Genomic DNA, 144,179 nt, shown 5'->3' on the forward strand with positions numbered 1-144,179 from the left:
AGGCAGGCAGCAACGGCAGTGTCATGATGACAACAGTAGCAGCCATAATGTACAGAACATGATGGTAGACAGTGGCAGTGACAAGATGGTGGCAGCAGCAGCCATACGGTACAGAACATGATGGTAGGCAGGTAGACAGTGGAAGTGGCATGATGGTAGCAGCACCAACCATACGACATGGAACATGATGGTAAACAGGCTGACAGCAGCAGTGACATGATGGCGGCAGCAGCCATATGGTACATAACATGATGGTAGGCAGGTAGACAGTGGAAATGGCATGATAGTGACAGCACCAGCCATGCGGTACGGAACATGATGGCAGGATGGTAGAAAGCGGCAGTGGCATGATTGGGCACCATCAGCAAGGATTGATCTATTTAACGGCCTCAGCCAGAGGTGTATGAAAACTCTCACAGATCCACACCTCATTCATGTTGACACAAGTGATATTTTGTACACTGGCAACTTGGTCGTTTGGGTGTCACAGTGTCCCTAACCCTCCCTGAAATGACACTGAAGGCTGGACAAGACAGTACAGAAAGAGAACACTGGGTCAGCTCATGCCACTGCTCCCATCTACCTGCCCAGAAGTCAATGGGGTCAGGGAGCACAGTATGCTCCGGAGAAAGGCCAGAATCCAGGTAGGATTGAACCTATTATGAAGTTATTATGTGAAGTCTCGCGAGACTTCGCGAAGTAATAACTTCGGCTCATAGGAGCCAATACTTTCTAATACTGTATGGTGCTCCTGCTCCGTACAGTATTTGAACAAAGTATAATGCGAATCAAATTCGGATGTTTCATCCAAAGTCGATTCGCTCCTCTATAGCTAATAGTGTTGTAAACATAATGTCCCTCAAAAATAACTAAGTTGATACAGTGCCAGGGTGCCCCCACATAAATAGTACTCCCATAAGTCCCACCAATAGTAATAATTCTCTGCTAGAGCACACTTGTAGTAGTAGTATTTGATAATAATAGTGCTCCTACAGGGCCTCCAATATGTCCCCACTGTGCCCCAGAAGTAATAATGCTCCCATAGTGCCCATACTAGTAATCATGCTCCCCATAGTCCCCCGGTGGTAATAAAGCCCACCATAATGCCCCCCAGTAGTAATAATTCTCCTTATAATGTGACAGTAGAAAAATGCCCCCTTAAAATTAGCACCACTACAAAAAATGCCCCCTTATGTGCGCCAGTACAAAAAATGCCCCCTTATAATGTGTGCCTTCTTGGTGCCCCCATAATGTGTGCCAGTATAAAATACCCCTATATAATGCCCCAAAGTAAATGCCCTCGTAGTGCTCTTCTCCCTCCTTCGCCATAGTGCCCCCAAAATATGCCAGTATAAAATACCCCTATATAATGCCCCAGTAAATGTCCCCATAGTGCGCCTCTTTCTCCATAGTGCCCCACAATGCGCCAGTATAAAATACCTTTATTTGATGCTTTCAAGTAAATGTCCCCATAGTGCTCCTCTACCCCCTTCCCCATGGTGATCCCATATTGTGCCAGCATAAAATGCCCTTATACAGTACCCCCAGTAAATGTCCATATAGTGCTCCTCTACCTCCTTCCCCATAGTGCCCCATAGTGTGCCAGTACAAAATCCCCCCATATAGTGCTCCCAGTAGATGCCCCCATAGTGCTCCTCTTTCCCCTTCCCCCTAGTACCCCCATAATGTGTCCCAGTATAAAATGCCCCTATACAGAGCCCCCAGTAGATGCCCTCATAGTGTCCACCATAATTTGCTGGTATAAAATACCCCTTCTTAGTGCCCCCAGTAGATGCTTCCATAGTGTCCCTATGCCCCTTTCCCCATAGTACCCCCATAATGTGCCAGTAAAAAATGCCCCTTCTTAGTGTCCCTAGATGCCTCCATGGTGCTCCTCTTCTGCATTGTGCCAAATAAAAAAAAATAAACACATATACTTACCTCCATGTGGCTGTCAGCCGGTCTGTGTCCCAAGCTATACGCTGCCCAACTCAGGCGGCGAGATGATAATGACGTCATCGCGCTGCCAGTGCCGGCCTCTGATAGGCTGCAGGCCTAATGCCTGCAGCCCATCACAGGAACCGGGATGGGAGACTCCTCTGCCCCACCGCAACATCCAACTGTATCGCTGTTCTGAGGATGGAAATACAGTTGGATATAGAGAGATGAGTGCTTCCACAATAGAAGCACTCATTTCCCATGGCCCTGTCACCACCGCCTCCCCAACTAATCTCCAGAGTCGCGCCACCCAAGGCGATCGCCACACCTCGCCTAATTGTGGTGCGGCACTGCTGATTTGCGGTGCTGTTGTGGGTTCTGCTGCTTGTGGTAGCAGAGACAGAGGGAGTTGGTTGACTCTGTGGGGTACAGAGAGGGTCCTCCTGGTCAGACACACAGGTGACAGGTATCTGCTCACCGAATGCTTTGTCTGGCTGTGTACACAGTGTATCCTGGTTATAAAGCAATTTGTCCTCCCTTTCAGCAATAGAAAAACATTCCTCCATTTTGCTTTGATAGCTAGAGTCTAAAAGCATGGCTATCCAGTAATCATCAGATTGCTTGATGGAAAAAGATATGCCTGTTATTACATAAGCAAGCATACAGATTGCTATTCTAGCCAGTGTGCCTGAACAAGTTTTTTCTGGCTCCACCACCCACTGAGATGATTGGTCATCAAAGCAGGTGTCGTTGTTATCATAAGGCTTGTATTTCTTCTCCTCCTCCTCCTCCACTGGTAGCTTCTCGTCCTCCATGGTACTTTCTCCTTGTGGGTTCCCAACCGCTACAGGACAGCCAGAAAGATCCGTAAGCAGTTCTTCTTCCTCCCTCCTTTTTTGCATGGTATTCCCCTTCTACAAACGCACTGCACACTGGTATTGACAATTTACTTTGTTACTAATGCAGTTGTTGCACTAAAGTGTGTTTGAACTGCATGTTTCACCAACACAGATATAACAATGTAATTTTTTTTGTAAGCTGTATTTAAAATACAAGTTTGGTGCAGCAATGTGTTTAACAAGGGTATAACAATGAAATGTTTGCAGTAAAGTGTCTTTGAACTATGCATTCAATAACACGAGTATAAAACTGGTGTTAATGCATATTGTTTTTTGTATAGCTACCCATTATCTTGCAGTAATGCAATGCATTTAATAACATGGGTATAAGGCACTGAAATTTAGGTTTTTAGAAGAAAAAATATTCATTTCTCAGCTTTTGCAGCAGAATGCTATAGGGGTGCTGTTAATAAGTCCATGAACTATAGATATTTGAGTTTTGTTTTGTTTTAAAAAAAAAAAGCTATCTGTTCATATACGGAAATAAATGAGCTTCTTTTTCTTGCAGGAGGTTTTTGTAATGAAAAACTAGCTGCTAAGAGTAGTGGTATTACTCCTTTCATGACATCCGCCATACATAGATGTCAGAACTTAAAAGATGCCACCGGCCCCAGACGGGAACAGGCACCATAACTACCCGGTTTCAGTTGTTTCACACAGCAGACAACCAGGGCTAATGTCTGCGATCGGCGGTAATGAACAGAGATAGGGGAAGCTTTTTTCCCAATTCCACCCCATGTGGAATTTTTTTCCAGCTTCCCACCACATCATATTCAATATTAAATGGTGCCATTAGAAAGTACAACTTGCCCATATAGCTATGTGAACAGAAAAATAAAAACAGCAATGGTTCCGGGAGTGAAAAAAGAAAGCTCAAAAGAAGAAAATTGCTGTATCATGAGGGGGTTAAACACATAACTGGGTGACCAGTCCCTCACTCCCTCAAAGTTTCCCGAAAAGCTTTCTCTGATTACATTCCCTAAAATTGACCCTATATATCACCCTATTCTCTCTATAGTGTTATTAGTACAGCTAGATTAATGGCTTATGTCTGCAATTAATTTTTGTAAGTCACTGCCACAAGACACCCTTCCAGGTCACTAGCTGAACACAGAATGACATTCTATGACCTTCCTGAATTCTGCCCCTGTTTGGCTGATCAGGCTGTCTGTCAGCCGCTAAGCCAACCAAGGCAAGCCCTCTACCCCATCCCCGCTTCCTCCCAGTGTCATGTGATCCTCCATCTTCTTCCTCCCTCATGGTTTTCCTTTCCAATATTCACAGTAAAATGGCATTGGGCCCAGTTTTTATGTGAGTTGCCCAAAAGGAATTGCAAAAGTTTTGGATTCTTTCGGCAAAAATTGGTGTCTGGGGGACCCAGAGTAGCGTTGGGGCCACCCTAAACCTAGCAACTTGTTTCACTTTATAGGGTTAACTTGCACTGATTTATACTGTTTAATACAGTGCAACTGCATTTTATATGTATGTTGTAAGATATATCCTGCTCATTTGCACTGTATTTGCACAGTAACTTAACCGCCTCCGGACCGCCTAACGCAGGATCGCGGTCCGGAGGCGACTCTCCCAGGCAGAGTCACGCAGTAATGCGTCATTTCGCGAGAGGCGAGATGACGCGATTAGCCGGCCCGCACATGCGCATCGCGGGCCGGCAATAGTTAGAGGGGGGTTGGGTCATCAGCTTGCCAGCCAATGATCGTGGCTGGCAAGCTGATGATTTTTTTAAAAAAACAATCAGAAGCCAGTTAACACATTATATTAGTAAATATGATGTGTTAAATGGCTTCCCTGCTCCTCTGCTGGTCCTTTTGGTCGGTTGGTCTCAGCAGAGGAGCAGGAATCACAGTGAGTACACCAAACACCACACACTTAGCCCAGGATCACCCCCCTGCACCCCAATTAACCCTTTGATCACCCCTTCTTGCTCCTGTCAATCACTAGTGAAAGGAAAAAAGTGATCAGTGTAAACTGTAACTTTTTTTTTTCACTGGTATTGACTGTTAGGTTTTAGGATAGTTTAGGCCCCTTGGTTAGGTAGTTAGTGATCGTTTAGTGCCCAGCCCACCGCACCGCAGTCACTGATTCGCTGATTAGTGTATCGCTAATCAGCATTTGTACTTTTATAGTATCTGTAAGTAATCAAAACTGATCACAGTCAGATCTATAATAGTATTAGTGTCACCTTAGCTCGCCCTCCACCCAAAACGCAGTGTTTGCCCGATCAGGCCTGATTGGTCGCCCACACGTGCGTTTACCCACGCCCGCCCCGCCGCAGTGACAAACATATTTTTTTTTTTGATCACTGCACAATCACTTTACAAGCGCTGCGGCGATAAAAAAATCAGTTTTGATATTTTTTATCAACCGCAGCGGCCTCCGGTACTTCGCTAGCCTCCCATTTGTAAGACAGGCTTGCTTTTTTTCTTGGGTAGTCTCAGGGAATACCCCTAAATTTAGTAGCCCAAATGTCAAACAAGGGGTATTCTTCTGAAGAGGCCTACAGGCTTCTGACCCAGTCGGATGAGGAATGGGAACCCTCATCTGATGAATCTAGCGGGTCAGAATATGAACCTGTAGAAAGCAGTGGCAGTCTGACCCAAAGTTCGGACGAGGAGGTTGAGGTCCCTGATAGCACCAGGCGTACCCGGCCCCGTGTCGCTAGACCACAGGTTGTGCAGGATTCGCTTCAAGGGCAGCAGAGTGGGGCTGGCGCTGTCGGATTACGTGATGAGACATACACCAGCAGCGCAGCCCACCCTGGACCTAGTACCAGCACTGCCGTACAACATGGTGAAGTGGCGAGCACCAGAAGGGCAGTTGAAGCTGGTACGGTGGCACGTGCAATAGTTACCCCGTCGCAGCCACCGCACAGACAGGCCCGTAGACCCCCTAGAATCCCTGAAGTGCTGGCAAATCCTGATTGGCAGTCCCCAATTTCAGCCGCACCATTAGTTCCCCCTTTCACCGCCCAGTCTGGAGTTCGGGTTGAGACAGCTCAGATCGGTTCGGCCCTGGGATTTTTGGAGCTGTTCTTGACTGCGGAGCTCTTGGACATAGTCATGGCAGAAACAAACCGGTATGCCACACAATTTATAACCGCCAACCCGGGAAGCTATTATGCCCAGCCTTTCCGGTGGAAACCAGTCCAAGTTTCCGAAATTAAAACTTTTCTGGGCCTCCTCCTCAACATGGGTCTAACCAAAAAGCATGAATTGCGGTCATATTGGTCTACGAACCCAATTCATCACATGCCCATGTTCTCTGCTGCCATGTCCAGGGCACGATTTGATGCCATCCTGCGTTTCCTGCACTTTAGCGACAACACCACCTCCCGTCCCAGAGGCCATCCAGCTTTTGACCGGCTCCACAAAATTCGGCCCCTCATAGACCACTTCAACCCGAAATTTGCAGATTTGTATACCCCAGAGCAAAACATCTGCGTAGACGAGTCCCTAATTTACCGGGCGCCTTGGCTTCAAACAATACATCCCAAGCAAGCGCGCCCGGTATGGGGTCAAATTGTATAAGCTCTGTGAAAGAGCCACAGGCTATACCCACAAATTTTGGATCTATGAGGGAAAAGATCAGACCCTGGAGCCGGTCGGTTGCCCTGACTACCTGGGGAGCAGTGGGAAGACAGTCTGGGACTTGGTGTCACCCTTATTTGGCAAGGGGTACCATCTTTATGTGGACAATTTCTACACAAGTGTGGCCCTCTTTAGGCATTTGTTTCTAGAACAGATTGGCTGCTGTGGCACCGCGCGAACTAGTCGCGCGGGCTTCCCCCAACGGCTCGTTACCACCCGTCTTGCAAGGAGGGAAATGGAGAGACAAGCGTGACGTTTACATGCTCTCCTCCATTCACACAGACACGACAATCCAAATTGAGCGAGCAACCAGTGTCATTGAAAAGTCCCTCTCAGTCCACGACTATAACCTTCACATGGGATGGGTGGACTTCAATGACCAGATGTTGTCTCCGTATTTAGTTTCCCGACGCACCAGACGCTGGTATAAGAAGGTGTCTGTATATTTAATTCAATTGGCTCTGTATAATAGTTTTGTTCTCTACAGTAAGGCTGGGAGAACAGGATCCTTCTTCAAATTTCAGGAAGAGATCATCGAGAACTTCCTGTATCCAGGAGGTTCCGTGGCCCATCCACCAGTGTAGTTAGCCGTCTACACGAGCGACATTTACCCAATGTCGTTGCTGGTACCTCAACCCAACCGTCACCCCGAAAAAGATGTCGTGTCAGTAGCAGGAGTGGAATAAGGCGTGACACACGCTATTTCTGTCCTGACTGCCCTGACCACCCTGCCCTATGCTTAGGGGAGTGTTTCTGGAAGTACCACACACAGGTACACCTAGCATAGGGATCACATCTCACCAGGACAGGCACACAGGGCTATTAGGGCCCATTCACACACAGCTGCTGCAAATCTCTCATTTCACCTGGGACAAAGAGCAAAATGTGTTTTGGGGTGTCTTTTTACATATACCCATGCTGGGTGAGATAAATATTTGGGTCAAATGCCAACTTTGTATAAAAAAAATGGGAAAAGTTGTCTTTTGCCGAAATATTTCTCTCACCCAGCATGGGTATATGTAAAAAGACACCCCAAAACACATTGCCCTACTTCTTCTGAGTACGGCGATACCAGATGTGTGACACTTTTTTTGCAGCCTAGGTGGGCAAAGGGGCCCACATTCCAAAGAGCACCTTTTGGATTTCACAGGCCATTTTTTACAGATTTTGATTTCAAACTACTTCCCACACATTTGGGCCCCTAAAATGCCAGGGCAGTATAACTACCCCACAAGTGACCCCATTTTGGAAAGAAGACACCCCAAGGTATTTTATGATGGGCATAGTGAGTTCATGGAAATTTTTATTTTTTGTCACAAGTTAGTGGAATATGAGACTTTGTAAGGAAAATAAAATAAAATAAAATCATAATTTTCCTCTAACTTGTGACAAAAAAAAAAGTTCTATGAACTCACTATGCCCATCAGCGAATACCTTAGGGTATCTACTTTCCGAAATGGGGTCATTTGTGGTGTTTTTCTACTGTCTGGGCATTGTAGAACCTCAGGAAACATGACAGGTGCTCAGAAAGTCAGAGCTGCTTCAAAAAGCGGAAATTCACATTTTTGTACCATAGTTTGTAAATGCTATAACTTTTACCCAAACCATTTTTTTTTTACCTAAACATTTTTTTTTTATCAAAGACATGTAGAACAATAAATTTAGCAAAAAATGTATATATGGATGTCGTTTTTTTGGAAAAATTTTACAACTGAAAGTGAAAAATGACATTTTTTTGCAAAAATTTCGTTACATTTCAATTAATAACAAAAAAAGTAAAAATGTCAGCAGCAATGAAATACCACCAAATGAAAGCTCTATTAGTGAGAAGAAAAGGAGGTAAAATTCATTTGGGTGGTAAGTTGCATGACCGAGCAATAAACGGTGAAAGTAGTGTAGTGCAGAAGTGTAAAAAGTGGCCTGATCATTAAGGGTGTTTCAGCTAGGGGGGTTTAAGTGGTTAAGCAGGGAGGAATCATGACTTCAGATGGAAAAAATTAATGAATATTCTAAAAAATGAATATATAACACTGTATTCTATAGTGCTATATATTCGTTTTTGACCCACTCCTGTATTGATCGCGTAACATTCGCATATTACGCGATCATTACCTTGCTGATTTTTCGAGTAAATTTTTTTTAGAATATAACGAATATTCGAATTCGTGAATATTCGATGAATATTCTACTAAATATTTGTGAAATATCGCTGTGGCGAAACCAACCTCGCCACTGGGTTTTGGAGAGGCCTGTTTACCAGCCTCTTGCCTCAGGATTATGGCCCTTTAAGATACTTTTACTAACTTTTAAACCCCTGAAACTATTCAAGTAAATTTTGGATAGGTTTGTCCCCAAGTTATACTGGTTAAATTGATATAAGTTATATGTATGTACAATGTAAACTCACAAAGTTGCAACAATTTATAAGAAGTGTAACTTTTCAGCGTAGGAGATAGCTGAGTAGATACAGAAATTGACTCAATTATCTCCTAGACAGAGGGGAGGAATATGCTGGGTGTGTTTCTATTGTCCCATTGTCCCATTGTGTGTTTAAATGGTGATTTCTGTCCTGTTGTCTCCACATGTGTATTGGCGATTTCCCTTTGTCCTGAGAGATAATTGGGTTGCTCCTCGGGTGTCTCCAGGGCAGAGAGGAGGAAACCATGATGCATTGTGGGGATGTGTGGTGTATGTATCCTGAATTGCTACATATCTGTCCTGTGTCCGATTGGTTGCTGTACTTACACTGTATGTGTTGTAATATATTGATTGGTTGTATTTCAAAACCCTGTGGGCAGTACTATGTTTGTGGATTGTGAATAAAAGAGGCTGTACGTGCAGGTACAGTCAGAGGCTGCTTTTATACCTTCATGAAGTTTTTGGCTCATGTTTGGGGAATGCGATAACTACACTCTTGGGGATTGCTATATCACAATACTCCCCTCAGTATAAGCTCTTGTAAGAGCTTGTTCCTGGTTCCTGTCTCTGCATTTAGGAGAGGTTCACCCACTGGAGCCTGGAACCTTGTCGTAGGTCCAGGGTGGGTAGGAGACGGTAAGGCCTCCACCAAGCTTCGGCGGTTCGTGGGGTCTGCAGCGCTGACGGTGTCAAGTGGAGTGCTTGGAGTCCTCTGGAAGCACTAGGTGCATCTTTCGACGGAGGTACCCGGTCGGGGTGCTGGTCGTTCCGTTACATTGGTGGCAGCAGTGGGATGGCGTCCTAGTGCGAGGAGAAGCAGCTCAGAGACACCGGTAACGTGTGGAGTTACAAATTGAGGGCAACGCTAGCACTCGTGCAGCGCCCCTGGGAGCAGAGGTATCCAGCGACTTGGAGCAGACAAGTATGGAAGACTCTGAAAATGACTGGCTGGCCGAGGTGAGGCAGCGAGTGGCCCAGTATGGAGATAATGTGTCCATGGATATATGCCAGGCCATCTGGAACCAGGTCACAGCCAAGCGACACGCAAGGATGGAACGAGAATTCCGACTGGCGAAAGAGAGAGAAATTGCCCAGCGGAAGGAGTGTTACAGCAGCCGAGCAGAGGCTGCATCCGAGGAGGTTAGCAGTCTCCCCCTGAGGCGGCCAGAGGAACCTGAAGTAGGGGTCCTCATAGACTGGTCCTGTGAGGAACCACAACAGGCAGGTGGAGACGGGACCGAGGGCTCTCCACCGGGATGCTGGGCAGCTGGCCCAGACCCTCAGCAGCAGCCAGAGTTGCCAGGTGTGGACGCAGGTGGTCCTTACTCGCAAATGTTGAGGGACCTCACAGACTGGTCCTGGGAGGACCCACAGATGGCAGGTGGGGAGTGGACCGAGGTCTCTCTACCGGCCCTACAGGGATGCTGGTCCGCCTGCCCAGATCTCCAACGGCAGTGCATATCACAGGGAGAGGAGACAACCGGTCTCTCTCCCCAGCGGCAACCTGAGTTCCAGGGGGAGGAGATGCGGGGTCCCTCTGCCCTACAGCAACCAGAGTCCTGGGGAGGAGAGGCAACCGGCCTCACCTTCCACCAGCAGCCGGAGATACCGGGAAAAGGGGAACACAAGCCCCTCTGCACGGGCGCAGATGAGACCGCGGGCTCGGTGCCAGTCCTACAGGGATGCTGGACGGTCGGTCCAGATCCCCATCCATCTCCGCAGGGATACCAGGAGGAGGAGGTAAGCGAGCCCTCCCCTTCCCAGCTACTTCCCAACCGAGTTCTGGGGGCAGGGGACGAGCCTGCGATACCCACTGATCCCTTCCCAGCGGAAGAGCTGGCATCCGGGCACAGCGCCGCTAGCCCCTGCTCCACCGACCCCCTTGTTACAGGGCTGGCTTGCACCCCCCTCACCCCAGCAGAAGAACTGGCATCTGGGTAGAGCGCAGTCGGCCTCTGCCCTCCCCTATCCTCTTCTTCAGAGCCGGACTTCCCACAGGCATCCCCAGCGGAAGAGCTGGCATCTGGGCAGAGCGCAGTCAGCCTCTGCCCACCAAGTACCTACAGCTCCAAGCTGGAGAACCACAAGGAAGCAAGGAGTAGCAGATGCCCACTCAACAGCTGGGGACATACAGAACAGAGCCAGGCCCCAAGATTCAACAGGTCCAGTATTGGGTTGTGGTTGGACTGCCAGACTTACTCAGGTACTGACCGTGAGGTCAGGTATCTGGTTAGTCTTCCCTGGGAGGGGGAGATGTGTGGCGAAACCAACCTCGCCACTGGGTTTTGGAGAGGCCTGTTTACCAGCCTCTTCCTCAGGATTATGGCCCTTTAAGATACTTTTACTAACTTTTAAACCCCTGAACCTATTCAAGTGAATTTTGGATAGGTTTGTCCCCAAGTTATACTGGTTAAATTGATATAAGTTATATGTATGTACAATGTAAACTCACAAAGTTGTAACAATTTATAAGAAGTGTAACTTTTCAACATAGGAGATAGCTGAGTAGATACAGAAATTGCCTCAATTATCTCCTAGACAGAGGGGAGGAATATGCTGGGTGTGTTTCTATTGTCCCATTTTGCCATTGTGCCATTGTCCCATTGTGTGTTTAAATGGTGATTTCTGTCCTGTTGTCTCCACATGTGTATTGGCGATTTCCCTTTGTTCTGAGAGATAATTGGATTGCTCCTCGGGTGTCTCCAGGGCAGAGAGGAGGAAACCATGATGCATTGTGGGGATGTGTGGTGTCTGTATCCTGAATTGCTACATATCTATCCTGTGCCCGATTGGTTGCTGTACTTACATTGTATGTGTTGTAATATATTGATTGGTTGTATTTCAAAACCCTGTGGGCAGTACTATGTTTGTGGATTGTGAATAAAAGAGGCTGTACATGCAGGTACAGTCAGAGACTGCTTTTATACCTTCATGAAATTTTTGGCTCATGTTTGGGGAATGCGATAACTACACTCTTGGGGATTGCTATATCACAATACTCCACTAAATATAAGCTCTTGTAAGAGCTTGTTCCTGGTTCCTGTCTCTGCATTTAGGAGAGGTTCACGCACTGGAGCCTGGAGCCTTGTCATAGGTCCAGGGTGAGTAGGAGACAGCGAGACCTCCACCAAGCTTCGGCAGTTCATGGGGTCTGCAGAGCTGACGGTGTGACGTGGAGTGCTTGGAGTCCTCTGGAAGCACTAGGAGCATCTATCGACGGAGGTACCCGGTCGGGGTGCTAGGCATTCCGTTACATTGGTGGCAGCAGTGGGATGGCGTCCTAGTGCGAGGAGAAGCAGCTCAGAGACACCGGTAACGTGTGGAGTTACAAATTGAGGGCAACGCTAGCACTCGTGCAGCGCCCCTGGGAGCAGAGGTATCCAGCAACTTGGAGCAGACAAGTATGGAAGGCTCTGAAGATGACTGACTGGCCGAGGTGAGGCAGCGAGTGGCCCAGTATGGAGATAATGTGTCCATGGATATATGCCAGGCCATCTGGAACCAGGTCACAGCCAAGCGACATGCAAGGATGGAATGAGAATTCCGACTGGCGAAAGAGAGCGAAATTGCCCAGCGGAAGGAGTGTTACAGCAGCCGAGCAGAGGCTGCATCCGAGGAGGTTAGCAGTCTCCCCCTGAGGCGGCCAGAGGAACCCGAAGTAGGGGTCCTCATAGACTGGTCCTATGAGGAACCACAACAGGCAGGTGGACCGAGGGCTCTCCACCGGGATGCTGGGCAGCTGGCCCAGACCCTCAGCAGCAGCCAGAGTTGCCAGGTGTGGACGCAGGTGGTCCTTACTCGCAAATGTTGAGGGACCTCACAGACTGGTCCTGGGAGGACCCACAGATGGCAGGTGGAGATGGGACCGAGGTCTCTCTACCGGCCCTACAGGGATGCTGGTCCGCCTGCCCAGATCTCCAACGGCAGTGCATATCACAGGGAGAGGAGACAACCGGTCTCTCTCCCCAGCGGCAACCTGAGTTCCAGGGGGAGGAGATGCGGGGTCCCTCTGTCCTACAGCAACCAGAGTCCTGGGGAGGAGAGGCAACCGGCCTCACCTTCCACCACCAGCCGGAGATACCGGGAAAAGGGGAACACAAGCCCCTTTGCACGGGCGCAGATGAGACCGCGGGCTCGGTGCCAGTCCTACAGGGATGCTGGACGGTCGGTCCAGATCCCCATCCATCTCCGCAGGGATACCAGGAGGAGGAGGTAAGCGACCCCTCCCCTTCCCAGCTACTTCCCAACCGAGTTCTGGGGGCAGGGGACGAGCCTGCGATACCCACTGATCCCTTCCCAGCGGAAGAGCTGGCATCCGGGCACAGCGCCTCTAGCCCCTGCTCCACCGACCCCCTTGTTACAGGGCTGGCTTGCACCCCCCTCACCCCAGCAGAAGAGCTGGCATCTGGGCAGAGCGCAGTCGGCCTCTGCCCTCCCCTATCCTCTTCTCCAGAGCCGGACTTCCCACAGGCATCCCCAGCGGAAGAGCTGGCATCTGGGCAGAGCGCAGTCGGCCTCTGCCCACCAAGTACCTACAGCTCCAAGCTGGAGAACCACAAGGAAGCAAGGAGTAGCAGATGCCCACTCAACAGCTGGGGACATACAGAACAGAGCCAGGCCCCAAGATTCAACAGGTCCAGTATTGGGTTGTGGTTGGACTGCCAGACTAACTCAGGTACTGACCGTGAGGTCAGGTATCTGGTTAGTCTTCCCTGGGAGGGGGAGATGTGTGGCGAAACCAACCTCGCCACTGGGTTTTGGAGAGGCCTGTTTACCAGCCTCTTGCCTCAGGATTATGGCCCTTTAAGATACTTTTACTAACTTTTAAACCCCTGAACCTATTCAAGTGAATTTTGGATAGGTTTGTCCCCAAGTTATACTGGTTAAATTGATATAAGTTATATGTATGTACAATGTAAACTCACAAAGTTGTAACAATTTATAAGAAGTGTAACTTTTCAGCATAGGAGATAGCTGAGTAGATACAGAAATTGACTCAATTATCTCCTAGACAGAGGGGAGGAATATGCTGGGTGTGTTTCTATTGTCCCATTGTGCCATTGTCCCATTGTGTGTTTAAATGGTGATTTCTGTCCTGTTGTCTCCACATGTGTATTGGCGATTTCCCTTTGTCCTGAGAGATAATTGGATTGCTCCTCGGGTGTCTCCAGGGCAGAGAGGAGGAAACCATGATGCATTGTGGGGATGTCTGGTGTCTGTATCCTGAATTGCTACATATCTATCCTGTGGCCGATTGGTTGCTGTACTTACATTGTATGTGTTGTAACATATTGATTGGTTGTATTTCAAAACCCTGTGGGCAGTACTATGTTTGTGGATTGTGAATAAAAGAGGCTGTACGTGCAGGTACAGTCAGAGGCTGCTTTTATACCTTCATGAAATTTTTGGCTCATGTTTGGGGAATGCGATAACTACACTCTTGGGGATTGCTATATCACAATACTCCCCTGAGTATAAGCTCTTGTAAGAGCTTGTTCCTGGTTCCTGTCTCTGCATTTAGGAGAGGTTCACCCACTGGAGCCTGGAGCCTTGTCGTAGGTCCAGGGTGGGTAGGAGACGGCGAGACCTCCACCAAGCTTCGGCGGTTCGTGGGGTCTGCAGCGCTGACGGTGTCAAGTGGAGTGCTTGGAGTCCTCTGGAAGCACTAGGAGCATCTATCGACGGAGGTACCCGGTCGGGGTGCTAGGCGGTCCGTTACAATCGCGAATTCGAATATGACCCCTGCCGCTCATCACTACACCTCATGCAGAAAGTAAGAAAAACATCCATAGAACTGATGGCCTCTGTAGTCTTAGAAAGGGTGAGGAGGAGTCACACTGCAATCAGAAAGACAGCAAAAGATTACCAAGGTGGAAAAATATTATCAAAAAAAGTCCTTACTTTAAATTCTATGAAAGGTTATAAATTGGGCCCTTTGGACAACAAAAGTCTAATTTTGGGTGTCATTGGCATTGTACTGTAAGAACCATTCGGCATCTTTCAAACATAGCAGTCAGGACCAAATTATAGGGAAGTCACCTGAGATGTTTGCCCTGGGGCCTTAACCACCCACCCTGTTTTATTGCTATAGGGTGATCCTATCCAATCGAGAAGAGTTGTAATGGTGGTCACACAAGCACACAGCCTACGAGCCCTGTTTGGAGACTTACTGGAAGTGCTCCATGGGAAAGTAATACACAAATAGGTATCCCCCAAAGAGACGGTAATGTTTCACTAGCACCACCTTGTGAAAGTGGCTCCCTATGAGTAAAAATCTGACTTTTTAACAAGCCTTGGAATATGATAAGAGAAAATGCCAAACCAGATATCCATCCACAGACAGCTGTTTCAGTGTGGTTGTCCCTCATCAGTACAGAGGCTCGTTAAAAAGTCATATTTTGACTTATAGTGAGCCACTTCCATAAGGTGGCCCCAGTGATTAGTTTCCTTTCTTTGGGAGATACCTCTTTGCATATTATTTTCCCATGGAGCATTGCCACTAAGTCTCTATACCATGAAGCCCTTCCAGTTAGTTTCCATACAGGACTGGTCTCTTTAATGAGAACCAGTACTCTGCTTAAGATGCATCCAAGGCATTGCACCCAGCCAGAATTCTACTCCATACTGATATGGGGCAAGCAACCCAAAACAGATGTCTATGGATGGATATCTGGCTTGACATTTTTCCTTGTCATACTCAACAGTTTGTTAAAAAGTTGGATTTTGACTCATAGGGAGTCACTTCCAAGAGGTGGCACAAGCAGGAAGATTATTTTTCCTTGGGAGATACTTCTTTGGATATTTTTGTGAAGTCTAGAAGAGTTGCTTGTTTGGTTGTCCCCATAACCCCAACACAGTCGACATAATTTTCAGTAACCTTTTCTAAATATGGCTGTGATAGAGGGTCGGGTCCAAGAGTCCAACAGATAGGATAGGAGTTCAACCAAATTTAGGAGTTTACCAGTATTAGAAGATCATGGCTGCTTTCTTTCAGAAACAGCACCACCACAAGGGTTGGGTGTGGCATTGCAGCTTAGCTCTATTGAAGTGAATGGAGCTTAGCTGCAATACCACATACAACCTATGGTGAAGCATAGGAAGAAAGCAGCCATATGATTCCCCGTTATCTGCGCCTAAAACTGATGGTGCCCCTTATGTGCCCCCAACACTATATGGTGCCCCTTTAGTGTCTCCAAAATTAATACTCACCAAGCCCATTGTCCGACAGCGAACAGAGCTAGACGCAGCATGTGCGTTGACATCACTTCACGCCTACCAGTAGCACACCTCTTTTCGCTTCCTGCTTCACTATTGTATTCAACTGTATCTGCTTCCTGAGGAACTCTGGACCCCCTCCCCTCCAATTGCATTGTCTGTGTGGTAGCCAAATCCGCCCCTGCTTATACAGTACACTGGGTAGGAGCCTGTTTAATGAAGTATTGTTTCTGCTGCATATATCTTCACTGTGTTATCCACGGGATGTTTTATTTTATGTTATAGTCAATTTCACCCAGTGACTGGAAATACAAGAACTCCCAGCAGGGTATTTCTATTAATTCCTATGCAGAACAGAAGAAAATCAGAGGCTGAGGATCTCACAGATGATGATATATTTCTGCCTCCGCAAACTGTTTATGAGCATCTGACACACAATATATACATTTGCTTGCAGGGAGTGTTTCTGCAAAAATTTTTCATTACTAATTAAATCCAGATAGTGAAAGATGTTCTCTTCCTTAAATCTGTTATATTTTTATTATAGATTTCTTTTTATTTCTTTTTTTCTGCACATTATTATGGGGGCAGGCATCTATCTGAGCTGCTGTTCTGTTCTTTTAACAGCATTCAGAGAAAAGCTGTACAGCAGGCACATGGACCATAGGAAACTGTCGACTTTAATGGGGCAGTGTTGTGGGCATGCGCTGTGCAGAATTCCACTGTAGATAAGCTGTCACATTGCGTATTGTGAATGGTAGATCCTGTGATATCCAAATAGGCGTTACATGTCATTGTAATCCTGTTGGTTATGATAATGGAATGACTGCTGAGAAGGGATCACAGCCTATTGTGAGGTTCAGTGGTCAGTGTCAAAACTGCAAGATTGCATGGTTATTTGTTTTAATATAGTTAAGGCCAAAATTAGAAGAAAAAAAAATCACAAAAAAAATACAATATGTTAACCTAAAAAATTGACAATAGGTCCTTTCCAGGCGATACATTTTCTTTTAAGGCCTCAAGCACCGCCATTTTATACAGAACCATAAAAAAATAGCCATGCTTCCAGGGAAGAATATCTCTGTACACATGGTGTTCAATAGAGCTTCTACAACAGTACATGGAAGCTCTGTGGCGCCATACTAGCAGTACATGCGTGTGCACGCTGCTCTGCCACATACGCACGCCAAAATACCAACCTTTTTATTCCAAAATGGCTACTATAATATGGGCTAAAATATAGGCCCATTATATCACTATTATGCAGGGGTGGACTGGGAACTTAAAGTGGCCCTGGAAAAAAAGTCTAAAAGTGGCCCCATGTTGTAGGAGGGTCCAAATTGACAGAATTTGGGGAAACAGAGGTAGATATTGACAGCAATACCTTAGTGCAGCACAAAATACCGCCCCTACAGAATAAAATACCACAGTGCAGCACAAAATACTACTGTCCCCACTGTATTATTCCACTGTATCGCTGTCCAAAGGATGGCAATATGGTTGAATTCAGGAAGGTACCTATGGCCACCAGCCAGAAGCATAAGTACCTGATGTTTCTAGCATTAATTAATGTTGAGAGCATCAGATCAGCTGCCATGAGGAGATCTTGGAGGGCCCCCTGGGCAGTGGCCCACCGGGTAATTTTCCTGTAGGGTCTATGGCCAGTCTGCCCCTGCTATTATGTGACACATGGACACTATTACACAGGCTCTACATAACACTATTATGCTAGGAACACATGACACTGTTCTGTGCACAATGTGCGGTGGCCTTCTGTGGACACTGTGCAACAGCAGTATGTGGCAATTATGTAGTAGTACTATGTGGGCATTGTATAGTCACATTATTATGACCACTTCCTACTTTCGGCATCGTGTAGCTCATGAAGGAAGTCAGGTTTGGCGAGCTGGCTCAGTGGGTATGTAATGTCTGATAGGCTGTCTGCATACATATCCATTGTTGCTGTCATGGGTAAAAGGAGCAATTTATCAGAGTTGCAAAAAAGGGATAATTGTTGGCTTTTGGGCCAAGAGTGGCAGTATGTTTGACACTGCACAGTTTGTGAACTGTTCTCGTGCTGATGTGGTGAAAATGTATGGTGAGTGGACAAATGGCACCATTGTGAATGAGTGGCATGGAAACTGAGGAGCACCTCGTGTGAGAGGTGAATGTCAGCTATGAAAGTGCGCAAGGACAGACCGACATGCTACAGTGGAGAAGCTCACCGCCAAAATGAACCTGGAGCTATCAGACAACAGTCCAGAGAACTCTACTGCATATGGGGCTCCAGAGCAGATAGACAGTCAATGCACCTCTGCTAACGAAGTTACATCTGCAGAAAAAGCTTCCATTCTCACAGCAGTATTGGAATTGGACCTCAGCTATTTGGCAAAGAGTTGTCTTCTCCAATGTCACGTTTATGTCAGGAAAAAAACAGAGAACAAACACCCTGCAGCCATTGCTGGTGGAACACAAGCTGGTGGTGACAGCTTTGGGGAAGGTTTTCATGGCATTCTCTGGGTCCACTCATCCATGTGGAAGGCATTCTAGACCAATTTGGGTATAACATCATCCCTGCAGATCACATATACCCATACATACTGATTGTCTTCCCTGGGGTGGATGGGATCTTCCAGAAAGACAAAATGACATATTACATAACTAGATGTCCGACATTGGTTGGAAGAGCATCACCAAGACTTCCAAGTACTACCCTGATGCCATAATTCCCTAGACTTGAACCCAAATGAGCATCTGTGGGACCACCTTCATGGTCGCGTTCACTCTATGGATGGTGGGATGCACTGCAGTCAGCATGGCTCCAGATACCTGTGACAACCTACCAGGACCTTATTTGGTCACTCCCAGCCCATATAGCTGCTGTCCATGCTGCACACGGCGGTTACTTTGAGTGTGGTCCATGTGGAATATGAACATAACCATTAGGACACAGTGTTGTGTAGCAAAAAGGGACTTTCCATGGAGGCAAAGCACACCTCTGTTATGTGGCCTGTGGTGGGGGGTGATCCAAGCCCTAAACTTCTTCTCCTACTCCTAACTTAAACCGATGGAGCTAACACTAGGGGGAGCTCAATGCACAGAGATGTGTACAGCTTACATTGAGTTCAGTGGTAACTGTATAGATTTCTATGCACTGAGCTCCCTGTAATGGTGACTACAGGCAGCCATTTTTTATAATATACTGTGTGATGGGAAATGGGGAGATGTATGAATGTATTTATACCACATGTCTGGCATAAAAACATTAAGAAATATGGTGCTCAGATTGAATGCCATAATTATAAAGCACATGTCATGTTCCAACACAGAAGCTGGGGAATGTGGGTGAAAGCATGACAATATTTTATTAAAATATTCCTCTAAAAAAAAGATTAAAATCAATTTTTTACATTCCTTAGTGGGGGGCTAATATTAAGTATTATTTTGGGGCCATATGTACAGCTAGTATGGACTGAGCACTCACATCTAGATTACCAGGTAAAATATAAATTTATTAAAAATTCTAAAACATATAAGCATATAAAATTCCAACAATAAATCTGAGGTAGTTACTACAATTCCAACAATGAAGCTGGTGTTGCTGCAGATACATGCAGGTGTATACAGGTGTATATAAGATGGCAAATATAGTGTCTTGTTCTAGATAAAATGTCTTGCTCTGGATAAAAATATATTTAGTGCACTTAATATCGCAGGATCCTCAATGGCATATATTGTCCCTTTACAGGGGTATATTCCTTTAAAAGCAAAGTGATTTGACCCGTTTGTAAAAGCTCAACCACAGCATGTGCAAATGTGCATATATATTGGCATAAATGTTAGTTCTGTAACACAGCGTGGTGCGGCATAAAGTCCGGCTCTCTGCGGCGTCCCACTGGGCCTGGACTGCGGTCCATTTCATTGTTAACGTGGTGGATCAATAGGACCCAGCAGCACCTTCCTTGTTATTGTGGGGCGAGCGAGCATATCCGTTCCTTCATCTGATATCTGTGTATGCCCCTGGAGCAGGTCCAGAAATAAATAAACTGTATGAATTTCAGCCTCTTTCTACATAAATGTCATCATGTACTGTTATACTGGGTGGTTTTGGGCCTGGTGATAGTATTTCGGTCATACTCCTGGTGGCCTACAGTGGTTTAGCAGGCTAATATCTAATACCCCTGGTGGTTTAAGATGAAGAATGGATTTATATTATTTATTTAGTTATTTATTATACTCACTTATATAGCTCTGACATTCCACATTCTGCAGCATATTGAATTGATATACATGATACGTGGTAATTAAGGGTTAATATATATTATGCAATTATTACTTCAGACACAGTGTAAAGTTATAAAATTCTGCCTTTCTGCCGCTGCCACTAGGGGGAGCTCAATGCATAGACATATTAAAAGCCCTCATTGAGCTCAATAATATAATAAAAAAAATGTAATGGACAATAACCCCCACACACACACACACACACAGTGGTGAGAGGAACAATTTCAGCATATAACCATTTTTTTCATGCACTGCTCCCCTGTGTGGCATGGACAAATATAAAATATGTGTGCTGGCTGCCCTTGTGTGTATGAGACTTTTTTATTGGTTCTATGTAATTACATCAGACATTCAGAGTAAAAGTTAATGTACTTGAGCTACAACATCAAATGTCCTACAAATAATGCTGTGAGCAAGACAAATCCATCTGAACCTCGCCAGCACCGCTACGATCCATGGGAGTTAAATTATAGCCGTTCTATAAGCCGCTAATAAGTAAAAGAACATCTTGTATCGGGCCTCTGATTTGTGATGACATCTCAAGTATGTAGAATTACAACCCTGTTCCCAACTCCAAATTATCCCCCAGACGTGGGAAGACGTGTTCAGTGCAAAACTAAAAATCTCATACACAAATACAGCGTCATCCCACCTACAATGCGCTCCTGTCAATCAACATCAACTTTTCTGTTTCTTTCTGGAACTCAATTAGGAAAATTACTTAATAGGCTCCTATTATCTGCATTAGTCCAAATACAAGAACATCGCAACAATAGAGGATGAGCAATCCATAAGCAGAAGATACTGTAGGTCACCAGTTATGGTGGCCTGTATTCCATCTATGATGCAACTGTCTTGACTGCATTAAAGGGAAACTGTCCCTATGAAAATGTGAATTAATCTGCAGGCAGCGTGTTATAGAACAGGAGGAGCTGAGCAGATTGATATCCTATCCTCAGGATAGGTCATCAATATCAGATCGGTAGGGTCCAACACCCAGCACCCCAGCAGTTTGAAGAGTAGGTTGCACTGGATACAAGCACTGCTTCCTCTTCACAGCACTGCGCGTCCTCTCCCTTGCAGGTCTATTGAATTAGATGGACTCTCGCAGATCAGATAGGATAGGTCATCGATATATACCACCTGCACAACCCCTTTAATGAAAGATCTGCTGTATAGCTGGGGACCTAGATAAGGCAGGATAGTAACTGAAACACGTTATTTATCTTCGTCAGGCCTATTTGTACTGTAACTAACGCAGCAAATCAAAATGAAGACATTCCCTTTAACCCCAGATCATATACAGTGTAAAAATAAATCACTCAATAAATAAATTATAGATTCTTTTTTCCCTAAAGTAAATAATTATACTGAGCCTCAATGCAACTTTACTATTACATATCAAAATTGCTTTCACTCTGAGCCATACCCTTAAAGAGGATCTTTCACCGCTCCTGACATGTCTGTTTTAATAACTTCATGCATTTCCCATGTAATAACAATTCTGGAAGATCTATTCTTAAGTCTCTATGTTGTGCCGTTCCTATGTTATTGCTACTAGAAGTTATGAATGAATTGCTAGCAGTCTGCAGTAAGGGTACAGAGGGGAGGTAACCAGTTGGGGGGGGATGGGGGTGTACCTGCACAGACTCACTCTATCCAATCAGTGCTGCCATTTTCAGACTGTGCAGGTACACCCATTTTGTTACCTCCCCTCTGTACCCTTACTGCAGACTGCTAGCAATTATTCATAACTTCTAGTGGAAATAATAGAGGAATGGGACAACATACAGACACAAGAATAGATGTTCCAGATTTGTTAGTACATGGGGAATGCACGAAGGTAATAAAAAAGACATTTCAGGAGTGGTGAAAGGTCCTCTTTAAACCTGAATTATAAAAAAAATCCTAAATACTACAGTAAATTAACAAGTGGTTTCCCATTGAAAGGTCACTTCCTCTTCACCAAGAGGGACCTGGAAATACAGTCCAGCAGAGACCTGGGAAGCACTGGAATGGGAGTGGCTGGGATCGGTGAGGTATTACGGAACTTCCTTTTTTTTTTTATTTGTGGCTGAATATTGTAAAAAAAATTATAATAATGAAAATCATACATAATCCAGTATGACAACCTCTTTCTAACAAAGCTAGAACCAGTCCTGTACCTAACATGGGTCCAGAGATCTCCCCATTTATTCCTCTAATAGTTCTACTAGATAAATTTCAAGCTGTCAGCTTAGGGGCTGTGTCCTTTCTCAGGGAGCGTGTCCTTTCTCAGGGAGCGTGTCCTTTCTACTGCAGCTGGTGGCAGTTGAAGGACGGAACTGAGCATGTGCTTCTGTCTCAGTGAGTAGGGCAAAGAAATTTAAAAAAGAGCAAACAGCAGGTGGCGCTGTACAGATAGATTTAATTGAATACATTTTTTATTACATGCAATTACAAAAATTATCCAGAGCCAGGTGTTGGTTTGAAAACTGTAGATAATTTTTTCGTCGGACAATCCCTTTAAGGGCTCATTTGCTAATGGATGATGTGATTCTACTTTATTTGCCCTGGGATCTCCACTGACTTTGTTTCGAGCAGATTGTATAACATCATCAAGCTATTCAGAGGTCATAAAATAGAAGTCTAAGTAGAGAGATTTACTCACTATTCTAGGTAAACAAGATGAACACAAGAAAACTACAATGTAACGTGCTTTAACAAACGAGTGAGAATAGTAAAGCCAAACAAAGCAAATGGAAATCTTCAGGTTCATGGATCGATAACAGATAGAAGTCCAAACTGAGGGCTAAAGTGCGTTCCTCCAGGCTCTTATATACGCTCTACAATGTCATCCAATAAGTTAAGCTTCCTACAGAAAATGTACTTTTCAGAATGCCATGAGGATTAGTGTTGAGCAAAGCATTCGAAGTGGAATTCAGTCCGAAGTTTAGGAGAATTTTTGCATTTCTTGGTAACGAATCAGGCTTTCTTAAAATGCACGTGTTACAAAGCGAAACTAAGTGTAAAGGAGACAAGCTCGGGAGCGGAGGTTCACCCATAATGCAGTCCATAATTTAATACCAGTAAGGCTACTTTCACACAAGCGTTTTCAATTCCGCTATTGAGATCCATCATAGGAAAATGCTTCAGTTTTGTCCCCCTTCATTGTCAATGGGGACAAAACTTAACTGAACGAAACAGAATGCACCAAAATGCATTCTGTTCTGTTTGGTTGCGCTCTCATCGCGGACAGAATAATTCTGCAAGCAGCGTTTTTCTGTCTGCGATGTGGTGTGGAGCAAGACAGATCCATCCTGATACACAATGTAAGTCAATGGGGACGTATCCGTTTTCTCTGACACAATAGAAAACGGATCCGTCCCCCATTGACGTTCAGTGGTGTTCATGACGGAGCCTTCATGGCTATAGAAGACATAATACAACCGGATCCGTTCAGGAAGGATGCATGCGGTTGTATTATTGTAATGGAAGCGTTTTTGCAGATCCATGACGGATCCAGCAAAAACGCCAGCGTGAAAGTAGCCTAAGATGGAAGCCTTTATTATTCTAGTGCCAGTGTGCCAACCAATACCATCCTGTCTGCACCCCTTAGGGGGGCCAGGTCTTAATGATGATCATTCTCATCTTTTGCTGGTTTTACTTCTTCCAAATCATCCTTTTTGGTCTCCATGTCCCAGAAAAGTCAGCAAGATGCAGAGAGAGGAGAAGCTGGATGTTCCTGATGACATATTCTCAACTATGTTAGATGATGTGGAAAAGGAGGAAAAGCAGACGGCAGAAGAAGGGCTACCACATGTAGGGCAGGAGAGCGCGGGGGTTGGAGAAGTGGGTATGTCAGAGCTGATTAATATTCTGTGTTTACTGTCAAATAACCTGCAGAAGATTGCAGGGAAGAACAGCAATAATATGCATAGTGTGCCCCCACCTAACCAGCCAAACCCCATACCAGCAACAGCCCCTAATTAAAGGTGCCACACGGCCATTAACAATGAAAATGGACTATAGAGTGCGGTCTTCATTATTACATGAAAGGCAGCTGCAGCTAATTGACTGCGCGGTTCTTCACGGCAGCATGGCCACAGCATGGCCTGGGTTTACCTGATTTATGTCGATTTGTGGCAAATTAATTTATAATGAATCTAATTTCTTGGCGAACTTCGGTGAACTTGCCAAATCAAATATTTCAAAACTTCGCTAGTCTCTATTTAGGACTCTCCTCCTGCTGTCTTCTTCTGTCCTGCTCTGTCCCTCCTTGCAGGCTATGGCCTGCTTGCCTGTAAAGTCTCTCCTTCTATGCCAGTAGGACATGCACGTGGCTCATGTCCACCCCTGATATGCTTGTAGCCATGGTATCTAACTTTATCTGTTTGTAGTTCTGTTTCTATTGCTTACTTCATGTTTGGATCAATTTGGGAATGATATTTTATTTTTGGGGGATGTTACAAGGCTTAGAAATTTAGAAGCAAATCTTGAAATTTTTCTGAAATTTTCAAAAATCCACTTTTTAGGGACCAGTTCAGGTCTGAAGACACTTTGTGAGGCTTACATAATAGAAACCACCCAAAAATGACCCCATTCTAGAAACTACACCCCTCAAGGTATTCAAAACTGATTTTACAATTGTCGTTAATCCTTTAGGTGTTCCACAAGAGTTAATGGCAAATGGTGATAAAATTTCAGAATTTTTGTCAAATTTTCCATTTTAATACATTTTTTCCAGTAACAAATCAAGGATTAACAGCCAAACAAAATGCTATATTTATTGCCTAGATTCTGTAGTTTGCAGAAACACCCCATATGTGGCCGTAAACTACTGTACTGGCACACAGTAGGGCGTAGAGGGAAAGGTGCGCCGTATGGTTTTTGGAAGGCAGATTTTGCTGGACTGGTTTATTTACACCATGTCCCATTTGAAGCCCCCCTGATGCACCCCTAGAGTAGAAACTCCATAAAAGTGCCCCCATCTAAGAAACTACACCCCTCAAGGTATTCAAAACTGATTTTACAAACTTTGTTAACCCTTTGGGTGTTGCACAAGATTTAATGGAAAATAGAGATACAATTTCAAAATTTCACTTTTTTTGCAGATTTTCCATTTAAATATTTTTTTTCCAGTTACAAAGCAAGGGTTAACAGCCAAACAAAACTCATTATTTATGGCCCTGATTCTGTAGTTTACAGAAACACCCCATATGTGGTCGTAAACTGCTGTACGGGCACACGGCAGGGCGCAGAAGGAAAGGAATGCCATACGGTTTTTGGAAGGCAGATTTTGCTAGACTGTTTTTTTGGAACACCATGCCCCATTTGAAGCTCCCCTGATGCACCCCTAGAGTAGAAACTCCAAAAAAGTTACCCCATTTTAGAAATTACAGGATAGGGTGGAATTTTTTTGGTACTAGTTTAGGGTACATTTTTGGTTGCTCTATATTACACTTTTTGTGAGGCAAGGTAACAAGAAATAGCTTTTTTGGCACCTTTTTTTGTTGTTATTTACAACATTCATCTGACAGGTTAGATCATGTGGTATTTTTATAGAGCAGGTTGTCACGGACGCGGCGATACCTAATATGTATACAATTTTTTTATTTATGTAAGTTTTACACAATGATTTCATTTGTGAAACAAAAAAAAGCATGTTTTAGTGTCTCCATAGTCTGAGAGCCATAGTTTTTTCAGTTTTTGGGCGATTATCTTGGGTAGGGTATGATTCTTGCGGGATGAGATGACGGTTTGATTGATACTATTTTGGCGTACATGCGACTTTTTTAATCAATTTTATAACTTTTTTTTGGGAAGTAAGGTGGGCAAAATTTTAATTTCCTCATAGTTTTTATTTTTTTATTTTTATGGTGTTCACCGTGCGGGGAAAGTAACATGACCGTTTTATAGATCAGGTCGTTACGGACGCGGCGATACCTAATATGTGTAGTGTATTTTATTTTTTTATTTTTTTATTCAGTGACAAATGTGTTTTTCTTTATCTTTACTTTTTTCACTTTTTTTTACATTTTTTTTGATCCAGACCCACTTGGTTCTTGAAGATCCAGTGGGTCTGATGTCTGTATAATACAGTACAGTACACTATATAGTGTATTATACTGTATTTTACTTACACTTTGTCTGAACAGATCTATGCCTTTAGAACAGATCTGTTCAGCACCATGGACAGCAGGATGCCTGAGAAGGTGTCCTGTTGCCATGGGAACCTTCCCCGTCTGCCACAACTGAGCAGACGGGGAAGGGGAAGGAGGGGATGTGACACCATCCTGTTTGGGGGCTGCAAAGGCACAGCAGCCCCCCGATGGGAGAGGGAGGGAGCTCCCTGACTGTTAACCCCTTCCATCACAGCACAGATGTCAGCCGTTTATACCAGAGTGTCAGCAATGTGCTGACACTCTGGTATACCCACTGGACACCAATGAATTGCACCGCCTGCAACCCCCCCTGCACCACCCGCCGGCATAAAATCATTCAGGGGTGGAGGGAGGGGGTGAAAAATCTATATTTTGGGCATTTTAAAGTTTCTGATCCCCACGGTCAGGGACCGCAGGGATCAGAAACTGCAGAAAGCGCTGCAAACCACAGGTCTGAATTGACCTGCGCTTTGCTGCGATCGCCGATACGGGGGGTCATATGACCCCCCCGGCGTTGTGACAGGATGCCCGCTGAATGATTTCAGCGGGCATCCTGTTCCGATTAACCCCCACCGGTACGTCATGTGTCCTTAAGGACTCGGGAAACATGACGTATCGGTACGTCATGTGTCCTTAAGGGGTTAAAGGTTTCCACTGTAGGTGAGAGTCTGATATGTTGGGGTAGAGAATTCCGGAATAGTATAGGAGATGCACTGGAGAAATCTTGGAGGCGATTGTGGGAAGAGGTTATAAGAGGAGAGGAGAAGGAGGTCATGTGAGGATCAGAGATTACGTGTAGGGATTTTCAGGAAAGTTGCTCAGAGATGTATGGAGGGGAGTTGTGGAGGGTCTTATATGTATTTGTTAGTAATTTAAACTGAATCAGTAAAGGGATTTGCAGAGGTCTTAATAAGGCCCTTCGCTGGTGTAGTGATGAGCGGCAGGGGCAATATTCGAATTTGCAATATTTCGTGAATATTTGGGCAAATATTTGTCATAAATTCGCAGATTTGAGAATTCGCGTTTATTTTCTTGATTGCGAAAAACGGCAATGTAATATTTTTCAAGCTGCTAGAAGTTTCCTGAGACTGGAGAAAATGGTTTGCAAGGAAGAACATTAAAATAGCTTTATATGCAGATAGAGTGCTCGAATATATTTGCGCAAATCGGCAAATAATGATGAGCATATTTTGCCACAATACGTGCAACTTCACATTTTAGCAGGTCTGACTACATATTACTAATTGGTGCACTAAGTATTGTTGTGAACTTGTGACATCACAGCATAAATATTGGAAATTGGAAAAGTTGCTGCTTAAGATTTTATAATAGCAATTTGCATATACTCCAGAATGTTATGAAGAGTGATCAGATGAATTGCATAGTCCTTCTTTGCCATGAAAATTAACTTAATCCCCCAAAAACCTTTCCACTGCATTTCATTGCTGTCATTAAAGGACCTGCTGAGATCCTTTCAGTAATCGTCTTGTTAACTCAGGTGAGAATGTTGACGAGCACAAGGCTGGAGATCTGTCACGGATGGTGTTACAGAAAACTAGAAGACACAAATGAAGATCCGACTGACTTGATCCAAAACTAAGGAACAAAAGGGTAAGCCCTGTAACAGCCCTAGCTCTTTCCCTTACTGCTCAGCCTATGCAAAAATCTCAATGGTAGAAAATTGCATACCCTCGTTCCTCGACTGTATGACACCTGAACACCCTATAATAGTGAGGGGACACGACCACCGGCTCCCTACACTTAATACGGAGGGAGTCAGGGTCACCTCGGATCAAGCCTACAGGAAAACAGAAATAAAGAAACAGTCTTATCTTGTGGATGCAACAGTAACAGCTTCTAGCATCAGCACACTCCAGGAAGTTGTATAAAGCGCAAGGTAAGGCAGTATGGGGAGGAGATATATAGGGAGGCAATCACTGCTAATAGATGACAGCTGGGAGAGGGAGGAGAGATGTCAAAACGAAAGCAAAACAAAAGAAGATCATGCAGAAGGTACTGAAGAACGTCTAACAGAACTTCTCAAAGATCTGGTGGTGACAAGATCATTATGTCAGGCTGACTGGGTTAAAATGGCAGACTTGACCTGTTAAAAGGAGGGTGATGCTTGAAATCATTATTCTTCCATTGTTAACCATGGTGACCTGCAAAGAAACGCGTGCAGCCATCATTACGTTGCATTAAAATGGCTTCACAGGCAAAGATATTGTGGCTACTAAGATTGCACCTCAATCAACAATTTATAGGATCATCAAGAACTTCAAGGAAAGAGGTTAAATTCTTGTTAAGAAGGCTTCAGGGTGTCCAAGAAAGTCCAGCAAGCGTCAGGATCGTCTCCTAAAGAGGATTCAGCTGCGGGATCGGAGTGCCACCAGTGCAGAGCTTGTTCAGGAATGGCAGCAGGCAGGTGTGAGCGCATCTGCACGCACAGTGAGGCGAAGACTTTTGGAAGATGGACTGGTGTCAAGAAGGGCAGCAAAGAAGCCACTTCTCTCCAAAAAAAACATCAGGGACAGATTGATCTTCTGCAAAAAATATGGTGAACGGACTGCTGTGGACTGGGGCAAAGTCATATTCTCCGATGAAGCCTCTGTCCGATTGTTTGGGGCATCAGGAAAAAGGCTTGTCCGGAGAAGAAAAGGTGAGCGCTACCATCAGTCCTGTGTCATGCCAACAGTAAAGCATCCTGAGACCATTCATGTGTAGGGTTGCTTCTCATCCAAGGGAGTGGGCTCACTCACAATTTTGCCCAAAAACACAGCCATGAATAAAGAATGGTACCAAAACACCCTCCAACAGCAACTTCTTCCAACAATCCAACAACAGTTTGGTGAAGAACAATGCATTTTCCAGCACGATGGAGCACCGTGCCTTAAGGAAAAAGTGATAACTAAGTGGCTCGGGGACCAAAACGTTGACATTTTGGGTCCATGGCCTGGAAACTCCCCAGATCTTAATCCCATTGAGAACTTGTGGTCAATCCTCAAGAGCCGGGTGAACAAACAAAAACCCACTAATTCTGACAAACTCCAAGAAGTGATTATGAAAGAATGGGTTGCTATCAGTCAGGAATTGGCCTAGAGGTTGATTGAGAGCATGCCGAGTCGAATTGCAGAGGTCCTGAAAAAGAAGGGCCAACACTGCAAATACTGACTCTGCATAAATGTCATGTAATTGTCAATATAAGCCTTTGAAACGTATGAAGTGCGTGTAATTATATTTTACTACATCACAGAAACAACTGAAACAAAGATCTAAAAGCAGTTTAGCAGCAAACTTTGTGAAAATTAATATTTGTGTCATTCTCAAAACTTTTGGCCACGACTGTACAATAAAGTGCAGCTACACTATTTCACTATCTAACCTACCAGGGTTGCTAGGGTCTTAAAACATCAGGGGCATGAGCCCAAGGCATATGTCTACCCCAACCCTCCCCCCCCCCCCTCCTCAAAACTGAGCTCCTGAGCACAGCGCCCCCATCCACAGTATATCAACAGCTCTCCCACCCACAGTATAAATGCATAGCTCCTCCACCCATAGTATAAATGCACAGCTCCTCCACCAACAGTATACAGTTTATGCCCATCTCCTCCACCCACAGTATACAGTATATGCACATGCACAGCTCCTCCACCCACAGTATACAGTATATGCACAGCTCTTTAACCTACAGTATACAGTATATACAGGGCTCCTCCACCCACAGTATAAAGTATCTGCACAGCTCCTTAACCCACAGCATACAGTATATGCACAGCTCCTCCACCCACAGTATATGCACAGCTCCTTTACCCACAGTATACAGTATATGCACAGCTCCTCCACCCACAGTATACAGTATATGTGCACAGCTCCTAGAAGCAGTTTATAGTGTAACACGCTGATGGGCCCATAAACAGACATAGATGAAAGTGGACTTACATGTAACTTCCCTGCATTGCTTGCACTTCTCTGTGCTCCTTCACACTGGCACTGGTTGCTGCTGGGCTGGAAGAGGCAATTTACACATCCTTTTTACTGGTACCAGCACTGGTGAGGACAGGACACAGCAGCTCTGTAATCTGCTTGTCCTGTCTGGGATGTGGTGCTCAGCTGCTAGACCTGCTTAAGGGCCCAGGATAACTACAGGACGTTCTTCAATAGACACTGTCACAGAGGCCAACTACCTAAAACATAGCTTTTATTATCAATATGATAAAATCAAGAGGTCCCTCAATTGGGGACTGATAAACGTACAGCACAGACAAACAAAAACTGTAAGACACCGACAAGGATCAGGTGTAGATGTTGCAGTACTAGCAGTGGACACTGGGCAAACACATACGGGTCCCTAGTAAATCCCTAGGATATCCCTGGTCTATTCTCTGCCCAGAGATGCCCCCAGATGGTAGAGGCACTCTGTCCCCGTGCCTAAATCTACCTGTCCTTGAAGTGCCCTTACAACAGCGATTGGCCCATATGGATGCCTGGGTCGTTCAATGCACTAGATAAAATACTGTTGGTTATATAATTCTGGTCTCGACGCGTTTCCCCTTTAATAACAGGTTCATCAGGAGACAAAGAGGATAATCCAGTAAGTCACGATCAATACTTAGTGACCACACACCAACGGTTTAACAAAAATGACTGGAGCACCCCCACGGCAGTGTATAGCTGCCAAGGAGTTCACAACAATGGTGCACTACAATGAATTACAACAGGTCCAGAGTAAAATATAACTTGAATTAAATCAATACTCATCTGTTGCTGTATTAGTCCTGAGCAGCGATCTGCGGCATGGGGTGCTCCAGGGGGCACTGAAAATACGGCTCCCTGGGCACTTCAAGGACAGGTAGTTTTAGGCACGGGGACAGAGTGCCTCTACCATCTGGGGGCATCTCTGGGCAGAGAATAGACCAGGGATATCCTAGGGATTTACTAGGGACCCGTATGTGTTTGCCCAGTGTCCACTGCTAGTACTGCAACATCTACACCTGATCCTTGTCGGTGTCTTACGGTTTTTGTTTGTCTGTGCTGTACGTTTATCAGTCCCCAAGTGACGGACCTCTTGATTTTATCATATTGATAATAAAAGCTATGTTTTAGGTAGTTGGCCTCTGTGACAGTGTTTTTGTATACAACTACCATTTAAGTATTTTGACGGTCGATAAAAACGTTCTTCAATAGACCCATACTGATCCACCAGTGCGGGGCTGCTGGCTCATTCCCCTACACTAGACTGGCAATAAATGGAGCTCCTAATTATATGTTTAGTGTGTCTCTTGCTAAACTCATACGGAGCTGCCTAGCAGCTCCACACTGGTGGCTCAGTACAGAGCAATGAAGAAAGTGCTGGCCAGAGGTTTGGGACAAAATGCTTGTAATGCGTGGCCTAGGTCCCGGATCTAGGTGCCTAGTGACGCCCCTGTAACCTACACTGACTATCTCCCACTAACTATCTATATTATGTATATGAGCTAACTAACTTGCAGCATACGGGTAGGCTACCCGACACTGCTAGATTTGAGTGTGTAGTTCCCTTTAAGCCAGTCAGGCCGGTTACCGGCAATCCTTATAACAGCCAGCAGAGGGAGCCCCCAGTTCAGTATAAATAGGCTAGGGCCTAGCTCAGGAAGGTAGAAGTTTCCAGACTCAGTGCAGAGAGGATTCCCTCCTGAGTCCATGCATAGAAGTCAGAAGGGCATAGCTAATCAGCCTGAAGACACAGAATACCACAGAGGCCGATCAGATAAATCAAGAGGTACTCAAGATAACAGAGGAGGTACTAGATAAGGACAGCTTCAAGGGTACGCCAGATAAAGGGCATTAGACCTTGGAGAGAAAGTCACATGTTGCAGGACCAGTCAGGAATAGTGTGCAAGCCGCCTGTACTGCATCTCCTGTAATCAACACTCTGTATAACACATTGCTACGACCGGCCATTCTGTGCTCCCAAGAACCACCTGTATTCTAATGGAAAACCAACTGTCTTTCATGGAACTGCGCTTCCAACTGCGTCCATGTATTATACTCACTGATATTCAGTAAAGTTCCAGTTTTTGTTGGCTATCCTATGCTTGCTTCATTCTTCTACAATACCATACACGGCGTGTCACCGTTTAACTGACACTGGCGTCACGAACTTTTAATCACCTGCCTGTTCCAGTATCTGCCCCATTGAAGACGACAGTGGATCCCAGGTTAGTGGGTCAATCTGCACTACAAAGCCCAGCATACACTACTGACCCCCTGGGACACTGCATCGCTCTTTTTGGCGTCACGAACAGGATCCGCATACTTCTACAGTGCAGAGAAGTGTGAACTGTGTGCTTTAACTATTCCACCACCGTATTACAAAGACTGTACCCTTTATTTCCAAGCCGGTGGATTGAAATTGTGCCTGGGAGGAATCAGAGACGCTGTACTGTGTTGCGCTACCCCCAGAGAGAAAATCGTACTTGTGGACTGTGATTTATTGGACTTTGCAACACCCTGCTTGCTGTCAAGGAATCGTGATCAAGATGGCCACCGGCCGCCTGGAGTAAAGTTTCCCGCGGTGCTGAGGACCTCCGTGGGCGGATCCCTTCAAAGACACAGAGAATCCCGCCCTCTTCATCATCGCACCGCCGCGGCCCTGCTTTTCCTGCGTCAGCAACGTCACCGCGTACACAGGACGTCCGGAGTCTCACGAGATTTGGCCTGCGCGAACCCGGCGATACCGGTAAGAACTTGTATCCGGAGGGAAGGGGATTGTTCCGGCCCCTTTAGTCACCAGCGGCCACCTCGTAATAAGTTAACATGTCAGATCCGGGAGTTGCCGAGCGGCCGGACCCGGGAGAGCTTGCGGCTCCTAATCATCCTATAGCCCCCAGCATGATGCCCTTTACCATGCCTTACTATTTTGGGGCCCCATGGTTTCCCCGCTATAACGGAGAGGCCCATACCCTAAGGGACTTTAAGGAAAAGTTGCTGGCCTTATTCAAACTATACCCCATAAATGCCGATCAGCAAATGGAAATCTTGCTAGCGCAACTGGAGGGGGCTGCCCGCAGAGAGGTATTATCCTGGCCTGCTGCGGAACGGAGTACTCTAGAGCAGATATTCACCCGCCTCAGGGCCACTTTTGAAACGAGGACTGCCTCAGAGATAAAGATGCACTTCTTTGGCAAGAAACAGAGGCCCGGTGAGTCCCTCCGTGACTATGCCCTATCACTTCAGGAGGCTTTGGGGGCTGTAATTCAGATAGATCCCAAGGAAGCTGATAACCAGGATCAGACCCTGAGGGAACAATTTATTACCGGAGTGGCTAGTGAGCAAATAAGGACCCAATTAAAGATGCTGTCCGCCCAACACCCTAACAGTACCTTTCTGGACTTTAAAGAACTGGCTATAAAAATTCTGGGGTCAGCAGTATCTACAGAGTTGAACACCCCACCTGAGTTATCAGCCTGCAGGTCAAAACCGTTTATCATTAACCGAGCTGAGGCCGGTCAAGCTGTTCAGGCTACAGCTACCGATACTATCGCCATGCTGACAGAGCAAGTAAATCACCTCACTAAAAGCCTAGAGAGAGTGTGCAGAAAAATGGAGGAATGGGAAAAACCTATGATGTCAGAAGAGGAGTTCCTGTCACCCTCTAAGCCCTTCCCACCTCCATACCAAGAGACTCACCCCAGGGATCCTGGGAGGCGCAATAGGGGTCGCAAGCGGCCCGTGTGTGCATACTGCAAAAAGATGGGACACACAGAATCCACTTGCTGGCAGTTAAACGAGCAACCCCTGAGGCTGAGGACCACCCCTCGGGAGGTAGAACACTAGGTCCAAAAGATCCAAATTGGATGCCACGGTATGTAGGATCCCATCCTAAAATCAATGTGGAGATTAACGGGGTCCCCTTTGAAGCCCTATTAGATACTGGGTCTCAGGTCACTACTATTCAGCTGCCCGCCTTTGAAAGATTCTGGGACACCAACCAATTGACCCAGCCGCCTGAATCCTGGGTAGAGATTGTCGCCAGCAATGGCAAACCGGTAAAGATCCATGGATACTGGGAACCCACCCTGCAGGTGGGAGAAGTAACCTTGCCTCAACAGGGGGTGATAGTAGTACAGGCTGGCGACAGAGGAGGACATCCTGTCATTCTAGGCACCAATGTCTTCAAAAACTGTTATGCAGAAATACTTGCCGTATTACACCAGACTCTGCCCACCGCTTCCTCTGCATCCAAGAGGGTGATTCAAAAGACTATCACTGTGTTAAGTGCCCAGCAGAGGTTTGCTAACGGGAAAGGAGAAATTTGTACTGCCAGGATTCGTGATAATAAGCCTGTGACTTTGCCTCCTAATTCCCAAACTCTCTTATGGTGTCGTGCTGTCCTGGGAGTCCAAGGCCAAGATTATCCAGCCCTGGTGGAACCAATCCAGATGGAGAACTACCCTTACGTGAGAGCTGCCAAGTGCCTGGTGAACGTCTCCCAAGGTAAAGTACCTGTCCGTCTGATTAACCTGAGTGATCATCCTGTTGCGCTTACTAAGCATGACCCTGTTGCCCAGCTTTCTCAGGTGTTCTTCCAAGACATCATCCGTCTTCCAGTGACAGAAAAGCCGCCAGCTGTAGTCAGCGAATGTCCGCCGGTGCCCCAGTCACAAGTGCCCTGGTGGGAAGAGCTCCATGTCGGGGACGAGGCTACCCCCCAACGTCAACAAGAGGGGATACTACAGCTTGTCAAAGAGCACCACCAGGCCTTCAGTAAACATGCTACTGATTATGGAGAGGTTAGTGCCATACAACACACCATACCTACTGGCTCTCATCCTCCTATCAAGGAGAGATACAGACCCTTACCGCCTACTTCCTATCAGACTGTAAAGGAAATGATCCAAGAGATGAAAGACTCTAATGTAATCCGGGACAGTCGTAGCCCGTGGGCGGCACCCCTGGTCCTTGTAAAGAAGAAGGATGGTGGTATCCGTTTCTGCGTGGACTATAGAAAAATTAATCAAATAACCCACAAAGACGCGTACCCACTGCCCCGCATTGAGGAGTCACTAACTGCTCTGGGCTCCGCTGCCTATTTCTCCACGTTGGACTTGACCAGTGGCTACTGGCAAGTACCCATGGCCCCGGCAGATAGGGAAAAGACGGCTTTCACCACTCCCATGGGCCTGTTCGAATTCAATTGTATGCCGTTCGGGTTATGTAATGCCCCAGGAACTTTCCAGAGACTAATGGAGCGATGCTTGGGTCACAAAAACTTTGAAACAGTGCTGCTGTATCTAGATGACGTCATTGTGTACTCAAAAACATATGAAGACCATCTGAAACACTTAGCAGAGGTATTTGAAATCCTTATCAAATATGGCCTGAAGGTAAAGCCATCCAAGTGCCACTTGCTCAAACCTGCGGTAAAATACCTGGGGCATGTGGTAAGCGGAGAGGGCATACAACCTGACCCTGATAAGTTAGCGGCTGTCCATAACTGGCCGGTCCCCACTACCGTCAAAGAGGTGAGGGGTTTCCTTGGTTTTGCCGGCTACTATAGACGTTTTATCCCCCATTTTGCTCAAATAGCCGATCCTATCCAGGAACTCTTGAGGGGGCAGCCCAAGAAAAGTCCTAGAACTCCAGTGCCCATTGAGTGGAATGAAGAAAGAGAGATAGCGTTCCAGTTGTTAAAAAAGAAACTGACTGAGCCTCCCGTGTTAGGTTATCCAGACTACAGCAAGCCCTTCCATCTGTATACTGATGCTAGCAAGCGAGGCCTGGGGGCTGTGTTAGCCCAGATCCAAGAGGGAAAAGAAAGAGTGATAGCTTATGCAAGCCGCTCCTTGAAAGGAGCTGAGAAAAATGACCAGAATTATAGTTCCTTCAAACTAGAGTTCCTGGCATTAGTGTGGGCAGTGACGGAGAAATTCAAAGATTATCTAGCCGCTACCCCCTTCATTGCATTCACTGATAATAACCCTCTGGCACATCTAAATACAGCTAAATTGGGGGCTTTGGAGCAAAGATGGGCCTCTCGCCTCGCCAACTATGATTTCTCTGTAAAATATCGTGCTGGACGTACTAATGACAATGCTGATGCTTTATCCAGGCTTCCCACAGAGACAGCTCCTGATGATGTGCGAGATGCTTGGGAAGATGTAGAAATGCCGGCCTTCTACCATAAATTTGCTCAACAGGATCAGGCCCGGGCTACCAGTGACAGAGCTGCAGATCCTTCACCCTCCAGTAGGCCTGAACTCAAAGAAGAAAGGTGGGTGAAACTACAGTCTGAAAGTAGAGTGCTGGGTGAATTGTTGGACTTCATCGCCAGTGGCAGAGCCCCTGAGAGGATTCGGCGGAAGAGTACAGATCCTGAGCTCATCAAACTGTGGAGACAGCGCCATCAGCTCTTCATACAAAAGGGCCTGTTGCTACGGAGAAGCCTAGACCCAGTGTCCAACGAAAGAGTGCATCAGATTCTCATACCCCGACGAGATGCAGGTATGGTGTTGGAGATGTACCACAATCAATCCGGTCACTTTGGGGTCCAAAAGACTGAGGCAAATATCCGCCAGCGGTTTTACTGGGTGGGCATGCGAGAAGACATGGAGAAGTGGTGTCGAGAGTGTGTAGCCTGTACCTTGAAACGAGGTGAACACCATGATCAGAGGGCACCACTGAGACCCATTGTAAGTACTCGTCCTCTTGAACTTGTCGCCATCGACCATGTGAAGCTGGAACCTAGTCGCTCAGGGTATGTGTACGCTATGACTATTATTGACCATTTCACTAAGTTTGTTGTAGCGGTGCCTGTGAGAGACCAGACGGCCAAGACTACAGCCGAACTGTTCTGGAAACACTTCCTCCTGCCCTACGGTTGTCCAGAAAAGATCCTCACCGATCAAGGTCCTGCTTTTGAGTCCCATCTGTTCCATGAACTGTGCCGCCTGCACAACTGTAAGAAGATCCGGACGACGGCCTACCATCCGCAAGGTAATGGATTGTGTGAAAAAATGAATCAGACCTTGATAGAGATGCTGAGGACCGTGCCTCCTGAAACCAGGGGAGATTGGCCTAATCTGTTGCCACAGCTCATGTTCACATACAATCATACCATACACTGTTCCACCGGGTATACCCCCTTCTATTTGATGTTTGGGCGCCAAGGGTTATTGCCTGCTGACCACTCCTTGGACGTACTCGTACCTGATTGCATCAACCCATTACCTAATACCGACTGGGTTGCTGAACACCAAAGGCGATTGAATACGGCCCAAGCTATTGTTCAGGAACGTATGGACTATGCTAGAGACCGGCAGCAGAGAGACTATGACAAAGCAGCCCATGCAGAACCCTTGACAATAGGGGCTGTGGTATGGTTAAAAAATAACCGCCGCACCAGTAAACTGGACAGTAAATGGGAACAAAGTCCCTATGTTGTCACTGCAATCCCAAATGTTGGAACTCACACTTATGAGATCACCCGGGAAGGCAGGGGATCCCAAATTGTACACCGAAACCGGTTAAAGCTCTGCCTGACACCAGAACCCAGTGCCGAGAGTTCTATCTCTGAACCCCCTGTGTCAGAGTCATCAATACGGCCCGAGGATCCTATGCAGGCTGTCCGTGATCTAAGGTATGACGCTGATCCCATGCATTGGCTTCTGACACCATGGTTGAACTTGTTGGTGCCCGCTCCGGCACCTACTGTACCTTCACTTCCAGAAGAGCCGGTTCAAGATGCCCCAGATCCAGCTCCCCCTCTAGTGGATCCTGTTGTTCCTGTTGTTCCAGTTGTTCCTGACCAAGGTCTCACGGATGGAGATCCTCCTGTTGCTCCTCTCTCTTCTACCTCGTTGCTAAGGGAAGAGGAGACCCCTGTGTTGAGGAGGTCCACCCGGATAACCAGGGGACGTCCGCCAGTCCATTTAGGAGACTTTGACTATGCTGGTGGTGTCTCCCCCCGAACAGTTGTTAATAGAAATAGCCTGCTTGACGTTTGTACGCAAGAATGGACTCCTCCACGTGAGCCCTTGCCTGTTCTATACCCACGGGGAAACCCTGTGTAGTTCCTTATTATACTTCAGTCAAGAAAAAAAATAGACTAACCTGGTTCACCTTAAGTCCGCTGTGCCAGGTCAGCGGCCGTGCCTAACAAGAAAGAAGACGCCCCTTTTTCTCGCGTCATTTATTGCAAATGTTATATTTTTGTGTGAAATCGTTGTTTATTATATTTATAATGCCATGTTTGACTTATGCATCAGCTTATGTTGGTTCAGGCATGTGTGTGAGTACGAGGCCTTACTCACGTTAAAGTCTGGGGGTGTGCAGCATACGGGTAGGCTACCCGACACTGCTAGATTTGAGTGTGTAGTTCCCTTTAAGCCAGTCAGGCCGGTTACCGGCAATCCTTATAACAGCCAGCAGAGGGAGCCCCCAGTTCAGTATAAATAGGCTAGGGCCTAGCTCAGGAAGGTAGAAGTTTCCAGACTCAGTGCAGAGAGGATTCCCTCCTGAGTCCATGCATAGAAGTCAGAAGGGCATAGCTAATCAGCCTGAAGACACAGAATACCACAGAGGCCGATCAGATAAAGCAAGAGGTACTCAAGATAACAGAGGAGGTACTAGATAAGGACAGCTTCAAGGGTACGCCAGATAAAGGGCATTAGACCTTGGAGAGAAAGTCACATGTTGCAGGACCAGTCAGGAATAGTGTGCAAGCCGCCTGTACTGCATCTCCTGTAATCAACACTCTGTATAACACATTGCTACGACCGGCCATTCTGTGCTCCCAAGAACCACCTGTATTCTAATGGAAAACCAACTGTCTTTCATGGAACTGCGCTTCCAACTGCGTCCATGTATTATACTCACTGATATTCAGTAAAGTTCCAGTTTTTGTTGGCTATCCTATGCTTGCTTCATTCTTCTACAATACCATACACGGCGTGTCACCGTTTAACTGACACTGGCGTCACGAACTTTTAATCACCTGCCTGTTCCAGTATCTGCCCCATTGAAGACGACAGTGGATCCCAGGTTAGTGGGTCAATCTGCACTACAAAGCCCAGCATACACTACTGACCCCCTGGGACACTGCAAACTATCTAATGTAATGACACAGCAAAGCACAGAGCACAGCAATGACACTGCTCTCTCTCTCTCTCTCTCTCTCTCTCTCAAAAATGCAAGAAAATGCAGAAAATGGCTGCTGGGGAGGTTCTTATATAGTAAGGGGTAGGCAGCTTTCCTTTTGGTTGCTAGGGATGTTGCTAAGCTCAGGCAAAGACATTGCAGCCTTCTCATTGGCCCACAAGCAAGAAGCAGTGAGGGATTATGGGTTCAGATGGAAAAAAATCTAGAATATTTGCGAATACTAATATATAGCACTATATTCTAAATCTTAGCAAATTCTCGAAGTGGCGATATTCGCGAAAAAAAATAGCAATTCGAATATTCGCGCCCCAACACTCTATGCTGGTGGTGGATTTGCCGAATTTGTGAAGAGGTGGCGCCCTTTTCATAACTTCAGCGAATCCACCACCAATTCTAAATGTAAGCCAGCTTCCTTGCTGTCTTACATTTAGACCATATTCTACGCTTAAACCAGGCGTATAAAATGTTAAATGAGACGGGCCTACTGGCCCCTCCCCTTCTCCGCCCACACCACACCCACTTTTTTTTAGACCTGGCGTGGGCAGGGTGAAGTCTCAGATTGTGTCGCAAAGGACCTTTGCGCCTTAATATACGCCAGTAATATTCCTAATATAGGCTTATTTCTGGTTAATAAATGACCCCCTAAATGTCCGGTCTGTGAGGTATGATATGATCCAGGAGAGGGCCATGTCCATGAAACCAAGAGATGAGACAGTTTGTAACAGAAGGGAGTGGTTGACTGTGTCAAAGGCAGAGGAAAGGCCATGGAGGAGGAGGACAGAGTAAGGGTCCATTCACACATCCATAATAATGGGTCCGCATCCGTTCCGCAAATTGCGGAACGGGTGCAGACCTATTCATTCTCTATGGGGCAGGAATAAATGCGGACAGCACACAGTGTGCTGTCCGCATCTGCATTTCTGGAGCGCGCCCCCAATCTTCCGGTCCACGGCTCCAGAAAAAAATAGAGCATGTCCTATTAATTGCGGACAAAAATAGGCAGTTCTATGGGGGTGTCGGCCGGGTGTATTGAGGATCCGCAATTTGCAGATCCGCAATACACTACGGACGTGTAAATGGACCCTAAGGTTGTTTGGTTTTGGCAGTTAGCAGGTCGTTGGTGACTTTGGTAAGGGTAGAGAGGTGGGGTGGGAAGCCAGATTGTAGCTGGTCAAAGCAGGAGCAGGAAGAGAGGTGAGAGGACAGTTCAAAGTGGACATGCTGTTCAAGTAGCTTTGAGGCATATGGGAGAAGTGATATGGTGCGATAACTAGTGATGAGCGGCATAGGCAATATTCGTTTTTGCGATATTTCACGGAGGGCATTACTATAAAAAGGGCAAAGAGGGCTTTTCTACTATAAAGGTGGTTCAGGTGTGTCTCTCCCTGTGTGTGTGTGTCTCTCCCTGTGCGTGTGTGTCTCTCCCTGTGTGTCACCATCACCATGCCCACAGTGTTCCTATGCCTTGACGCAGCTGCATCAGGACTTTCTGTGCGGGGCAAGAAGAAGATGGAAGAGGAGGCAGCACTGCCAGCATGGAGTCCCATGGGAGACACACAGGAAGGCACACTAAGGTTGTAGGTAACACTACCACATGATCTACACTAGTGTTTTCTCTGATTTGACATAGGACTGCAGAAAACACTACCATATTATCAGCACTAGAGTTATCTGTGGTTTTATATAGGACTGCAGGTAACACTACCACATGATCTGCACTAGTGTGGTTTTACATAGGACTTCAGGTAACACTACCACATTATCAGCACTAGTGTTATCGGTAGCTTTCCATAGGACTGCAGGTAACACTACCACATTATCAGCACTAGTGTTATCTGTAGTTTTACATAGGACTGCAGGTAACACTACCACATTATCCACACTAGTGTTATCTATGGGTTTACATAGGACTGCAGGTAACACTACCACATGATCTACACTAGTGTGGTTTTACATAGGACTGCAGGTAACACTACCACATTATCAACACTAGTGTTATCTGTGGTTTTACATAGGACTGCAGGTAACACTAACACATTATTAGCACTAGTGTTATCTGTGCTGTTACATAGGACTGCAGGTAACATCTACTACAGTATCTGTACTTAGAGATTTATCACTGTGTTACCTGTGGTGTTACATAGGACTGCAGGTGATATAAACAACATTATCTGTTGGCAGGACAGTCTCGGAGTTTGGTGGCTACTTGGCTTTCGTACTATTTTTTTATGGGAGGGGGGCATCCTTTAAATTTTTGCCTCAGGCAGTAGAAGAGCTAGATTCGGCCCCTGGGGGTTGAGGAGAGTTACAAATGTTAGATAGGGAGCAAAGGCAAGTAAAGATAAGATGCAGAGTGTAACAATCTCTGTGGGTGAAGGGAAAGGGGTATGGCTAAGCATTTAGAAAATTGTTTCCTTTTATTAATCTAGAGAAAAGTGGAAAACCCATAATGCAAAAAAACAGTCTGCCCTAAAAAGCAAGAATTTCCCTTTCGAATCCAAGTGGCAACCATACCTGATTACCATTGAGAACATATTCTCTCTACAATGGGATATCCATGAAACATGGCCACTGCACTCTATCATGGGCATTGGTGGTGATGCCAATAAGCGTGGCATATGACTGCCAAGGCAAGTAATAGGTATTGCATGTCATAGCTCCTGAAAAACAAAGGCCATTGGGGGACTACCGAGTTATCAGTGGCAAAGGACTAGCAATGAGAAGTTCTATTACTATGGTTTACATCATTCCAATGGGTATATTGAGGCCCTAAAACCAATGCCAGAAGAAAGGAACTCTACTCTACAGGTCATGTATAGTGCTTGTGTCCTAATTATTAGCAACTTGGGGACCAGCATTCAAGAAATGCAAGGAGTAGATTCCTCCTTGAACCAATTCAGTAATTGCCAAGTAAGCCCAAGTATAGCACACAATATTCACAAGTAAAACTGTCTGAAATTACTTATAAGATCTTCAAACAACATAAAGCGTAATGAGTTAACAGGAGTCTATAATGAAATCAGATCTGAGCATTAAGATGTCTTATTAAATTCCCATTGACTCACTGACATTACTTCACACCAGCTGGCAGCTCATTACTTGCCAAAGAACATCATAGGATCCAAATCATAACTGGATTGATTTATTTTATACGAAGTGGCAGGCGCCCTATTATTACCAAGACATTTCTTTAACCAGTTAATCACAGAATACTGGATGTTTATTACAATCTAGAGAAGTCTCTAAAGGACCCAATAGCAATAGAACGAACTTTAAGAAGATCAATATCTCAGTCTTGAATAAAATGATTGCACTGAGATCTCCAAAGATCTTAATTATAAATACACACGCTCCATCTAATTAATAGCTTGGTCTATTTCATCCTTGTTACTCACAGCTGACACATCAAACCAAGTAGACAGCCATGCAACATCGGCAGTTAAATGGCTTGTAAGGAACAGAGTTGTCCTACTAGATATGCAATAAAAGTCTGACAATAAAAAACATTCACACTTGTTCTTGGCATCAGTGAAGATCCCAGAAGTCAAATCTACCTTTCAGAGTCTTTTGGTGTCAATAGAGGACAGGGTTTTCCATTGCAATCATAAAAATGACTCCTAAACCCTATGCCATTTCCTCCTTGTTTGCCCACATGGTAGAACCTGTGAAGACCATACCATTGTACAGCTTCTCACCTCCATTCCCATTGAAATGGAGTCAAGACCAGTCTGGAAGGGTCCCCTTCTCACTGGACAACCTCTTTGCTAAACATGCTCTTGAATCAGACTTTTATGTCATGTACCGTTATTATGCCCAAAAAGTCCTTAGCAGCAAAACCTCTTGACTTTCAGTGTTGGCGCTATCATTGGACAACTTATACAAGTTTATGTTTTGAAGGAGCCGCAGAGTAAACAGTGAGAGGTATTATGGCCAAGTGGAAGTAGGGAAGCAACAGCTCACTCCCAAAACCATAAACCACATGAGATGTCAGAACAAGACTGCTTGGTGGGTACTATAGTATAAAGCCAGTAAATTATTCCCATCCTGATTTTGAAATTGCTCATGAAACAAAGGCAAGAACTGCTCATTGGGATGGGTTTCCATGGCAAAGCAGCCAACACAAATAGGATTTCAGAAAGCTCAATGCCAAAGGGCTGTTAGAGTAATGTAAAGCAATCAGACACTGGAACACTTGAAAAGCATTCTATTGAACAGCGACCCATAAGCCTTTCAATAAATGATGAAACTGGGTTTTGTAGATACCATAAAAAACTATTCCCTATCTGAGTGAGCCGTGTACATATTTGGTTGAGATTGGGTAACAGTGTGTAGCTACCCTCATTGACGTGATTCCATTATTGGACGCTTCCAAAAAGATAATCACACTCATCTGCTTTTATTGTTATCACTGATCTTACCAACTACTGGGTGAGCTATGCTTGTCCCCTTCAACACTCAACAATAACATCTTAGAGCCATTTTATATGGAGTCTCCATTTCTCGTTAAAGTGGTTTTCCAGGAGTACAATATTGATGACCTTTCCTCAGGATAATGTATCAAGATCTGATCAATGGGGGTCTGAATGTCCGAATCAGCTGTGTGAGCAGTCCACTGTATTCCAGGGAGCACTGCGGCCTCATCATGGCATACTAAGCACAGTGCCATGTATTGTATAATGGTTGCGCTTGGTATTGCAGCCCAGACCCATTCACTTCAGTGGGACTGAGATGCACAATGATCACGTGAACGATGAACATAACGTGACTTCAGTGGCATAGGAAGAGACCCAAGATTTCATCGGAGCACTGCCTCCTCTTCATATAGCTGATCAGCTGGAGTGGTGGGAGTCAGACCCCCAATGATCAGATATAGGCCATCAATATTGTACTCCCAGAAAACTCCTAAGTGACCCCATAGATACAGAGAATTTACTTCAAATTGACTTTAACTAGCCAAGTAGTTATCTTAAATTCTAAGATGTACCCCGAGGATGGTTTATTTACTGAAAGACTTAACTAAAAATAAATGGGTACCATAGCTTTATCCCTTCATCATGTACAATCTGTATTAAATTTCTTTTAAATCACAAAGGTTTTTTGCTTTTAAAAACAGCAGTTCCCTTAAATGTCCTCTATAAATGTTCAGTACCATTTTCTAAAATTAAATACATAGCATTTATCATGATGTCAATCTCTATGAACAGTGCAACAAATAGACAATTTTATCTCAAGTGTCAGCGCCAAGATCTCTTCAAAAAAAGACCCCTCTTGAGTCTAAAGACTTAATAAACCGAGGGTTGCATGATTCATGTCTTGTGAATAGTCAGACAATGTATTCGATTCGATGCTGCCACCGCTTGACAACTTGGTGACTGCAAAGTAGTTTTATAAAAGAAGAATTTATAGAAAAATTGAATGAAAATGTTCTAAATAATTAAATGAAAAGTTATCTAAAATTTTGTAGATGGGAAAGTCATTAATCATCAGGCAGGATCCAAAATATTAGGGAATTAAATTTTTTTTTTAAATTAATTGTTACAAAGTAACTCTTTCCTAGTATTTTAGTAAACCGAGGTTTGTCTTATAAGCCTCTATGGATGAAAGACATTTATAGTATATCCACACGAATGCCCCCATCCACCCAAGCTTGCCCCACCTGTATACAGGGAACAGAGGTGGTCAGGACTACAAAAACAGCATAGGAGAGCTGTTAAATGATTTCTCTGGGATTTACATAATGATGACCTATCTTAGGGACAGGTCATCAGTATGAGATTGTCAGGGGTCTGACTCCCGGGACTCCCACTAATCAGCTGTATGAAGAAGCCACGGTGCTCATGAACGCTTAGGCCTCCTCCTAGGCCAATGACATCAACGGTGCGGGGGTGCTGGTAGTCGGACCCCCACCGAATTCATATTAATGACTTATCCTAAGGATAGGTTATCAATATGTTAATCCAAGAGAACTCCTTTCAATGGACTATTATCTACAGTAATACATGAGTAGTGCTGCAGATAAGGAGTCCAGATCACTATTTGTTATGTTCCTACTGCCCCCCGTTCCTCTGCTGTCAGCACTCAGAGCTGCACTGAAATACATTGTCAGGACTGGTGTGAGTTCTCTCCATTACATTAGCACAGCAGTCCTGACTCGGTATTTTAGTGCAGCTTTGAGCACTGACAGTGGAGGAATGGGAGGCAGTAGGAAAATAAAAAACTGTGATCTAGACTCCTTATCTGCATTACAACACATGTATTACCAGGCTCGGACTGGCCCACAGGGGTACAGGTGAATCCCCCGGTGGGCCCCTGAGCAAGGTGGGCCCCTAGTCTCCCACCCCATGCACAAGTGGCACATAACACAGTAGACTTACTGCACTACATACATATATTCAGTGTACGGCACCTCAACCAGCCTATGTTCATATAAAAAAACTTGTTAGATTATTATAGAAACTCCCCGGTTTATTATTATAGACACGATCAGAGCTGAGATGACTTCTAGGTGTAGAGGAAAGCCACCAGTGTCCTCCTCTCCCCAGGACCTACCTTCTCAGAGTTGCTGCATTGACCCCCATATTCAATCATCTGGTAGCATCTTACAGCTGTGTGAGCAGGTAATATTTGAATGTATCCATACAGTGGGCCCCCAAAATACATTTTACTGGTGGGCTCTAGGCACCCCAGCCCGACACAGTGTATTACTGTAGATAATAGTCCAACAGATCCCCTTTAAGTAATGGTGGGCTTAAGACAGCAGTCCTGACTGTGTATTTTAGTGCAGCTTTTAGCACTGACAGCGGAGGAACCGGCGGCAGTAGGAAAATAAAAAATAGTGATCTAGACTCCTTATCTGCACTACTACTCATGTATTACTGTGAAGATCAGGGGTGGGGAACCTCCGGCCCGCGGGCAGCATATGGCCCGCAGGATCAATTTATAAGGCCCCCTGCCAGAGCATGTAGTGAAAATGCTAATGACCACTTCCATCATGGAAACGATCATTAGCATGCAGGGGGCAAGGGAGGTGAGAACAGCACTGAGCTGGTTGTCCTCAACTTCCCTGGTCTTTTTCCGGCCCCGCTCTGTTTCCTGACACGTACAGTGCCTGATGCGCACAATCACCTGATGCTGTGGCTGTCAGGTCACAGTACAGCGTAGCGGGAATCCCAGGAAGGGTAAGTGAATCTGCCAAGTGGCAGCGCAGTCCGGATCTGGAGAGGTAAGTTTAATTTTTTTGTGTGTCTGTTCTGAGGTCTGATTGGATGCTGGGGGGTCTGATAGGGTCTGATCTGAGGCTAATTGAGGGTGGGGAAGGTCTGATCTGAGGCTGGGAATCTGATATGAGGCTGGAGGATCTGATGGAGTCTGATCTGATGCTGAGGGGTCTGATCTGAAGCTGAGGGGTCTGATGGGGTCTGATCTGAGGCTGGGGGTCTGATGGGGGCTGATCTGAGGCTAGGGAGGGTCTGATCTGAGACTGAGGGGTCTGATGAGGGCTGATCTGAGGTTAGGTAGGGTCTGATGGGGGTGTGATCTGAGGCTGGGAAGTCTGATGGGGGTGTGATCTGAGATTGGAGGGTCTGATCTGAGGCTAGGAGGTCTGATGGGGGTCTGATCTGAAGCTGAGAGGTCTGATGGGAGTCTGATCTGAGGCTGACAGTGGAAGAGTGAAAGCTGGGTGAACCCCTCTCTGAACCCCCCCCTGGGATGAGCTTGGCTGCCATTAATGCCAAATAAAGAACTAAATAAATAACATTCTGAACTTAAAAATTAGACCGCTATGTGTGGTCAAAATGGCGCCTGTACTATATGTAATATATATAGCTGTCACGAGGGTGTCAAGAGCCACGTCTGACTCCGTTATACCCGGGGTCAGGAAGTCGCAGCGGGTGGCTGCGCGCTCTATGTCTAAAGATCACGTTGTTTCTTAGTGATTGTTTTCTGTGTTTGCCTTGCAATCCTTTTTGTCTCACTCAGGGATCCGTAGCTTCTCCTCCTCAGCTGTTTCTTGTCTGCCACTCCCAACCTCCTTATATTCTCCTCTCACACTTCTCTAGTTGCCAGTTATAGAGCTTCCTGCCTGGACATCTATACTGACCCACTGGAGCTGTGAATCCTGGTTGTTGTTCCAGAGTGCTACCCTCCGGATCCCTGTTGGGCTTTTTGTTGTCTCCTGTTGTCGCCCACCTGGGATTATATGTTTAGTCTGTATTGTCTGTCCTCCCCTTGGTGTTTTCCTTTAGAGCTAGTGGTGCGGACTAGTGTTCCCACCGCCCTGTTCACTATCTAGGGCTCATCTTAGGGAAAGCCAGGGTTTTAGGCACGTGATCGGCGTACGGGTGAGGAACCCGTCTAGGGACGTCAGGGCAGCCAGGTGCCAGCCGCAAGGTGAGTCAGGGGTCACCACCTTCCCTCTCACTTGGGCAGGGCCTTCCTCTTTCCCTCCCTCTGTGTCACGTATGTGATAGTCACGCCGATCGTGATAATAGCGCAGGCACCATTTTGTGCTGCAAAAATATAGTGCTCTAGATTTTTGGGATGTTACAAATATCCAAATAGCCCTCGACAGCCAAAAGGTTCCCCACCCCTGCTGTAATAGTCCAAAATCAGGCTTAAAATTAAAAAAAAAAATTGTTAAAAATAACTTGAATAATGTTTATAACAAATTTTGAAAACCTCTTTCCCATTTATCATATTGCAAATAAAAAAAAACTATAAAAAACAAACATAATTGCGGCATAAAAAAAAAACACAACAAAAAAGAACGTTACCCACAAAATGAAGTGGTACATTCCATACACATAAGGACAAAAACTGGCCTAAACGGGTGGAAATGCTTCAAACCCAGACACTGTAGCGGGTCTATAACCGGGGGAGTAATTCCTCCGCATGCGGACCGCAGATAACGGCAATCCCCAGCAAATAATGTGTACAATGGAGGATGCCGGGGCGGACCACATGCATTACAAGGACATCTTACACAAAATGATACATTGTGCAGATGAAAAAATATATATACATATACAAATCACTGGAAAAAATGCACCAAAGTGAGTTTTTGTCTTTATGTGTATGGAATGTGCCACTTCAATGGCATGTGACCTTCTTTTGCACCTGGTAGCTTCTGGGTCACCTGACATGGAGGGGGAGAAATGTGACATGGGGGGCTGATGGCTGACATGGGGGCATGATGGCTGACATGGGGGCATGATGGCTGACATGGGGGCATGATGGATGGGGGCTAATGGCCTACATGGCGGCATAATGGCTGACATGGGGGGCTGATGTCTGACATGGGGGTCTGATCTGAGGTCTGATTAACATTGGGGGTCTGAATGATGGTCTGACCTGAGGTGTAATGGAAAATATTTTTTTTCTTATTATCCTCCTCTAAAACCTAGGTGCGTCTTAGAGGGCGAAAAATAAGGTCCTCAAACCAGCGATTGTCTGAAGAAGAGAGAAGATACCAGGACCACACAGAGGAGAAGCCAGCTGCTGCAGACGGGACCAGGTGAGCTGCGAGGGGGGGCGCCAAAATGTAGCTTCGCTTGTGTTGGCAAAAATCCTTGCACCGGCCCTGATGATACCACTATGGAGGCATGTGAGAGCCTGGCTGTGAGCTGGTTTCTAGCACTGTTCAGACCCTGTTCACACACCACGGGTAGTTGAGTGGTAGGACAAACCGATACCTATCAGAAATTGGATCACAATCCAACGGATAAGTTTTTGGGTGAACTGAAAATGATATTGTCCGCAGCAAGGGATGACAAACTCATTTCTAAAGAGGAATTTAAATTCCTCTTTAAGACGTATCCAACGATTGCTACTATCTATGCCATTCCCAAGGTGCACAAGCAGAGGCGACGGGTGCCAGGCAGACCAATAGTCTCTGGTAATAACTGTTTGACTGAGAATATCAGCCAATATGTTGATGAATTTATAGCACCATTTGTACCTAGCTTACCATCATACATCAAGGATACTAAGGATGTGGTCATCAGGCTCCAGGATATACAGGTTACCTCACAAACTAAATTAGCAAGCCTCGACATTGAGGCGCTGTATACAAATATTAGACATGATCTAGGGATTAAAACAGTCTCCACCTTCCTCTGCACTAAAAGCACTCAATTCTCTCTGCACACAATGAGTTTCTTCTGACTCTTCTCAAATTTCTACTCACGCACAATTATTTTCTTTTCGATGGTCATTATTATTTACAGTTAGTTGGCACCGCTATGGGAAGTAAATCTGCACCAAATTACGCTAATCTTTTTTTAGGGTGGTGGGAAGACACTATTGTTTTTACACATGACTTTTCCTCTTTCAATCAGCACATTCTTTTCTGGGGTCGATACATCGATGATGTATTAATTCTTTGGGAAGGCACCACTGATAAGTTTCACCTGTTTGTTTCGGCACTTAATACCAACTCCATTGGTATGACATTCACCTCTGAGATTCACGAGAATACTATTACCTTTCTGGATCTTAAACTTATCCTGGACACTGATGGCTGCATCCAGACAGAGATTCATCGGAAACCAACAGCGACGAATAATTTACTGCAGTGGAGCAGCTACCACCCGAGACCACTTAAAAACAGAATCCCCGTGGGACAATATATTAGAGCCCGCAGGAATTGTTCAAGAGAAGAGAGAGCAAGATACTTTACGATCGCTTTTGTGCAAGGGGATACCCCAAAAAGGTTTTACATCATGCCTATGCTAGGGCAAGTAATACCAATCGGATGGAACTGCTAAATGCCACACATAAAGATACCAAGACACACATCGTTAGATGTATTGGCACCTTTGATGCCCAAAATAATCGGGTTTTTCAAATTTTGAAGAAACACTGGCATGTCTTGTGGGAAGACAATGATCTAAGGGCAGTTATTACACAGAATCCTAGTGTAACCTACCGTCGAGGCAGAAATTTAAAGGATACACTGGTTCATAGTTTCTATCGTCCCGCACCGCCTAAAACTACCTGGTTAACATCTAATATAGTGGGTACTTACCCCTGTGGTGATTGCGTCTTCTGCCCTCTTGTGAAAAGATGTCGATCTTTTGTCAATCCTGTGGATAATAACGAATACCAAATAAGGCATCAATTGTAAGACTAAGGGCATTGTAAATGCCACCCAATGCCGGTGCCCCAAGATCTAAGTTGGTAAGACGTCCCAAGAGTTTAGGAGAAGGATCTGCCAACACATAAGTAGCATTAACACCAAGGCTAATACGTCAATATCCAGGCAGGTAAGGGCCAACCATGGTGGAGACCATAAGGTGCTTAAATTCTGGGGAATGTGCAAAAAAAAACCTAGGTGTAAGAAATGCCATCCTATTGCAAGAAGAGACTAGGTGGATCTACCGCCTTGATAGTCTAAATCCAAAAGGGCTTAATGAAGGCTTTGCCTTCACTGCTTTTCTCTGAGAATGAAGGGGAGGATTTATTTGTTTGTTTGTTTGTTTTCGATTTCTCTGTTTTCAAGGTGTTAATTTATGCCTATATGACTGTACATTCATTGAGCCAAAAATTATTGTGTACAAAATCACAGTGAGATAAAGTTGTCACAGTGATTTCGTAGTAAAGAGATCACAGAGAGGCACGGAGCATTGTCAGTCATGTTACTGCTCCGTGCCTCTGCAGTCTGCATCGGGTCTTGGCTGTCATTCACGCAGCGGATGTCAAGCACGGCATCCGCTCGTGTGAAACAGCCCTAATAGTTCGCGCAGGTACTTAGTGCGCAGCGCGTCACTGATGACGAACAAAGAGACTCCCGGGATTGGTGTTTTCTTCCTTCTGTGGGTGTCCGGTATTTAATACAATTGGCTGGTCACTTTTTTCCCCTGAATGTGATAGGACGATAGTCCTGTCAATTCAAACATAGATTACTTAACCCTCCAGTCTGATGGGGACACTCATTGCTGCCCGTTTACCCCTGAAGAAGAAGCCAGAAGTCTGGCGAAACATGTCGGGGAGCAGTTTTAGCTTTTAAACGAATTAACTATTAATAGTCTGGCTGGACTATACCTAAATGCTCTGATCTTCAAAGTGCCTAAGATAGACACGGCACCAATACTGTGGCTATCTCTGTTTGCAGGGCCATTTGCCACAAGGCTCAATGTTAGTCTGTAAGCACATGCGATTGCTAGGTGTGCTAATCAGTGGGTTGACGTTCAGAGGTTCCCACTGCATAATACGGCTGTTTGCTAATTTCATTTAGATAGCAACAGCTCTGCAAACAGTGACACGGCGGCACTTTGCATTTAAAGTGAAAGGGTGGGAGATAGTGCACACCTCCTTACCCCCCTCACTGATCAATACTTATATCCACCTGTGGAGTGGTGACTGTATTTTTAATTTCTTTTGGTTCATAAAAAAATAAAAAATTGCACACATTTAAATTTTAGCTTATGTAATAATAAAAGTGAAGTATTAATTTTAACCTGGGTTAAGATAGGTTTCACCGCCTGTTTAGGCATTTGCTAATAAATATGTTAACTAACCTTACCCAGGTTAGGTCCCGATTATGAATACCCTAAAATCAGTTTTGAATACTTTGAGGGGTGTAGTTACTTAGATGGGGTCACTTTTATGGAGTTTCTACTCTAGGGGGGCATCAGGGGGGCTTCAAATGGGACATGGTGTAAATAAACCTGTCCAGCAAAATCTGCCTTCCAAAAACCACACGGCGCACCTTTCCCTCTACGCCCTACCGTATGGGGTGTTTCTGCAAATTACCGTATGGGGTGTTTCTGCAAATTACAGAATCGGGGTAATAAATCTTGAGTTTTTTTGGGCTGTTAACCCTTGCTTTGTTACTGGAAAAAATTGAAAATTCTGAAATTTTATCTCCATTTGCCATTAACTGTTGTGGAACACCTAAAGGGTTAACAACGTTTGTAAAATAAGTTTTAAATACCTTGAGGGGTGTCGTTTCTAGAATAGGGTCATTTTTGGGTTGTTTCTATTATGTAAGCCTCACAAAGTGACTTCAGACCTGAACTGGCTTGGATAAGTCAAAGCGTTTTATTAAAGTTTATTCACACATAAAGTGACACTGGTCAGATTTGCAAAAAATGGCCTGGTGCTTAATGTGAAAATGAGCCTGGTCCTTAAAAAGTTACTGGTCTAAGAATATGGCGACACAATATTTATTTATTTTTAAAGAGTTTTTAATTATTTTTTATTAATAAAAAATAATAAAAATTATATAAATGTGGTATTGTTTTAATGGTACTGACCCGAAGTATAAGCTTGTCATGTCATTTTTACACACAGATCCGGATTAATGCCTTTCAATGGGCATTAATTCCGGATCCGGCCTTGCGGCAAGTGTTCAGGATTTTTGGCCGGACAAAAAGCGCAGCATGCTGCGGTATTTTCTCCGGCCAAAAAACGTTCCGGTCCGGAACTGAAGACATCCTGATGCATCCTGAAAGGATTTCTCTCCATTCAGAATGCATTAGGATAAAACTGATCAGGATTCTTCCGGCATAGAGCCCCGACGACGGAACTCTATGCCGGAAGAAAAGAACGCAAGTGTGAAAGAGCCCTAAATTGGCTACATCCTGAATTGAGTCAACATAAATAAAATCAGTTTTTCTTATTTTTAACATTTCCCTTGTAAATACCATGTGGCCAAAATCAGCAGCGTGCTACCAGTCTTTCAGCATCCCTCGCCTGGTGTAGCTTGTATAGCAGTTTACATGGATGTACAGATGCTTGCTAAGGAGCTGTGCAAGTGCCGTGCCTGTGTGCATAAACTCTTACCGCTTTCTGTTTTTACTAAATACATAACGTAGTTTATATGCCTTCTCCTCTGTACATGTTCTGAATAAGAACTAGAAATTGATTTTATGGTAACCAGCAGAGAATGGAAAACTAGAGCTCAAAGTAAGAAGCACAGACAAGTTTACATTACCTCCAAGCTCTGCTGATTGATTCCCTGCTCCTCACTTCTTCCAGGATAAGTTTCTATATAATCTACAAGTTTCTCTATCTGCAGTGGCCTGGAGCAAGGGTACTTGGCCATCAACTCCCTACTTTGTTGCACTTTTTACTGTAATATATGCTGTTCATTTGCACAGTTATTGCACTATATCTGCACGGCACTGTGGAAAGGGTTAAACAGTCAGCTACTACTGAATTTCTACCTATGCACTGAGAATCTTCCACAGTTACTATAAGGGATTATGCATAGTTTTGGAGGGGAAAAAAAGACACGCTGACCTTTTGACTGTCTGGTTAAGCTCTGTTGTTTATGTCTGAAGACTTGTTTATATCTAAAAAAAACTGCTTAGTCATTCCCATAGACTTGTATTGAAACTCTACGCACGTCTATGACAGATGGAAATTGCTACATTCTTTCTGTTTAGGCTGTGCTTCTTCACTTTACTCCACTAGAAGGTTCTAGTTCAGTTAGAAACATTATACAAGGGGAGCAGTTAGAGCCCATAGTTGTCTGCATATAGGGACCAGTGCTTAGTAGGAATCTTAGAATCTCACAGGGGAAATTAACCATTCGTTCTCTGTGAAATAGAGGACATTAAGGACACTTTTTTTTAATTCTTTATTTTATTTTATATCGGACATTGTATTATAAAACAGAAGTCACAGGTGAACAAAACAATGCAGAAGTTACAGCACAGAATGTCGACCTAATAGATCAGCAGTAAGGAACAATTCCATAATTTTTCTTTCAACATAGGGCTACATATTAGCTGTTATTTCAATAAACATGAACTTGAAGGCCCGTTAATAATAGGGCCGAAACTAAAAGAGAAAAAGAGGTAAAAGAGGAGAAGAAGGGGAGGGGAAGGGGGGTAATCTCTCACATTAATAAGGTGTCACCATTTCCTCCTCGTGGACGCACTTTGTTAGTAGGTAAGTCGTGGTGCAATTAGACACACGCAGTTAATGCAGATTGGATAATTTGGTCCCGATAGCAGAACCAGGGAGATCAGACTTTATGGTATTTATCCTTGAGTCTAATATTCAGACTGGTTATCTCTTCAAATTGGCAAATTTGATTGACCTTGTTCACCCATTCACTAAATGTGGGTGGCTCTTTGCTCAACCAATGCAGGGGGATAAGAGATTTTGCAGCTGCTATAAGATGAGTGATTAAGTTGTGTTTGGATGGTTGGAAGGAAGGGCTGGGTCTTGCTATGACAATATGTTCTATTTGAAGAGATAAGGAAGGAGAACATGTTGTCTTAATAGTCTGCTCTACCTGGTTCCAAAAAGTGGCAACTCGTGGGCAATGAAACCAGATGTGGGAGAGGGAGCCAACCTGCGTCTCACAACGCCAACAATTTTTGTGTTGGGATAAGTTGTGTATGTATAGAAATTCTGGAGTTCTGTACCAGCACGTTAGCAGCTTATAATGGTTCTCTTGAAGACGCACACATGGAGAGAAACCATGGGATGATTTTAGAATTGCTTTCCTCATCTCTGAGATTAATATTTAGCTCTTTTTCCCAAGAGGTGATATAGGCAGGTCTGGTAGGAGTGGAGAGAGATGTAAGAGCATATAGTCTTCCTTCCTTCTTTTGGATCGGTGCATTAGTCGATAACAGAGTCTGAAAGGCAGTAAGCGGTCTGTTGTGAGTAAATGCTTGAGTGAATCTCTCCGCCACTCTCTGAAAATGTGCAAGGTGTAAAGTGTTCACGGTGGTGATCTGGAGCATCTCCAGCAACTTTTTTTGAGACGGTATCTGGTTTGAAGGAAAGAGTTCAGCTATTGTGACGTTTTTGAGTTTTTCCCAAAGCTCTAGGTATGGTGAATCTAGACCAGTAACCGCTCTAGGTATTAGGTTTGGGGGTAGGAGTGAGGAAGGAAAGGGCGCTAGAGAGTTTTTCAGGGACAACCAGACCTTGCACGTGCCTTTAAGAAGTGGGTCAAAGTCTGCTCGTCTCAATTCACCATCCATCGGCCACCAGAGTGTCTTGATTATTGGAGAACCTAATGTGTATTGAGCTATGTCATCTAGTGCTAATTGTTTGCTAGGTTTTAGTAATTCTAGCCATCTGTTGAGGTGGACTGCCTTATAATATGTTTCTATGTCTGGGAGACCCATTCCTCCATGTTCTCTCCGTTTCATTAGGAGAGTGTATGGCAACCTGGGCCTACGACCCTTCCACAAGTATTTGGAGAAGAGGGATCTAATAGAGCTAAAAAAGCTCGCCGGTAAGTACATTGGTATCATTGCAAGAGTATATAATATTTTAGGTACTACATACGCTTTGAGCAGGTTCCTGCGGCCTACCCAAGAGACAAAGGGGAAATCATAATCCTGCAAGAGTTGTTTGACTTCTAGGAGCAGAGGGGAGAAATTTTAAGTATATAGATCCGATAATTTGCTTGGAATTTGTATGCCTAGATATTTCAGTGAAGTGGAGACCCACGGGAAGTGAGATGACAATTTTGCAAGGTGAGTTTCTTTAGAGGGGACGGTAATGTTAAGGACCTCAGATTTTGATATATTTACTTTACTAAAATTGGACAGAAGGCCATAATCATTTAACGTTTTGGTGAGGAGAGGGAGGTCAGTAGTTGGGTTTGCGAGAAGGAATAATAGGTCATCCACAAAGGCTAGACATTTGAGTTGTAGATGACCCATGGTGAATCCCTTAAAGGAATGATTCTGCCTTATGCTTTGCAAGAGTGTTTCTACTACTAAATTAAAAAGTAATTGGGACAGGGGGCAACCCTGTCTTGTCCCGTTTGTGATCGCAAAAGAGGGGAGTGTACCGTTTATTTTTATTTGCGCAGATTTTTATTTGCTCTGAAAGTTTTGTGTAGAGTGAGAGGATGGCTGTTATGAAGATAGGGAGAAAATGTATTAAGTGTGGCTTCCATAAAGGCCCAATTTACTCGGTCAAAGGCCTTCTCTGCGTCGACCCCTAGTAATGCTAATGGCAGGGTACACTTATGTGCTATATGTATGTCTACATGAATATATATGTCTACATGAATTATCTCTTCCTTCTCTTCCCTGGATAAAACCGGCCTGCTCGCTACCTATAAGTTTCAGCAGTAGGTGAGCGATACGTCTAGCTAACAATTTAGCCCAGATCTTTAAGTCCAAATTTAGAAGCGAAATAGGACAGTAATTCCCACATGACTGGGGGTCTTTTCCAGTTTTATGAATCAATGTAATGTGGGCCTTTAGTGTTTGGTATAACCTGCCTGCCTGGAACAAGGAGTTGCAGAGGGAAACAAGTTGGTGTGTCAACACATCTCAGGACTTTTCCCTGGTGGAAAGCTGTTAATGATGGCTTGTATTTCTGATACTGTAACTGGCGCTAATAGACTGTCAGCCTCAGATTCAGAGATTGAGGGTAAATCTAGGGTGTCTAGAAAGGCCCGGATCAACGTTTATGACGAGGAGAGGAATCAGACTGAAAATTATAAAGTCCCGTGTAGAATCAGTGGAAAGCTCTAGCTATGTCCTCTGTCTGTGTGTACAGTTGTCCCTGGTTCCCCTTGATCTTTTTAATGAATGTTTTTTTCCTTGATTTTTTTAATCAAGGAGGTCATTAACTTTCCTCCCTTATCCCCATGGGCATACAACTTGTGTTTAAAAAAGAGATGTTGTTTGGCATGACGCAGATCTAATTAATGTTTAAGTTGCTGTCTAAGTGCTGCTAAATTATTTTGTTTTTCCCGTGAATAAGAAAGCTTGATGGAACTTTCTACCTTGGCTATTTGTTCCAGCAAGTCATCGATTACCTTCTGTCTCTCTTTCTTGGTCCGAGAGCCCAATTCGATTAGCACACCCCTAATGTAGGCTTTATGTGATTCCCACAGTAACGCGGGGGGAGTCTGCTTGGACGTGTTGTTCTTAAAGAACTCTTGGAGGTGCTTTCTAATATGTGCCTGATTATTCTCTAGACCTAGTAGCGTTTCATTTAGCCTCCAAATCCATTCACCACGTGGGACTTGTGATAAAAGGTATGTGACCGAGCAAGGTGCATGGTCCGATATCGTGATATTGCCTATTTAGGCCGCTGAGACAAGGGGAAGGGCTGTTCTGGAGGTAAAAATATAGTCTAGGCGCTGAAAAGAGTTATGCGGTATTGAGTGAAAAGAGTAATCTCTCACTGATGGATTACATAATCTCCATGTGTCTACTAGTCGCAAATCATGAAGTTCGTTTAAGAGTCTCCCCAACTCTTTGGAGGGTATGTGGGATTTGGATGTGGAGGAATCTACTATTGGATCCAGTGTGACATTGAGATCTGTGCCTAGGATGACAGTGCCCTATGCGAAGAGATGAAGTGTGTCTAGTGCTTTAAGTAACCAGGTGTTTTGTCTGGAGTTAGGGGGATAAAAGTTAGCCAAAGTATATACCTTTGAGCCTATTTCCCCTTTCACTAGAAGCAGACGATCCTCGGTATCAGTGTGTTATTTTGTGATTGTGAAGGGGATAGAGTTGTGGATGGCTATTGCTACTCCTCTGGTGGCCGAGGAGGTGTTGCAGCTATGAAACCATTGTGAAAATGGTGATTTAGACATTTTCGGAATGCGCTTTGCGTTATAGTGTGTTTCTTGCAAGGAGATAATGTGGGGTTTAATTTTCTTGAGTAACGAGATTATGTGGCTCCTTTTATTGGAGGAGTTTAGACCTTTTACGTTAAATGTGCTAAAAATGCACTCCATTTATATCAGAGAGTGGTGGAGAGATAAGTAACAACGTCCTAAATGGGAAAGAGAAGAGATGGGTGTAGTAGAGGGAAGGAGGGGGGAAGGGTCAGAGGGTGGAGGAGAGAGTCGAACTAGAAAGTTGTGTTGTTAGGCGTAACTATGAGTCGGACAGCTACTCTCATATGAGTGCCAGCATAAATCGACAAATAAAGCAGTGGAGTAAGATGAGTGGGGGTTATAGAAGAGCAAAGACAACAAACTGTCCCGACTAACAGTATGCAAGCAACATCTCAATATTACAGATACGCAATAGAACCAAAAGAAACCTTATTTTTACTAATCTTGTAGTCATTGAGGCATATGCCTCAGCATAGGTGGATGGGGTATATAATAGGACAATTCTTGTTAGCGAACCGTCATGTGCTTGTAAAAGAATCATCATGTTCTAATATGTGGGATCTCTTATGGGGGTGGGGAGGAGGGAGGGTCACCCAAGGCCCAGCCAGTAACGGCCGAGATAGGGGACGAGGGGGAGAATGGGGGGGGGAATAAGGGAAGACAGTTTTTCAGTAAGCATGAGGAGGTTATAGGTTTGGGCTGAGACCAATATTAATGAGACGGTCAGATATCTAGAGCTCAAACTAGAGAAGGTTATGCAGGTCTAACCACTGAGAAAACAGCTTGTAGTCATTGAGGTATATGACTCGACATAGGTGGATGGAGAATATAGTGGGGTACTACTTGTTATAGAACCGTCATGTGTTTATAAGAGAACCAACATGTTCTTATAGGTGGGAACTCTTATGGTGGTGTGAAGGGAGGTGGGCCACTCAAGGCCCCTAACCCAACTAGTGATGGCCGAGATAAGGGGACAAGGGGGAGAAATGGGGAGGAAGGAGAGGGAGACGATTTTGTGGTAAGCTTGAAGAGGTTATAAGTTTGAGCCTAGATCGATGTTCATGAGTCGGTTGAATATCTGAGACCCAAATTAGGGGAGGTTATGCCAGTCTAGTAACTTAGAATTCAGTACCTTAAACAAACATTTAAAACAATATGCATAATATATAGTGAGCAGGTTGAGCCCTCCCTAGGTAGTGTGTGAAACAGGAGACCTAAGCCTCAACGTTCAGATGGAGATCTGTAGTAGGAGTGAGTATAACTTCACTGGGCCGCAGAAATGGCGTTAATAGAACGCAGTACCTCCAATAGGACCAGGTCTTATCTCAGGTTGGGTCCCGGATGCTTTGGGATCCACGCTCTGGGCGCTGCCTCTTATTTTTCGGCATTTGCTGCCAAGGTAATGAAGCCGGTAGCGTAGGCAGGTGGGTATCTTCGGAGATAGGCATTCTTAATGGAATCTTAATCGGCTCCAGGCCTAGTAGCTAGGTCTTCTGGCGTGTGTATGCGGATTCTTCGGCCATTGCGCAGGACGTTTAGGCCAAAAGGATAGAGCCAGGAGTAAACAATGTTCTTTTGACAGAGCTGTTCCAAGAGGGGTCTCAGGATTCTCCGTTTAGCCAATATGGATGGTGCGACGTCTTGGTATAAGACCAATTCTACACCTGAATATATCACCGGTGCTTTTTCTCTCGCTTCCTTCAGTATGGATGCTGTGTCCACATATGATAATAGTCCACATATCACATCTCTAGGTGGATCAGTGGAAGACGGCTTAGGTCTGAGGGACCTATGAATCCTCTCAATGATAATATTTTGAGCCGCAGTTTCGCCAACTAAGCCGCTGAAGATTTCAATGGCGACTTTGCCTAGTGAGTCTGCTGACCATGACTCTGGCAGTCCTTTAAAGCGAATGTTGCGTCTCCTATTCTTATTCTCCTGATCTTCAATTAAAGTGAGTGCTCTGTTAATGTGCCCCAGGTGATCTGTTGTTCGCACCTCCATCGCTGTGGAGTGATCTACTATGGCTGCACACGAGTTTTCCAGAGCCTCTACTCCCGCACCCACCTGTTTGATCTCTGATTTGATCTCCGAGAGTTCGGTACTTGTGTGATGGTATGTTTGAAGAACACTTTGGAAGTGGCTGCCATGCCAGATTCTTCACACTCTCTCCTCGCCGCTGCGCAGCTCCGCGTCTTCTTCACTGTCAGCTACCGCCAGATCTTTCAGCGCCATTTTAGCCAGTCACGGCTGCAGGCCAGCGGTCTTCTGCTGCAGGAATTTGTGCATGTCTGGGTTGGTCTTTTGGGTGGAATAGACGCTCGGAGTGTATGCCTTGCATTCTCTGCCGTATTTGACCATGTCTGTCTTTCTAGAATTGTGTTCTATGATGCTTGCAGGGACTGTTACAGAGGAGCTCCACACTCACACTTCTTCCTCCAGGAGCAGTCAGGCCATTAAGGACACTTTCTAACCAAATATATGAAAATGAGTTTTCTAAACTAGACAACCCTTTTAAGGGTTTAAAATAAGATTAAAAACTAAAATGTAAGTTTTCCATCTTGTATATTTATTCCTCTGCCTGACAAGGCAATTCCTGATGATAAATCTCTAACCACACTATCTCAAGAACATTTTAACTCTGTTCCTTACATGTGTGCTGCATCAAAGGCCATTATCAATCTCAGAATTAAAATAAAACCCTGCTATCCATGGCTGGTCTTTTATGTTATCTGGATCCCTCTGCTGAACTTCCCACACCTTTGCAAAAAGTTGTGATACAAAACCACCTTCAAAACCTAATTACTGAAACAGGTTCTTGTCAATAAGACAATTACCTTTACCAGCTGGTACAGTGTCCGACTGGAGGGACCGCCATACTGGAGCTAGAACTAACCAACAGACAAAACAACAGACGTGCAGGTTGCGGCACAGCTGGGAAATGGTGACCATAATATAATAAACTTCCAATTGTCGTTCAAGAAACTTTTTTCAGGGAAAAAAGCAGAACTTCAGGAGAGCAAAATGTGACCAGCTTAGAAAGGTTATTTGTCTCACTATTATAGAATTGTAAGGCAGCTCTCACCTGCAGTAGTTAGATCACCTGTGGTGCACGGATGCCGCACCTGGATGCGGTGAAATCCAGAAAAAAGAGAAGAAAAATCCATCTCACTTCAGGTGAAGTATTGTAACTTTATTCCAGCGTATTAAAATCCGTATACAAGTGTACATAAATCGACGCGTTTCAGACCTCTTGGATATATGGGTCCTTCCTCATGACAAACAACTATTGGTACAATGTAATCAAAAATAAAAACACAGACACAAAATAGGATATTTGTAAAAACATCCTAAACTCTAATTGCGTACATACCTTGTGGGAATAAAAGGCGAAGGAATGAGAAAAAACAATGTGGATACACAGAAACGTAAAGGGAGCAATAAATGACAAAAAGAAAGGATTTAAATTACTATATTATAAGGAAAAAAATAGAATATGTAAAAGACAGATAAAGGCAGCCAAGTTGGAGAAAGGCTCATTTGCCAACAAAAGTAAAACTAACCTGAAAATGTTCTTCAGTTATACAATTGCTAAAAAGTTTGAACTGGAAAGTGTTTGCCCTTTAACCACCTCCCGACCACTGTACGCACCGATGCGTCCGGGAGGTGGTTGATTTGTTCCTCCTGGACGCATCGGCGCGTCATCTCGCGAGACGCGAGATTACGTCACAGCCGGCCCGCGCATGCGCATCGCGGGCCGGCATTTCGCAGCAGAGTATTTCGTCAGCAGTCTGCCGGCCACGATCATTGGCTGGCAGGTTGCTGATTTTTAAAAAAATCCAATCAGCAGCCATTTAACCCCACATATTAGTAAATATGATGGGGTTATATGGCTGCTGTGCTCCTCTGCTCCTTCTTTTGGTCGGTTGGTTCCAGCAGAGGAGCAGAGGAGCACACATCACTGTGAGTACCCACTACACCACATACTAGCCCCAGATCACCCCAATTAACCCTTTGATCACCCCTTTGATCGCCCCTGTCAATCACTAGTGAAAGGAAAAAAGTGATCAGTGCAAACTGTCACTTTTTTTTTTCACTGGTATTGACTGTTAGGTTTCAGTATAGTTTAGGCCCCTTGGTTAGGTAGTTTAGGGATCGGTTAGCGCCCAGCCCACCGCACCGCAGTCCGTTATTCGCTGATTAGCGTATCGCTAATCAGCATTTGTACTTTTATTGTATCTGGAAGTGATCAAAACTGATCACAGTCAGATCTATAATAGTACTAGTGTCACTTTAGTTCTCCCTCCACCCAAAACGCAGTGTTTGCCCGATCAGGCCTGATCGGTCGCCCACACGTGCGTTCGCCCACGCCCGCCCCACCGCAGTGACAAAAAAAAATTATTTTTTTTGATCGCTGCACATTCACTTTACACGCACTGCGGCGATAAAAAAATCAGTTTTGATATTTTTTATCAACCGCAGCGGCCTCCGGTACTTCGCTAGCCTCCCATTTGTAAGACAGGCTTGCTTTTTTTTTCTTGGGTAGTCTCAGGGAATACCCCTAAATTTAGTTGCCCACATGTCTAACAGGGGGTATTCCTCTGAAGAGGCCTACAGGCTTCTGACCCAGTCGGATGAGGAGTGGGAACCCTCATCTGATGAATCCAGCGGGTCAGAATACGAACCTGTAGAAAGCAGTGGCTCTCTGACCCAAAGTTCGGACGAGGAGGCTGAGGTCCCTGATAGCAGCAGGCGTACCCGGCCCCATGTCGCTAGACCGCAGGTTGCGCAGGATCCGCTTCAAGAGCAGCAGAGTGGGGCTGGTGCTGTCGGATTACGTGGTGAGGCATACACCAGCAGCCCAGCCCTCCCTGGACCTAGTACCAGCACTGCCGTACAACCTGGTGAAGTAGCGAGCACCAGAAGGGCAGTTGAAGCTGGTACGGTGGCACGTGCAGTAGTGACCCCGTCGCAGCCACCGCAAAGACGTGCCCGTAGAGCCCCTAGAGTCCCTGAGGTGCTGGCAAACCCTGATTGGCAGTCCCCAACTTCAGCCGCACCTGTAGTTTTCCCTTTCACCGCCCAGTCTGGAGTTCGGGTTGAGACAGCTCAGATCGATTCGGCCCTGGGATTTTTTGAGCTGTTCTTGACTGCGGAGCTCTTAGACTTAGTTGTGGCAGAGACAAACCGGTATGCCACACAATTTATCACCGCTAACCCGGGAAGCTTTTATGCCCAGCCTTTCCGGTGGAAACCAGTCCAAGTTTCCGAACTTAAAACTTTTCTGGGCCTCCTCCTCAACATGGGCCTGACAAAAAAGCATGAATTGAGGTCATATTGATCCACGAACCCGATTCATCACATGCCCATGTTCTCTGCTGCTATGTCCAGGACACGATTTGAGACCATCCTGCGTTTCCTGCACTTTAGTGACAACACCACCTCCCGTCCCAGAGGCCGCCCTGCTTTTGACCGGCTCCACAAAATTCGGCCCCTCATAGACCATTTCAACCAGAAATTTGCAGATATTTATACCTCAGAGCAAAACATCTGCGTAGACGAGTCCCTGATACATTTTACCGGGCGCCTTGGCTTCAAACAATACATCCCAAGCAAGCGCGCCCGGTATGGGGTCAAATTGTATAAGCTCTGTGAAAGGGCCACAGGCTATACCCACAAATTTCGGATCTATGAGGGAAAATATCAGACCCTGGAGCCGGTCGGTTGCCCTGACTACCTGGGGAGCAGTGGGAAGACAGTTTGGGACTTGGTGTCACCCTTATTCGGCAAGGGGTACCATCTTTATGTGGACAATTTCTACACAAGTGTGGCCCTCTTTAGGCATTTGTTTCTAGAACGGATTGGCGCCTGTGGTACCGCGCAAACTACTCGCGCGGGCTTCCCCCAACGGCTCGTTAGCACCCGTCTTGCAAGGGGGCAGAGGGCCGCACTGTGTAACGAAGAACTACTCGCGGTGAAATGGAGAGACAAGCGTGACGTTTACATGCTCTCCTCCATTCACGCAGACACGACAATACAAATTGAGTGAGTAACCCGTGTCATTGAAAAGCCCCTCTCAGTCCACGACTATAACCTTCACATGGGAGGGGTGGACTTCAATGACCAGATGTTGTCTCCGTATTTAGTTTCCCGCAGAACCAGACGCTGGTAAAAGAAGGTGTCTGTATATTTAATTTAATTGGCTCTGTACAATAGTTTTGTTCTCTACAGTAAGGCTGGGAGAACTGGATCCTTCCTCAAATTTCAGGAAGAGATCATCGCGAACCTCCTGTATCCAGGAGGTTCCGTGGCCCCATCCACCAGTGTAGTTAGCTGTCTACACGAGCGACATTTCCCCAGTGTCGTTGCTGGTACCTGAAACCGACCGCCACCCCGAAAAAAATGTCGTGTCTGTAGCAGGAGTGGAATAAGGCGTGACACCCGCTATTTCTGTCCTGACTGTCCTGACCACCCTGCCCTATGCTTAAGGGAGTGTTTCCGAAAGTACCACACACAGGTACACTATTAGCATAGGGATCATCTCACCAAGATAGGCACACAGGGCTATTAGGGCCCATTCACTCACAGCTGCTGCAAACGTCTCCTTTCACATGGGACAAAGTGCATAACGCACTTCGCCACATCTTTGGGCGATTTGCGCTTTGCACATTGACCCATGGGGAAGGAGAGGTTTGTTCTATAAAGGTAAAAAAAAAAAAAAAAAAAAAACACCAGTAAGCAAACACGTTAATGTTTAGTTCAAAAAGTTAAAGTTTACATGTTCTGTTCCAAAGTTAATAAAATTATTGCGTTGTGGCCTGGTTTTTTCTTATTTTTTTTTTTTGTCTTTTTACCTTCCAGGTGGACCAACCGATCTACTAGCTGCAGCACTGATGTGCATTCTGACAGAAGCATTGCGCTGCTGTCAGATTACACGCAAGTCGGTGTATGCGGCGCTGCAAGACGGGATTTTCTCCTCTGCAGTAACAGATACGTTTGCCGAGGCATACGAGCTGAGGAGGAGGCGGCGTTCCTATGCTTTGGCAAACACTTTGTATATATATATATAAAAAAAAAAAAATCCCGGCAATGATTTATTCATCCACATCGATTGATGCGAATGGAGAAATCTGGTTTGCCAGGGCATACGAGCTAAGTGGGTATGGATGTAGGGCGGAGCTCCTATGTCCTGGCAGACGACTTTCCCCTCCATTTTTTTTTTTTGGCAGAAATTTTTTCATCCACATTGATCGATGCGAATGAAGAAATCTGTGCCGTTCATTTTTTTCTTTCAGCCCAGAGGCTGAACGGAAAAAAAAATCTCATTACCTGTATGCTCAATATAAGGAGAATAGCAGAAACTCCTAATGCTGGCCATACATGTAATGATTGCGGAGACCCTCAAATGCCAGGGCAGTACAAACACCCCACAACTGACCCCATTTTGGAAAGAAGACACCCCAAGGTATTTGCTGAGGGGCATTTTGAGTCCATGAAAGATTTAAATTTTTGTCCTAAGTTAGCGGAAAGTGAGACTTTGTGAGAAAAAACAAAAAAAAAACAATTTCCGCTAACTTATGCGAAAAAAAAAAATTCTATGAACTTGCCAGGCCCCTCATTGGATACCTTGGGGTGTCTTCTTTCCAAAGTGGGGTCACATGTGGGGTATTTATACTGCCCTGGCTTTTTAGGGGCCCTAAAGCGTGAGAAGAAGTCTGGGATCCAAATGTCTAAAAATGCCCTCCTAAAAGGAATTTGGGCACCTTTGCGCATCTAGGCTGCAAAAAAGTGTCACACATCTGGTATCGCCGTACTCAGAAGAAGTTGGGGAATGTGTTTTGGGGTGTCATTTTACATATACCCATGCTGGGTGAGATAAATATCTTGGTCAAATGCCAACTTTGTATAAAAAAATGGGAAAAGTTGTCTTTTGCCAAGATATTTCTCTCACCCAGCATGGGTATATGTAAAATGGCACCCCAAAACACATTCCCCAACTTCTCCTGAGTACGGTGATACCAGATATGTGACACTTTTTTGCAGCCAAGGTGGGCAAAGGGGCACATATTCCAAAGTGCACCTTTCGGATTTTGCAGGCCATTTTTTACACATTTTGATTGCAAAGTACTTCTCACACATATGGGCCCCTAAATTGCCAGGGCAGTATAACTACGCCACAAGTGACCCCATTTTGGAAAGAAGACACCCCAAGGTATTCCGTGAGGGGCATGGTGAGTTCCTAGAATTTTTTATTTTTTGTCGCAAGTTAGTGCAATATGAGACTTTGTAAGAAAAAAAAAAAAAAGAAAAAAATCATCATCATTTTCCGCTAACTTGTGACAAAAAAAAAAAAATTCTAGGAACTCGCAGTGCCCCTCACGGAATACCTTGGGGTGTCTTCTTTCCAAAATGGGGTCACTTGTGGCGTAGTTATACTGCCCTGGCAATTTAGGGGCCCAAATGTGTGAGAAGTACTTTGCAATCAAAATGTGTAAAAAATGGCCTGCGAAATCCGAAAGGTGCACTTTGGAATATGTGCCCCTTTGCCCACCTTGGCATCAAAAAAGTGTCACACATCTGGTATCGCCGTACTCAGGAGAAGTTGGGGAATGTGTTTTGGGGTGTCATTTTACATATACCCATGCTGGGTGAGAGAAATATGTTGGCAAAAGACAACTTTTCCCATTTTTTTATACAAAGTTGGCATTTGACCAAGATATTTATCTCACCCAGCATGGGTATATGTAAAATGACACCCCAAAACACATTCCCCAACTTTTCCTGAGTACGGCGATACCAGATGTGTGACACTTTTTTGCTGCCAAGGTGGGCAAAGGGGCACATATTCCAAAGTGCACCTTTCGGATTTCACCGGTCATTTTTTACACATTTTGATTGCAAAGTTCTTCTCACACATTTGGGCCCCTAAATTGCCAGGGCAGTATAACTACCCCACAAGTGACCCCATTTTGGAAAGAAGACACCCCAAGGTATTCTGTGAGGGGCATGGTGAGTTCCTAGAATTTTTTATTTTTTGTCGCAAGTTAGTGGAATATGAGACTTTGTAAGAAAAAAATAAAAATAAAAAATCATCATCATTTTCCGCTAACTTGTGACAAAAAATAAAAAGTTCTATGAACTCACTATGCCCATGAGCGAATACCTTAGGGTGTCTACTTTCCGAAATGGGGTCATTTGTGGGGTTTTTCTACTGTCTGGGCATTGTAGAACCTCAGGAATCATGACAGGTGCTCAGAAAGTCAGAGCCGTTTCAAAAAGCGGAAATTCACATTTTTGTACCATAGTTTGTAAACGCTATAACTTTTACCCAAACCATTTTTCTTTTGCCCAAACATTTTTTTTTTATCAAAGACATGTAGAACTATAAATTTAGCGAAAAATTTATATATGGATGTCGTTTTTTTTGCAAAATTTTACAGCTGAAAGTGAAAAATGTTATTTTTTTGCAAAAAAATCGTTACATTTCGATTAATAACAAAAAAAGTAAAAATGTCAGCAGCAATAAAATACCACCAAATGAAAGCTCCATTAGTGAGAAGAAAAGGAGGTAAAATTCATTTGGGTGGTAAGTTGCATGACCGAGCGATAAACAGTGAAAGTAGTGTAGTGCCGAAGTGTAAAAAGTGCTCTGGTCATGAAGGGGGTTTCAGCTAGCGGGGCTGAAGTGGTTAAAGAGTTAGGAGGGAGGAGTTGTAGAGAGCGAGTTTATTACATATTTTTTCTCCACTGTATTCACTAAGGAAAATCAAATGTTAGATGACATGTAGAGTGTCAAAGTAAGTTTCCCATTAAATGTGGCCTGTCTGACCCAGGAAGAAGTACAACGGCGTCTTAAAAAGATTAAAATAGATAAATCATTGGGTCCACATGGATTACACCCCCGTATCCTAAGAGAATTAAGTAATGTCATAGACAGACCCTTATGTCTTATATTTAAAGGGACACTGACTGGCCCAATAAGCATATTTAGCTATATATATATATATACACATGCATAGGTCTTCTAATGTGTATTAAAAACTTATAAGTATAACCCCTGTCCACCTTATAAATACAGCAAAATCATGTTTGATAACCTGATGTAATCGCTCTTCTTTCTGCCCAAAGGACGGCGTTTCAGCTCCACATGGGCGCACACACGCGCCCCAACTGCCGTTTTCAAGTGCCGCCCAGCTCATCAATATTCACTTCGCTGGGCGGCTTCTGCTGTCCCCGACGTTGCGAGATCCCGCGCATGCCCAATAGAAAGATCTCAGAACGTCGGTGACAGCAGAAGCCGCCCAGCGAAGTGAAAATTTATGAGCTGGGCGGCGCTTGAAAACGCCGTTGGGGGCGCGTGTGTGCGCCCATGTGGAGCTGAAACGCCGCCCTTTGGGCAGAAAGAAGAGCGATTACATCAGGTTATCAAACATGATTTTGCTGTATTTATAAGCTGGACAGGGGTTATACTTATATGTTTTTAATACACATTAGAAGACCTATGCATGCGTATATATAGCTAAATATGCTTATTGGACCTGTCAGTGTCCCTTTAAGGACTCTATAATGAGTGTTCCACAGGATTTGTGCTTAGCAAATGTGTTGCCAATATTCACAAAGGGCTAAAAAACAGAGCCCAGAAACTATAGGCTGGTAAGTCTAAAATCTGTCATGGGTAAACTGTTGTCCTGGAGTATCTCAATGAAAATACGTGTATAACACCATATCAGCATGGCTTCATTAGGGATCGGTCATGTCAATCTAATCTAATCAGTTTCTATGAGGAGGTAAGTTCTAGACTGGACCAGGATGATTGACTGGATGTCAAATATCATGACTTCTCCAAAGCATTTGATACAGTGCCACATAAAAGGTTAGTATATAAAATGAGAATGCTTGAACTGGGGGGAAATTTGTCTACGTGGGTAAGTAACTGGCTCAGTGATAGAAAACAAAGAGTGAGTATTAATGGTACACACTCAGATTGGGTCATTGTCATTAGTAGGGTACCTCAGGAGTCAGTATTGGAGGGGTCACAGTAACTAATGGAGTACCTCAGGGGTCAGTATTGGAGGGATCACCGTCACCAGTGGGGTAACTCAGGAGTCAGTATTGGCGGGTCACCATTGGGGTACTTCAAGGGTCAGTATTGGGCCCTGTTTTCTGTAATATATTTATTAACAATCTTGTAGAAGGCTTGCAGAGGAAAATATAAATTTTGCAGAAAGGACAATATACTGCTACAGATAGACCTGGATAGATTGGAGGCTTGGGCAGATAAGTGGCAGATGAGGTTTAACACTGACAAATGTAAGGTTATGCACATGGGAAGGAATAATGCAAGTCACCAGTACATACTGTGACACAGTGAGAGGTTTTGTCTGGTAAAACAGGTATTTTCCTCCCAACATGCGCTGCTGGGCCGATTTACTGCCAGGTGAGGTCAAACCATTTTAAGTGCCGGTCCGGGTTTTGGCAGCACCTTGCTGTCCTTAAATAGGCAGCTGGGCTCAGAAGCTAGGTCTCTGTGTTGGGATCTGGAAGCCTTGTGTCTGGATGAAGGCTTGCTACCTGTTTGGTGTAAAAACAGGTTGGTGCTGCTATCAGCAAGGACTTTTTGAGGCAGAATTGCCGCATGGTGTGAATTACCACCAACACCGCAAGGTGACTTTTTGTTTGATTTTGACTGCTTGTTTTGTCACTTGCCTAAAGTGTGAATAAAACACTGAACTGTTTGATCCAAAGAACTTGTTGTTGCCTCTATACTGTGTGCGCTAATCCTGTCTACCAGAGCGAAACCCCACAATAGTAAAAATAGTAAAACACTGGGCAACAATGACATTGAAAAGGACTTAGGAATTTTAGTGGACAGCAAACGAAGCTGCAGAAACCAGTGTCAGGCAGCTGCTGCCAAGGCCAATAAGATAATGGGGTGCATTAAAAGGTGCATAGATGCCGGTGATGAGGAGATAGGCCTGCCACTTTACAAATCACTAGTCAGACCACACATCGAGTACTGTGTACAGTTCTGGGTTCCTGTGAACTAGACAGACATAGCAGAGATATGCCTTATTCACACATCAGTGTTTTGGTCAGTGATTTCCATCAGTTATTGTGAGCCAAAACCAGGATTTAAGCCTCCACAGAGATAAGGTATAATGCTATGCTCCTGATCTGTGTTTAGAGCCGCACCAGGTTTTGGCTCAAAATTACTGATGGAAATCACTGATTAGAGAGTGTTAAGAGGAGGGCAACTAAAGTAATAACTGGAATCGGTGGACTACAGTGCCCAGAAAGATTATAAAAAGTAGGGTTATTCACTTTACAAAAAGATGACTCAGGGGAGAGCTAATAACCATGTATATATCAGAGGTCAGTACAGAAATCTCTCCCATCATCTATTTATCCCCAGGACTGTGACGAGGGGACATCCTCTGCGTCTGGAGGAAAGAAGGTTTGTACACAAACATAGAAAAGGATTCTTTACGGTAAGAGCAGTGAGACTATGGAGCTCTCTGCCTGAGGAGGTGGTGATGGTGAGTTCACTAAAAGAGTTCAGGAGGGGCCTGGATGTATTTCTGGAGTGTAATAATATTATAGGTTATAGTAACTAAATACTGGAGAAGGGTTGTTGATCCAGGGAGTTATTTTGATTGCCTGATTAGAGTCCTCATTTAAATTTCAGAGCTGAACCCGGACATAACCCCTTGTTCACCCAGTCAGCCTCTCTGAGTAGTCGCGCAGGGCAAGGGATTTTTCAGCAGATCCGATGACGTATCCAGTCTCACCATGGGAATGCTAGGTGACGTCACCAGCACTAATGGGTGGACTTTAGCGCTCCCCTAGCCTGTAAAACAGGCTAGGGCAGCACTACAGCCCAACCATTAGTGGTGACATCACCGGGAACACTGCTAGGCAGAAGCCTCCACCTAACAGTGTAAAAATATAAACAAAACAGCCCTTGTCCTGCGTAATGCAGCACAGGGGAAGGGAGAGCATCGGAGCATAAAATGCTCCAATGCTCCACTCAGAGGGGCTGCCTGGGTGAAGAAGGGGAACCCGGACAACCCTTTTAGGCCTCATGCACACAACCATCCAGTTTTTTGCGCTCCGCGTGCCTTCCGCAATTTGCGGAACGAAACAGGCGGCCCATTGTAGAAATGCCTACTCTTGTCCGCAAAACGGACAAGAATAGGACATGTTATATTTTTTGCATCTTTTGCAGCCCCATTGAAGTGAAAGGGTCCGCACCCGAGCCGCAAAAACTGTGGCTCGGATGCGGACCAGAACAACAGTCGTGTGCATGAGGCCTTAAAATGAGAAAAATTGGCTTCAACCTCATGAAGGTTTTTTGTCTTCCTCTGGATCAACTTTGCAGGATAACTTTACAGGATAACAGGCTGAACTGGATGGCAGATGTCTTTTTTCAGCCTTAAAAACGATGTTATCATAAAAATAGAGCATGTTTGGAAAAAACAACTCCAAATTGCAATTTATCTATGTAGGTGGTATGATGGATCTTTTAAGTAATACTACAATATCATACCATCATACATATCCCACATAACAATGTTATACCTAGGCTAAAGGACAATACATACACTAAATCAAACCACATATGGCACCCAGGTAACATGCCATACTGTGCCCGCATAGTGCCTACATACAGTATTAAATAATACTGCACTCTGATAATGCATCATATGGTAACTGACATGTGCCAGTGGCCCAAGGCAGACCTCCTGGACATCTTGCAAACAGGACACAGGCAAGATTCAGACCAGGGACCAACATAGTACTTATTACACATGTAATAAAAGGTACAGAAGGTAAGCAACAGTGGTAGCACTACCACAGAACCAAGTATACGGCGGAGCAGAGGCAAAACCCAGAGGGCGGAGAGCCAATGAGCCATGTTCTTCACAGAGCCCCTGGTGGTGGGGTTGAACTGGGCCGAGGGCTCACTGGTCACACCTCCAGGAAGGTCCTGGTACACTTGGCCGCTACCTGAAGGAATCCACGCAGGTGCAAGCACCAGCGGAACAGACAACAGAACTGGAACCCAAGCGAACACAGGACATGAATCAGACAACAAGACAAACGGGAACCAGCACAGAAGCAGATGCCTTGACCCCATGTGGAATGGAAGCATGGTGATCTCAGGCAGAGCTGCACACAGACTAGAGATCATTCATCCGGAGAACCCAGGGGCCCTCTCACGAAGGCAGGACAAACACAGGAACAGAAGCAGTAAGGCACTGCAGGACAGACAAGGAACAGACTACATCAGAAGCAGTAGGCACTGCCAGGTTGGACATAGGACAGGATCAGAAGCAGTTTAGCACTGCCAGGCTTTCAGACGCAGTTAGAGCACTGCTAGGCTACACATGGAACAGAGCGGATCCAGACAGAGAACAGGTACAGAAGAACAGACAAGGCAACAACAACATCAACAGCAATACCAGGCGATACCACACAAAAGGGCAGATGGCAAAAAAAAACTGGGTTAGCAGCAAGGGGCTACACCCAGCAAGGCACAGGACAGACTGACCACAAGCCCCACTAGGGTAGCCAGACGTCCGGTTTTAGGCCAGACAGTCCGGTTTTTAGACTCCTGGTCCTCCATCCGGTGCACGGCCAGAAGTCCCCCTTTTTTGTGGTTATCAGCGGGTACGGCTCAGGGATGGTCACTTTAAGTATCCCCAACCAATTGGCAGGCCTGTCAGCACATCCAGATCACACTCACAGCGCGCAGCCACTGTTACGTCACACGTACAGCACTGCCTGCATCTTGCTGGTTAATTCTGGTTTGTGCAGGCGCAGGAACAGACTGTGAGGAGCGCAGACCGCGAAGGTGCTTTTGCCACTGAAGTGAACTAGTAAAGTGGCCAGAAAGCCCAGTACAATTTCGCTAATACCCACCTAAATCCACTCCACTCCTGTCTGTCCAGTGTCCAACCAGAGTCGAAACCACCTCTCTGGCCCTCGCCTTGCTCTCTCTGACTGTCTCTGACTGCAATTGTCTGCCAGAGACAGCCAGGCCCAGCAGCAGCCAGCAGCCCTCAGCCTTGACTCAGCCAGCCAGCCAGATCCAGCCCAGTAGGCAGCCCACACTGAGTCCAGCCACAGCCAGCCTCAGTCAGCAGGGTTGCTCTTGCTTGCCACTGTCTGCCATCCACTTCCAACTTCCATCCAAGTACTTTTCCAAGTTGCTTTTTCAGTGGCTTTTTTCAATTTATCCTGAGTCAGCCAGCCCACTAGGTCCAGTGCCCACCTAGCCCAGGTGCTAGTTACTATATACCATTCTGGCCTTGGTATCTTCTGTAGATTATTATATATGAGCTGGTATAAGTTATTTATTATACATCTTCTGGTATATAATATTAAATACCACAAGATGTATAACTTATACCAGCTGTACATACAGTTGTGTTCAAAATTATTCAACCCCAAATGCTGTAAAGGGTTTTAGGGAATTTAGTGTACATTTGTAATTGTATTCAGAATGAAATCTTACAAGGACTTTTTAAAGAACCAAATGCAACTAAAATGACATCAATTGTTTTTGCAATACAGTATTAAATGTTTTTTTTGTGATTTCTTCATTGACACAATTATTCAACCCCTTAAAGACTACCACTCTTAAGAACAGAGGTTCATTCAAGTGTTTTTGATCAGGTATTGAAAACACCTGTGGATGTCAAGGATCAGCAATCAAGCATAATAAGCACCAATTAGGCAGATTTAAAAGGACTGTGATACTCAGCTCCTTCTAGACATTTACTGGTGTGTTTACAAACATGGTGAAGTCAAGAGAATGGTCCAGGAAGACAAGAGAAGAAATAATTTCTCTTCACAGGAAGGGCAATGGCTATAAGAAGATTGCAAAGATGTTAAACATACCAAGAGACACCATAGGAAGCATCATTCACAAATTCAAGGCAAAGGGCACTGTTGAAACGCTGGTCGTGGCAGAAAGAAGATGCTGACTTAGACTGCTGTTCGCTACCTGAAGCACAAAGTGGAGAAAAGTCCCCGTGCGACTGCTGCGAACTGAAAAAAGATTTGTCAGATGTGGGTACTGAAGTTTCAGCTTAGACAATAAGGCGCACACTGCGTGATGAAGGCCTCCATGCCAGAACTCCCAGGCGCACCCCTTTGCTGTCTCCAAAGAATAAGAAGAGTCGACTGCAGTATGCCAAAAGTCATGTGGACAAACCACAAAAGTTTTGGGATAGTGTTCTGTGGACTGATGAAACAAAATTTGAACTGTTTGGGCCCATGGATCAACGCTATGTTAGGAGGAGGAAGAACAAGGCCTATGAAGAAAAGAACACCTTACCTACTGTGAAGCATGGCGGGGGGTCAATCATGCTTTGGGGCTGTTTTGCTTCTACAGGTACAGGGAAGCTTCAGCGTGTGCAAGGTACCATGAATTCTCTTCAGTACCAGGAGATATTGGATGAAAATGTGATGCAGTCTGTCACAAACCTGAGGCTTGGGAGATGTTGGACCTTTCCAACAGGACAATGATCCCAAGCATACCTCCAAGTCCACTAGAGCATGGTTGCAGATTAAAGGCTGGAACATTTTGAAGTGGCCATCGCAGTCACCAGACTTAAATCCGATTGAGAACCTCTGGTGGGACTTAAAGAAAGCAGTTGCAGCGCGCAAGCCTAAGAATGTGACTGAACTGGAGGCTTTTGCCCATGAAGAATGGGCGAAGATACCCGTAGATCGCTGCAAGACACGTGTGTCAAGCTATGCTTCACTTTTAAAAGCTGTTATAACTGGAAAAGAATGTTGTACTAAGTACTAAGATTGAATGTCACTTGGGGGTTGAATAAAACGGATAATGATGTGAGCACAGAAAATACATTTGTGGTTATTTCATTATAAATGTTATGTTATATTTGTCTGACTTACAAGGGCCTCTGTGATTTAATTGTAAACAAGATGACTGAAATGATTAAAATCAATGTCAAACTGGTCAAAACACTCAATTTCAGTGGGGGTCGAATAATTTTGAACACAACTGTATATAATTATATACAGGAGATACCCAGGTTATACCAGCATGGTCCATATCACTATAGTAAATACAAAAAGATGCATCTTCTTGTATACAGTGATGGACCATGCTGGTATAACCTGGGCATCACCTATATATAATTATATATGTACAGCTGGTATAAGTTATACGTTGTCTTGCATATAGTGATATGGAGCATGCTGGTATAACCTGGGCATCTCCTGTATATAATTATATATGTACTGTACATATTGTACATATATGGTATAAGTTATACATCTTCTGGTATATTATATACCAGCATGTTCCATATCACTATATACAAGAAGATGTATAACTTATACCAGCTGTACATATATAATTATATACAGAAGTTACCCAGGTTATACCAGCATGCTCCATATCACTGTATACAAGAAGATGTATAACTTATACCAGCTGTACATACATAATTATATGCAGTGGATGCCTAGGTTATAAAAGCTGTACATATATAATTATATACGGCCTCAGCTCCACATTGCAGCCACAGATACATAGCAGAAGGCCCTACATTCTAGTTGGCCAATCACAGAGCCAGCCGAGATCCTGCTTGTCCTCTCTTAATTGCCAAACATATACCTTGCTCCTCAGCCAGGGCAGTACTACTTTGTGTATCACAGGACAGCCATTGCTAAGTATACAACAAAGTTGAAGTTTTAATCATCCTCTGGCTACGCAGTGCACTCCATAGGCAGCTGTAAGTATATAATATAGAAAATGTATGGAAAGCATCTTACACTGCTGGTACTGTATTATACTCATGCTGTGGTTTTTCCAGGCAGAAAAACCCTTTGTAATCCGTAGCTGATTACATAGGTCTTTCCATCTGTAAAAACCACAGCATGGGTATAATACAGTACCAGCAGTGTATGTAAGCCATGTATCGGGGTAATGAACAGAACCACAAATGCTGCGAACATACAATAAATTTACATATACCCATCCCGAAGGCTGAGACCCTTGTGCTGCACAGCATGGTAATTTACCTACTGGCGGGCACAACTAAGCTGCCACACCTTACCTGTTATTACCCTAAAAAAACAAGAATAACTGTATGGGTGTGTGTATCAACAGCTCACAATCTTCCCCCTCCCATAACTGGTCCTGTAGCACGTGCCTGAGTATTCTGTCTGAGCAAAATGCCAGCCTGGATTGAGTTTGTGGGGAACTTTATCAGCTCTCCAATGTGAAATGTCACTTTAAATTATGGGGTCCTTGCAGTGAACAATAGCAACACTTGTGGCCTGACACAAACAGAGACCCTATTTAACTAACTACGGGCCTGGTCTCAGTCTCTAGGCGCCAACACTGTAATGAGGTACGTGCACGATCTTACCAACCTGGGTCTGCTCTGCCTCCGCTGGTGACTCTGAACAGAACAAATGCCTCTCCAACAAGCATGCGGTACCGCAGTGTATGTCGCTTTGCTCCTCAGCTCTCATCAGCGTCCCTGAAAGCAATCCTTGTTCCTCTGGACAGGATCAGGGTCTTGGACACAATGAGCTTCACTTAGCTGCTGCTCTGGTCACTGAGGTATGCTCCCACACCTGCATGCCATCAGATCCTCTGGTGTCACAGTTCTTCAGTTTCACCTCCCTCTAAGATGGCCGATTCCTTTCCCTTCCTCTCCAGGCTCTGTGTAACTCAGCCTTTCATGAAAATTGAAATAATAGCAGTCTGTAGTTGTGTTTAAGAAACAGCAGCATCTTGTGGCCAAACAGCAGAATGTCAGTCCACAACATTTAATTTAATCTATACAGTGTTCAGACAAAGACAGCTGTTTCCCCATCTCACATGCCACCCCACTAGAAGTTGTCGTCCTCGGCAACCCTCTCCATACAAACTCATCCTGGGCATAGCGCTGAGTGATAGGCTCAGAAGCACTGGGGACATCAGGCACATTTAACGAGGGAGGAGCTGCTGACTGCTCAACACTTTCCCTGAGTGGTAAACTTGCCACGTCCGGAGCCTCTGTGGGTACCGGGGCAGGGACAACCCACCATTCCTCTTCCTCCTCTGTACTTTGGGCAGGAGGAGGCATCTCATCCACGCACACAGGCTCATCAAAATTACAACGCCTCAACATGTTACGGTGCAAGTTTTGTGAGGCCCCCCAGTCCATATTGGCTCTACCTCATAGACCGGGATGGCAGGGTCTACCCTTCTCTTCACTGTGTGTGGGACCTCCTCCCACCGCCCATTCAACTTCCCAGGCGGCTGTTTGACTTTGACCATCACTTGATCACCCGAGGCATACCCATCCCTCCGCACTGGTCTTGGGTTAGGGTGTACCACTTGTCCCAGGTGATCCGGTGGTACTGTGGACCCTGTTGTTATAGGCCCACATCAGTTCAGGTAGGTACTTGGTCCACTGAGCCTTTTGGCTGTCCTTCAGAGTCTGCAGCATCTGGAGCAAGGTGCGGTTGAACCGCTCGCATGCCCAGTTTCCCTGGGGGTGATACGGGGTGTTGTGGGAACATTTAATCCCATACAGCTGGTACAGCTAATTCATTAGAGTACCCTAAAAAAAACATGCCCCCTGGTCCGAATGTATCCTCTGTGGACACCCGAACACCTGTATAAAGTGTTTGCAGACCGCTTCAGCTGCCGACTCTGCCGTCTGGTCTCTGGTGGGTACAGCCGCAGCATACTTTGTGAAATGATCTGTCATGACTTGACAGTACAAGTGTCCCAAGGTAGGGTACCCAACCTGTACATAATCAATCATAGGAAGCTCTAGGGGCGATGAGGTCCGGATGGCCTGGACAGAAGCCTGCTGTTCAGTACTCTTACTGAGCCCACAGGGTTGACACTTAAGACATGCCTCGGCCACCGTGTCTGCCATATCTGGACAGTATACCAGCCGTTGGAACCACTTGAACGTTATGTTGCTCCCGAAATGGGCACCCCTCTCATGGGCTTCCCGGGCGGCCTCTGGTCCCAATGACATGGGGATAACAATCTGTTGCCGGTACTGCAGCTCTGACTGTAGGTATATGGTCTGACACAGGAGGCCCTGGGTAACAGTCAGCTTATCCCACTGCCTCAACAACTTTTAGCCCTCTGGATTCAGACGGGTCCGCTCTTCTGGCCGAGGCCAGATTTTGGTCTGCACCCATTCTTTCACTTTCCACAGGTCTGGGCAGCCATTCTGGACTCTCTCCCAATCATCCAACATCTTTCCCAGCACCATGGACATCCTGGACGCCACCCCCACTTGAATGTGCCACGTCCTGGAACATGGGTAATGGACCAAGGTCGGGAGTTTCAGTGTCCTCCAGCTCCTCATCGGCACTCTGAGTCGACAACCCTACATGGACTTGGGAGAGTGCATCGGCGTTGCCGTTCTCCCTATCTGACAGGAACTTGATGAGGTATTGGTACTTACAAAGGCAAGCCAACCATCTCTGCTCAAGCACACTGAGCTTGGCATTCTCCAGATGTGCTAACGAGTTGTTTTCCATCATCACGGTCACCTCTGCACCTTTTGGCTATGGCCCACACCGGTGCCAGTAGTTCCAATTTAAAGGAGCTATAGTTGTCAGGGTTGCGCTCTGACTCCCTCAGAGACCAGCTGCCATAGGCAATGACTCTCTCATGTCCATCCTGGACTTGGGATAACACGGCCCCAGACCATGTAGACTTCTGTTAGTGTACAGCAGGAATGGGGTGTCAAACCGCACATAAGCCAGAATCGGGCCCTGGTCGGCATCTCCTTCACTGCCTCAAAGGCCTTTTGTTGTTGGGCTCCCCACTCGATGGGACGATTTTTTGGGCCCCCCTCAGTGCGCTTTGATAACTTGTTTAACGGGCCCCCCAAATGAGCAGATTTGGGTATAAACCTCCTGTAGCAGCCGGCCAGTCCCACGAATGCCCGCACCTCTCGTAGTGTACACGGCTGGGGACACTTCTGGATGGCCTCCACCTTGCTGGGGGCCAGCTTTACCCCCTGGGTGACCAAATGTCCCAAACACTCTATCTGCTGTCTAAACAGTTGGCACTTCTTGGGCTTGATCTTGAGCCCATGGTCTTGCAGCCATCCTAGGAGCTGTCGCAGCTTCTGGAGGTGGTCCTAAAAGGAAGCCCCTAACACTACTATGTCGTCCAGGTGTATATCAATATGGTCTCAAAGTTTAGATCCCCCAGACAGTGCTCCATCAACCGCTGGAATGTTCCCGGGGCATTGTACAGGCTAAATGGCATCCGGTTGAACTCGTAGAGTCCCATAGGTAGGATGAAGGCCATCTTCGCTTTGTCCTTCTTTGCCACCGGTACCTGCCAATACCCACTGGCCAGGTCTGGGCATTTAGCTTCCGATAATTCACGCAGAACCGGAGACTCCCACCTTTCTTCCGCACCAAGACTACTGGAGCAGCTAACGGACTTTGACTCTCATGGATCACCAGGTTTTCCAACATGCTGGCCACCATATCCTTCACCTCCTCGTACATTTTAGGTGGGATTTGCGGGTAACGTTCCCTGATCGGTGCAGCATCGTCAGTGGGGATTTCGTGTTTGATGGCGGAAGCACACCCAAAGTCCTCATCATGTCTCGAAAATGCTTCCTGAAATTCCCAAAGGGTGTCTTCCAGGAACTTCTGTTGTCCTGGAGTCAGGGTCTTGCAGTCCACCCCCATCTGGTCCATGATCAGTCGACCGTTCACTCCGCTGTTGGGTCTCCCTTTGATGGACCTCTACAGCATAGGTCCAGGCTGATCTCCTATCTGGCTGTAGCGTGAAGCTCAATCGTCGAGAGATATCCCCTTTGGACACATAAACTTTGGCCAGCAAGGTATTCCCAGGAACGGTTATCTCAGTCTTCAACATTGAGGCAGAGTACAGGCACACATCCATCCTTCACAATAGCGAGGGCCCGGGCTACCAGTGAGCGAGTCTGCGTTTCCTCTTGGTAAGCGGGCTCGATCAGGACCTCCAGTCCATTCAGTTGTGGTCCAGCCTCCACCAGCAGTATCAATATTTGTTCTTGTCAAGGTGGGATCTTCACCGGGGTCCTCCGTGGCACCTTCACATGTCCAATGGGCCGACCGACATGTTGCTCTTTTGCAGACTACAGCTCCTCACCATCTGCTGTAGAACCTTTTGGGTCGGCCGGTGTGTGGTGGCCCGTTGCCAATACTTCGGCCCTTCTTTGGCATAGAGTTGATGGTCTAGGTCTCTCAGCACATTCATACGTAGCGTCACGTCCATACCTCTCCGGGACGAATGGTCCACCAGCACGACCCCTTTCTTGCCGACGTCTTGCCCATACAGTCAGACCCACATCCAGACTATCCGTCGGACGTCCATCTCTCTGTTATTGGCAGCTGTCAGCCTGATGACGGTCCCTTCTTCCGGCTCCATCATATGTCCAAAGTGTCTTTAGAAAAACTCCAGAGGCATAAGGGTGCACTCCGACCCTGTATCAACTAGGCAGCGTACCTTCTGGCTTTCCAACTCGGCTTCCATAACGGGGCTGCTGGCATACAGGTCGTGTTCCTCACGCATAGGGCTTAGCTTCTGGTGTACTGCCGCAGGACGTCCAGCTACTGCGGCGGTCGGAAGTTTAACGTTTCCTCAGAATTCATCTGTTCTGGGCACTCTCTGCCCATTTGGCCATACTGTCGACAAACCCAGCAAAGAGGCCCTCTTTTGACAAGCCCCTACACCCGAGTTATCCTGGGTGGAGTGGCACGGGGCGCTGAGGTCATTTCCGGAGGCAGGGGTGATCCTGCCTTCATCTGGGACACTTCCAGCCAAAGTTCTCTCAATTCTGTCTGCAGGGCCTGGACCATATCCTTTAAGGACTCTGAGTCTTCAGATGCAGACCGACCTCCTGTAGCATGGGTGCTACTCACTACACTCACCGCCACAGGCATGTGCTCTTCCTTTCTCTCCACGGTGGCTAGGTAAACGTTGTAGAATGTCATGTCGGGCGTCGTCCGGGTAATCTCTTGCAATTTGTCCTGTAAGAACTTGTCGGAGAGTCCCACTATGAATTGGTCTCATAGTAGCCGGTCTACCTCCCGGAAAGCTTCCATGGCCTTTGGGTCTCACTGCTGTATTTAATTTAATGTCTCCTGTAAGGCGTTGGAGTACTGCATCAGGGTCTCACCCTCTCGCTGTGGTCGGTTGAAGAAGTGGCTCCACGACTGCAGTACTTTAGCACGACCCCCCCTCCCCCCCGGCTCGCTCCAGCAGGGAGAATATTTTCTATAGGGTGTTTCTCTCGGATTCGGGCCTTACCATCACTCTAGAGCCCCCAACGCAACCTCTGCACGCAGATTCTAACAGCACTTTGCACCCTTTCAGTCCAATCCTGCAACGTCATGTTTTTACCGGCAATAGCGCCCCCATGGAAATGTACCCTACTAGAGCGGGCATGGCAGGGGCAAGCTGTATCAGCAGTGTTGGGACAAGTTGGCCTTGCACTGGCGCACCCTGAGCTGGGTCCTGGACCAGTGCTACTGGCGCCGGTAAAAGTTCTCCTGCCACGTTCCCATACATAACGGTCACTGTATCCTGCCGACTATGCCAAGATGTAAGCCGTGTATCGGGGTGGGCTCCCCAGGATAAGGCGAAGTCACAAATGAGGTAAACAACCCCACCACCAGCTTTTGCCAAAACAGAATTTTACTTAAATGTGTTAATGAACACAACCACAAATGCTGCGAACATACAATACATTTACATACACCCAGCCCGAAGGCTGAGACCCTTGTGCGGCACAGCATGGCGCTCTCCAATGGATGCAAGAGGAAAACATGATAATTTACCTACTGGCGGGCACAACTAAACTGACACACCTTACCTGTTATAACCCTAAAAAAACAAGAATAACTGCATGGGTGTGTGGTAGGGGCTAGCCTGCGGTGCAGCACAACAGCTTTCAATCTTACAGTGCTCTACAGGATTCACCCTCCCTTAACTGGTGTTGTAGCACGTGCCTGAGTATTCCTTCTGAGCAAAACGTCAGCCTGGCTTGAGTTTATGGGGAAGTTTATCAGCTCTCTAATGTGAAATGTCCCTTTAAATTATGGAGTCCTTGCAGTGAACAATAGCAACACTTGTGGCCTGACACAAACAGAAACCCTAACTAACTACAGCCTGGTCTCAGTCTCTAGGCACCAACAGTGTTATGAGGTACGTGCACAATCTTACCGACCCAGGTCTGCTCTGCCTCCACTGGTGACTCTGAACAGAACAAATGCCTCTCCAACAAGCATGCAGTACCGCAGTGTAGGTCGCTTTGCGTCTCAGCTCTCATCAGCTTTCCTGAAAGCAATCCTTGTTCCTCTAGACAGAATCAGGTCTTGGACACAATCAACTTCACTTAGTTGCTGCTGTGGTCACTGAGGTATGCTCCCACATCTGGATGCCGTCGGATCCTCTGGGGACACAGTTCCTCAGTCTCACCTCCCTCTAAGATGGCTGCTTCCTTTCCCTTCCTCTCCAGGCTCTGTGTAACTCCACCTCTCATAAATATTGAAATAATAGCAGTCTGTAGTTGTGTTTAAGAAACAGTGGCATCTTGTGGCAAAACAGCAGAATGTCAGTACAGATCATTTAATTTAATCTACACAAACAGTGTTCAGACAAGGAGAGATATTTCCCCATCTCACATATAGATTAAACCAATCTCATGTTTATTTTGCTTTCTTTGAAATTGATCTGCCATGTTGATTAAAAAAAAAACTCATCCATTTCTGGTGTGTTTTTTGTTTTTTTTGAGTGTGCAGATTTCACTAATTATATATTAGTGGAGCCGTTTTCTGGAAGGACCGGACTGCTGAAGAAACTGGATTTTGGCCGCCACCTATCTAGTTACCGCCACCTACATCGACTTGAATATTAAAGCCCTGGAGGACACTGTTGTTCTTTTAAGAGGTCCAAGCTGTACAGCCTTACTAATAATATGTGTTATGGAAAGTAGATGATGGAGGTTGTATTGAAATATTCCTCAGAGTTGTAGACACTTCAGAGAATTCTCCAAATGGCACCAGACTTCTAAGACTCAGTTTAGATATTTGGCTATGAAAGCTCTTTTCAGAGAAATCATATCTGTCATTTAAAGGAAGCCTGTCACCTCCAAAACACATTTTAAACTGACATCATTACTTACAGTAGCCCCCAGTGTGTTCCTAATCATGTTTTTCATTATGTCTTCAGCGTGGAGAAATGGGAGAAACCGTCTGGAGGTGGACAGCGTAAAGGCAGAGCTTCAGATCTGTTGGAACCTTATAGAAGAATGTACAGAAATGTATAAGAAATTCCTGGCTAATGGCAAATTCTTGGAGGCAGCGAGGAAAGGAGTGAAATATCGAAAGTAGAAGCTAGGTTTGGTGAGTACAACATTTCTTACTGATTTCTTGTTTTATTTAGCTGATACTGTAATATAGATTAATGTTTATATTCTGTTCATAATAGTATTTGTATAATGTAGTATCTTGCATGGTGTAGTATTGAACTATTGTTCGCCACTGTCCCCTCCTTTTCAGGGTGTGATGTCCTCCTTTTTGGGGTTCTGCAAGTGGCCACCCTAAGCCCCATAGCTCACAGATATACAGTTGCAAGAAAAAGTATGTGAACCCTTTGGAATGATATGGATTTCTGCACAAATTGGTCATAAAATGTGATCTGATCTTCATCTAAGTCACAAAAATAGACAATCACAGTCTTCTTAAACTAATAACACACAAGGACACACCATGTAAACATTCACAGTGCAGATGCAGATGTGAACCCCTAGACTAATGACATCTCCAAGAGCTAATTGGAGTGAGGTGTCAGCCAACTGGAGTCCAATCAATGAGATAAGATTGGAGGTGTTAATTACAGCTGCCCTGCCCTATAAAAAACACACACCGGTTATGGGTTTGCTTTTCACAAGAAGCATTGCCTGACGTGAATGATTCCTCGCACAAACGAGCTCTCAGAATACCTACAATTAAGAATTGTTGACTTGCAAAAAGCTGAAAAGGGTTATAAAAGTATCTCCAAAAGCCTTCCTGTTCATCAGTCCACGATAAGACAAATTGTCTATAAATAGAGAAAGTTCAGCACTACTGCTACTCTCCCTAGGAGTGGCCGTCCTGTAAAGATAACTGCAAGAGCACAGTGCGGACTGCTCAATGAGGTGAAGAAGAATCCTAGAGTGTCAGCTAAAGACTTACAAAAGTCTCTGGCATATGCTAACATCCCTGTTAGCGAATCTACGATACGTAAAACACTAAACAAGAATGGATTTCATGGGAGGATACCACAGAGGAAGCCACTGCTGTCCAAAAAAAACATTGCTGCACGTTTACAGTTTGCACAAGAGCACCTGGATGTTCTACAGCAGTACTGGTAAAATATTCTGTGGACAGATGAAACCAAAGTTGAGCTGTTTGGAAGAAACACACAACACTATGTGTGGAGAAAAGGAGGCCCAGCACACGAACATCAAAACCTCATCGCAACTGTGAAGTATGGTGGTGGGGGCATCATGGTTTGGGGCTGCTTTGCTGCGTCAGGGCGTGGACGGATTGCTATCATCGAAGGAAAAATGAATTCCCAAGTTTATCAAGACATTTTGCAGGAGAACTCGAGGCCACCTGTCCACCAGCTGAAGCTCAACAAAAGATGGGTGTTGCAACAGGACAACGACCCAAAGCATAGAAGTAAATTAACAACAGAATGGCTTAAGCAGAAGAAAATACACCTTCTGGATTGGCCCAGAGTCCTGACCTCAACCCGATTGAGATGCTGTGGCATGACCTCAAGAAAGCGATTCACATCAGACATCCCATGAATATTGCTGAATTGAAACAGTTCTGTAAAGAGGAATGGTCAAGAATTACTCCTGACCGTTATGCACGTCTGATCTGCAACTACAGGAAACGTTTGGTTGAAGTTATTGCTGTCAAAGGAGGTTCAACCAGTTATTAAATCCAAGGGTTCACATACTTTTTCCACCTGCACTGTGAATGTTTACATGGTGTGTTCAATAAGAAGCAGAATAACCAGAACCATATGTAACACCCCAGAGTTGTGTTACTACTGTTGTGCATTTTCATACGTATACAATATTATCTAATGACATTATAATCAAAATGTATGCTCATCTCATTGCCTTTAAGAATAAAATCAGCCTGAACCAAAGTTCTATTATGTGGCTGAGGAAGCCAAGATGAGTTCATGGCATGAGTTCATGGCAAGTTCAATTTATAAAAAAATAACTGTGAACATAAACGGACATTGTGTTTAAAAGTTATTGCTAAAGATATGGGACCATCTGTAAGGAGTAAGTCAACTCCCTAAGACATATCTGTCTGGAGGGAACAAGGTTACTTGATAAGGTCTCATGTCCTTGAGGCACACCTGCTATATGAAGTTCAATTTATATATTCATAATTATATTATATATATATCTCTGCATGGTATATTTAGTTTACAACATATGTTAATCAATAATTCATATAATGTATTATCTATGTGTAACAATGTATCGATTTATATATATGTCATACCATGTATTTACCATTTAGAAGGTATTGTAGAAGGTATAGAAACAAGTAAGTTTATGTTAATTGGATTTCTGGGAAGAGTAAATGCCATTTCAAAACAATAGTTATTCATGGATGTAGATAAGTAAAATGTACAAGTTCCGATGCCAAGCATCAAAGCCGCTATATAAAATTTTCATCAAGTCAACCTATATTTCAAAAAGATAGGAGAAGACAGTCAACTCCAACAAGTCCAGGATATAGGTAATTAAAAGTGTCAGGGAAAGACCTTCCTCAATGATTTATATAGAAAGGTCAACAAGGTCCTGAAAACATATTATTAGATATTTAATTTTAAATGCTTAAAGTTGTGATGTTCATTTACAATACCGCAGTGCCATCTGGAGGCAGATGGACAATATTATATTATTTCATTATTTGTTCTTTATCATATTAGGAGTTGATATGACATCATGGTGTTATTAGCATGCAAGTACACCCACCCTACCTGATTGGGAATCCCTAATCTAAAGGGGATGATTCTTAGATAAGGGGGGGAATAATTACTTGTGTGCGGGGTAGAACGAGAGAACTAGAGAGAGAGGAAAAAGATCCATATATCCATTGATCCATTCATTCAATCAAAAAGAAAAACTTTATCAGAAGAAACTTGGATTATTCTTTTTGGATTACTAGGAAAGTTCTTCAGAACTGGTCCCATCTGAACTCTGTCTACCTTTGACCCGGTAACGTATATTTTGTTTACTACTTATGATATTAATAAGATATTTCTCTCGGTATATAGCCAAGAGTTCCCATACTGTGGGAATATATAGTCTTAGGTGCCTCCATAATGCTGATTATTCTCTTAGCAAAGATGCATATTGTTAATGGAAGATCTGACATTATTTGAAAAGAGGACTAAACCCTTGGAAAGTTATTTTCCTTAGTCTGATTGCCGAGCTGAATATTTTATCATATTAATATCATATATTTTTGATTGGTCATAGGAAAACAGAGTCAAGGGATAACAGTTATTTTCCTGCAAATCCATGTTTTATCGTTATAGCCTGTTTGATAACAGAAGATCCTAAGTTTCTCTTGGTATATGAGTCCGTTTGTTAAAAGTATGACACTGGTCGTCATAAATCATTAAATCATACTGTGCTGATCAGATAGGGGTATGTCAACACCACCGTTTGGTACATTTTGGGTGTTACTTTGTGACTTCATCATTTGTTTTGCAGTTGTATTGTTTTTATATTCTTGGTTTTTATAATAAACGATTATATATTTTTGCATATACAGTTGTTCCTTTGTTTCACTGCTTGCACAAATCAAATTAAGATACTTGATAAAAAGAACTTAGAGGCGTTTTTTTATGTCCGCCTGAAGGATAATATAATTTTTATATTTTTTTTTATCCTCTCTTTTATATGAAGATTCTTTCATATAGAAGATATATGACACTACACTTCTCTACCCTGCTACTATCTCCTAAGAGCCTTTACATTTGTCATCTGATATGATTTTGCTCATGTCTTCACAACTGTGCATTTAAAACTATGTTAAATGTAAATTTCCTTGTATTTTCCATGTTCACCAGCAGGTGGCAGCATCATTGGTAGAGATAGTCTTAATGTTATGGCCGTTCAGAGTGGAACAATCCTGTTCTATTCTGCCCCCCCTGCTGAAGAGAGGTGGAGGTTTCCAGCTTCCTGCAGCAAGGGAGGAAGTAAAACAGTTAGAACCAGTTCTAGTTTCCCCTGCATAGGGAAGACAGGAAGGACCAAGTCTCATGCTGAGACTTCATCAAATTCCCAGTCTGAGCCCTGCAGCTCAGCTGGATGACAAAAATCTGAAAGTTGCAAACAACCTCCAGAATTTCAGGAAGAAAGCTTCCCCTGAGAATATATCTGTGAGACCTAGGAGAAGCCATTCCTCCTCAGCTAGTCTGTCCCCACATAGCAGAAGGTACAGTTCCAACCAGAAGCCTCTATTCCTGCCAATGATTGCCAAAACCTGCTGGGACCAAAGACCAAAGCTGCATACTGTTTAGATACAAGTTATCTGCAGTAAAGAAAAGTTTGAACTTCATCTAAAGGTCTGGACATAATTTCTGATGCAAAATTCCTCTATTACTACTACTATCACTACACTCAATTTATTGCAAGCGAGTCAGGAGCCAGAAGCCCAGCCGTACCCAGGTAGGAGACACCGTTGACACAACTATCACCACCCTATAGAGATATTATAATCCATTACCCCACTCTGGCATTCCTAATCTGGGACGTGCGTTATAACACCTTAGAAGGACCCTGGGGTAGTACTCTGCGCACGCTGCAATTGGCGTCACAACAAATACAGAACATTAAACAACCTGTACCTGGCCACTGCACATAGAACAAACGATACAGGCCACAGTTCACACACAAGGCCGCAGCCAGCACGCATTGCAGAACCAGCATACATGGGAACACCCACAGCCAGTACACAAAGGGCATGCAGCCAGCCTGCACGGCACCGGTGATAGAAGCCACAGAGATGCAAACACAGAAGCCACAAACACAGACCACAGTTCACACACAACACCGCAGCCAGCACACAGTCCCAAGCATACACAGGTGTCAGCCTGCAGCCAGTAAGCGAGAGAGCCTGCAGCCAGCCTACATGGCAACAGTGACAAGAACTGCACAGAGATACAGACACAGGGGAGTACACACATTCACAGGCATAGTTCACAAGACACAGCAGCCAGCACACAGCCCCAAGCAACCAGCATACACAGGTGTCAGCCTGCAGCCAGTAAGCGAGAGAGCCTGCAGCCAGCCTACATGGCAACAGTGACAAGAACTGCACAGAGATACAGACACAGGGGAGTACACACATTCACAGGCATAGTTCACAAGACACCGCAGCCAGCACACAGCCCCAAGCAACCAGCATACACAGGTGTCAGCCTGCAGCCAGCCGACATGGCCACAACTGTCACAGTGAACCTCAACGTGACAGTAACCAAAAGTAGTGCAGCACTATGAGCAAACATTTCGTATTGACCAAATAATGGACTTAAAATGGACTTACAATAATGTCCAATCATCTTCACACTTATTTTGAATACCGGTATGAATCTTTCCCAATAGACTTGCTAAATTGCTATTAATGCGGGATGAGAGGATGTGAGTTCTTTTGCACAATGCAATTTCAAAGATTGATTGCAAATAATCAGAAGAAAAAGATTAGTCAACCTGCAGAGACAGAAATACACCAATTACTTCCAGTCCTGTAGTATAAACATAGGAACTCCAAGGGGCTTGAAATCTTACAAGACCATATCACACTATCAAGAAAATGAGGGATTCTTAAAAGAAAGGAAGAAAGCACACCTTGATCAATTCTTAATCAATAGAAAACCTCTCAGATGTAATGAGAAAATGTATGAAATGCTCACGGTGGAACTACAGTAAAACTAAAGACAGAGTCAAGACAGAGCTCGCAGCTAACAGAATCAATCACAGTTATTTCTCAAGAAATTGCAAAAACACCTGATTCTTATACAGGAAGACATGAAGGAACATAAACGTGACAAATTCTAGATATTTACAATGATAAAATGTTTCACTGGGGAATCGTAAAACCAAAAGGAATAGATATTCCAGCCACACATAACAAACCAAATTAGGATACAGATTCGGGGGTGTCAGAAGAATTCTCAAAGACAACATAGTAACAACAGACCAGATGAATCAGAGAAGAGCGATGGAGAAAGAGGTGAGAATAATGTGTTTTTTTTTACTAACTTTAGGGCTTGTCTGAGAATTATAATTACGGATGCAGCAGCGTTAACAGTCAGACTTGGTGAGTTATCACATCTAGTTAACGCGTTATGACTGTGACTGTTAACTCTGCTGTGGCCGTACGTTAAACAAACCCATTAAGGGCTCATGCACACGGCTGTAGCCGTCTTTGTGGTCCACAACTTGTGGATCTGCAAAACACCGATACTGGCTATGTGCGTTCCGCATTTTGCAGAACGGAACAACCATACCATAATAGAACAGTCCTATACTTGTCCATAACATTTTTTGATGGTGCTGCTGAATGAAAATACGGATGCGGACAGCACACGGTGTGCTGTCTGCGTCTTTTGCGGGCCCATTGAAGTGAATGGGACGAAAAATATGTTTGTGTGGCTGAGCCCTTTCTGTGCACAGCTAAGCAAGTTGAAGATGAAGTGATCTCCAAAAGGCACATTTCCTTTGTATTTTAAGCAAAAACAATCTTTTATTTTTATACTTTACATTTTCAAAATAACAAAAAGGAAAAGCGAACGTTTGGGCACCCTGCATGGTTAGTACCTAGTAGCACCCCTTTTTGGCAAGTATCACAGCTTGTAAATGCTTTTTTTTTCTAGAGCCACTTAAGAGTCTTTTAATTCTTGTTTGAGGGATTCTTCCTTGCAAAAGTCTTCCAGAACTGTGAGACTCCTGGGCGATTTTGCCTGCACTGCTCTTCTGAGGTCTATCCACAGATTTTCAGTGATGTTCAGATCAAGGGACTGTGAGGGCCATGTTAAAACCTTCAGTTTGCACTTTTGAGGTATTCTTTTGTGGATTTTGAGGTGTGTTTATGATCATTATTAGAGATGGGTGAATTTTTTAAAAATTCGATTTGGCAGCTTCACTGTAGTTCAACAAGAAATCTGATTGGTTCTGAATTAATTTGTCACGGATTGAGAAAAATCAGGCATACTCAGGCCAATCTGCCTAATCATATTCTTCCCACTTGATGGCCCAATTTCAGTCAGAAGGCTTGGAAATGAAATTGCAGGGAGAGCATAGGAGACTGCTGAACTACAGACTCTGCACCAATTTATCACCATGTACACCAGTGGCTGTAACAGTAACAATAGTGGCCCCATGACAGAGTGGGAAGGGGGGGCAGCAGCAGTGGCTTACAGCACAAGATGGTGGCAGATCACAGTAGTAGCAGAACCCAACAACAGCAGTGTGATAGCAAAAGCCAGTGGTATGCATATCCTTGTAAAAATGTAACATGTACATATCAGTAGGCCAAAAAGCCCCTTTGTAGGAATGGCAGTAGAGACAGCAGGCGGGTGGCATCAGGTGGGTGGCAGCATCAGAATGGTGGCAGCAGCATGTGGCCAGAAGTAACAGCCCATTTTGCTGAATATTCCAGTGTGCCAGCGCACTACAGTATGATCTATTCTGTTGCATCAGGCACCAGCATCTGGAAATCCGGGTTGATCCACATCTGATTCATCTTTGTGAAGGCGAGTTCTCTTAGGGGTCATTATGCCCCCGACCGCACTGAACACCATACCACTGGCAAGCATGCCCATGGCAAACTCGGTCAGTTGCGGTCCCACTTCAAGTTTGCATGCCCAGTAGTCCAGGGTATATCAAACGCCTTATTCAGTATTTTGTGGAAGCAGATATATTGCACCCCTCAATCAGTATTTTGTGGAAGCAGGTATATCAATCCCCTTAATCAGTATTTTGTGGAAGCAGGTATATCAATCCCCTTAATCAGTATTTGGTGGAAGCAGGTATATCGCACCCCTCAATCTGTATTTTGTGGAAGCAGGTATATCAAACCCCTTAATCAGTATTTGGTGGAAGCAGGTATATCGAACCCCTCAATCTGTATTTTGTGGAAGCAGGTATATCGCACCCCTCAATCTGTATTTTGTGGAAGCAGGTATATAGTGTAACGGTCACGTCCACACATACACAGGGGGAAGGATAGTGACCACTGCGCTCCACCCTCACCCCTGCCTACTTGCCTCATGAGTCCTGATGACAGGGGACAACTGGATGACAGTCCATTACTTAGGATATGTGCAGGGAAGACAGACAAGACAAAATACAGAACGTGAACGGACCGGGTCAGAACCAAGAGAGCTACGCAGTACAAAGAGTTAAGAAAAGAATGGTCAGGAGAAGCCGGGGTCAAATACCAGGAGAGTATGAAGTACCAGAGGAGTCCGGTGGGAGCCAAGGTCACAATAACAGGAGGGATGCGCAATACAGGAGGAGCAGGCAAAGGATCGTCAGGGAACAGGATCAGGTGAGTATTCAGTAGTCCAACTAATAGCCAGGAACCTAGAATTAACAGGCAACCTGTGGCAAGCAGGCTGCCTGTATTTATAGTGGGGTCTGAGGGTCATGTGACATGGCCAGTGTCACATGACCGACAGACAGGTCGAGCACCGAGTGATCAGCTCGGCGCTCAAGGCAGACCTAGGAGCCTCCCAGCTAGCAAAGCCGCCCTGGGAACGAGGCCAAACACAGATCCTCGCTCAGGAAGCTAAGCAGCAGGTCTGCGACTGATGGGAGACCGAGTGCGCCTTTGGCGCCCCGTGACATATAGAACCCCTTAATCAATATTTGGTAGAAGCAGGTATATCGCACCCATCAATCAGTATTCTGTGGAAGCAGGTATATCTCAGGCCTCAATCAATATTTGGTGGAAGCAGGTATATCGCACCCCTCAGTCAGTATTTTGTGGGAAAAATACCCACAAGAGAGGAAGAGGAGGGGAGTTCAGAGGGAGAGATGGAGCAGCAGATAGGGAGGAGAAGGAGGAGAAGCAGGCAGAACTCACAGTGTATCGGAGGCAAAAATCAGACTGCAAATGTATCTGGAGCGAGCCATCCACAATGCACAGTCACATCTTGCGCTCCCAGGATGGCGGCACATGGCTCCGCAGTATGGGCTTTTTTTAACGTGTCAGCTGTTGACAATAGTGTTGCCATCTGCAGCCTGTGCTATCAACACATAAGTCGCGGTAACCCCGACACTCACCTAGGGACGACCGCCTTAAGAAAGTACCTGGCCTCCAATTACCTTGCCCAGTGGGAGCAGCGGCGTCAAAACCCACAAAGCCACACTCCCGGTGCTCCAGGTCCGACCTCTTCTCCTTCTCCTCTCTCCTCCCATTTGTCCTCCACTCCAACTTCCACCGTGCCGTCGTCGCGTTCATCTGGCAGAAGGCAGGCTTCCGTGGCCCAAATGTTCGAGCGTAAAAAGTTGATAACGCCGGATAACACTCTTGCCCAACGGCTGACTGCTGGCTTGTTGGAACTGCTAGCCCGCCAACTACTGCCATATAAACTGGGGGACTCGGAGGCCTTTAGAAAATTTGTAGCCATTGGCACACCGCAATGGAAAGTCCCCAGAAGGAAATATTTCTCCCAGAAGGGCATCCCAGAGCTATATGGCCTCGTTCAGAGGCAAGTGAATATATCTCTGGCACACAGTGTCAGTGCCAAGATTGATATGACCACAGACACGTGGTCTAGCAAACACAGCAGGGAAGGTACATAACTTTTACTGCCCACTGGGTGAACCTTCTGACCGCCATCATGCATGTAACCCATGGCACCCGTGTGGATTTAGTGTTATCGCCACAGATTGCATGCAGGCCTGCCTCTTCTTCTCCTCCTCCTACTCCATCCTCCGTCTCCTCCTCGGCTGACTCCTAGTTTTCCACTGCTACCGCCTCTTCCGCTGCACCCCCCAAGCTCCCCAAAACCTATTTGATGTGCCACGTGAGACGTTCGATGCTGTGCTGCGACTGTTGTGCCTGGAAGCCAAGAGCCACACCGGTCCTGCACTGCTTTCAGCTCTGAAGTCACAGGCCGATCAGTGGCTGATCAGTGGCTAACCCCGCTCAATTTGACAGTTGGTAAAGTGACAACGGTGCCAATCTGCTGAGCGAGCTGAAACAGGGCAAAATGACACACATGCCGTGCATGGCACACATCCTGAACTTAGTCGTGCAGCGATTCGTTGCCAAATAACCCGGGGTCCAGGATGTCTGGCAGCAGGCCAGGAAAATATCTGGCCATTTTAGAAGATCTTACACTGCCATGGCTCTCCTTGCTGACGTTCAGCGGCAACACCACCTGTCCGTCAGACGTCTGATTTGTGACTGCCCAACGCGATGGAACTCCTCCTTGTATATGCTTGATAGGCTGCTACAGCAGCAATGTGCCATTAATGACTACCTGTACGAACTCTGCAGCAGTTCTAGGGAGCTTGGTTTCTTTTCACCGCGCCAGTGGCTGCTCATGCGCGACGCATGCAGACTTCTGCGGCCATTTGATGACATCACCAAACTGTTCAGTCGCAGCCAGGGCGCCATCAGTGACATCGTACCTTATGCGTTCTTTCTGGAGCGTGCATTGCATTGTGTCATTGATCAAGCCGTCAAGGAGCAGGAGCTGGAAGATGAGGAAGTCGCAATGCTGAATGAATTCCCAGGGGGGGCTACTCCATCTAAGACAAGTCAGCAGGAGTGTGAAGAGGAGTCAGAGGAGGATGGTGGCTGGGGGGAGGAGGAGGAGCAGGCTTTGAGGGGGACTTTAAACTTTTCGAGGATTCTTGGTGTTGTCCATGGCTGGGGGTAGGAGACTGAGGACGACATTATCCTGAGCAATGAGCAGGAGCCGGGCCGCTCAACCGCTTCCAATTTAGTGCAAATGGGGGCCTTCATGCTCCAGTGTTTGAAGAGGGACCCCCGTATAAAAAGCATAAAAGGCAAGGACCAGTACTGGGTGGCAACGTATTTAGACCCCCGGTACAAACACAAAATGGGGGACATGTTACCAGCATCACAAAAGGCTGGCAGAATGCAGCATTTCTAGGCCTTGCTGCGAGAGATGCTGCATTCTGCTGTTGCGGGCACTGGCAGAGGAATTTCCACCTACAGCGAAACAGGTAACATAGTAACATAGTATATAAGGCCAAAAAAAGATATTTGTCCATCCAGTTTGGCCTGTTATCCTGCAAGTTGATCCAGAGGAAGGCAAAAAAAAAAAAAATGAGGTAGAAGCCAATTTTCCCCACTTAAGGGGGAAAAAATTCCTTCCCGACTCCAATAAGGCAATCAAAATAACTCCCTGGATCAGCGACCCCTCTCTAGTAGCTATAGCCTGTAATATTATTACACTCCAGAAATACATCCAGGCCCCTCTTGAACTCTTTTAGTGAACTCACCATCACCACCTCCTCAGGCAGAGAGTTCCATAGTCTCACTGCTCTTACCGTAAAGAATCCTCTTCTATGTTTGTGTACAAACCTTCTTTCCTCCAGACGCAGAGGATGTCCCCTCATCACAGTCACAGTCCTGGGGATAAATAGATGATGGGAGAGATCTCTGTACTGACCCCTGATATATTTATACATAGTAATTAGATCTCCCCTCAGTCGTCTTTTTTCTTAACTGAATAACCCTGATGATGATCATCTTTCAGGGTACTGTAGTTGCCCCATTCCAGTTATTACTTTAGTTGCCCTCCTCTGAACCATCTCCAGCTCTGCTATGTCTGCCTTGTTTACGGGAGCCCAGAACTGTACACAGTACTCCATGTGTGGTCTGACTAGTGATTTGTAAAGTGGTAGGACTATGTTCTCATCACGGGCATCTATGCCCCTTTTGATGCAACCCATTATCTTATTGGCCTTGGCAGCAGCTGCCTGACGCTGGTTTTTACTGCTTAGTTTGCTGTTTATTAAAATTCCTAGGTCCTTTTCCATGTCAGTGTTACAGAATGTTTCACCATTTAATATGTACGGGTGACTTGCATTATGCTTCCCATGTGCATAACTTTACATTTGTCAGTGTTAAACCTCATCTGCCACTTCTCTGCCCAAGACTCCACCTATCCAGATCCATCTGTAGCAGTATATTGTCCTCTTCAGTGTTAATTACTTTACACAGTTTAGTGTCATCTGCAAAAATTAATATTTTACTGTGCAAGCCTTCTACAAGATCACTAATAAATAAATTGAAGAGAATATGGTCCAATACTGACCCCTGAGGTACTCCACTAGTGACAGTGACCCAATCTGAGTGTGCACCATTAATAACCACCCTCTGTTTTCTATCACGGAGCCAGTTACTTACCCACATACGGACATTTTCTCCCAGTCCGAGCATTTTCATTTTATATACTAACCTTTCATGCAGTACAGTGTCAAATGCTTTGGAGAAGTCCAGCTATACGATATACGTCTAGAACTTACCTCCTCATAGAAACTGATTAAATTAGTTTGACATGACCGATCCCTCATGAAGCCATGCTGATATGATGTTATTTGCTTGTTTTCATTAAGATCCTCCAAGATAGCATCTCTTAGAAAACCTTCAAACAGTTTAACCACAACAGATGTTAAACTTACTGGCCTATAGTTTCCGGGCTCTGTTTTTGCACCCTTTTTGAATATTGGCACCACATTTGCTGTGCAACAATCCCGTGGAACACTCCCTGTCAGTATAGAGACTGTAAATATCAGAAATAAAGGTCTGGCTATGACATTACTTAATTCTCTTAGGATACAGGGGTGTATGCCATCTGGTCCTGACGATTTGTCTATTTTAATCTTTTTAAGGCGCTCTTGTACTTCTTCCTGGGTCAGACAGGGCACTTTTACTGGGGAATTTACTTTTACATTCTGCATTTCATCTGACGGGTTTGGGTACCAATCCTACTGCGCCTACAAGAAGAGAGCAGTTTGAAGATGTGTTGGTCACTTCGGATATGAGATCATCCTTGCAGCCAACCCATCGACAGCCGCCTTCCGGATCCAGCCTCAGGGAACCACTAGACCGACAGGTGTCCGACTACATCGGGTTAACGGCCTATGTGGACACTCTGAGAAGCAAGGAACCCCTGGACTACTGGGTGTGCAAGCTTGACCTTTGGCCAGAGCTGGCACAATTTGCCATGGAACTCTTGGCTTCCCCCTCGTCAAGTGTCCTGTCCGAAAGGACGTCCAGCACAGCAGGGGGATCGTGACCTATAAGTGCACTCGCCTAGCTCACGACAGTGTGGACTACCTCACATTTCTAAAAATGAATGGTCTTTGTCTTATGTATATACAGCGGCATAAAAGGCCTTTTCTGTCAGGTAAATGCCTAATTTTTGGGGCCTCTACTCCAGTGGCCTACAGTAAAAATTGTATCCAGTGACCGCCTAATGTACCTCCATACACATAATCACAAGTTTTTTTTGTGTCAAGTGAATGCCTGGGGCCTGTACTGGCCTACAGTAAAATTGTTATCCACTGACCATCTAGAATACCTCTGGCCACATAATCACTTGTTCCTTTCTGTCAGATGAATGCTTAATTTTTGGGGCCTGTACTCCACTGGCCTACAGTAAAATTGTTATTCAGTGACCGCCTTTTGTACCTCCAGCCACATAATCACTTGTTCTTTTCTGTCAGGTGAATGCCTAATTTTTAGGGCCTGTACTCCCGTGGCCTAAAATAAAAAATTTCTAGGCTCCAGCCATGAGTGTAGGAACCTCCAAAAATCCGGGGGGGACAGCATTTTTGCTCGCCGGGTATATTCTTATTCAGTAAACTGCGAGTTGTTTATATTGTTAAATTTTAAGTGTGTGTGTGTGTGTGTGAAAAATCTCACAACAAAAAAATATGCAAAAAGGAACAGTTCTTTGTTTATCAGGTCACAGAAATTAACCAAACGTTTGGCATATATTTCAGTTATTCCACTTAAAACTAGTGGTAATAATACTTTAAGTAATGCACTTTGCCTGATTTTAACAAAGCAAAAGATCTTGTATAAATGCAATTAAATACTATAACTATATAAATAGAAACAATTTTCTAACTGCAGACAGAGCGAGACCCTCCAAGCACAACAACCACTGCAGTGTACTTCAGCTAACTAGGTGCAAGGTAGCTGTTCCTGTAAATGTGTGCCTGCCACTGCCAGCTCACACACTAAAGCTACTGGAGATGTGTGGTAAGTGTGCACACATTCACACAAGGCACAATGGAACAAATAAGTACCCTCTATAAAGTTTCCTTTAAGCCAAATCTAAAGAGCTCAAGTTTTTAAAATCAAAAAACTTTTTTGCAGCGATCACAACACATTGCAAATTCCTTTGCTATGGCTTCGATGTCTACTTTATCCATTATGTCTTTATGGATGTTGCATATAGCTACATGGTTCAAACGTTTCTGGGTCATTGTGGACCTCAACCAGGTTTTTAATCTACGCAGTGCACTAAAACTTCACTCAGCTTCACTGGAAGAAGCAGGAATAGTTAATAGGATTCTGACAATTTTTTCTACTTGAGAGAAAAAGCATCTTTCTCTGGCAGGCATCTTTCGCAAAATATCTACAACCTCCGAGACTGAAGTGTACTTGTAAACACTTGATAAAGGTGGTTATCTGGGCAGAGAGAAGATGATATTCAATCTCTGGATACTGGGGAAGAACTTCACTAGCTTGTCCTGTCAACAGATAATGTTCCAGTTTTTCATATACAGGGAGTGCAGAATTATTAGGCAAATGAGTATTTTGACCACATCATCCTCTTTATGCATGTTGTCTTACTCCAAGCTGTATAGGCTCGAAAGCCTACTACCAATTAAGCATATTAGGTGATGTGCATCTCTGTAATGAGAAGGGGTGTGGTCTAATGACATCAACACCCTATATCAGGTGTGCATAATTATTAGGCAACTTCCTTTCCTTTGGCAAAATGGGTCAAAAGAAGGACTTGACAGGCTCAGAAAAGTCAAAAATAGTGAGATATCCTGCAGAGGGATGCAGCACTCTTAAAATTGCAAAGCTTCTGAAGCGTGATCATCGAACAATCAAGCGTTTCATTCAAAATAGTCAACAGGGTCGCAAGAAGCGTGTGGAAAAACCAAGGCGCAAAATAACTGCCCATGAACTGAGAAAAGTCAAGCGTGCAGCTGCCAAGATGCCACTTGCCACCAGTTTGGCAATATTTCAGAGCTGCAACATCACTGGAGTGCCCAAAAGCACAAGGTGTGCAATACTCAGAGACATGGCCAAGGTAAGAAAGGCTGAAAGACGACCACCACTGAACAAGACACACAAGCTGAAACGTCAAGACTGGGCCAAGAAATATCTCAAGACTGATTTTTCTAAGGTTTTATGGACTGATGAAATGAGAGTGAGTCTTGATGGGCCAGATGGATGGGCCCGTGGCTGGATTGGTAAAGGGCAGAGAGCTCCAGTCCGACTCAGACGCCAGCAAGGTGGAGGTGGAGTACTGGTTTGAAGAAAATAGAGACTTGACGTGCTTAATTAACGAAACTTGATACCTTTATTGATGAATGGGTATGAGCAAGAGTGATCAATATACTCGGATGCTCTTGATATAAAAAATTGCAAACAGCGAACCTCCTATTAGAGATAGGTGGTACAAGTAAATCACTATAGTGACGGGGATGATAATGGGTAGGTCTGTGGGAAAGTTTCTCTCCCTAGACAACCCTGCGGAACTATATCCTGAAGCACAGGGATGTCCCCTGATGGTGGAGACACCCTGCCCCCGTACCTAAGCCTAGATATGGCCCTAGTGATGCCCTACTTAGCAAAGCTGGATCGAGAAATATTAATCCAGAGAAGCAAAACGAAAAAATAATAAGTCAAATATAAATGATAAAAAGAAAACCCCAACGCGTTTCGGCTGCATACGGCAGCTCATCAGGAGGTGATGGCAGTGTAGTAAACGTAGGGAATGAAGTAAGCAAAAGAATTTCTATTATAAGAAACTGTGGTGCTTAGAAAAATAAGATGGTACTTAGCTCCTTGGCATACTTGATGGTGCTGTGTATACAGATATGTATCTCATGTCCGTATATATGATGGATTCTGAGGGTAAAGAACGTGCTATATGTCAGACATTTATATAGGCCTGCAAAAACAAAGTACTCTGTGTCTGACATTCATATATGGTTCTGAGCAAGTAAGTACTTAGTCACAAATGTTCATATCGCCATAGTGTACTGATCAATATAACAAGGTATATTATATACCACTCAGACATTAACATCAGGGGACAAGTCAGTGGTGTAAGTGATGTAATGTACTCACCAGACAGAGGGAGACCCTGTAACAGGCACAGCTGGTATGCTGGGAGGCTGGAGGGCTCATAGCAGTGTCTCTGCGCTTGCTATTTAAGCGCTGGTGCCGGCATGTGTTTCCGGACGCCGAGAGGAGAGCACTTCCGGTCGGTGGACCGCATCGTAGTGACGCGATGCGTCACTTCCGGTCTATGGAACGCATATTGGAACGCATGAGCGGCCAATAATGCTGGAAGTTCCTGATCTATGTGTGCTTCTCACTAGCTGTTGATTTAACCATAGTAATTGGGTTAAAATGGTTCTACAGTCCCCTACTTGTAAAAAACTTGGTGATGGGAGGACTATGACATAAATATTGAGCCCCAGAAGGTACCAGCTATTTAGTTGGAGGATTCTAATGATAACATAATATAAACATTCTCACGTGTATATAGCGAAGATTATGGGAGCCACGTGGACGTGAGAAGGGATGATTAAAGTGACAGTGATGTATGTCACTTATCCTAGAATATGGTGCTTCACGCACCGGCATTGGCAAAAGAGGGGACGAACAATTAGGGATATTTATATGGGATAGAACAGAGGAAAAATCTCTGATAGAGGAGTTAAGGGGTTTATGACGGCATGTTTTCAATCAAATAAAACATGTATATGTGAGTCGCTCATTGAGACCGCTTGGTGACTGTGACCGGAATCGATAAATCCATTCGGATTCTTTTTGGAGTATCTTCCGGTCCCAGTCACCCCCTCTTAGAGGTCTAGGAATTACCTCAAGTACTAGAAACTTAAGGGTACCTGGGTCTCCCCCATGTTGATCATTAATATGGTTGGCAACGGGGGTGTCTTTTTTCTTTACTATGTCGTTGATATGTTCGCAGACTCTGCGTCTAAGTTCCCTGAAAGTCTTGCCGATGTAATCTTTCGGACAGGTACACTGACATATATAGACAACTCCCTGTGTTTTACAGTTAGCGAAGGAGTCTAACGTTTGGACGATATTGGTTGTGGAGCAGATGACTGTTTTCGAAATACGTATATATCTGCAGGCCTTACAGCTACCGCATCTAAATGTCCCTTTGGGTTGTCTATCCAGCCATGTTCCATCCTTTTTTATGCCAGTGTAGTGGCTGTGCACGAGCCTATCTCTGAGGCTCCTCCCCTTGCGATATGTTATTTGGGGGTAGTTAGAGATGGCTTTAGACAGGTCTTTGTCCATCATTAGGATTGGCCAGTGAGTTTTTAGAATGGCAGTGACTTCGCTGTTAGCTGTGTCATACGTAGAAATTAGACGAATAGTTGAGCTGTCCTTATTGTCCTTTGTTTTTGGTATTAGTAAATCGCCCCTATCCCTGTTCTCAGCTAACTGAAAGGCTTCCCTTAGAGTAGACCTAGGGTACCCTCTCTGTAATAGTCTGTTTCTTAGTTTTCTCGACTCCTGGTAAAAGTTTTCTTTGTCAGAGCAGTTACGGCGCATACGTAAATATTGGCCTTTTGGAATACCTCTTTTGACTGTATGTGGGTGGTGACTTTTCCAATGTAAAATGTTATTTGTGGCGGTCGGTTTTCGATATATATTTGTAGTCAGACTTCCTGCTACCGATGTTACTTCCACATCCAAGAAGGTGATACTCTTGGATTTAATTTCGCTGGTGAATCTTAACCCCACATTATTATCATTAAGGGCGGAAACAAAGTCACAGAATTTCTCTTTGCTGTCACCCCACACAACAAAGGACAATAAGGACAGCTCAACTATTCGTCTAATTTCTACGTATGACACAGCTAACAGCGAAGTCACTGCCATTCTAAAAACTCACTGGCCAATCCTAATGATGGACAAAGACCTGTCTAAAGCCATCTCTAACTACCCCCAAATAACATATCGCAAGGGGAGGAGCCTCAGAGATAGGCTCGTGCACAGCCACTACACTGGCATAAAAAAGGATGGAACATGGCTGGATAGACAACCCAAAGGGACATTTAGATGCGGTAGCTGTAAGGCCTGCAGATATATACGTATTTCGAAAACAGTCATCTGCTCCACAACCAATATCGTCCAAACGTTAGACTCCTTCGCTAACTGTAAAACACAGGGAGTTGTCTATATATGTCAGTGTACCTGTCCGAAAGATTACATCGGCAAGACTTTCAGGGAACTTAGACGCAGAGTCTGCGAACATATCAACGACATAGTAAAGAAAAAAGACACCCCCGTTGCCAACCATATTAATGATCAACATGGGGGAGACCCAGGTACCCTTAAGTTTCTAGTACTTGAGGTAATTCCTAGACCTCTAAGAGGGGGTGACTGGGACCGGAAGATACTCCAAAAAGAATCCGAATGGATTTATCGATTCCGGTCACAGTCACCAAGCGGTCTCAATGAGCGACTCACATATACATGTTTTATTTGATTGAAAACATGCCGTCATAAACCCCTTAACTCCTCTATCAGAGATTTTTCCTCTGTTCTATCCCATATAAATATCCCTAATTGTTCGTCCCCTCTTTTGCCAATGCCGGTGCGTGAAGCACCATATTCTAGGATAAGTGACATACATCACTGTCACTTTAATCATCCCTTCTCACGTCCACGTGGCTCCCATAATCTTCGCTATATACACGTGAGAATGTTTATATTATGTTATCATTAGAATCCTCCAACTAAATAGCTGGTACCTTCTGGGGCTCAATATTTATGTCATAGTCCTCCCATCACCAAGTTTTTTACAAGTAGGGGACTGTAGAACCATTTTAACCCAATTACTATGGTTAAATCAACAGCTAGTGAGAAGCACACATAGATCAGGAACTTCCAGCATTATTGGCCGCTCATGCGTTCCAATATGCGTTCCATAGACCGGAAGTGACGCATCGCGTCACTACGATGCGGTCCACCGACCGGAAGTGCTCTCCTCTCGGCGTCCGGAAACACATGCCGGCACCAGCGCTTAAATAGCAAGCGCAGAGACACTGCTATGAGCCCTCCAGCCTCCCAGCATACCAGCTGTGCCTGTTACAGGGTCTCCCTCTGTCTGGTGAGTACATTACATCACTTACACCACTGACTTGTCCCCTGATGTTAATGTCTGAGTGGTATATAATATACCTTGTTATATTGATCAGTACACTATGGCGATATGAACATTTGTGACTAAGTACTTACTTGCTCAGAACCATATATGAATGTCAGACACAGAGTACTTTGTTTTTGCAGGCCTATATAAATGTCTGACATATAGCACGTTCTTTACCCTCAGAATCCATCATATATACGGACATGAGATACATATCTGTATACACAGCACCATCAAGTATGCCAAGGAGCTAAGTACCATCTTATTTTTCTAAGCACCACAGTTTCTTATAATAGAAATTCTTTTGCTTACTTCATTCCCTACGTTTACTACACTGCCATCACCTCCTGATGAGCTGCCGTATGCAGCCGAAACGCGTTGGGGTTTTCTTTTTATCATTTATATTTGACTTATTATTTTTTCGTTTTGCTTCTCTGGATTAATATTTCTCGATCCAGCTTTGCTAAGTAGGGCATCACTAGGGCCATATCTAGGCTTAGGTACGGGGGCAGGGTGTCTCCACCATCAGGGGACATCCCTGTGCTTCAGGATATAGTTCCGCAGGGTTGTCTAGGGAGAGAAACTTTCCCACAGACCTACCCATTATCATCCCCGTCACTATAGTGATTTACTTGTACCACCTATCTCTAATAGGAGGTTCGCTGTTTGCAATTTTTTATATCAAGAGCATCCGAGTATATTGATCACTCTTGCTCATACCCATTCATCAATAAAGGTATCAAGTTTCGTTAATTAAGCACGTCAAGTCTCTATTTTCTTTTGACCTATTTCCTACGTGTAACCTATCAATAGATATCTTGTTAAGTGTCTTTAAATAACAATTTATATAGAGCATGGCAAGCTTTCTGTCTGGGACTTTCTTTACAGAGGAATTAATAAGAGAAGCCAAAGACATCTTCTCTGATAAGGAAATTCCGGGTTTAGCCTCATCCACATCTTGTAAAATAGCCTTCAGGGACCTGTATTCCGGCTACAAAGACAACATCAAGTCGTGGTGGGAAGTCAGGTCCCTGGAGAGCTATATAGAACATAAAATTGTCCCTAGGGGATTACGCATCCCGATTAAACCAGCCGATCGTATCCTTTCAGTACAATTGATCACCAAGTGGGAACAGGAATTAACCCTTAGTTCCCTTAGGTTGATGACCCTTTTGTTGGAGGAAGGGAAAAAAGTCTTTGAGAAAACGTCAACCAATCTCAAAGACCTCACTGAAGGGGTCCTAAAATTCAAGACTGATCCCGAATTCAATAAGAGGGAGTCCTCACTGCAGACGTCGGTAGAACGTTTCCAAAACCTCCTAAAGGAAAGAAAACATCGCCAATTCACTAAAGATTTAGCTGAATTCCGAGAAAATCGGGCCTACAAGCTTGAGACGAAAATACCAACTCTCTCAGAATCTGAAGTATCCTCTTCAGAGGCCGATTTCTCCGATTCTGAACCAACCAAAATAGACCAAAGTGCAAACTATAATAGAGGTGGTCAGGGTCGGAGACCGGGACGAAGGTGGCAGAGATGGGGGAGACAAAGGGGATACTCGGGTCAAACACGTGGAGGACCATCTCAGTCCTCCCCTCCCTCCTCTTCCTCCACTTCCTCTTCTACTCAACAACAATCCCTGGTTCCTTTTTTAACCAACAGCCAGGGCCCCTATCATCTAAGGAAGGGGGTAAGGGCAGGCGAGAGTCGCCCCTAACCGACAATCTGCAAATAATCAATCTGTCTTCTAGACCCCTGACAGATGTCGAAATCACCATCCTCCAAAAGGGTCTTTCATTTGTACCAACTACCAGGTTTAACATCTTTACATGGATTAAGGATCTTAATCTGTTTGGCAGAAGGCTCAAATGGCATAAATTTTATCAAAATAGTAATAGGCAAACATGCCATGACTTGGGGATCGACCTAGAGGACTTTCCCGACCTCCAAAACCTAATGGATCTGTATGAGGAGGGGAACAAAAACCCCGGAGATGGTCCCTTTACCAATCTCCGCCCCACTAGCACTAGACTCCCACCCCCTATGAGCTCCGAACATATCGACATTTTTGTTAAAATGGTCAGCAATGACCTAGAACAGCTAAATGTCAAGTACCCGAGAGAATATAATCTGTCCCGAGACGAGGCGATGGCTCTTAGAAACCTGGAGACAGATAACACCATCATCATAAAACCATCGGATAAAGGTGGGAATCTAGTAATTTTAGACCATCCTAATTATAAAAAAATGTGTCTTGACCTTCTTAGGGATCCCACCAGCTATAGAGTTCTACCGAGTGACCCTAGTCTAGTCTTCCAGCAACAATTGAAAGAGATCCTTCAACATGGTCTAGAACAGGGGGTGATTACAAAATCAGAATATGCATATCTTCTCCCTAAGAACCCACAGCTGGCCACCTTTTACTGCCTCCCGAAAATCCATAAGGGAGTAACTCCCCTGAAGGGACGCCCAATCGTATCAGGTATGGACTCTCTGACTCATCATTGTGGGACATACCTTGATCAAACACTAAAAGAATTTGTGTCCTGTTTACCATCCTTTACACGTGACACGATGGATTTCCTTCGAAAAATCGAAACCATCTCCGTCGACTCCCATTGCCATCTTGCGAGTATCGACGTGGAATCCCTATATACATCCATACCACACGATAAAGGTCTAGCAGCTGCGGCCCATTTCCTGAGATCAAGGGGCACTCAGTTTCAAAATCACAATAATTTTATCATGTGCCTCTTGGAGTACACTCTTACACACAACTTCTTCACATATAGCGGGTCCATTTACCACCAGCTCAGGGGGACTGCTATGGGCAGCCCCTGTGCCCCCGCCTATGCAAATCTCTTCCTGGGCTGGTGGGAAGACAAATTTGTGTTCCCCGATCACCAGATGTGGTGGAATAGTGGGATCGTCTTTTGGACCCGCTATATTGATGACATCTTTGTTAGTGTGGGGTGACAGCAAAGAGAAATTCTGTGACTTTGTTCTCCGCCCTTAATGATAATAATGTGGGGTTAAGATTCACCAGCGAAATTAAATCCAAGAGTATCACCTTCTTGGATGTGGAAGTAACATCGGTAGCAGGAAGTCTGACTACAAATATATATCGAAAACCGACCGCCACAAATAACATTTTACACTGGAATAGTCACCACCCACATAGCAGTCAAAAGAGGTATTCCAAAAGGCCAATATTTACGTATGCGCCGTAACTGCTCTGACAAAGAAAACTTTTACCAGGAGTCGAGGAAACTTAAGAAACAGACTATTACAGAGAGGGTACCCTAGGTCTACTCTAAGGGAAGCCTTTCAGGTGGCTGAGAACAGGGATAGGGGCGATTTATTAATACCAAAAACAAAAGATAACAAGGATAGCTCAACCATTCGCCTAATTTCCACATATGACACAGCCAACAGCGAAGTCACTGCCATTTAAAAACTCACTGGCCAATCCTAATGATGGACAAAGACCTGTCTAAAGCCATCTCTAACTACCCCCAAATAACATATCGCAAGGGGAGGAGCCTCAGAGACAGGCTCGTGCATAGCCACTACACCGGCATAAAAAAGGAGGGAACATGGCTGGACAGACAACCGAAAGGGACATTCAGATGCGGTAGCTGTAAGGCTTGCAGATATATACGCATTTCTAAAACGGTCACCTGTTCCACAACCAATATCGTCCAAACGTTAGGTTCCTTCGCTAACTGCAAAACACAAGGAGTTGTCTATATATGTCAGTGTACCTGTCCGAAAGATTACATCGGCAAGACTTTCAGGGAACTTAGACGTAGAGTCTGCGAACACATCAACGACATAGTAAAGAAAAAAGACACCCCCGTTGCTAACCATATTAACGATCAACATGGGGGAGACCTAAGTACCCTTAAGTTTTCAGTACTTGAGGTTATTCCCAAACCTCTAAGAGGGGGTGACTGGGACCGGAAGATACTCCAAAAAGAATCCGAATGGATTTATCGATTCCGGTCACAGTCACCAAGCGGTCTCAATGAGCGACTCACATATACATGTTTTATTTGATTTAAAACATGTCGTTACAAACCCCTTAATTCCTCTATCAGAGACTATTCCTCTGTCCTATCCTATATAAATATCCCTAATTGCTCGTCCCCCTTTTGCCAATGCCGGTGCGTGAAGCACCATATCTTAGGAAAAGTGACATACATCACTGTCACTCCTATCATTCCTTCTCACGTCTATATGGCTCCCGTAATCTTTGCTATATGCACGTGATGATGTCTATAGCATGCTACCATTAGAATCCCTCCGATTAAGACCTGGTATTTTTTGGGGCTCAAAATATATATTATAGTCCTCCCATCACCGATTCTTTATGAGTAGGGGACTATAGAACCATTTCGATCCAATTACTGTGGTTAAAATAACAGTTAGTGAGAAGCACATATAGACCAGGAACTTCAGCATCATTGGCCGCTCATGCGTTCCAATATGCGTTCCAAAGACCGGAAGTGACGCATCGCGTCACTACGATGCGTTCCACCGACCGGAAGTGCTCTCCCTTCGGCGTCCGGAAACACATGCCGGCACCAGCGCTTAAATAGCAAGCGCTGACATACTGTTATGAGCCCTCCAGCCTCCCAGCATACCAGCTGTGCTTGTTACAGGGTCTCCCTCTGTCTGGTGAGTACACTATATCGTTTACACCACTGACTTGTCCCCTTATGCTAATGACTGAGTGGCATATGGTGTACTTTGTTTATTGATCAGTACACTATTGCAATATATGAATATCTGTGACTAAGTACTCTGCTCTTTCAGACTCACATATGAGTGTCAGACACAGAGTACTTTGTTTTTGCAGGCCTATATAAATGTCTGACATATAGCACGTTCTTTCACCCTCAGAATCCATCATATATACGGACATGAGATACATATCTGTATACACAGCACCATCAAGTATGCCAAGGAGCTAAGTACCATCTTATTTTTCTAAGCACCACAGTTTCTTATAATAGAATTCTTTTGCTTACTTCATTCCCTACGTTTACTACACTGTCCATCACCTCCTGATGAGCTGCCGTATGCAGCCGAAACGCGTTGGGGTTGTCTTTTTATCATTTATATTTGACTTATTATTTTTTCGTTTTGCTTCTCTGGATTAATATTTCTCGATCCAGCTTTGCTAAGTAGGGCATCACTAGGGCCATATCTAGGCTTAGGTACGGGGGCAGGGTGTCTCCACCATCAGGGGACATCCCTGTGCTTCAGGATATAGTTCCGCAGGGTTGTCTAGGGAGAGAACTTTTCCCACAGACCTACCCATTATCATCCCCGTCACTATAGTGATTTACTTGTACCACCTATCTCTAATAGGAGGTTCGCTGTTTGCAATTTTTATATCAAGAGCATCCGAGTATATCGATCACTCTTGCTCATACCCACTCATTAATAAAGGTATCAAGTTTCGTTAATTAAGCACGTCAAGTCTCTATTTTCTTTTGACCTATTTCCTACGTGTAACCTATCAATAGATATCTTGTTAGGTGTCTTTAAATAACAATTTATATAGAGCATGGCAAGCTTTCTGTCTGGGACTTTCTTTCACAGAGGAATTAATAAGAGAAGCTAAAGACATCTTCTCTGATAAGGAAATTCCGGGTTTAGCCTCATCCACATCTTGTAAAATAGCCTTCAGGGACCTGTATTCCGGCTACAAAGACAACATCAAGTCGTGGTGGGAAGTCAGGTCCCTGGAGAGCTATATAGAACATAAAATTGTCCCTAGGGGATTACGCATTCCCGATTAAACCAGCCGATCGTATCCTTTCAGTACAATTGATCACCAAGTGGGAACAGGAATTAACCCTTAGTTCCCTTAGGTTAATGACCCTATTGTTGGAGGAAGAGAAAAAAGTCTTTGAGAAAACGTCAACCAATCTCAAGGACCTCACTGAAGGGGTCTTAAAATTCAAGACTGATCCCGAATTTAATAAGAGAGAGTCCTCACTGCAGACGTCGGTAGAACGTTTCCAAAACCTCCTAAAGGAAAGAAAGCATCGCCAATTCACTAAAGATTTAGCTGAATTCCGAGAAAACCGGGCCTATAATCTTGAGACGAAAACACCAATTCTCTCAGAATCTGAAGTATCCTCTTCAGAGGCCGACCTCTCTGATTCTGAACCAACCAAAATAGATCAAAGTGTAAACTATAATAGAGGTGGTCAGGGTCGGAGACCGGGACGAAGGTGGCAGAGATGGGGGAGACAAAGGGGATACTCGGGTCAAACACGTGGAGGACCATCTCAGCCCTCCTCTCCCTCCACCTCCTCTTCCTTCACAGCTACTCAACAACAATCCCTGGTTCCTTTTTTAACCAACAGCCAGGGCCCCTATCATCTAAGGAAGGGGGTAAGGGCAGGCGAGAGTCGCCCCTAACCGACAATCTGCAAATAATCAATCTGTCCTTCTAGACCCCTGACAGATGTCGAAATCACCATCCTCCAAAAGGGTCTTTCATTTGTACCAACTACCAGGTTTAACATCTTTACATGGATTAAGGATCTTAATCTGTTTGGCAGAAGGCTCAAATGGCATAAATTTATCAAAATAGTAATAGGCAAACATGCCATGACTTGGGGATCGACCTAGAGGACTTTCCCGACCTCCAAAACCTAATGGATCTGTATGAGGAGGGGAACAAAAACCCCGGAGATGGTCCCTTTACCAATCTCCGCCCCACTAGCACTAGACTCCCACCCCCTATGAGCTCCGAACATATCGACATTTTTGTTAAAATGGTCAGCAATGACCTAGAACAGCTAAATGTCAAGTACCCGAGAGAATATAATCTGTCCCGAGACGAGGCGATGGCTCTTAGGAACCTGGAGACAGATAACACCATCATTCATAAAACCATCGGATAAAGGTGGGAATCTAGTAATTCTAGACCATCCTAATTATAAAAAAATGTGTCTTGACCTACTTAGGGATTCCCACCAGCTATAGAGTTCTACCGAGTGACCCTAGTCTAGTCTTCCAGCAACAATTGAAAGAGATCCTTCAACATGGTCTAGAACAGGGGGTGATTACAAAATCAGAATATGCATATCTTCTCCCTAAGAACCCACAGCTGGCCACCTTTTACTGCCTCCCGAAAATCCATAAGGGAGTAACTCCCTGAAGGGACGCCCAATCGTATCAGGTATGGACTCTCTGACTCATCATTGTGGGACATACCTTGATCAAACACTAAAAGAATTTGTGTCCTGTTTACCATCCTTTACACGTGACACGATGGATTTCCTTCGAAAAATCGAAACCATCTCCGTCGACTCTCATTGCCATCTTGCGAGTATCGACGTGGAATCCCTGTATACATCCATACCACACGATAAAGGTCTAGCAGCTACGGCCCATTTCCTGAGATCGAGGGGCACTCAGTTTCAAAATCACAATAATTTTATCATGAGCCTCCTGGAATACACTCTTACACACAACTTCTTCACATATAGCGGGTCCATTTACCACCAGCTCAGGGGGACTGCTATGGGCAGCCCTTGTGCCCCCGCCTATGCAAATCTCTTCCTGGGCTGGTGGGAAGACAAATTTGTGTTCCCCGATCACCAGATGTGGTGGAATAGTGGGATTGTCTTTTGGACCCGCTATATTGATGACATCTTTGTAGTGTGGGGTGACAGTAAAGAGAAATTCTGTGACTTTGTCTCCGCCCTTAACGATAATAATGTGGGATTAAGATTCACCAGCGAAATTAAATCCAAGAGCATCACCTTCTTGGATGTGGAAGTAACATCTGTAGCAGGAAGTCTGACTACAAATATCTATCGAAAACCGACCGCCACAAATAACATTTTACACTGGAATAGTCACCACCCACAAGCAGTTAAAAGAGGTATTCCAAAAGGCCAATATTTACGCATGCGCCGTAACTGCTCTGACAAAGAAAACTTTTACCAGGAGTCAAGGAATTTAAGAAATAGACTATTACAGAGAGGGTACCCGAGGTCTACTTTAAGGGAAGCTTTTCAGGCAGCCGAGAACAGGGATAGGGGCGATTTATTAATACCAAAAACAAAAGATAACAAGGATAGCTCAACCATTCGCCTAATTTCCACATATGACACAGCCAACAGCGAAGTCACTGCCATTTTAAAAACTCACTGGCCAATCCTAATGATGGACAAAGACCTGTCTAAAGCCATCTCTAACTACCCCCAAATAACATATCGCAAGGGGAGGAGCCTCAGAGACAGGCTCGTGCATAGCCACTACACCGGCATAAAAAAGGAGGGAACATGGCTGGACAGACAACCGAAAGGGACATTCAGATGCGGTAGCTGTAAGGCCTGCAGATATATACGTATTTCTAAAACAGGTCATCTGCTCCACAACCAATATCGTCCAAACGTTAGACTCCTTCGCTAACTGTAAAACACAGGGAGTTGTCTATATATGTCAGTGTACCTGTCCGAAAGATTACATCGGCAAGACTTTCAGGGAACTTAGACGCAGAGTCTGCGAACATATCAACGACATAGTAAAGAAAAAAGACACCCCCGTTGCCAACCATATTAATGATCAACATGGGGGAGACCCAGGTACCCTTAAGTTTCTAGTACTTGAGGTATTCCTAGACCTCTAAGAGGGGGTGACTGGGACCGGAAGATACTCCAAAAAGAATCCGAATGGATTTATCGATTCCGGTCACAGTCACCAAGCGGTCTCAATGAGCGACTCACATATACATGTTTTATTTGATTGAAAACATGCCGTCATAAACCCCTTAACTCCTCTATCAGAGACTATTTCCTCTGTTCTATCCCATATAAATATCCCTAATTGTTCGTCCCCTCTTTTGCCAATGCCGGTGCGTGAAGCACCATATTCTAGGATAAGTGACATACATCACTGTCACTTTAATCATCCCTTCTCACGTCCACGTGGCTCCCATAATCTTCGCTATATACACGTGAGAATGTTTATATTATGTTATCATTAGAATCCTCCAACTAAATAGCTGGTACCTTCTGGGGCTCAATATTTATGTCATAGTCCTCCCATCACCAAGTTTTTTACAAGTAGGGGACTGTAGAACCATTTTAACCCAATTACTATGGTTAAATCAACAGCTAGTGAGAAGCACACATAGATCAGGAACTTCCAGCATTATTGGCCGCTCATGCGTTCCAATATGCGTTCCATAGACCGGAAGTGACGCATCGCGTCACTACGATGCGGTCCACCGACCGGAAGTGCTCTCCTCTCGGCGTCCGGAAACACATGCCGGCACCAGCGCTTAAATAGCAAGCGCAGAGACACTGCTATGAGCCCTCCAGCCTCCCAGCATACCAGCTGTGCTTGTTACAGGGTCTCCCTCTGTCTGGTGAGTACACTATATCGTTTACACCACTGACTTGTCCCCTTATGCTAATGACTGAGTGGCATATGGTGTACTTTGTTTATTGATCAGTACACTATTGCAATATATGAATATCTGTGACTAAGTACTCTGCTCTTTCAGACTCACATATGAGTGTCAGACACAGAGTACTTTGTTTTTTCAGACCTATATAAATGTCTGACATATAGCCCCTTTTTTTCACCCTCAGAATTCATCATATATACGGACAAGAAATATATATCTGTATACACAGCACCATCAAGTATGCCAAGGAGCTAAGTACCATCTCATTTTTCTAAGCACAACAATTTTTTATAAAAGGAATTTTTCTGCTTACTTTATTCCCTACGTTGACTACACTGTCATCACCTCCTGATGAGCTGCTGTATGCAGCCGAAACGCGTTGGGGTTGTCTTTCTATCATTTACATTAGACTTATTATTTTTTTGTTTTGTTTCACTGGATTAATATTTTTCGATCCAGCTTTGCTAAGTAGGGCATCACTAGGGCCATATCTAGGCTTAGGTACGGGGGCAGGGTGTCTCCACCATTAGGGGACATCCCTGTGCTTCAGGACATAGTTCCGTAGGGTCGTCTAGGGAGAGAATTTTTCCCATAGACTTACCCATTATCATCCCCGTTACTATAGTGATTCATTATTGTACCACCTATCTATAATAGGAGGTTCGCTGTTTGCATTTTTATATCAAGAGCATCTGAGTGTATCGATCACTCTTGCTCATACCCACTCATTAATAAAGGTATCAAGTTTCTTAATAAGCACGTCAATTCTCAATTTTCTTTTGACCTATTTCCTACGTGTAACCTATCAATAGATATCTTGTTAGGTGTCTTTAAATAACAATTTATATAGAGCATGGCAAGTTTTCTGTCTGGGACTTTTTTCACAGAGGAACTAATAAGAGAAGCTAAAGACATCTTCTCTGATAAGGAAATTCCGGGTTTAGCCTCATCCACATCCTTGTAAAATAGCCTTCAGGGACCTGTATTCCGGCTACAAAGACAATATCAAGTCGTGGTGGGAAGTCAGGTCCCTGGAGAGCTATATAGAACATAAAATTGTCCCTAGGGGATTACGCATTCCGATCAAACCAGCCGATCGTATCCTTTCAGTACAATTGATCACCAAGTGGGAACAGGAATTAACCCTTAGTTCCCTTAGGTTAATGACCCTATTGTTGGAGGAAGAGGAAAAAAGTCTTTGAGAAAACGTCAACCAATCTCAAGGACCTCACTGAAGGGGTCCTAAAATTCAAGACTGATCCCGAATTCAATAAGAGAGAGTCCTCACTGCAGACGTCGGTAGAACGTTTCCAAAACCTCCTAAAGGAAAGAAAGCATCGCCAATTCACTAAAGATTTAGCTGAATTCCGAGAAAATCGGGCCTACTAAGCTTGAGACGAAAATACCAACTTCTCTCAGAATCTGAAGTATCCTCTTCAGAGGCCGACCTTCTCCGATTCTGAACCAACCAAAATAGATCCAAAGTGCAAACTATAATAGAGGTGGTCAGGGTCGGAGACCGGGACGAAGGTGGCAGAGATGGGGGAGACAAAGGGGATACTCGGGTCAAACACGTGGAGGACCATCTCAGTCCTCCCCTCCCTCCTCTTCCTCCACTTCCTCTTCTACTCAACAACAATCCCTGGTTCCTTTTTTAACCAACAGCCAGGGCCCCTATCATCTAAGGAAGGGGGTAAGGACAGGCGAGAGTCGCCCCTAACCGACAATCTGCAAATAATCAATCTGTCTTCTAGACCCCTGACAGATGTCGAAATCACCATCCTCCAAAAGGGTCTTTCATTTGTACCAACTACCAGGTTTAACATCTTTACATGGATTAAGGATCTTAATCTGTTTGGCAGAAGGCTCAAATGGCATAAATTCTATCAAAATAGTAATAGGCAAACATGCCATGACTTGGGGATCGACCTAGAGGACTTTCCCGACCTCCAAAACCTAATGGATCTGTATGAGGAGGGGAACAAAAATCCCGGAGATGGTCCCTTTACCAATCTCCGCCCCACTAGCACTAGACTCCCACCCCCTATGAGCTCCGAACATATCGACATTTTTGTTAAAATGGTCAGCAATGACCTAGAACAGCTAAATGTCAAGTACCCGAGAGAATATAATCTGTCCCGAGACGAGGCGATGGCTCTTAGAAACCTGGAGACAGATAACACCATCATCATAAAACCATCGGATAAAGGTGGGAATCTAGTAATTCTAGACCATCCTAATTATAAAAAAATGTGTCCTTGACCTTCTTAGGGATCCACCAGCTATAGAGTTCTACCGAGTGACCCTAGTCTAGTCTTCCAGCAACAATTGAAAGAGATCCTTCAACATGGTCTAGAACAGGGGGTGATTACAAAATCAGAATATGCATATCTTCTCCCTAAGAACCCACAGCTGGCCACCTTTTACTGCCTCCCGAAAATCCATAAGGGAGTAACTCCCTGAAGGGACGCCCAATCGTATCAGGTATGGACTCTCTGACTCATCATTGTGGGACATACCTTGATCAAACACTAAAAGAATTTGTGTCCTGTTTACCATCCTTTACACGTGACACGATGGATTTCCTTCGAAAAATCGAAACCATCTCCGTCGACTCTCATTGCCATCTTGCGAGTATCGACGTGGAATCCCTATATACATCCATACCACACGATAAAGGTCTAGCAGCTGCGGCCCATTTCCTGAGATCGAGGGGCACTCAGTTTCAAAATCACAACTAATTTTATCATGAGCCTCCTGGAGTACACTCTTACACACAACTTCTTCACATATAGCGGGTCCATTTACCACCAGCTCAGGGGGACTGCTATGGGCAGCCCTTGTGCCCCCGCCTATGCAAATCTCTTCCTGGGCTGGTGGGAAGACAAATTTGTGTTCCCCGATCACCAGATGTGGTGGAATAGTGGGATCGTCTTTTGGACCCGCTATATTGATGACATCTTTGTAGTGTGGGGTGACAGCAAAGAGAAATTCTGTGACTTTGTTTCCGCCCTTAATGATAATAATGTGGGGTTAAGATTCACCAGCGAAATTAAATCCAAGAGTATCACCTTCTTGGATGTGGAAGTAACATCGGTAGCAGGAAGTCTGACTACAAATATATATCGAAAACCGACCGCCACAAATAACATTTTACATTGGAAAAGTCACCACCCACATACAGTCAAAAGAGGTATTCCAAAAGGCCAATATTTACGTATGCGCCGTAACTGCTCTGACAAAGAAAACTTTTACCAGGAGTCGAGAAAACTAAGAAACAGACTATTACAGAGAGGGTACCCTAGGTCTACTCTAAGGGAAGCCTTTCAGTTAGCTGAGAACAGGGATAGGGGCGATTTACTAATACCAAAAACAAAGGACAATAAGGACAGCTCAACTATTCGTCTAATTTCTACGTATGACACAGCTAACAGCGAAGTCACTGCCATTCTAAAAACTCACTGGCCAATCCTAATGATGGACAAAGACCTGTCTAAAGCCATCTCTAACTACCCCCAAATAACATATCGCAAGGGGAGGAGCCTCAGAGATAGGCTCGTGCACAGCCACTACACTGGCATAAAAAAGGATGGAACATGGCTGGATAGACAACCCAAAGGGACATTTAGATGCGGTAGCTGTAAGGCCTGCAGATATATACGTATTTCGAAAACAGTCATCTGCTCCACAACCAATATCGTCCAAACGTTAGACTCCTTCGCTAACTGTAAAACACAGGGAGTTGTCTATATATGTCAGTGTACCTGTCCGAAAGATTACATCGGCAAGACTTTCAGGGAACTTAGACGCAGAGTCTGCGAACACTATCAACGACATAGTAAAGAAAAAAGACACCCCCGTTGCCAACCATATTAATGATCAACATGGGGGAGACCCAGGTACCCTTAAGTTTCTAGTACTTGAGGTAATTCCTAGACCTCTAAGAGGGGGTGACTGGGACCGGAAGATACTCCAAAAAGAATCCGAATGGATTTATCGATTCCGGTCACAGTCACCAAGCGGTCTCAATGAGCGACTCACATATACATGTTTTATTTGATTGAAAACATGCCGTCATAAACCCCTTAACTCCTCTATCAGAGATTTTTCCTCTGTTCTATCCCATATAAATATCCCTAATTGTTCGTCCCCTCTTTTGCCAATGCCGGTGCGTGAAGCACCATATTCTAGGATAAGTGACATACATCACTGTCACTTTAATCATCCCTTCTCACGTCCACGTGGCTCCCATAATCTTCGCTATATACACGTGAGAATGTTTATATTATGTTATCATTAGAATCCTCCAACTAAATAGCTGGTACCTTCTGGGGCTCAATATTTATGTCATAGTCCTCCCATCACCAAGTTTTTTACAAGTAGGGGACTGTAGAACCATTTTAACCCAATTACTATGGTTAAATCAACAGCTAGTGAGAAGCACACATAGATCAGGAACTTCCAGCATTATTGGCCGCTCATGCGTTCCAATATGCGTTCCATAGACCGGAAGTGACGCATCGCGTCACTACGATGCGGTCCACCGACCGGAAGTGCTCTCCTCTCGGCGTCCGGAAACACATGCCGGCACCAGCGCTTAAATAGCAAGCGCAGAGACACTGCTATGAGCCCTCCAGCCTCCCAGCATACCAGCTGTGCCTGTTACAGGGTCTCCCTCTGTCTGGTGAGTACATTACATCACTTACACCACTGACTTGTCCCCTGATGTTAATGTCTGAGTGGTATATAATATACCTTGTTATATTGATCAGTACACTATGGCGATATGAACATTTGTGACTAAGTACTTACTTGCTCAGAACCATATATGAATGTCAGACACAGAGTACTTTGTTTTTGCAGGCCTATATAAATGTCTGACATATAGCACGTTCTTTACCCTCAGAATCCATCATATATACGGACATGAGATACATATCTGTATACACAGCACCATCAAGTATGCCAAGGAGCTAAGTACCATCTTATTTTTCTAAGCACCACAGTTTCTTATAATAGAAATTCTTTTGCTTACTTCATTCCCTACGTTTACTACACTGCCATCACCTCCTGATGAGCTGCCGTATGCAGCCGAAACGCGTTGGGGTTTTCTTTTTATCATTTATATTTGACTTATTATTTTTTCGTTTTGCTTCTCTGGATTAATATTTCTCGATCCAGCTTTGCTAAGTAGGGCATCACTAGGGCCATATCTAGGCTTAGGTACGGGGGCAGGGTGTCTCCACCATCAGGGGACATCCCTGTGCTTCAGGATATAGTTCCGCAGGGTTGTCTAGGGAGAGAAACTTTCCCACAGACCTACCCATTATCATCCCCGTCACTATAGTGATTTACTTGTACCACCTATCTCTAATAGGAGGTTCGCTGTTTGCAATTTTTTATATCAAGAGCATCCGAGTATATTGATCACTCTTGCTCATACCCATTCATCAATAAAGGTATCAAGTTTCGTTAATTAAGCACGTCAAGTCTCTATTTTCTTTTGACCTATTTCCTACGTGTAACCTATCAATAGATATCTTGTTAAGTGTCTTTAAATAACAATTTATATAGAGCATGGCAAGCTTTCTGTCTGGGACTTTCTTTACAGAGGAATTAATAAGAGAAGCCAAAGACATCTTCTCTGATAAGGAAATTCCGGGTTTAGCCTCATCCACATCTTGTAAAATAGCCTTCAGGGACCTGTATTCCGGCTACAAAGACAACATCAAGTCGTGGTGGGAAGTCAGGTCCCTGGAGAGCTATATAGAACATAAAATTGTCCCTAGGGGATTACGCATCCCGATTAAACCAGCCGATCGTATCCTTTCAGTACAATTGATCACCAAGTGGGAACAGGAATTAACCCTTAGTTCCCTTAGGTTGATGACCCTTTTGTTGGAGGAAGGGAAAAAAGTCTTTGAGAAAACGTCAACCAATCTCAAAGACCTCACTGAAGGGGTCCTAAAATTCAAGACTGATCCCGAATTCAATAAGAGGGAGTCCTCACTGCAGACGTCGGTAGAACGTTTCCAAAACCTCCTAAAGGAAAGAAAACATCGCCAATTCACTAAAGATTTAGCTGAATTCCGAGAAAATCGGGCCTACAAGCTTGAGACGAAAATACCAACTCTCTCAGAATCTGAAGTATCCTCTTCAGAGGCCGATTTCTCCGATTCTGAACCAACCAAAATAGACCAAAGTGCAAACTATAATAGAGGTGGTCAGGGTCGGAGACCGGGACGAAGGTGGCAGAGATGGGGGAGACAAAGGGGATACTCGGGTCAAACACGTGGAGGACCATCTCAGTCCTCCCCTCCCTCCTCTTCCTCCACTTCCTCTTCTACTCAACAACAATCCCTGGTTCCTTTTTTAACCAACAGCCAGGGCCCCTATCATCTAAGGAAGGGGGTAAGGGCAGGCGAGAGTCGCCCCTAACCGACAATCTGCAAATAATCAATCTGTCTTCTAGACCCCTGACAGATGTCGAAATCACCATCCTCCAAAAGGGTCTTTCATTTGTACCAACTACCAGGTTTAACATCTTTACATGGATTAAGGATCTTAATCTGTTTGGCAGAAGGCTCAAATGGCATAAATTTTATCAAAATAGTAATAGGCAAACATGCCATGACTTGGGGATCGACCTAGAGGACTTTCCCGACCTCCAAAACCTAATGGATCTGTATGAGGAGGGGAACAAAAACCCCGGAGATGGTCCCTTTACCAATCTCCGCCCCACTAGCACTAGACTCCCACCCCCTATGAGCTCCGAACATATCGACATTTTTGTTAAAATGGTCAGCAATGACCTAGAACAGCTAAATGTCAAGTACCCGAGAGAATATAATCTGTCCCGAGACGAGGCGATGGCTCTTAGAAACCTGGAGACAGATAACACCATCATCATAAAACCATCGGATAAAGGTGGGAATCTAGTAATTTTAGACCATCCTAATTATAAAAAAATGTGTCTTGACCTTCTTAGGGATCCCACCAGCTATAGAGTTCTACCGAGTGACCCTAGTCTAGTCTTCCAGCAACAATTGAAAGAGATCCTTCAACATGGTCTAGAACAGGGGGTGATTACAAAATCAGAATATGCATATCTTCTCCCTAAGAACCCACAGCTGGCCACCTTTTACTGCCTCCCGAAAATCCATAAGGGAGTAACTCCCCTGAAGGGACGCCCAATCGTATCAGGTATGGACTCTCTGACTCATCATTGTGGGACATACCTTGATCAAACACTAAAAGAATTTGTGTCCTGTTTACCATCCTTTACACGTGACACGATGGATTTCCTTCGAAAAATCGAAACCATCTCCGTCGACTCCCATTGCCATCTTGCGAGTATCGACGTGGAATCCCTATATACATCCATACCACACGATAAAGGTCTAGCAGCTGCGGCCCATTTCCTGAGATCAAGGGGCACTCAGTTTCAAAATCACAATAATTTTATCATGTGCCTCTTGGAGTACACTCTTACACACAACTTCTTCACATATAGCGGGTCCATTTACCACCAGCTCAGGGGGACTGCTATGGGCAGCCCCTGTGCCCCCGCCTATGCAAATCTCTTCCTGGGCTGGTGGGAAGACAAATTTGTGTTCCCCGATCACCAGATGTGGTGGAATAGTGGGATCGTCTTTTGGACCCGCTATATTGATGACATTTTTGTTGTGTGGGGTGACAGCAAAGAGAAATTCTGTGACTTTGTTTCCGCCCTTAATGATAATAATGTGGGGTTAAGATTCACCAGCGAAATTAAATCCAAGAGTATCACCTTCTTGGATGTGGAAGTAACATCGGTAGCAGTAAGTCTGACTACAAATATATATCGAAAACCGACCGCCACAAATAACATTTTACATTGGAAAAGTCACCACCCACATACAGTCAAAAGAGGTATTCCAAAAGGCCAATATTTACGTATGCGCCGTAACTGCTCTGACAAAGAAAACTTTTACCAGGAGTCGAGAAAACTAAGAAACAGACTATTACAGAGAGGGTACCCTAGGTCTACTCTAAGGGAAGCCTTTCAGTTAGCTGAGAACAGGGATAGGGGCGATTTACTAATACCAAAAACAAAGGACAATAAGGACAGCTCAACTATTCGTCTAATTTCTACGTATGACACAGCTAACAGCGAAGTCACTGCCATTCTAAAAACTCACTGGCCAATCCTAATGATGGACAAAGACCTGTCTAAAGCCATCTCTAACTACCCCCAAATAACATATCGCAAGGGGAGGAGCCTCAGAGATAGGCTCGTGCACAGCCACTACACTGGCATAAAAAAGGATGGAACATGGCTGGATAGACAACCCAAAGGGACATTTAGATGCGGTAGCTGTAAGGCCTGCAGATATATACGTATTTCGAAAACAGTCATCTGCTCCACAACCAATATCGTCCAAACGTTAGACTCCTTCGCTAACTGTAAAACACAGGGAGTTGTCTATATATGTCAGTGTACCTGTCCGAAAGATTACATCGGCAAGACTTTCAGGGAACTTAGACGCAGAGTCTGCGAACATATCAACGACATAGTAAAGAAAAAAGACACCCCCGTTGCCAACCATATTAATGATCAACATGGGGGAGACCCAGGTACCCTTAAGTTTCTAGTACTTGAGGTAATTCCTAGACCTCTAAGAGGGGGTGACTGGGACCGGAAGATACTCCAAAAAGAATCCGAATGGATTTATCGATTCCGGTCACAGTCACCAAGCGGTCTCAATGAGCGACTCACATATACATGTTTTATTTGATTGAAAACATGCCGTCATAAACCCCTTAACTCCTCTATCAGAGATTTTTCCTCTGTTCTATCCCATATAAATATCCCTAATTGTTCGTCCCCTCTTTTGCCAATGCCGGTGCGTGAAGCACCATATTCTAGGATAAGTGACATACATCACTGTCACTTTAATCATCCCTTCTCACGTCCACGTGGCTCCCATAATCTTCGCTATATACACGTGAGAATGTTTATATTATGTTATCATTAGAATCCTCCAACTAAATAGCTGGTACCTTCTGGGGCTCAATATTTATGTCATAGTCCTCCCATCACCAAGTTTTTTACAAGTAGGGGACTGTAGAACCATTTTAACCCAATTACTATGGTTAAATCAACAGCTAGTGAGAAGCACACATAGATCAGGAACTTCCAGCATTATTGGCCGCTCATGCGTTCCAATATGCGTTCCATAGACCGGAAGTGACGCATCGCGTCACTACGATGCGGTCCACCGACCGGAAGTGCTCTCCTCTCGGCGTCCGGAAACACATGCCGGCACCAGCGCTTAAATAGCAAGCGCAGAGACACTGCTATGAGCCCTCCAGCCTCCCAGCATACCAGCTGTGCCTGTTACAGGGTCTCCCTCTGTCTGGTGAGTACATTACATCACTTACACCACTGACTTGTCCCCTGATGTTAATGTCTGAGTGGTATATAATATACCTTGTTATATTGATCAGTACACTATGGCGATATGAACATTTGTGACTAAGTACTTACTTGCTCAGAACCATATATGAATGTCAGACACAGAGTACTTTGTTTTTGCAGGCCTATATAAATGTCTGACATATAGCACGTTCTTTACCCTCAGAATCCATCATATATACGGACATGAGATACATATCTGTATACACAGCACCATCAAGTATGCCAAGGAGCTAAGTACCATCTTATTTTTCTAAGCACCACAGTTTCTTATAATAGAAATTCTTTTGCTTACTTCATTCCCTACGTTTACTACACTGCCATCACCTCCTGATGAGCTGCCGTATGCAGCCGAAACGCGTTGGGGTTTTCTTTTTATCATTTATATTTGACTTATTATTTTTTCGTTTTGCTTCTCTGGATTAATATTTCTCGATCCAGCTTTGCTAAGTAGGGCATCACTAGGGCCATATCTAGGCTTAGGTACGGGGGCAGGGTGTCTCCACCATCAGGGGACATCCCTGTGCTTCAGGATATAGTTCCGCAGGGTTGTCTAGGGAGAGAAACTTTCCCACAGACCTACCCATTATCATCCCCGTCACTATAGTGATTTACTTGTACCACCTATCTCTAATAGGAGGTTCGCTGTTTGCAATTTTTTATATCAAGAGCATCCGAGTATATTGATCACTCTTGCTCATACCCATTCATCAATAAAGGTATCAAGTTTCGTTAATTAAGCACGTCAAGTCTCTATTTTCTTTTGACCTATTTCCTACGTGTAACCTATCAATAGATATCTTGTTAAGTGTCTTTAAAGGAGTACTGGTTTGGGCTGGTATCATCAAAGATGAGCTTGTGGGGCCTTTTCGGGTTGAGGATGGAGTCAAGCTCAACTCCCAGTCCTACTGCCAGTTTCTGGAAGACACCTTCTTCAAGCAGTGGTACAGGAAGAAGTCTGCAAAGTAAGAAAAACATGATTTTCATGCAGGACAATGCTCCATCACACGCGTCCAAGTACTCCACAGCGTGGCTGGCAAGAAAGGGTATAAAAGAATAAAAACTAATGACATGGCCTCCTTGTTCACCTGATCTGAACCCCATTGAGAACCTGTGGTCCATCATCAAATGTGAGATTTACAAGGAGGCAAAACAGTACACCTCTCTGAACAGTGTATGGGAGGCTGTGGTTGCTGCTGCACGCAATGTTGATGGTGAACAGATCAAAACACTGACAGAATCCATGGATGGCAGGCTTTTGAGTGTCCTTGCAAAGAAAGGTGGCTATATTGGTCACTGATTTGTTTTTGTTTTGTTTTTGAATGTCAGAAATGTATATTTGTGAATGTTGATATGTTATATTGGTTTCACTGGTAAAAATAAATAATTGAAATGGGTATATATTTGTTTTTTCTTAAGTTGCCTAATAATTATGCACAGTAATAGTCACCTGCACACACAGATATCCCCCTAAAATAGCTAAAATTAAAAACAAACTAAAAACTACTTCCAAAAATATTCAGCTTTGATATTAATGAGTTTTTTGGGTTCATTGAGAACATGGTTGTTGTTCAATAATAAAATTAATCCTCAAAAATACAACTTGCCTAATAATTCTGCACTCCCTGTACAAGTAAGCCCTCTTGGTCAAAGCGCTGCATTACCTGTGTCGATATAATATCCATTATTTGGAAATACTGAGGACAATAGTATTCCTTCACAGTCTTTGCATGAAATTGTTCAGTTGGCCCATGTTGAAGACGTTTAGGAATATTAGGTTGCCTTGGTACAGTAACCTCTTTTAGCTGGTATTTTTCTACAAAATTAATAGTGGTAGCAAGAACTCTTTCAAAGGACGTGTCACATCGTAACTTTTGTATAGCATCATGGGTCCGTTGTACGCTTGCTAAAAGTCCTGATATGGTTTGTTCTCTGCCTTGCAAGGCTACATTCAGGCATTCTAAGATCTCCATGATGCTAAGAGAGATTTGAAGACCTAGTAGAGTTTTCCCTTGCCTAAATTGTTGTAGTAGGCCACGTGCTTGTGGATTTATATCTCCACTACTTCTGGTATTTGCAATTTCTTCAAGTGTTTCCAAAATCAGCTGGTAATTATCCAGAATTTTTTTCACAGACTTCACTCTAATAGTCCAGCGTGTTGGGCACAATGGTTTAATATGCAAGACTTTAACAGGCCCTTCAGCTTCATGATGCACAATTTCTGAAAGTGTGGTTCTGCATTTCATAGAGTTTGCCAAGATCTTGCACACACATAAGTGCATCTTCCATTATTGGACATTGATGTGCTACGGCCTGCACAACTAAATTTGTGCAATGTGCACCGCAATGGACATAAATGGCAAGTGGATGTTCCTGCTTGATTAATGCCTGGGCACCATGATATTTTACCAGCCATATTTGAAGCTCCATCATATGTTTGCCCTCGCAACATTGACATACTGTCATGGAACCATGAACCAGACGTACAACAGAGATGAGTGGAAATAAGAAGGCTTTATTGGAAATCAAGCCGTAGCAAAAGTCCAAACGGATGGCTAAACCGAAGCAGGGTCTTGCGTAGACAGAGGTCAGGAACCAGGAGGGTGGTCAGACGAAGCCAGGATCAGGAACCAACGGGGTAGTCAGACGAAGCCAGGATCAGGAACCAACGGGGTAGTCAGACGAGGCCAGGATCAGGAACCAGAAGCAGCAGCAGTCTTAGAAGCATGTGAACACAGGAGGACCAAGCAAGGAACTGAAGCCACAGACCTTCTATATATATGAGCTAGGCATCCAGCTCCTCCCAGTGGGAAGGAGAAGCCGCAGGGTGGGAGGCTACAAGAAACCCAGAAACCAAGATGGCCGCCAGCACATGTCAAACGAAGGTAAGACCATGACAGTACCTTCCCCTCAAGGGCCCCTCCTCCGCGGAGTAAGGAACGGTTTCTGAGGGAAGCGTGCGTGGAAGGCTCGGAGCAAAGCAGGAGCATGGACATCTGCGGAGGGAACCCAGGAACGCTCCTCTGGACCATAACCACGCCAATGGACCAAAAACTGCAACCGACCGCGGACCAGGCGTGAGTCCAGGATATTGCTCACCTCATATTCCTCACGATTGCCCACTTGGACCGGACGGGGCCGAGGAACCGAGGAAGTGAAACGATTACACACCAACGGCTTCAACAGGGAGACATGAAACACGTTGGAGATCCGCATGCCAGGAGGAAGCGCAAGGGCATAAGCTACCGGGTTTACCCTGCGAAGCACTCGGAAGGGACCAACAAAGCGAGGCGCCAGCTTGGGAGTGGGCACTCGAAGGTTGAGGTTGCGGGTGGACAACCATACACGGTCTCCGACCTGGTAGGAAGGAGCGGGCGCTCGTCTGCGATCAGCCTGGAGTCTCTGGCGCTGCGCAGAGACCTCAAGGGACCTCTGGATCTGTACCCAAGAAGCACGTAGGACGGAAAGGTGATCCTCCACAGCCGGAGTATCCTGGGGAGAGAATACCTCCGGTAACACGGCAGGTTGGAACCCATAATTGGCCATGAAGGGAGACGTCCCAGAGGAAGAGTTCACCGCCGTGTTCCTGGCAAACTCAGCCCAAGGCAGGAGGTCAACCCAATTGTCTTGGTGATCGGAGACATAGCAACGAAGGAATTGCTCCAAGGCCTGATTAGATCGTTCTGCGGCCCCATTGGACTGAGGGTGGTAGGCCGAGGAGAAAGAGAGATGAATCCCCAACTGGGAGCAAAAGGCGCGCCAGAACCTGGACACAAACTGACTCCCCCGATCCGACACAATCTCCTTGGGCAAACCGTGCAACCGGAAGACCTCCCTGGCGAAAATCGTGGCCAACTCTTGTGCAGAGGGTAACTTCTTGAGAGGAACACAGTGGCACATTTTGGAAAACCGGTCCACAATCATGAGAATGACCGTATGGCCTCGGGATGCAGGGAGGTCCACAATGAAATCTATCCCCAGGTGTGACCATGGGCGCTCCCCGGTGGCTATGGGTTGCAAAAGGCCCAACGGAAGGTGCCGAGGGGACTTACTCTGGGCACAAACGGAGCATGCCGCTACATATGCGGCGATGTCGGAACGTAGAGAAGGCCACCAGAACAGACGTGAAACAGCCCAGGACAGCTGGTTCTTTCCAGGATGCCCCGCGGCCTTGGAGTTATGGTAGGTTCGCAACAACCGAGTGCGCAACTCCTCAGGCACAAAACACCTGCCGTTGGGTCTCCCAGAGGGAGCACCAGATTGAGCCGCCAAAATCTGCTCACCCAGGGGAGAGGTCAGGCTGGTGCGAATGGCGGCCAGGATCTGATTCGGAGGTATGACCGAAGTCGGAATCGACTCCTCCCCGGACAGCTCGGAGTACTGCCGAGATAAGGCATCCGCTCTGATGTTCTTGGAACCGGGTAGGTAGGAGACCACTTAATTAAAACGTGACAAGAACAGAGCCCATCTGGCCTGACGTGGTGTCAATCTCTTGGCCTCAGAAAGGTAGGTCAGATTCTTGTGGTCCGTCAGGATGAGAACCGGAACCACCGAGCCCTCGAGCAAGTGCCTCCATTCTTTAAGGGCCTGCACGATGGCCAATAACTCCCTGTCACCAATCTGATAGTTGCACTCCGCGGAAGACAGTTTCCGGGAGTAAAACCCACAGGGAAGCAGAGGACCCTCTGGTGTTCTACGCTGAGACAGAAGGGCGCCTACTCCCGTCTCAGACGCGTCCACCTCAAGGACAAAGGGCAACCCAGGGTTGGGATGCGACAGAATCGGAGCCGACACAAAGGCGGACTTTAGAGCCTCAAAAGCTCGGATGGCCTCGAGCGGCCAGACCTGGAAATTACTGCCCTTCCTGGTCAGATCCGTGAGAGGCTTGGCTAGCATGGAAAAGTCCCTGATGAACTTCCGATAATAATTGGCGAAGCCCAAAAAGCGCTGCAGGGCACGGAGACCACTGGGCTGGGGCCACTGTAAGACAGCCGAAACCTTCTCAGGATCCATGGAGAACCCCTCAGCGGAAATGATGTAACCTAAGAAGGTTACCTGGGATCGGTGAAATTCGCATTTCTCAAGCTTACCGAACAGCCTGTTCTCTCGTAACCGTTGCAACACTCGTCTGACATCCATAATGTGGGCCTCCATGGATTCAGAATATACCAAGATGTCATCCAAATAGACCACCACACACTGCTGCAACAGGTCACGGAAAACATCGTTGATGAATTCCTGGAAGACTGCGGGCGCATTGCACAACCCAAAGGGCATAACCAAGGATTCATAATGACCGGTCCTGGTGTTAAACGCGGTCTTCCACTCATCGCCCGCCTTGATCCTTACCAGGTTATATGCCGCCCTCAGGTCGAGTTTGGTAAAGACCGTGGCCCCTTTGAGGCGATCGAACAGCTCGGAAATTAAGGGTATCGGGTAAGCGTTCTTGATCGTGATGCGATTGAGACCCCTGTAATCGATGCAAGGCCTCAACTCACCGCCCTTCTTTTTCACAAAGAAAAATCCAGCCACTGCCGGGGACGAGGATTTGCGAATGTGTCCGCGTGAAAGCGCCTCCCTCACGTACTCCTCCATGGCCTCATTCTCCGCTACCGACAGTGGATAGACTTTGCCACGAGGAGGAACGGCACCGGATTGTAACTCTATGGCACAATCGTATGGGCGGTGCGGAGGTAGGGCAACCGCGCGCACCTTATCGAATACATCCCGGTACTCTTCGTATTCAGGAGGCAACAGAGAGTCCGAGGAAGTACACAGCAACTTGACAGGCCCATGGATGCAACTAACCCTACACTGCGGTGACCACGAGAGGATCTCGACCGATCTCCAATCGAAAGTCGGATTATGCTTCTGGAGCCAGGGGTACCCCAAGACCACCGAGTAGTGTGGAGATGAAATAACCTGGAGACAGACCGACTCTCTGTGAACGGCACCAATGGCTATCCCCACTGGAAGGGTCTCATGAGTCACGTGTGGCGGCAGAAGGGGTCTGCCGTCTATCGCCTCAAGAGCCAGTGGGGAACCTCGAGGCTGCAGAGGAATGGAATTGGCGGCAACGAACACTCTATCAATGAACAAACCACCAGCACCAGAGTCCACCAACGCCTGGGTCGTCACCGAGCCCCCGACCCAGGAGAGGACAACCGTGATCAGTGGTTTGTCAACACGGGAAACCGGGGACGAGGAGACTCCACCCAAGATCTGCCCCCGACAGGACCTCAGGTGCGAGCGTTCTCCCGGACGGTTCGGACATGCCAACCGAAAATGCCCACCGAGACCACAGTACATGCATCGGCCCTCGCGTCTCCGGAGTGCCCTCTCCCCCTCGGACAGGCGAGCAAACCCCCGCTGCATGGGTTCACCCCCAGACAAGTCATCCCCAGGAGGCGTGGGAGGAGAGGGAGGCACGGGTGGGACAGCAAACGTAGGCGCCAATCTGTTAGGAGACCTCCGCAGGCTCTCCTTAAAGGAAGGTCTCTCCCTGAGTCTGGTGTCAATCAAAATCAGGAAAGAAATAAGAGACTCGAGCTCCACTGGTAGGTCCTTAGCTGCAACCTCATCCTTCAAGGCATCCGAGAGACCATGAGAGAAAGCAGCGACCAGAGCCTCATTATTCCAGCCCACCTCTGCTGCCAGGGTACGAAACTCAATGGCGTATTCAGCTACGGATCGTGAACCCTGTCTGATGGACATAAGGAGCTTCGCAGCAGAGGCAGCACGAGCCGGCACATCGAATACCTTCCGAAGAGAAGCAACAAAACCGGAAAACTCGGCAACCACCGGATTGTTGTTCTCCCATAAAGGGCTGGCCCAGGCCAAGGCCTTGTCCGAGAGCAGCGAGATCAAGAAGCCCACCTTTGAACTCTCAGTAGGAAAGGCATGTGGCAGCAACTCGAAATAAATGCCCACCTGGTTAAGGAAACCTCGGCACTGAGTTGGCTCTCCCCCAAAGCACTGTGGAAGGGGGGCAGAACCGGTCATACCCCGAGACACCGCAGGCGCAGCAACAGGTGTCGGGGTAGACTCTGGCGCAACAACCGGGGCGGCAGTAGGAGCGGGCCCAGGAGCGACAACCGACCCATCGGCAACGGAAGCGAAATGAGCCGTGCGTTCAAGCAGGGTTTGCAACGCCACAGCGAACCGACCCAACAGGTGATCCTGCTGATCAAGTCTGGCAACCAGCGTAGGTAGCGAGGATGGCCCTGTACCGTCAGAATTCATGGCTTGGTCCTAATGTCATGGAACCATGAACCAGACGTACAACAGAGATGAGTGGAAATAAGAAGGCTTTATTGGAAATCAAGCCGTAGCAAAAGTCCAAACGGATGGCTAAACCGAAGCAGGGTCTTGCGTAGACAGAGGTCAGGAACCAGGAGGGTGGTCAGACGAAGCCAGGATCAGGAACCAACGGGGTAGTCAGACGAAGCCAGGATCAGGAACCAACGGGGTAGTCAGACGAAGCCAGGATCAGGAACCAACGGGGTAGTCAGACGAGGCCAGGATCAGGAACCAGAAGCAGCAGCAGTCTTAGAAGCATGTGAACACAGGAGGACCAAGCAAGGAACTGAAGCCACAGACCTTCTATATATATGAGCTAGGCATCCAGCTCCTCCCAGTGGGAAGGAGAAGCCGCAGGGTGGGAGGCTACAAGAAACCCAGAAACCAAGATGGCCGCCAGCACATGTCAAACGAAGGTAAGACCATGACACATACAAAGCCCATTACGGCATAAAGCATCCTTGACAATCTGTGCGATTGCAGATCCACTTGTTTCATCAACTTGATATAAGCCTATGAAGTCCTCATGTGGGTACAAGTCTTCATCAACATAGAGGATACAGAAACTTTCTTGTTCTTGACCAGATATATCTTGTGTGCCATCAACAATAATTGCAAAAACATTATTCCCAATCTGTTTCCGAATAAGGCGTAATACGGTGTGAGACAATAACTTCAAAATCTCATTTTGAATGTCGGGACTCATGTATTCTGCTTTGTGTGATATCCAATTTTTTTAGATAAGACACATCATCTGCTCGTGCAAGCAGAAACTGTTTAAAATTGCCATCATTGTCTTCATGGCCACGAAGAGGGAGACCTTGTTTTGCCAACAGGGCTATTGTTTGTACTATCTTGATGAGACACAGCCATGCATCATTCTGTTGCTGTTAAACTTGTAGTGAAAGCTGAGCATTAATGGGTTGCGAATCTTTATTATGCAATAGTTGCTTTATAGAATATGTATGAGCAGAACAACTCTGATGTTTTTTAAACTTTTCAATAGCTTTTTTCCAATTTTTAAAGCCTACACACACAAATGCTGGCTCAGTGTTCTTTTCGAGTTGAGTCAGATTCAGGATGGCTGCTTTAGCACAGTAGAAACATAGTACCCCTTCAAGAGTAAAACTATAGTGCAGCCATGGAGAGCTTTGGAACCAGCACTCTTGAAAATGTAGAACACGCTTCTTTGCCTTTTGCTTTACAATGGTCTGAGCTGGAATTGTTTTGTAGTCTGGTTGATTTGGTACCACTGCCGTTCGTAATGTTTTCTCATCATCAGCTGGACGAGAAATGCATTTTCCTTTCGTGTATGTTTTAGATTTACTATGAACATCTACAGTTTTGATTGCAGGACCACAAGCATGGTCTTCCTCACCATCACTACTTGAGTCACTCATGAGGCCAACTGCTTCTAAAGACACTGTCTCAGCATATTCCTTTTCTTGGTCAACAAAATGATGCCTGACTGGTGATTCAGTGATCTCTTTTTGTTGACATGCTTCTGAGCTTGATGAGGATGTATTTGCTTTACTAGGCTTTGTAAAAACAAAACTTGCGGATATCCATTCTGACTATCTTCACTAAAACTGACTTTCAAGGTTCCAGAAAAAACTCAATTTAAACGAAGAATCATAATACTGTACGATAACAAAAGATTTAGAGTCCCCCGCCAAAACAATAATCTCCCCTTATATATAATTTACTTACAGTTCTGAAGACTCAAGGGTGCTGGCTGGCTTGGCCTCAGGGGTGCTGGCTGGTTTGGCCTCAGGGGTGCTGGCTGGCTTGGCCTCAGGGGTGCTGGCTGGCTTGGTCGGGCAGAAGGAGTGTGGGAGACTTTGATGCCTTTTTCTCCAAGCTGCTCCGGATCAGTGCTCTGGGCAGCTGGGCTCCGGGTTGGAAGTGGGCACAATAAGAAAAAAATATTTTTCATTACACCTGAGGTCAGACCCCCAATGTTAATCAGACCTCAGCTAACAGCCCCAATAATCCCCAATGTTAATAAGACCTCAGATCACACCTCAGCTCAGACTCCAATATGAATGACCCCCAATCAGACCTCAGATAAGAGCCCCATGCCTCATAGCAGCCCCCAGTGCCTCTTATCAGCCCCCCGGCGCCTCTCATCAGCCAGTAATAACAGACCCCCCGATCATGTGCCAGTAATAACAGACCCCCCCAATCATGAGCCAGTAATAACAGACCCCCCCCCATCATGAGCCAGTAATAACAGACCCCCCAATCATGAGCCAGTAATAACAGACCCCCCCAATCATGTGCCAGTAATAACAGACCCCCCCAATCATGTGCCAGTAATAACAGCCCCCCCCAATCATGTGGCAGTAATAACAGACCCCCCCAATCAAGTGCCAGTAATAACAGACTCCCCCAATCATGTGCCAGTAATAACAGACCCCCCCAATCATGTGCCAGTAATACCAGACCCCCCCAATCATGTGCCAGTAATACCAGACCCCCCCCCAATCATGTGCCAGCAATACCAGGCCCCCCCCCCCCCCCCCAAATTCCCCAATCATGTGCCAGTAATACCAGGGCCCCCCCATTATGTGCCAGTAAAAAAAACTAAGTATTGTATATAGTTAAAAAAAAAAAAATTAACACTTATACTTACCTCTTTGGAGCGATGCGATGCAGGCCTCTTCCGGCCTGTGTCCCGACTCCAGCGCTGTACGGCTCAGGCAGCGCGATGACGTCATCTAAAAGCTCAGGCAAGTGGGTGGATCCACAGTTCAGTTAAATATGGAAGAGCAACTTAGTCATCAGCTGGACAGGGAGCAAAAGGGAAGGATAAACTCTAACAATGCTGAAAGAAAGTTCACTAAGCACTAGTCCCAATACACTTAGGGAGAGTGGAGTGATGCCCTCGCCTGCCCAAGACAGCTGGTCAGCCCTGGGCAAGGGCCTCCACCCTAACAGAAATGCTATAGGTACCAAAGTGATAACTGCACCGTGAATGTCCATCCAGTAGAATAAGTTCCCTGAAGAGATGTAAATCACATTTTAGAGGGCGCTGTACAAAGCTACATTTTGAACAGGTCATTATGTGTACACAAACTCCAACATACAACATTTCCATAGGGTTGTGATCCATCATGCTTATGCCACCTTTACTAGATAGCTGAGCATGCAATTGCTATGAGACCCAAGGGAAGCGGGGCCTGCGCTGAACTCCTTTCTCTTCACAATCTAAAAGCAATGCATTTTCATGCAGCCGCCACTAGGAGGAGCTCAGTGCAAAGAGATTATTTCAGTTTCAAGTGAATAGTAACTGTATAAATTCTTATGCACTGAGCTCCCTCTAGTGGTGGCTGTAGGTACACAGCTGTATAATAGGAGGGAAACTGATTTATCAGTGTGTTTTTTCCAGTGGTGTTCTGGTGTGAATACATTGAGAAATATGGTGGTCAGAATGAGCGCTATATTTATGAAGCACTTTTTCTGAAATAGAAGTCAGATTAAATGGTTGAAGTAGAGGGACACTTTTTTATTACAGTTTTTTTAAATTAAAATTAGTTCCACTTAATAAAATAAGTACATTAGTCAGAAATTGGGGCACTGCACTTTCCGTTGCCCAGGAGTGATTGTCACATGCGTATAGTAAACTGAGTGGGGCAGGGGGGCTCATGCTAAGTTTTGTTATTTCACCCTTTGAGAGCTGTGTACTGCCCTGCTGAGCAACAATTCGGTTTTGAGGGGTAGGACACATTGAAGCAAGAGGAGAAAGGAAGAATCCCGTTAAAACTATGTATGGATGATTTGTTGAGCAAAACTCTTTCCAGGAATATGTAAAAATCCTGGTTTCATGATATCCCATGAGTGTATTAACCCTTTCGCTACCAGCGCCGTACATGTGCGGCACTGGAGTGATGGGCAAATGACGCCCCCTCTCGCACTCATACAGCTATGTGAACAGAAAAATAAAAACGTTATAGCTCTAGGAAGATAGGGAAGAAAGATGAAAACACAAAAAACAAAGAAAACCCCGGTATCCTAAAGGTTAAACCAAATCACAACTCTTCTTGAGACTTTGGCTTGAATTTTGGTTTTCTGCTGGATCCAGGACTTCGGGGCATGGTAACAATTTGATAATTAAAGAGGATCTGACACCACAAAATTCAATGCAATCTGAAAGCAACATGTTATAGAGCAGGATGAGCTGAGCAGATTGATATATACCGTAGCTTTGTGGAAATTGTGGAAAAAGATTAAGCAAAACTTGTAATTTATACTATACATTTATAAGGCGTTTATAAGGAAAAAGCGTATGTGCTCCTGGGTTTTTCAGCTCTCAGATGTCATGATCCCATTTAACATGGCATCTGATAGGATTAATGCCTGTGATCAGCATTATCGACAATAGCAGACGTTAGCACCAGGACAGCAGAATCCCGGTGCCTATAGTGCCCACTGTGCTTTCGAGCAGGCATCATATTTAAATACCCCGACTTTCACCATAAATTTAGGGTAAGCAGTCGGGAAGGAGTTGATGAAAGGATCTAAGTGGCACGGAGTGGTATGTGTGGCTCCCTACTCTGAGATAGCAGACGTAATTAGGCAGATACAATTGCAACTTTAACCAGGTCGTTTTTACAGGTCTCTCATGCCTTACCTAGGCTCTGAGATGGTGTACCTTTATGGCTAGTGCTATTTACTTCCACTGGTAGCTAGCTACACACAGGAATCTGCAACATCTTTCAGCTCACAATCTCTCACGCACTCCTGTGTCTAGAGCTGACGCGCGTGCGTACTCAAGCAGTCTTTGGTGCAGTTCTTCCTCTTACATGTTCTGCCTCACTACATAAAATGTTGCTGTTATGGGGTCCATGAAGAAGAAGGACCCAGGTCAGGTTAGTCCCAACTAACTTATGGTGGTCACTTTAAAGTTATTGTAGAAAGAGAGGAGCATCCCTCGGCGCAAGGAACCAACCAGATGCGGATGATAAATCTTCAGATATATTTATTGCAACCACACAACGCGTTTCAAGGATAGAATCCCCTTCATCAGGTGAAAAGTATTGCCCAACTTTAAAGTTATTGGGCAGATTTAGTAAAAATGCCTAAACAAAAAATTTCTCTGTTACTCAAAGCAACCTATTACATCACTGAAAGGCATGATGAAGCGCTCTTAGCGTGAAACAGCTGTAGCCGTACCTCCATTTGACTTATGTGCACAGACCTGCCTGTACCCTATTTTATAGAAGCCTAATAAACTGGACGTTTTATCTTGGAATTGGTGAGTGCCGCTGTCTCCTTCTCGTCTCTCTCCTGAATGCACCATTGTGTCTATCTCAGCAGAGCACCACCATATCCATTTGCTGAATCGCATTACTTGTGTCCTCCTTGCAACCCTGCATACTGGTCAGGTGTAGCAGTGCCGGCAGCGCTTTCTCCTCTTGATTGTTTTGAACCTATTACATCACTGCTTTCATTTCATATTCTGCTCCTGAAAAATGAAAGCTGCAATGTGATTGGTTGCTATGGGCCACAAAGACAGTTTTTGTTTTACACAGTTTTGTCCCATAATTTTAAAGACTATGTACACCATCGAGGGTGTTGTTTATTATTGTATTTTGGTCTTTATTAAAAATATTGAACCGTTCTGTCACAAAGGGTTTACTGTTTTTCTAGTTGTTGGAATGTACTTTTGTACTTTCACTTTGGGCTAGTCATCTAATAAACCTTTACTCTAAATTACTAAAAGGGCATAAACACTTATTTAAGCCACATTCTTATCCATAAGATCAGAGATAAGGAGCCTGTCAGCTAAGCTGCCTGAGGGTACAGAGTGAAAATTCAGAGCCTGCTACTACAGAAACTCAAGGCTGCACAGAGACAGTGGTTCAATATTTTTAATAAAGACCAATTGAAAAAATTATTTTTAGCTCAAAATGAGTACAATGCAATAATAATAATGCCCCCAAAGGTGTACGTAGCCTTTAACCCCTTAAGGACACAGGGCGTACAGGTACGCCCTGATGACCCGGTACTTAAGGACACAGGGCGTACCTGTACGTCCTGTGTAGTTCCGATCACTGCCGCACGGCCGGCAGTGATCAGAACGGGGTGCCTGTTGAAATCATTCAGCAGGCACCCTGTGACAATGCCTAGGGGGGTCCTGTGACCCCCCGCGCATTGCCGATCGCTACAAACTGCAGGTCAATTTAGACCTGCGGTTTGTAGCGCTTATCATTGCTGACACTCTGATTCAAACGGCTTACATCTGTGCAGATGTCAGCCGTTTTAACCCTGTGATGGTCAAGTACACTACACACAGGGGGGAGGATAGTGACCACTGCGCTCCACCCTCACCCCTGGCCCTGCCTACTTGCCTCGCAAGTCCTAATGACAGGGGACAACTAGACGGCAGTCCCTAACTTAGGATACGTGCTGGGAAGACAGACAAGACAACTAATGGAACATGAACGGACCGGGTCAATAACTAGAGAGCTACGCAGTACTAAGGAATGAGCAGAGAATAGTCAGGAAAAGCCGAGGTCAAATACCAGGAGAGAAACGAAGTACAACAGGAGTCTGCAAAGTATCGTCAGGTGGAAGCTGGGGTCAGGATAAAAAAACTTTAGTAATAGATATCTGTAAATGGAAAGATTTATTATAGCTCAGGCTAAAAGCTAAAATAATGTGGTTGCTTATAACTGGGGATGTATCTGTGTTCAGAATTAAGCAATCACATTCAAAATCATGTTAAATAGGAGTCAGCATACACCTGCCATTATTTAAAGTGCCTCTGATTAACCCCAAATAAAGTTCAGCTGCTCTAGTTGGTCTTTCCTGAAATTTTCTTAGTCATAATCTACAGCAAAAGCCATGGTCCACAGAGAGCTTCCAAAGCATCAGAGGGATCTCATTGTTAAAAGGTATCAGTCAGGAGAAGGGTCCTCAAAAAATTCTAAGGCATAAGATATACCATGGAACACAGTGAAGACAGTCATCATCAAGTGGAGAACATATGGCACAACAGTGACATTACCAAGAACTGGACGTCCCTCCAAAAAGACGAGAAGAAAACTGGTCTGGGAGGCTACCAAGAGGCCTACAGGAACATTAAAGGAGCTGCAGGAATATCTGGCAAGTACATTTTGCAAAAACACATCTGAAGTCTCCCAAAAGCATGTGGGAAAAGGTGTTATGGTCTGATGAAACCAAGGTTGAACTTTTTGGCCATAATTCGAAAAGATATGTTTGGCGCAAAAACAACACTGCTCATCACCAAAAGAACACCATACCCACAAGTGAAGCATGGTGGTGGCAGCATCATGCTTTGCAGCTGTTTTCAGCTGGAACTAGGGCCTTAGTTAAGCTAGAGGGAATTATGAACAGTTCCAAATACCAGTCAATATTGGCACAAAACCTTCAGGCTTCTGGTAGAAAGCTGAATATGAAGGGGAACTTCATCTTTCAGCATGACAACGACCCAAAGCATACATCCAAATCAACAAAGGAATGGCCAGGGCCGGTTCTAGGTGAAATGGGGCACTGGGGCGAAAAAAAATAATGGACCCCCCCACACACACTTGCTGACTTTAACGACCCCCCCATCTCTTACATCCAGTGACGTCTCCTTTGATGTAGATGTTCTCTGTCCTCGTCTTCTCCTTTCAGACCTTCAGACCAGACCACCATTTTGTCGCCATTTTCCGTCTCTGCAGTTTGACAACAAAAAAAATATCTTAGTTTACTACTTTTCCATCATCCTCCCATCTTCTGGACAAATCATCCTGCTACCCCCAATACTGTGCCACTGTGCTCCCCAATACTATACTGCAGAAACAGATAATACTAGTACCACACAGAGCCCCCCATATGAAATACCCCTTCTTTGTGGCCTCAGTAGAAGCCCCCATAATAATGTGCCAGTATCAAGTGCCTCTCTTCCACCCCCCATGTGCCAGTAACAAGTGCCTCTTTTCCACCCCCCATGTGCCAGTAACAAGAGCCTCTCCCCCCCATGTGCCAGTAACAAGTGCCTCTCCATTCCCCCCCCCTATGTGCCAGTAACAAGTGCCTCGCCATGCCTCCCATGTGCCAGTAACAAGTGCCAATATCAAGTGCCAGCCCCCCATGTGCCAGTATCAAGTGCCAAACCCCCTATGCGCCAGTAACAAGTGCCTCTCCATGCCTCCCATGTGCCAGTATCAAGTGCCAACCCCCCCCATGTGCCAGTATCAACTGCCAAAACCCCCCATGTGCCAGTATCAAGTGCCAACCCCAACCCCCCCCCCACCCCCACCCCCAATGTGCCAGTATCAAGTTCCTCTTGCTCCCCCCATGTGGCAGTAACAGATAGTCCGGTATTTAAAAAAGTAAAATAAACACTTATACAAACCGGATTCCAAAAAAGTTGGGACACTATACAAATCGTGAATAAAAACTGAATGCAATGATGTGGAGGTGCCAACTTCTAATATTTTATTCAGAATAGAACATAAATCACGGAGCAAAAGTTTAAACTGAGAAAATGTACCATTTTAAGGGAAAAATATGTTGAATCAGAATTTCATGGTGTCAACAAATCCCCAAAAAGTTGGGACAAGGCAATTTTCACCACTGTGTGGCATCTCCCCTTCTTCTTACAACACTCAACAGACGTCTGGGGACCGAGGAGACCAGTTTCTCAAGTTTAGAAATAGGAATGCTCTCCCATTCTTGTCTAATACAGGCCTCTAACTGTTCAATCGTCTTGGGCCTTCTTTGTGGCACCTTCCTCTTTATGATGCGCCAAATGTTCTCTATAGGTGAAAGATCTGGACTGCAGACTGGCCATTTCAGTACCCGGATCCTTCTCCTACGCAGCCATGATGTTGTGATTGATGCAGAATGTAGTCTGGCATTATCTTGTTGAAAAATGCAGGGTCTTCCCTGAAAGACATGACGTCTGGATGGGAGCAGATGTTGTTCTAGAACCACCTGAATATATTTATCTGCATTGATGGTGCCTTTCCAGACATGCAAGCTGCACATGCCACACGCACTCATGCAACCCCATACCATCAGAGATGCAGGCTTCTGAACTGAGCGTTGATAACAACTTGGGTTGTCCTTGTCCTCTTTGGTCCAGATGACATGGCGTCCCAGATTTCCAAAAAGAACTTTGAATCGTGACTCGTCTGACCACAGAACAGTCTTCCATTTTGCCACACTCCATTTTAAATGATCCCTGGCCCAGTGAAAACGCCTGAGCTTGTGGATCTTGCTTAGAAATGGCTTCTTCTTTGCACTGTAGAGTTTCAGCTGGCAACGGCGGATGGCACGGTGGATTGTGTTCACTGACAATGGTTTCTGGAAGTATTCCTGAGCCCATTCTGTGATTTCCTTTACAGTAGCATTCCTGTTTGTGGTGCAATGTTGTTTAAGGGCCCGGAGATCACGGGCATCCAGTATGGTTTTACGGCCTTGACCCTTACGCACAGAGATTGTTCCAGATTCTCTGAATCTTCGGATGATGTTATGCACAGTTGATGATAGATGCAAAGTCTTTGCAATTTTTCGCTGGGTAACACCTTTCTGATATTGCTCCACTATCTTTCTGCGCAACATTGTGGGAATTGGTGATCCTCTACCCATCTTGGCTTCTGAGAGACACTGCCACTCTGAGAAGCTCTTTTTATACCCAATCATGTTGCCAATTGACCTAATTAGTGTTAATTGGTCTTCCAGCTCTTCGTTATGCTCAAATTTACTTTTTCCAGCCTCTTATTGCTACTTGTCCCAACTTTTTGGGGATTTGTTGACACCGTGAAAATTTGAATCAACGTATTTTTCCTTTAAAATGATACATTTACTCGGATTAAACGTTTGATCTGTCATCTACGTTCTATTACAAATAAAATATTGACATTTGCCATCTCCACATCATTGCATTCAGTTTTTATTCACAATTTGTTTAGTGTCCCAACTTTTTGGGAATCCGGTTTGTACTTATCTCCATCACACAGCGATGCGATGCAGGCCTCTTCCGGCCTGTTTCCCTTTCTGTATGGCTCAGATGGTGCAATGATGTCATCGCGCCGCCTGCACCGGCCTCTGATAGGCTGCGGGCCTTGTGCCAGCAGCCTATCAGAGGGACAGGGAAGGGAGACGCCTCTCCCTCCCCTGCCCCACAGCATCCATCTGTATCGCTGCCCTGAGGACGGCGATACAAATGACTATGGAGATGAACTCTTCCACAATGGAAGCGTTCATCTCCCTCTGACCTGCCATTAGTTGCGGGTCGGCGCCAGTGTCGGGTGGTGTGCCTGGGGGCCCCTAAGGACTCGGGGGCCCAGGGGCAATCGCCCCCCCCCCCTGCCTTTATGGAAGCGTCGGCCCTGGGAATGGCTTCACCAGAAGAAGATGAAAGTTTTGGAATGGCCCAGCCAGAGCCCAGACCTGAATCCGATTGAAAATCTGTGGGGTGATCTGAAGAGGGCTGTGCACAGGAGATGTCCTCGCAATCTGACAGATTTGGAGTGTTTTTGCAAAGAAGAGTGGGCAAATCTTGCCAAGTCAAAATGTGCCATGCTGATAGACCCATAGCCAAAAAGACTGAGTGCTGTAATAAAATCAAAAGGTGCTTCAACAAAGTATTAGTTTTAGGCCTCATGCACACGACCGTATTATGTTTCCGTGTCCGTTCCGTTTTTTTTTTTGCGAATAGGCTGCGGACCCATTCATGTCCGAATCAGTATGTCCGTTCCGTTGCTCCGCAAAAAAATTGTGCATGTCCTATTTTTTCTAGTTTGCGGACAAGGATAGACATTATTACAATGGATCCGCAAAAAAAACGGATCCGCAAAAAAAAAGAAAAGGATGCCATACGGAACGTCATCAGTTTTTTTGCGGATCCGCAATTTGTGGACCGCAAAACACATACGGTCGTGTGCATGTAGCCTAAGGGTGTGCACACTTATGCAACCATATTATTTTATTTTTATATTTTTTCTTTCCTCTACCTAAAAGATTTCAGTTTGTTTTTCAATTGAGTTGTACAGTTTATAGGTCACATTAAAGGTGGAAAAAGTTCTGAAATGATTTATCTTTGTCTCATTTTTTTACATCACAGAAACCTGACATTTTAACAGGGGTGTGTAGACTTTTTTTTCGTATTTTGTTACATTACAGCCTTAAGTTCAATGTTTTGTTAATCTGAATTTTATGTGATGGATCAGAACACAATAGTCTAAGGGCTGTTTCACACGAGCGGATGCCATGCGTGACATCCGCTCCGTGAATGACAGCCAGGACCCGATGCAGACAGCAGAGGCACGGAGCAGTAACATGATTGATAATGCTCCGTGCCTCTCTGTGACCTCTTTACTATGAAATCACTGTGAAGTAAAGTTGTCTGTGATTTCGTAGTAAAGAGGTCACAGAGAGGCACGGAGCATTATCAGTCATGTTACTGCTCCATGTCTCTGCTGTCCGCATCGGGTCTTGGCTGTCATTCACGGAGCGGATGCCACGCACGGCATCCGCTTGTGTGAAACAGCCCTAGGTTGGTGAAGTGAAATGAGAAAAATATATAAATAATAGACGGAGGTTCACCTTCCAGCCGGACAATGACCCCAAACACAAACACACGGCTACAGCAACACTTGAGTGGTTTAAGGGGAAACATGTAAATATGTTGGAATGGCCGAGTCACAGCCCAGATCTCAGTCCAATAGAAAATCTGTGGTCAGACTTAGAGATTGCTGTTCACAAGCGCAAACCATCCAACTTGAAGGAGCTGGGGCAGTTTTGCAAGGAGGAATGGGCAAAAATCCCAGTGGTTAGATGTGGCGACTGCTCATAGAGACTTATCCAAAGCGACTTGGAGCTGTGATTGCTGCAAAAGGTGGCTCTACAAAGTATTGACTTTAGGGGGGTGAATAGTTGACTTTTGCACATTGACTTTTTCTGTTATTTTGTCCCATTTGTTGTTTGCTTCACAATAAAAAATAAAAAAACATCTTCAAAGTTGTCGGCATGTTCTGTACATGAAATGATGCAAATCCTCAAACAATCCATGTTAATTCCAGGTTGTGAGGGACCAAAACACGAAAAAAAAGTCAAGGGGGTGAATACTTTTGCAAGGCACTGTATTTATATATATATATAGTACATAAAAACATCACTCCAAAGAACTATTGATATAAAGAACAAAACATCACAGGAAGATAACAATCATTACCACAGATCACGCTCGCCTTTGTTTCCACTTGCTAATTAGCAGACTCAGAAATATATATCGCTTCTGGCCATCAATAATATGTCCCTGGATGTTTAATCATGTCTAAAGCATGAGATGAAACAGATTACTGAATCCTTACACGTAGAGTCTGGGTCCTGCGATATTGGTTTATTGATAGAGGCAGAAAGTTTTAGATGTTAAGAAAAGTAATTATAAGTAAATATATAAGTATAAAGAGGTTTTCCAGGGTTTTACACTGATGGCTTATCTGTGGCTAGGCAGATGCGGGTGCCAGACCCCTGCATTTTCTGATTTCAACTGGTTCGGCATAATGAGTTGAATACAATGGTGAAGCAGGGAGCTATTGGAGATCTCTGGATCCATACAGGGCCGTCTTTAATATTGATTGGACCCTGGGCAAGAATTTACTTGGGCCCCCTGGATCCCGCCTTCCCACACCTTAGCATGCAATCACGCCCTCCACCACAACACACACCTCGTAGAGTAGTAAACTGTAATAATGATGAGTGGCCACTAGACGTGTTCCTTGGCAGTAATGTAAATACAGTTTTTTTTCTGAAAAGGCAGTGTTTACATTAAAAAGCCTGCAGAGACATGCTATAGACACCAGAACTACGACGTTTAGCTGTTGGGGTTCTGGTGATTAGTGTTGAGCACGAATATTCGAATAGCGAATTTTTTTCGCGAATATCGGCACTTCGAGAATTCACAAATATTTAGAATATAGTGCAATATATTCGTTATATTGAATATTCAGCATTTTTTTCCATCTGAACACATGATTCCTCTCTGCTTCTTGCTTGTGGGCCAATGAGAAGGAAGCAATGTCAAGTTCACAACAATACTTAGTGCACCAATCAGTAATCTGTAGTCAGACCTGCTAAAATATTGGAGCACTTGACTCTATCTGCATATACAGATCCTTCTCAAAAAATTCGCATATTGTGATAAAGTTCATTATTTTCTGTAATGTACTGATAAACATTAGACTTTCATATATTTTAGATTCATTACACACAACTGAAGTAGTTCAAGCCTTTTATTGTTTTAATATTGATGATTTTGGCATACAGCTCATAAAAACCCAAAATTCCTATCTCAAAAAATTAGCATATTTCATCCGACCAATAAAAGAAAAGTGTTTTTAATACAAAAAAAGTCAACCTTCAAATAATGATGTTCAGTTCTGCACTCAATACTTGGTCGGGAATTCTTTTGCAGAAATGACTGCTTCAATGCGGCGTGGCATGGAGGCAATCAGCCTGTGGCACTGCTGAGGTGTTATGGAGGCCAGGATGCTTCGATAGCGGCCTTAAGCTCATCCAGAGTGTTGGGTCTTGTGTCTCTCAACTTTCTCTTCCCAATATCCCACAGATTCTCTATGGGGTTCAGGTCAGGAGAGTTGGCAGGCCAATTGAGCACAGTAATACCATGGTCAGTAAACCATTTACCAGTGGTTTTGGCACTGTGAGCAGGTGCCAGGTCGTGCTGAAAAATGAAATCTTCATCTCCATAAAGCTTTTCAGCAGATGGAAGCATGAAGTGCTCCAAAATCTCCTGATAGCTAGCTGCATTGACCCTGCCCTTGATAAAACACAGTGGACCAACACCAGCAGCTGACATGGCACCCAGACCATCACTGTCTGTGGGGACTTGACACTGGACTTCAGGCATTTTGGCATTTCCCTCTCCCCAGTCTTCCTCCAGACTCTGGCACCTTGATTTCCGAATGACATGCAACAGTCCAGTGCTGCTTCTCTGTAGCCCAGGTCAGGCGCTTCTGCCGCTGTTTCTGGTTCAAAAGTGGCTTGACCTGGGCAATGCGGCACCTGTAGCCCATTTCCTGCACACGCCTGTACACGGTGGCTCTGGATGTTTCTACTCCAGACTCAGTCCACTGCTTCCGCAGGTCCCCCAAGGTCTGGAATCGGTCCTTCTCCACAATCTTCCTCAGGGTCCGGTCACCTCTTCTCGTTGTGCAGCGTTTTCTGCCACACTTTTTCCTTCCCACAGACTTCCCACTGAGGTGCCTTGATACAGCACTCTGGGAACAGCCTATTCCTTCAGAAATTTCTTTCTGAGTCTTACCCTCTTGCTTGAGGGTGTCAATGATGGCCTTCTGGACAGCAGTCAGGTCGGCAGTCTTACCCATGATTGCGGTTTTGAGTAATGAACCAGGCTGGGAGTTTTTAAAAGCCTCAGGAATCTTTTGCAGGTGTTTAGAGTTAATTAGTTGATTCAGATGATTAGGTTAATAGCTCGTTTAGAGAACCTTTTCATGATATGCTAATTTTTTTAGATAGGAATTTTGGGTTTTCATGAGCTGTATGCCAAAATCATCAATATTAAAACAATAAAAGGCTTGAACTACTTCAGTTGTGTGTAATGAATCTAAAATATATGAAAGTCTAATGTTTATCAGTACATTACAGAAAATAATGAACTTTATCACAATATGCTAATTTTTTTAGAAGGACCTGTAGGCTATTGTAATGTTCTGCCGTGCCAACCATTTTCTCCAGTCTCAGGAAACATACCAGCTTGAAAAATATAGCCAACGTGACCCACACCTATATTTCGCGTTATGAATTCGCATTACGCGATTTTTATTGCCGATTTTTCGCATTCAATAAAATAATCTCGAATTCTCGAAATTAGTGAATATATGACGAATATTCTACAAAATATTTATGAAATATCGCAAATTCTAATATAGCCCCTGCCGCTCATCACTACTGGTTACTATAGTGTCCCTTAATATAGAGGGGGGAAAAAGAATCAGCACAAAAGTATCAAATAAAATGTCTGGATCATTATTCTAAAAATTTAAAAAGCACAACTTCTGACACAAATATATAGTATTTTGCATACCTTTTTTTAAAAAAAAATGGGCAAATAGTACTGTACTATTAACCCCCTCCATCCACCCCTACATACAGGGTAAGGGTCCATTCACACGTCCGCAATTCTGTTCCGCATTTTGCGGAACGGAATTGCAGACCTATTAATTTCTATGGGGCCGCACAATGTGC

Source organism: Bufo gargarizans, chromosome 3 (assembly GCF_014858855.1).
Source record: "Bufo gargarizans isolate SCDJY-AF-19 chromosome 3, ASM1485885v1, whole genome shotgun sequence".
Classification (NCBI taxonomy): domain Eukaryota; kingdom Metazoa; phylum Chordata; class Amphibia; order Anura; family Bufonidae; genus Bufo; species Bufo gargarizans.